The sequence below is a fragment of the Cuculus canorus genome, chromosome 6, assembly GCF_017976375.1.
Source record: "Cuculus canorus isolate bCucCan1 chromosome 6, bCucCan1.pri, whole genome shotgun sequence".
In the NCBI taxonomy this organism is placed as follows: Eukaryota; Metazoa; Chordata; class Aves; order Cuculiformes; family Cuculidae; genus Cuculus; species Cuculus canorus.
Genome location: NC_071406.1, coordinates 34,124,783 through 34,238,770, shown reverse-complemented (window position 1 = coordinate 34,238,770; position 113,988 = coordinate 34,124,783). Strand labels below are relative to the sequence as shown.

Below are 113,988 nucleotides of genomic sequence, written 5' to 3'. Positions count from 1 at the left end.
AGAAAAATGACATAACTGTGAATGGGATGTTCTGTCTGTATGGGTTCCAGGTAACAAATTCCTTTAGGGAAAAACCAAGCAAACAGCAACAGATAAATAATCTATTTAGTTTGATTTATCAAGTTTTTTGGCAACTGTTGATATGTAGTGTTGCAACAACTCAAATCCACGAGATCTGACTGCAGGTCAGCATCTAAAATTCTGATACTGAGGCAGCATGTTGTGACATGATTTTAGAGAATGCCTCTGCATTGGGGAAAAAAAAATTCAATATGCTGTCTAGGGGGAAAATATTCAATTATGATAAAATGATGCTGCTGTTAGTTGGAGTAACCCATTCTTTTTGGTACCCCTGGACAATGACCACTACTAGAATCCTATGAGATTTACTGTTCCGTGCTGCAAGGGATGAGCAATGCAACTGAACAGAAACCTCTGGCCAACTGGTGAGGTAAAGCTTCATCATATTGTGGTAGGTGTCACCTATTCAGGGAAGCAATGGGCTTTTTTTTCCACCTAGACTAGCATCTAGTTGTGCTATCCCTCATGGCAGGCATACAGTAGGCAGCTGAGCTAACCCTGAAGGCATGTGTTTGACGTGCCTCCTGCTCCTCCACTGCTGCGACCACCTGGCGCCGCGCGCGAGGCAAAGCTGCAACTTAATGCTTTAATGCGTGACAGCCAGGTGTTCTGTTTTGCTGTTTCATATATCAGTGTTGCCAAACTTGATGAATAACAACATGAAAAATGATGATTAATATGTTAGTAGGAGAGTAGATTGCTATTTGACTAAAATCAGAATAAACCTCTAATTCAAAGGTGCAGATGCTAAAGCACAAAGTCTGTGCTCTGCATGCTTTTTTGTATGATGCTGAAAAAAAGAGACCATTATTTCAGGGTGCTTTATGGCACTGAATTTGCAGTGCTGTCTCCTAATAGTATTGCTTATTTGGGAAGGTAATTGCTTCTCTTCTAGGTGAAAATCTGTATTTGACTGTATTTCTGCAGGAAGAGTTCATGAATGGAATAATCTTCATTACAAATTATTAGCCAAGTCTCAAGTAATTAATTCTATTTGGACTGTTGCATATTCAGATTGTGATGCAACAGATCACGATTAAGTTATATTTGCTTTAAAAATCCTTTTAATCTTGGCAAAAACCAGACCTTTTCAGCATAAGCATTCTTATGGTAGAGGAAGTCAAGGTTTAGCAAATGCCTCCGGTATCATCCTGGATTTGGGAAGACAAAATATTTCTTGCATCCTATGAAATTATTAAACTCCTTTAAATTTCAGGTTTTATGTTATGCTCAGGTCCTTGAAATATGTAGAAGCAGATAATACTTTGCACAGGATTGCTTTAAAATGAGCATTACACCTTACATGATTTCAGTATGTTGTACCTTTTGTGTTGCAGCTGTCTCACAAACTGCCTTTTCATAGGCAGGTTTCATTTGAGTTGAATCTTTTCAGCTCTTGAAGAGAGAGTGGCTTTAACTATTAAGGACTCCAGGCAGTATGGTAAATATAACGAAAAAGCAACAGGTTTGAAATTAAATGTGGCTCTGACTTGCAATGAAAGACATTTCTATGAGAAGAAAATGTAATTGATTTTAGGGTCACTTGTTACTTTGGATGTAGAATTAGATTTAGAGCGTAAATAGCCTCTAGGTTAAGAACTGATATATCACAGGTTGATTCGTGGACACTAAGGTATTTTATTTTTTGTGGAAGCTACTATTTTGAAAGAATATTTAATGTGAATTATGCCTATGTCTGAAGAAAAGGAATAGGCTTTCCTGTAGCCTTAAAAAGCCTTAGTGGTCATGGCTGGTGAAAGTCAGCCAGATCCAGATTTACAACTAAAATGCTGAAAAGGTAATTTTTAATCTTGACATGTCATCTACAGAGGGGTTCAAGGCTTGTTGCCACCTATAATTCTGGAGCACTGAAAAACAGACAGTAAAACACCCACTGCAGTAGTTCTTCATACCTCCTGTTCACCCTATCCAACCACCAAAGGGAATGATTCTGCTTAATTTATCGATACAGCTCAAGATTATTTGCAGGACTTTACTGTTGAATTATCTGTGTGTTTGCACTTCTCCATTGCTTTTTTCGCACAAGATTGCTTCAGCAGGTGCTTTATTCTGTGATTACTTAGAAATAGCCCAGAGTGAGCAGAGCTGTACTTCTTGCCTATTCAAATTCAGAAGTTGGCCTGCAGCACTTTTTCCTTTGGATGTCATCAGGGCTTTTACATACTAATCAGGAGAGACAATGGTGCATTAGTATTTCCAGAGCTTGTTAATATCTTTTTATTTCAAGAATTCAAACATGCCACATGTATTTCAAGGGAGAGACTAGTGGATTAGTGCCTTCCATAACCTATTACTTCTTAATTATACACAAATAATAATACATAATATCTATATATTATCTATATATACACACATATATATACACATATATATCTATATATAATCTATATAATTATACACAAAATCTATAAGTGCAGGTGGGGTCATTTGCTTATTAAGTTTGTACAGCTAGTACTTCACATTACATTACCTTGCTTTTTCTTGCTGTAACTTTAACAAAAAGAAACTGCATGGACGGAGCTGTGCAAGCCTAGTCTCAGGCTGATTTCTTTTTTAAGACCTTTACCAAAAGAGCTCATTTGCACCCAAGGATGAGTCAATTCAATAATGCCACTGATTAAAAAAGAAACCACCCCCAAAAAAACCTACAAAAAACCCCAAATACAACCACAAAACCCGAATGTAAACTCTACAGAATCAAGGAAAAGCTACCTAAAGCTATCAATGGATTTGACCTTTGGTCGTTCCTTTGTAATCTGCTCATATTAGGAAAACAGTACATCTGTGAAAAATTTCTGTTCACATATGGTGACTTCTATGTCAGCTGTAAAATTCCCCATAGGTTCCATTTGAGCATATTGGAAGGTTTCCCCCTTAAACCCACAGCATTCAGCAGAAGCAGGATGTATTTGATCTGGTTAACGGGCAGGAGGGCAGTACTGCAAGGGGGTTGTTGCCCCTGCAAAAGGAGCTGAGGGGCAGAATCTGGAGTGTGCTGCGAGCACTGGTGTGCATGGACGTGGACGAGAGTGGGATGGGAGATGCTGTGGAAAATGGAAGGGGAAGTGTTAATTGAACCACAGTGCACTGGAACTGGGTAGGAGGTAGCAGTAGAATAGCATTGGCAAAGAGACTGGCTCACGTTTGGTTGGAGGAGCTGAACAGTGGAGCCAAGAGGAAGAGCTGAAGCAAAAGGATGGCCCTGTTGCAGGTGTGCACACACTTGACCAGTGCCTTGGAAAGCTAGATTCATTCTTATGTTGTTCTTATGGGGTTCTCACCAAGCCAGGCAAGGAAACCAGGCTGTTCATTTCTCAGAAATTATCTCCTGTTGCCTATTTTTGGACCAGTGTCCTTTAATATTTTTATCAATGATATAGACATTAAGATCAAGTGCACCCTCAGCAAGTTTGCAGATGGCACGAGGCTGAGTGGTGCAGTTGTCAAAATAGAATGGGATGTCATCCAGAGGGACCCGGGCAAGCTGGAGGAGTGGGCTTGTGTGAACCTCATGAGATTCTACAGGCCAAGTATAAGGTCATACATTTGGGTCAGGGCAATCTGCATTTTCAGTACAGGATGGGCCATGGTGATGTGATTGAGAGCAGCCCTCTGGAGAAGAAGTTGGGCTACTGACTGATGAGAAGCTTGACCTGAGTCAGCAATGTGTGCTCACAGCCACAGAGGGTCAACTGTATCCTGGGCTGCATCAAAAGAAGCATTGCCAGCAGGTTGAGGGAGGTCGCTCTCACTGTCCCCTCCACTCTCATATGACCCTGCCTGGAGTATTGTGTCAATTTCTGGAATCCTCAGCATAACAAGGATATGGATCTGTTGCAACAGGTCCAGAGGAGGGCTATGAAGATGATCGAAGGACTGGAGCACCTCTGCTATGAGGACAGGCTGAGAGAGTTGGGGTTGTTCCACCTTGAGAAGAGAAGGTTTTGGGGAGACTTTATAACGACCTTCCAGATCAGAGGAAGGCCTACAGGAAAGCTGGGGAAGGACAAGGCATGCAGTGATGGGACGAGGGGGAATGGCTTTAAATGGGAAGGGGGAAGATTTAGATTAGACATTAGGAAGAAATTCTTCACCGTGAGGGTGGAGAGGCACTGGAGAAGACTGCTCAAGGAAGCTGTGGATGCCCCATCCCTGGGTTCAAGGCCAGGCTGGATGAGGCCCTGAGCAGCCTGGTCTGGTGGGACGTATCCCTGCCCACGGCAGAGGGGTTGGAACTGGATGACCTTTAAGGTCCCATGCAACCCAAACTATTCTATGATTCTATGATTTTGTCAAAGTGAGATTTGAGTCACGCGCAAATCACTCATGGATGCTGCTGAAATCTCTAGAATCTGAGCCTTGGGAATAGAAGGGTGTAACAATAAGAATTGAATGAGTCATTAATATCTCAAATTGATTGCTAATAAACACAGTAATTATGAATCAATCAGCAGCTAAAGTCAACAAGACCAAAACTCAGTTTGGGTTCCTTGAGTAGCCACTTGTATATGAGGGCAATACTAAAAGTGTGAACCAGGACTGTCATACAATAATTGCAAGTTTGTCAAAATATAAAAGATGTGAACTGCACGAAATTTCTGTGGACTATGATTTTTCTGAATGGCAAGACAGAAGGCTGCTTGGAGAGCTGTTTTTGGGAACTTGTGTTATTTCTTTTCTTGGTTTTGGTTTATTTTTATTTTCATTCATGCCAGCAAAAAAAATTCCATTGCTTTTGCTTTGCATTTGTGCAGGATACAGTTATTACTAGTTTAGCTATCAGAAGTAGAAATATAATGCAGGTGTTGTAACAGGACTTTGATGCAGACTGGGAATATATTTTTTTGCTGTTGACTCAAAAATCTAAGCTGCTGCATCTCTATGGCTGTTCCTACATGAACTGATCCAATTAAAACTAGTGATGGTCTAGTTACACAGTACACCAGGGATGTTCATCTGAAGTCTCTGAAGATTTTAAGAGGCTTTTGGTATGCTTGTGCAGAGATACTATTGATAGCCCTGTCCTGCTTATACAATCTGGTGCCTGAATGTCACGAGTTAAAAGTCAAAGGGCAAAATATTGGTCTCCCTTAAAGCCAGTTTCAGTATGGTTGTTAATGTCAACAAATCTAGGATTTCTCATTTAATTCTGCACCCCTGGTTTTTGGAGAGGAAAGAATTGTATTGTATTTCTTTCAGTTTCACCAAGACCCTATATTCTAAGTTTTTTAAGTATCTTTTATTTACTCTGATTGTGGTTTGCAGGAAAGTTGAAAGTTGTGTGAAAACTAAATTGAAAATGTAAGGGCCCCAGAGACCTGCTCTGATGAACTCCATCAAGAGAAGCTGAACATCTGCTTGATGCTCAGACACAGCTTTAGCAGAACTCCTAATAGTTCAAAGGAAATTGTAGAAAATCTGTTTGCCTTTAAGTTTCAAACCCTATGGCCAAAACTTTAAATTTTAATATTCTCACGTACAAATTAAAAAAAAGTAGAAAATTCAGTACAAAATATTTAGCCACCCATGCAGAAAATATATGAGGAGAAAGGGAAACAAAGTAAAGATTTCTTTGTAGTTTTAGAGTGAAAATTCAAAATCGAATTCTGGAATATAACAAAAATCTGTATCACACTAACATGAAGATGTTTTAATAGTGATTGTATTCTCTTAAAAAACATCTATTTTATCAGTTGTATTTCACATGTGTAATGAAATGAATTTTATAATAAATAGATTTTTTAAAATTTGCGTTGCAATTCATTTTACCATAAGGAAAATGTACAGAATATGTGGAAATATGTGTACTGTACTTACTCTAATAAAAATAATACTTTGCCACAAAGTTTTAAATAGAATAAAATGCATTTAATAGCAATTTTTTGTGGTATCATTTATGAATATAACATTCAACGTATGGAAATTCTGTTGTGGATCAAAATGACCATAAAAACAATAACCCAAAGAACCCTATAAACATGTCAACACCCATCATTTATCACAGATGGTTCATACCAATGTAAAAAACATAAAAAAAGTAGTATAATTCTCAACATACAGTTTACTTTGTTGCATTGTTCTTACATATTATTTGTGTTAAATTCCAGGAGTTAATATTATGAAGAGAATATTGATTTTGTTTATTAAACTAAAGTACAGGTTAAAGTAATTCTTCTCCTGTGATGAACGTATACCAACAGTGATTAAAAAATAAACATTTATTTACAAAATATTGATGCATACATATTACACAAGTCAGTTATATTGAAGTCGGTCTTTAAACAACATATGTAGCAACCAACTATTTGCATTGGTTTATCATAGTGCAAACTGTAATGTTGTAAAGGCAGATTATGATGCGGGATTATGATTTTAATATTAGCTAGCCTTCTCTGCTGCCTTTTGTTTCACTCTGTCTAGAAAACTATTCCCTTTCATTGCAAAAATATCTATTTCCTGTGAATGTTGAATAGTGTACCTGAGGATAGGGCAAATTCTTCATTATTCTTAATTCTTTCACTTGCATAACTCTCCATTTACTCAGCCTGCTTACGTAGCACCATTGTCATTGATTACTAACATACTAGTGAGAAAAAGGAATGGAAACACACTAAATACATTATGCCATCCCTAATTTCAGGATTTGTCCATTTATGTGGAATTTCATCTGATGCATTTCACAATTCTGTATTACATATTCAAGTGCTTAAGGATAATTCTGGTGGTATTGTGTAGTGGGTACCAGTATATATTTTCCTGTGAATACGATATAAAGTGAACCTGTGAAGAAATGAACTTAGAAGGCTACTCCTTCCGTCTTCAGATGAGAAGGAGCTTGCTTTTGATTAGCAACATGTATTGAAATCTGCAAATAGATTTGCATCTGAATGACTGAATATTGGTTCCCTCAAATGTAAGAAATTCATGCATTAAACCCAGTGATTTTGATTGTAGCTTTTCTTTTTCACTGGCTCAAAGCCAGCCATTAGGTAACTGTATTGTCCTTTAGTTTATATTCTGTAGCTGGTGCTGCACTCAATCTGTACGATGGCCTTTCATACAGCATATAGGATGTTGGCAATGCCTAGTGTATGTAACTTCACAGTTTCAAAGACTGGTGAGGGGTTATATCTTTAATTTCGGTAGCTTTCACGATTTATGAAGTGGTGGATCTCAAGATGGTCTCATGAGCACCCGCAGCGATCTACAACCATGGCTGGTATCTTGCCGTATATTATTTGTTCTTTTCCGTTGAAGTACAGCATGTTTATGGGGGACATCTTGGTTGGTGTGCAGCAAGGGCCAGCTGAACCTCTGGGGTTTGCTTGGTGTACGAGGTGAGTGTGTGGATATTTTTGTAGAAATACAAATTCACATTCTCCAGAGCAGTAATTGGCTTTGTATCTTTTAGGTGCAATAATCCAGTCCCATCCAAAGGCTTCAAAATCAACTGTCAGTGGGTAGCGACAACATCTGGATTCTGTCGAGTGCTCATCGCAGTCAAGGCCAAAATCTCTGCGGGACCGTTTCGGTGTGTCGGTAACTCTCACCTCTAGAAATGGGTTCTGTCATAAGAGGAGGAGGAATCAGAAACATTACTACATTCAGTAAAACAATGCAAAAATATAATATTTCAGACATTGGATTTTATCAAGTCAATATTCTCAAAAAGTATTTGCAAACATTTCTGAAGTTACACCCATCAGAGAACTTTGTCCTCCTCCAAATCTCTGCTAAGTAGATTTGGTAAGTGCTGAGGACTAGCATTTCCCGAAATCACCCTCATCTCAGTGCTAGCACCACTTCTGTTAACTGCTATAGGAATGTTTCTGAAATTTTGAAGATAGTAGATTTTCACTTTTGCTGCAGAGTTGGTTGGTTTGTTTTAAACTCCTCATTAAGAGCTGCCTTTTTTCAATAGATGAACTCCAAAAACTTTTAAAGGGCAGGACCAACTGTTGTTGGTCTCCTTTTTGTGACTCCTTCTGAAACTCCCTCCATTAAAATCATATTCAGTTTAGGCTCTCTGGATATCAAGGAAGACTTCTTGTCAGACCAAGGAGGACAAAATTTGCTCTGTAATTGCTATTGTTCTTGACTGACTGCAATAGCAGTAGAAATGAGAGTTTCACCTGCTGGGGCAGGTTGCTTGTACTTCACAACTTTCCCCTGTGCCAGGGGGCTGCTTTGCCAAACTGAATTTGGAGGGGCAGGTAAATATTTTGACTCCTGAAAGAGTCCTGTAGCCAAGAATGTAGTTTTGGCAGGCCTCTGGACCATATGCCTCCTCCCAAAGGTGTGTTTCCACAGTCACCAACTGAGAATAGAAAGAAATTGCAACCTTTGCAATCATGAGTTTGAAAAAGATCCCAAAGTTTTGTCCCTTTTACACAATGATCTCAGCCATGTGTGTCAGTTTGGCACTGACTGGGCTGTCAAGACTGTTCCTTAGGAGTAAATAACAGCCCTGCTAACTTTGGTACACCAGCTTGTCCCTTCCAAGACACCTGCCTTTAAGGGTACAAGTTGTCCAGTTGCTGGAGATGCATCTCCCAAAGGTAAATGATATGGAAGGGGCTTGGAGAGAAGAGCATCCTGATACCAGGAGCCAGAAATTGGGAAAACTTCCAGAGAAATTTCCTCTCCTGTTATCAGCCATGCATCTAATTTTGCCCCGCTGCTGAATCAATTTGCTTTTACAGATGATGATAGCCATGGGCTATCCACATGTGCAAAAACACAGTGTTGGGTATTTAAATGAGTGGAGGTGGTAAGGACATTCCTTATCATGATATCCAGCTGGCCTGTTTCAAATACGGAGATCCACATCTACACTGTATCTGCAATTAAGATATCACAGCATTTTTGTTTTAACTGCGTTATATTGCTATGTAGTTAAACATTATATAGATACGTAAATATGGCTGGACTTACTGACGTTAAAGGTTTTTTCCAATCTAAATTATTCTATAAGAAACAGATTGATCTACTGCAAAAAGTTAAAGTAAAATAATATTCTTTATGCTTCATAGAAAAGGAAGGATTTCTTGGTTGTGAATGTTTGAGCTGTGATAGGTTCAGGAATTCCTATAGGTTATAGATGATTAGTGATTTGCAGAGACAACTAATAAGGAAAATACCGTAGTTTAACTGGTACAATTCAGGTTTAATTCACTCATTTATTCTTACAAAAAGTAACCAGATAGTTATTTTATGCTTTCTCACCATTATGAAACATTTATTGTATCAAGCAGAGTTTCTCTATTCAAACATTTCTAATAGGTGGAATGAGGTACTCTTTCTGCACACAGTTTAACATTGCAAAGAAGATCTGTTCCCACCTTCATAAACACAGATAGTTCTCACTGTTTTTAACAGAAAGTGTAGGAACACAGAATAGGGAGAAACCCCCTTGCTTTCTTAGCAATTTTGGACATAACTTTCCTATCAATGAAAAAATCTAACACCCATTCTTTTATCTTTGTATAAAATAACAACTACTACTACTACAGTATTTGCTCTCAACTTTGAAAACATTATTTGATGGCACCATCCATCAGTAATTACCAAAATTTTCTAGTTAATGCCTCTCAGCATCCCTCTAAAGTACCAAAATTTGCCTCAGTTTTTCAAAGAGGTAAACAGAGGCACGGGAATGTCTCTGATTTTGGCATAATCAGAGAGCAAAGAAAGAATGGATTAGCTATAGAGAACTTGTATCTTCCATTTCCTAAACAATGCTTCTATTTATCCTTAAGACACAACATAAATGCTTTCCAATAAAATGCAAGATATTTAATAGAATTTTTCTAAATGAACTTACCAATCCATCTTCACCCGGTCCTGGGAAAGTTACAGCAAGATCTCGTCCATTCTCATCAAAAGCTTTTATTTCGATGCCTAAATTAGATTCGGGCTGTTTGAGCCAATTCTGTAACACTGTCTTCACATCAATACTCTGCCAAATACCGGTGCCTGGGTTCATGTCAAGTTTCAAAGATCGAATTCCAGTGTATCTTGTACCGTCTTTCATAGGTTTAATAAGTCTCAGGATCTGCACAAACACTGTTGTAGGTTTTTGGACTTGCCTCAAGTATATCCACAATTGTGCCTTTACTACTTTGTTATATTGTATTTTAGAGCTAAACTTAAAGAAGCAACATTTTGGTTTCCCCTCCATTTGTACAAGAAAATCAGCTATAAATGAATGGAAAGAACATATTACTAAACAGGGAATAAAAAGAAGTATGCATATATAAACCCGATTTATTTTTCCAGATCATGTAGGAAGTCTTACAATACGTTATAAGCAGTATCAGTAGCAAAGTGAATTTAACTTATTTAGTTTTCTATGATTTACCCTCTGCAGCAAATGTAATGGATGTCAACAAAATCATTATGCTGTCACCTAAAAGTAACATCATGTGACAAGGAACTAATGTTTGTTTCGTAAACAGTCTAAACTGAGGTTTTGCTTATCATTTTCTAAATAACTCTATTTGGTGCCTTGTGCTCCACAGGCTAAGCAGAGCAGAGGTGTGCTCAGGCTGAAACTGAGAAACGATGGGCAATCACCAGAAATACTATGGAGGGCCTTCGCGGTGCTCAGCATGCTCAGGGCTCTGACCAGTAGTACCAGTGCTGTGGGCTGACCTGTACAGCTGTGAAATACCTATTTTCCAAACAAAAATTACCTGGGAAGAGGGCACAACCTTTTTCCCTTTCTCAGTGACTACAACCAAGTCTCTTTTGCTAGTTACCTCATGAGGACCTTCATAAAGCAAGCAGAATAGGAACTTTGCCTTGACATGTATATGGCAATACAGCTATTTCTAATTTACTGAATAGCCTAAGCGTGCTATACATTGTACAGAGACAGCCATGGGCAAACTCATGAACACTTTAATTTTTTTCCTTAAGAGAAAAAAAATAATCTAAAGAGTATTAACCTAAGGGTCATTTTGTTTTCTTTTCATTTCAACGATATTATAGGAAAGTCACGTGCAGTGCCATGTTCCTCCTTCCTGTAGCCTACAGAGCAGCTGTCATACCTAGTCATGGCAATATCTTTCCATGCCAGGATAAAAATGGGTAATACTAATCTTAAGTGGTGCAGGGCTTTGACATTCATAAATCTCACCACTTAAGATGCCTGTCTCTTTAGTGCATTTAAAATAGTTCAAGGGCTTATTATAAAAGGTAGGAAAGGAAGTCAGATCGATGAAGTACAATGACTTTTCTTCAGTCATTGTAATTATATAAAAGTTTAATTAAAAATAGTTATAAAGCCTTATATATAATAGGCTGGAATAAAACTGCTGGCAGACTTCCACTTTGTGATAAGGCTGCAGTAATATATAGCCATTAAGCACGTCTTATTAATTAATAAGTTAAAAAAATTTACAGACAAAGTTACTTTTTCAACGAGTACATTTTTAACTGGCTACAGCAGCTGATATATTATTCTAGTATGTGCATTGTAATGATATCTGTAACTGCTGACATACCTTATATGTCCTCTCATCTTTTTCCTTTTTGACATCATATTTGTGACTGTTAGTTAGAAAAACAGCTGCCATAGCCAAATACTTTAGCTGATGAAGAGCATAGGATACTATAGTATTAGCTGTGCAAAAGATACTTGATAGGAATCATAGCAGATGTTTAGCACTCAGAAGATAACTCAGAATCTACTCATTCAGTAAATGCCTCATTCTTCCTTGGCACGACTACTGGAGCTGATTGCTACAGCATGGACATTTTAACATTTAAATTCGTTACACACATATTTGCTTTAAATATATGGTTTTAACTCAGAGGTGGGTGGTGCTAGTTTATGGGATCAGCAAAGAAGCAAGAATTTAACTCTATACTTGGACTTGCTATAATATGTAGCTGTTAGGTATGTTTAGTGCTCCAAACTGTATTTTTGCTGATTTCTATTGCTTCTAAAAATACTAGCCAGTGAAACCTCCCTCAGAAAAATGAAGTTATCTCATTGTCTGCCCCTTTACTTTATATTTGTGATAGGAAAAGCCCTGAGTACTGCAGATAACAAAGTCAACTAAACTGCAGATCTCCCTTTGCTTTCTAAGGCAATGGGCAAATCCTAAGGGCTACAGGGCATATACAGTATAAGGAGCCAAAAACGGAACAGTAAAACAAAGGATCACAACACGGTCATCTGAACCTGGCTCAAATTCTTAAGAAATAACGCTCTCCTCCCTCTCTCTAGCAGACTTCAGCCAGCAGCCTGTTGGGAGAGCCTGAAGAGGAGTTGCGTGGCTCTACAGTAGGGAGACAACTCTCTCGGAGGAGCAGTAGGAGGTGAAAGCAGCAGGGTTACTTACACTCTGTAGGCATTGTGATAATCGTTTCGGTGGTGGCATGATAGTCATCATCTTCCAAAGAGCCATCGCTACTGTCATCTCTCTGGACGTCATACTGATCAATCAGTTCCTGTAGTGGAGGAGCTTTGGGTAAAAGTTGTTTAATAACATCCCTGCTAATGTTAGGAGCTTGTTCCAGGCGTAGTTTGCTGAGGATTTGAATTTTTATGGCTTCTATTCTGGAAGATTTTGTATTCTGTCTCCATGTACAAGTATTGCACAGTCCATCTTTTTCAGCGTTCTCTGTGGGCTGACTACTGTCAAGAACCACCGGATCAACTGAAATCAGCATGAACAGGTAAATATAAACATAGATTGCTAGCTTTTGCATGATCTCACATTCAGTGCAGCTTTTTTCCCTTTTTTTTCCTTCCTCTCCCTTTTTCTTTTTCCTTTTAGTACTAAACAGATCCGTGAAAGTAAATGCAATCTGAGAGACAGCTTGCCACGCTTGTGTACCTTATATATTCCAAGGGGGCTTTTTATACTCCAACTTTGATTAGGCTCATGTCGTCAAACTCAGTGATTGGTTGCTGTCCCAACAATGAATCTGGCTGTCAGAGGGTAAAGCCCTGTCAATCACAAGTCACTATTCAGCATTTAGTTACAGCCAAGGGTGAACTGATTTATCTGGTTGCTTCATAGAGGATATGTCTTCGCATACTGAAAGGATATATGTCCCAGTATTGTAGGCAGCAGTACTGAAAGACAGCACTGTCATTCTTAAATATATACCGACTGTGTACTTGTACTATGAACCAAGAGAGAGACCTCTCTCAAAACTTGCTTTAGGCTTCTACCAGTTTTTTGACTCAAATGTTTGCACTATTTAAAAGTAACACCCAAGAGAAGACTGGTAGCAGGCAGGAAAAAATACCTTAGAAATGCATTGCAAACAGTACTAATTTGTGTTGTTCAACACCGAAAATATATTCAGTAGTTTATATCGCAGAAAACTTTAACAAGCTTTCCTGCTTTTAGCTATTCCTAGCTAAAGCAGTAATGAAGATTTTGTGCATCTATGATTATGTAAATGCATGCCTTATTTGTTTGCCTGTTTAGTATATATCAAAATTCACAGAACAAATCCTTTAGTGACTTAACAGTTAATTATGAAAAATTAGTCTCTCCCCTGTGCATACTGTCACCAGGTCAGCAGAATTCTTGGCATTAAATTAAATATCAGCAGATATTTAGTGGAAAAGGCATTTTTAAGGAACATCTTTAGCTACTCACTCATACCGGAATACTCTAGCTTGTTTTTTAGCAGTAAAGGAAATAAAAGCAATAAAAGACTTTAAAGTTTTAAACCTCTACTGTGAGTATACCTTCTTTTTCCTTGTAATCTTTTATTTCTGTTCAAAATATCTCTGCATTTTGCCAACTTAAACAGTACCTTTCTGTGCTTTCTTTTGCTTTCTAGTGAAATACTTGTAAGTTATCTATATCCTGCTTGTATTTTTAATTTTGCAGTTTTAATATGCTTTTTGCATAAGAGAGACACTTCTAGATTTAATTTGGTATGTACGCGTTATGACTTATAAATCTTGCAGCAGCATAGTTCACATTTGATGTGTTGTGAGCAAGAATTATGGAATTTACACTTAGCTGGGGAGGTGCTTGCGGCTGAGGGATTCCTGGTCAGTATAGGCTGTATATTACAGCAAAACATAAGCACTAGACTTTGTATATATTGTATTTATTTGGAATTTGTATATTACCCCAAAAGGAAAACCTTGAATTCTGTGCAATATGCCAAAGTTTGCCTAGCATTCAGTTTCTCACTGAATGCCCTTCTTTTCTCATTCTGAGTACACCTGAAAATGTGGCAAATGAGGGTTTTTTTCATATGTTCATCTAGGAAAAACATTGGTATAATGTTGTATGTGGGACAGAATTTTCAAGGAGATTTTCTGCCTGATCATCTATACTCTTTTGTATCACCTCTCCAGGGCATGCAAATACATTGCACAGCATAGAACCGAGCCTAATATTCAGCTCATGACCAGTGACATAAATCATGAGTATTCAATTGAAATTGATTGTCCTGCCCTGGTGCAAAGTTGTTGTAAGTGATAGATGCACCAAGCTCGCACATTCCACGGCTATGGCCTTAAGGTCAGACCCTGATATTCTGATTTCAGACAAAATCCACACTTAATACAAGTGAATTCTTAAATCCTGAGCATTTGCTTTTTACACACGATACCGGTGCAGCTACTCGCAACATGCAGTAACATAAAAGGGCTTTGTGGTTCGCTGATCCTAGAAGGCAGGGTAGATCTGAGTTTGCAGTCAAGAGTGCCTGTAATGTCTTGAAAATATTTTTAATAGATTCTTAGTGAATTTTAAGTGCTGGAAATGTATTTTTGTGGAAGATATATAGGATGAATCACAGTAAGAATCTTTTTGATAAGAACTGACCCTGTTGCTGACACCTTGGAGGGTTTAAGTTGGGACTTTTTTGTTTGCTTGTTTACTATTGTGACAGTGAACATCATAATAAAACAATTTTTGATTTTTTTATTTTAAATCAGAATTATTTAACCAGTTGGGTACAGTGTAAAAGGGAATCCACCTGCAAGTGGAAATCTTGACAGGTACTAGGTTTCACAGTAGAAAAATTCTTAAGGATGATCCATCGATAAATAGGTGGAAATAATGATGCAGTCATTAATATCAGAGTAACTGAGTCTTCTGGCAGACCACGGCTGTAAGCCTCTTGTGTTGGAGAGGCAACAAGAGAAGTGCTCAGCAAAGTAGCACCTCCGGCACCATGATGCCTCTTTGAATGTGCTCTGCAGCAGCTTAGCCAGTGCTCAGTGGCCATGCTGGTACCTGGGCTGCTCCTTCTTCCTCAAGGTTCCCACTCCAACTGTAGCTCACCATGAGCATACAGAATGTTTTTTTCCCCAATCTTCTGCAATGACTCCATTAATCTGCAAAAATGGGCCCCTTTATTCCCCTCCATGAGGAATCTGTTTATGACTGCAAGTCCAAGTCCTCTTCTGAAAGCCTGAAGCACCAGTGATCTCCAAGCAAAAGCTGAGCTTGCTGTCAGCAAGGTGACACGTGGTGGCAAACAGGTCCTACTGAGCCCCACGCCTCTGCTTGCTATTAAGCAGGAGGCAGAAATAGCAGCTGGATTGGTGACATAGAGACTACCAACCAAGAATGACCAAAGTGCCCCAGAATTCACCAGCAGCTGCATAATAAAGAGCAATATTTTTCCAGTTTCCTCATAAAACGCACTTGATATCCATGTACTCTTAATAATTCTAGATTGTTAGTAGAACACCTTTCTCTTCATCTTTCGTTGCTGGCTTTTTCTTTTCTATGAAACTGCAAGAATTTAGAGGGGAGCATTAACAGTTGCACTTTATCAGGAGCTACTGAAGGATCTCATTTATTTGATGATAATAAGAAGATATGTATTTTGGTTTTCAGTCTGACTTTCCTTGTAGTGTTTTTTGGAAAGTGATGACTACAGAAGTAAGTGACGGAGATGAGAAAAGTAAGTGATAAAATGACCAAATAAATTTGTTAAAAAAAAAATTATTTGGGGAAAAAATATTTTAAAAAACACCCACAACACATTACCACAAACAGAACTAAAGAAGAGTTAAAAATGAAATGCACATCTTACTGAACTTTATAGCACTTTAATATTTACTTTGGGATTTGTGTCATTCTACCCGCTGTGCCTGCCAATACTGAATATTATTCCCAGTCCTAATTATTCAAAAATCATGGCTAAGGCCCCCAAAATCCAGCAATGTAAGAACGTTCCTTTCTAAAGGAAAATGGCACACATCCATCTACCTGTCAACTTCTCCTCTCCTTTCTCCCGTCCACCAGGAGCTTTTTTATTGTTTCAGGAAAACCTAAAACAAAAGGAAGGAAACCTGCCCCAAACCCACCCCCAACAAATCTGACTGATGCAGAGGTTTCAAAGATGCTGCATTACTGTGGGTTTTGTAGAAAAACAATATCTATGTAGAGGAAAGGGAGATTACTAATGCCTTCTCTGAGGAGAAGGCAAGCAGAGCCCAACCACTACCCACCCTTTTTGGCTGCCTCTAATTAGCTAGTCAGCTCGTGCTTTTTCGTCATTAGTCAGCACGCTGATAGCTCTGGACCATCGACAGTGTGTCATCCCTTGCTGGGCCAGCAACCCAGAAAAAATAGATACAGAGCAGGATGGTATTTGGGCTTGTTTTGGGGAAGGACCACGTGGTCATGGAGAGGAACCAGGACATTTCTGAGAAAACGGAGAGTTACACGGGTATGAAGGAACTGCTTCCGTGGCAGTGAAGGAGAGGGAGATGGATTATAACACTGCCAGAAATCACACAGCTTTGTCCTGTTGTAGGATAGATTTCCATTTGCTTTCTTACAGCCTGCAAGAGCAGAAATTTACTCTTTTTTCTCATATTTAGGTTAAATGAAATAATTTTCATAACTGATTCACCTCAGAAGGCAGAACTTGAAGATAGAGTCAGGTGTTGTGGAATGCACTGTAAATCTGCAATTGCTGTTTACACTGACGTCAAGTCCTACCTCTGAACCAGCTGGCTTCTCTCCCTGGTTTGTCTTATAAGGAAGATATAACATTCCTCCCGAGCCACTCAGAAAGATACCCTTTGAGTCACCTTTTGTCAACACAAAGCCAAACTTCTAGAATAGCATATTGAAGTGCATAGAAAATTCCATTTTAAATATTTGGAAAGGATTCATCTCTTACTTAGCTGCAATAATTTGGGCTATAAATAATTTGGGTTCAAATATTTGTGAACTAACTTTGCTTGGGACAGTTAAACTGGAATAGAAAAATTCAGATATATAATTAAATGCAATAGAGTGTTTTCAGTTCTTAACTATGGGCCCAGCTGTCTTGAACTTACCGTGTGCTTGCTCTTAGCCACCTGAATCTCGAGATAAATGCATTACTTTGAACTTCAAAGGAGGTATAAGGTCACATCTATAAAACACCTAGAAAGAAATCTTGCAATAACAAATTGACTGTCAAGACATCTCAATCACGTTATGTAAACTAAAGCTGTGGCTACCATAAAGCAAAAGTAACCACTTCTAGAATTAAACTTGTTACTATGGACTGAAATACAAAAGCTGCAATTGAATTCTTGTTCTGTAACAAATGCCCTGGAACAGTTTGTCTTCTGTTAGACATTTTTTTTCACTAGAAAAGGAGTCATATAACCCCGTAAACAATGTATTGCATCAGCCACTGAAAGTCAACTTTATTTCTTTATTTTGATGGTATGGACATTAAATTCCTTTCACTTACCAAAGAAGAAATATGTTCATGTTTTCATCAAGTCTGAGTTCTAGGAATCAGGGAGAACATTTCACATAGAGAAGAGTATGCATGGTACAGATACCCTGGTACACTAGCATCTGGGTGGGGTATGCTGCAACTCCTCCTCTGTTCCTGCCATCAAGATGTCTTCAGAGGAAAACCATGATGTTCAGGGATTTGGGATCTTGTGTTGTCTCTCTCAAGTTGTAATTAGGTCTGGGTCTGGAATTTGAGTACTGGGAGAAAAGGTCATTCTGTCTGGTGGATGATTTCCTCAACTAAGTAGCTATGAGAGAGAGTAGTGAGTCCTACCTGCTATGGAGTTTCTCACAAGCCATGGTATGTAAGCATGCAATGGATAAAATGGGAGAAATAGGTAACAATGGTGGCAAATGGGTGATGTGTCCATTTGGGCCCATGATGCACCTCTCAGCTTGCCCAAGAGATGCTGCTGAATTTAGGCTTCAGGGAAGTCGTATAGGGTCCTTTTCAGCTTCAGGCTTACTCTTGCCCCTGTGGCCATCTCCTCCCTGCTTGCAGCTTTTACTTTGCCATGCGTAACTTTACATGTGGACAGAGTCAATATTGCCCCACCACTTTTTTCTGTTCTTACTTATTCCAGTACACATTGCTGCAGAACCAGCCAGCTGCACTGATGGAAATGAACTTTAGAAACTAGTAGGAAAATATATTCTCTTTAGGCTTATTAAAAACCTGTAAGTAAAGCTGCAATTATAATGCAAGCTGCCAGTTTTTCTGAATTCTTTTGTATACAGGATTTATTCTGCAAGCTTCACTATTCTGTATAATTACTGATTTTATAACAAATTTTGTAAAAGGGGCTTGTAAATACCTGTTTAATTCTAAAGGCTCTACCCTTGTTACAGGATGCTATCTTTTCTTTAGAGCTGTAGGTTTTATGCTTTTACCCCAAATTCCTGACATTCATCACCAATGTCTTTGAAAATAGCTGCATCAGCTGCTGCAAAAGCTCATGAGAAATCTTTAATTCCACTAAGGAGCTGTTACTGTACTTGAAGAGGTTTAATTTTGGCATTGGCACAAACAAAGGACTTGAAATACCAAAATATGGGGCATTATGTATTACTACCTACAAGAATACTTCCATTTTCTCTAAGGGACAATTATTTGAAGGGGATTTTCAGCCCTGGAGGTCAGTGGTTTGGTATGAATGGCCTGTCCTCTGCTGGGTTTTTTTGGGAACAGCATTTGCTGGGAAGTGACGGGGGCTGGCTGCAGCTCCGAACACTGTTTTGTCTTTTTTCTTTCCTTTTCTTTTCTTTTCTTTCCTTTTCTTTTCTTTTCTTTTCTTTTCTTTTCTTTTCTTTTCTTTTCTTTTCTTTTCTTTTCTTTTCTTTTCTTTTCTTTTCTTTTCTTTTCTTTTCTTTTCTTTTCTTTTCTTTTCTTTCCTTTCTTTTCTTTTCTTTTCTTTTCCTTTTTTAATATACTTGGGGCTAAAAGTTAAACAAATCTAGGAATACACAGTTATGCAAAATGCAGTGAATCTGACTCTGCTTGATTTTGTCCATATGCCATAATGTACTGAATTGATTAACTCTTTTGATCAGAAGATAGCTATATGTCTGATAGATTTGGCTCTTCATCTCAAATTATGCTTTTGCTGCTCTTCCTACAGCCTGTATGCCTCCTTTGCTTCAGTCCAACTCTGTGGTTTTGTCTCTATTTAATGTAGATACAGGCTGAATGGGAACAACCTGTAACATCTGGCACCTGTGTCTCTTAAGTGATAAGTAACATCACAGCAACATAAAGATATACAGGGATAAGAATAGTATTTTTCCCTCCTCTCTTCTTCTGATTTTTGCAAGCAGAGAAGGAGCTGGCCATGAAGTCAAGTCTTATAAAACGCTTAAGAATTGGGGACAATGAGTTAATAAATACATCAAACTCTAATGGTTGAAATAAAACCAGTTTTCTGGGATTGCATGCCTGCCACAAAGTTGCAGCAGTGACCAACTGCAGTGCTAAAGCATTCACTGAAGTTCTTTTTAGATTGGGACATAATCAGTCACACTGTAATATTTCTGGTTCTAATGTAGTGTAATTATTTCACAATGAAACACATAATAAACATGTACAACGGAGCCCTGTCCTGGTCGCTACCATACCTACAGGGAGTAGCCAGCTGTAGTCACACTGTGCACTGATTTCTGCACTACAAAGGTGATAGTCTGAGGTTTTTATATTTACTGTTTAGATTCATGCTTAAGTGTTCTAAAAACAAATATCTCAGAAAGGCATAACAGCTCCAAAAGTTGTAAGACACTTCTTGTGGAATACTTTAAATATTGTCTATTCTGTATGTGTGTAAGATTTTTTAGTTGCATTAAATTCTATTAACATTTTTAAGAATCTGCTCTAAGCCTTAGAAGAAGAAGGAAGACTATCTGTCGGACCAAGAGTGGCAGATTATTTAAAGTACATACTGTGAGAAAGGGAGGGAATAAGAAATATAACAACATGATTTTGGCCATGGAACTACTTTCAAAAATGCTCAGTAACGAAAATGCAGTAAAGAGCAGTAATATCCACTTTCTCCTTTACAAGGTGCTCATTTATATCTCATAGCAACGAATGACTGATAGAGGGGATAATGGTTTTCCATGCTCACAAAGTTGATTTGGGAATACCTGGATCACAATCCTTTCGCAAAGATGTGCACTTTAGGTGATCTTCTGTTGTTGCTCCAAGCAAGCAGAAAGAATAAGATGAAATTATGGTACAGCTTCTCCTTTCCTTTATGCCATGAGCTGATCTGTGATCAGTTTTGGATGAGCTAATTGGAGGCAAGAGCCTCTACAATTAAATAAAAAGTAGTGGTAATGTTTTCAAAGAAATTAAAGAACAAGATTCAGATCTGCAGACACCCCAAAAGGCTTATGAATCTGGTGTATTAATTAAAGGAATTATTTAACTTGGAGGTAGGTTACCTTATTTAACCCTGGTTCTAAAAATGCTGGTAATGTAAATTTAACCAACCCAAACTGTAGAAAAAACCCTAAACACCTGATATTTTAATGATGAAATATGATATATTAAAGCTTTCAAAGTCATTTAATAACACAAGTGTATAATGGCAAAGAGCAGGCAAAAAAGGCTGTAACATTTGATGAAGCTGCTTCTATTGAAGTAAGACCCCAAAGGATTGGGTGGTCTGTGAAAAAAAAATTTACAAAGGTGACGAGCAATCATATAAGATGCTTTGGGTTTTTAGAAGACAAAGAGTACATCAGTGACTGAGTAAAACCTCTTGGAGATTTTGTTTCTCATTTGAAGAAGAAGTACATAAACAAGAAGTTTTGTAATAAATGAGGTACCTTTGGAGGATTTTCACGTAACTAATGTGTCACTGCTCAAAGAGGTTGCGGCATCCAAGAGAAGAAGAAACAGCATTTACTTCCTTTTCCTTTTTACACCTTTCCTTTTTTGTTGTTTGCTCTCTGTTGATATAGTAAATATGTTTCATATTTATGACCTCCATTATGAAGCATCATGTAAGAGCATCAACTGAAGGAAAGTAGCCTATGCTGGCTAAAGCACTAGCTTTACTGCCCTTTCCTCTGGAGAATTGTCTTTGGCTTCCCTAGCAGACACTTCCAACTCCTCGCAATTTAAAGGTTGATGGTTTAAAAATTTACAAGTTTGCTTTTGCTTTGATTTTGTCTTGGTACTTGCAAGCTTTTCTCTCCAGTCAGCCTGCAAATTGGCAGCATCATCCAACCAGTTGATGAGAAACAAGGATAAACTACAGAAGAATTGACTGTTTGGGGGGTTTACCTTCAGCAACAGACTTTCAAACCCCCTCTATATTTCTGCAGATATATAGAAACACTTAGGGACTACCTCCTTGTAGTCTTGTAGCAAGGAGCCTGACTATTGTTGCATCAATTACCCGGTACTCATAGAAATGATGTAATGATTTCATATTCTTTATTGATTAAGCAAATAATTGAAAGGATGATTGCAAAACATTAGCCATGTAACAGATCTGAAATATTACACTGGATGTTGCTTCAGAGTTTAGTTTTAAGGTGTACTGGTATAATGTTATCTGGAATATGTATGCTTCTATTAATGAAGGCTAGAGAACGGCTTTTAGTAAGTAGATGTGGAAGAGTTAATAGAAAAATATTCCTAGGATACTTAGGTTAATAGATAGAGCCGTTTGTATGCTACTGACTTGTGATAACTACACAAAGCTTTCTTCATGTGAACTGCATTTTATACCAGGATATTTGGAGTACATAAATCTGAGGAAGTTCAAGCATTAGTTCTTGACTTTTTCTGACGTTTTAACTAGTACGGAAAGAAAAGAGTCTTGCAGCATATGAAAAACAAGCTTATGATCAACTAAAACCAAGATGGTTTGACCAAACCTTTAAGCTTTCTAGCACATATTGATTAAAAGAGATGGATGATACAACTAGGAATACAAGGCAAAATGGAAATAAAATTGAGTATATCAAATAACTTTGTTAAACTATCTGCAAAATGAAGGCCAAGAGCAAGGTCCTGTACCAGAATCTCCTGACACAAGAAGGAACAACTGCATTAGGGTTGTAGCAACCTGGGCAAACTTTTCCTCTTTCAATGCAGAAGAAGAAAAATCAGCTGATGGTATAGGAGTGTTTCTTCACTTCAGCTTTCTCACAGAGTGGAATCTGTGGAGTTTTTCATTCAATATAAATGTAGATATCACAAGAACACACAACACAAGCATTCCTAATCACAGGAACTTGTGGAGGATGAGGAAAGACTGACAGGCAATCTGTAGCTCTTTATTTTCCGAAGAAATAGCTGCTGAGCAGCAGCTCACCTTCGTCCAGATTGCCATGATGGTAAATATTTCTCAGTCTTCCAGCAACAGACTGATCTTGAATTGTGTTATTTAAGCTTCAGTTTTGTGGAAGGTGAGATTTCCTCCTGGGACAAGATATATGTCTGATCTTTGCCTTAGGAGCAACTCTCCTCATCTTTTTTCTTCCTCAGAAGTACAAAGCAGGTACCAAAGGCAGGGCAAAGGTGAGGAGCTGGAATCAACTTGCCCAAATGCACCAACACTGCCTCATTTCAGCTGGTGTTGAAGGTCAGTTTTAAGACATGGCTAAAGAACTGAATTTGGTTTATGTTTTCTACACTGGTTCAACCCACAAAAAAAGCTGAAATATCTGTTGCAGTTCGCATCCAGATATTCTATTCATAAATTTCTGTAGAAGCAGCAGCCATCATCAAATAGTGTGGGTTTGAGGGTTTGGTTTGGGTTTTTTTTTTTTGGAAAACATTTTCTGGCACTCTACAAATGCACAGAGGAAGAGCAGGTGTTTAACAGAGAACCACAATAAAACACAAATCTGGTTAATCGATAAGAAAGCTAATGGGGCTCAGGAGAATTCTTGTGAGCATCAGAGGAGTTTGCACACCTCCAGACCAGGTTTTGCATCTGCATAACAAAGTCAGCCAGGACCCAAGAATTCAGGTTATTTTCATTCCAATTCAAACAAGCCCAGAAAGCTTTCTCTGCTTTTGTAAAGATACTTGCATTATGTCATAAAATTTCTCATTGTTGACCCTCAGGTTTATATTCTTGGATCTAATTTAGCCATTCAGTGTCCTCAGCATTAACACTCTGTGTATTTAAATTTCTGTGCTTATTAATAGCTAGTTCCTCGATATGTATGGGCACTTTTTTCATTGCATTCACATAGCTATACCCAGAGGTGTAAAGGGAAATATGGCTACTGGGAAGGCAAACCATGCTTCTTGAATCCCTGTTCCTTCACTTGTCTTTCCATTGTCTCCTCTGGTTTTCACCAGTTGCTTTTATGTTCCAGTGAAATAGACATTAGGCTGCGTGTGCTATGAAATATGTTTAATTACTAATCCATTCGTTTCAGTGGAGGCTGTGAAATCAGCGATAACATGCATGCACTTGGCCAGGACCTTCAATTCCACTGTAAGATTTCTTTTCTTTACCAAAATGATGGGCACTAGGGAATTGTGTAATCCTCAATGAATCTCTGTGAGCCTGAAAAATAATCTGCCACCTCACAGATCACCACCTTGAGCTCTGCTAAGAACTGGCTTTCAGCATCAAAGCATGAGATCAAAAATCTTTTCCAAACACTAAAGTGTGCATTACAGTAAATCAAAGTGTCCTGAATGCATTGTAACAGTAGCTTCTGCTGTGGGCTCATTCTGCATTAGTTAAAGACATTTCTTTCTTTATCATTATGGCTTTTCCTTTCTTTCCTTTCCATGGTATGGTCTATTGTACTTTTTCTATGAGAAATAGAAAACAACAGTTTCCTATCTGCCGCCTCTGTTCCATGCATAACTTTAGATAATGTATGATGTTCTTTCTTTTCTATAGTAAATTGCTCCACTTTCTCAATATAAGTGTTTCAATCCTGTATCATTTCTGTTTTTCTTCTCTAGGGTTACTCTGTAAGGAGTTTGTTTTAACATGGAGTAATCGACAATATTCTCCAGAAGTCTACAGTATTCCTGGCAAGGTAACATATCAACCAGACAGCTGTAGAAAAACTGTAGTTGTATTTACCCGTTCTATACACCAGTATTTGCAAGTTACAAAACCCACTTGCATAGTGAACATAAGTTTTTAATTCAGCTATTCACTGTGGCACTCTAAATAATTTTTAAAATTATAAAGAACAAAAAACCCTGCTAGCTTTGCAAGTAACTCAGTTCTTAATTCTGGCTGGCTGCATATTCAATAATCCCAGTACATCTCTTTGACTGGAAGGCAGAATGAAAGTAATTTTCCTGAAGCACTTCTAACTTAGTTGTTGTCAAACATCATGAGAACTGTGGCTCTTCAGAGCAACACTAAATTGTTCCCCTTTGGGCAGTTCTTGCTACTTCCATTACACGTAAGTTTCTTGCTAAAAAGACATTTGCATTATTAAATTTGCCTAGAAAATGCACTATTAAGTTTATTTATAACAAAATCATGTAATAGCTTTAAATACTGCACTTAAGGTTACTGGACTGGTAATTACAATCCTAAATATTTTATTGGTGACATCCCTCAAGTGTAATTTAACAGTGAATAAGAACCCAACATTTCTCAAAGGTGAGATCGTATCACATAAACTTTGATTTTCTATATAAGATCTTAAATGTACCTTCCTTACATGGTAAAAGTCAGAATAAGCTAACAGTGTTTTCACTTCCAGTACCTGAAGTGGCCGTACAAGAAAGATGGGGCCCTCCCCAGCTTTTTACGAGGGCAACCAGCGATGAGAGGGAATGGCTTTAGGAAGGTGGAAGACATGGATTAGACATTAGGAAGAAATTCTTCACAATGAGGGTGGTGAGGCACTGGAACAGGTTGCTCAGGGAAGTTGTGGCTGGCCCATCCCTGAAAGTGTACAAGGCCAGGTTCAATGGGGCCGTTAGCAGCCTGGTCTGGTGGGAGGTGTCCCTGCCCATGGCGGGGGGGTGAGGGGGTGGGGGTAGGACTGGATGATCTTTGAGCTCCCTTCCAACCCAAACTATTCTATGATTCTAATATACAGTGCTGTTTATACTTAGCATTACTGCCTATGACATTGCCTGCTGCATAACTAAGACTTCAGGAACTAAGTCAGAATAAATTTACTTTCCATCTGCTGTATGCATAAGTGTAGAAGCAGCAGAAGTGTATTTAAAGAAAAAGAGTTTCAGAGCTTAAATAAACAGACTTTGTTCACTTGACTAACACTCAGTGTTGACTTTGAGTAGTGACCAAGAATCTTCTAAAATGTCTTCTCATGACTGCTGTAGCACTTCTTTGGAGTCTTGATTTTGGGGATGAGGGTGGGAAATGGATACTGTGGTGACTTGTAATGTATGTCAACGTGCCCATGAAAACATTTTGAACAGCATGAAATCTATAGGGGAAAAAAAATAATCAAAATCTTACTTCTAGTTTTCTGCCAGGGAGAGCAAAGAAACTGTACCGTTATCCAGGGAGATGAAAACATTTTTTTGACAAAATTCTTTATTCACACCTACAGTACCAACAGAGTCAAATGCAGGAAGTTTATAGTATGATGTACCTCTCTTCTTTCAAAGGATGAAATAACAATACTATATTTGAAGCATAATGAAGATTTGAAACAGCCAGAGCGCTGTTTGAAGAGACCGAATCTTATGTGCAATTCTGTTCTTTAACAAGCACATACCCAGAACCATAAGCAAATACTAATTAAACCTGGCCAAATATCATTAAGGACAAGATATTCCAAGACAGTATTATCCAAATCCTTTGAAATTAACTTAAAAGATCATGTGGACTTCCAAAGGCTGTGTGGATAAAACCGTAAGAGAAGTCAATTCTTTACTTTAAATTCCAGTGGCCTTTGTCCTTTTGCATCAAGCAGGAGCTTCTTCCAAAAATAATTTCCTGAATGCAAATGACCTGTTATAGCACTTATTACTTAGGGTATACTGTTTGAAGCAGAAGTGAATCCTAAATTAGTTGAAGAACACACATGAAACTTGCAACTTCTAATAATAGTTAAGCAAGTCTTCCATATGTTGTTATAAGTTTCAGTCTGAGATGATTAACATGGCTCACAGGCTACTCTTGTAAGATGATAGAAGAGATATTTTTTGCTGCCTCTCCTGAGAAGGCTAGTGTTTCAAAATTATTTCCAAACAAGCATCTTCCAAGTGGAAGATGTTTCTCATTTTATTCCTCACCTTAATAAGTATGTAACGAATACTCTTTTAACTGTGTTATTATATGAACATCAAACAAATATCATGACAGTATGATGTAATAACAGTGTGCATGTGATATTCATGAAATAATATGTTCTATTCATTAATGCAAGTCATTAATTTATCATTGTCATTATGTTTGAAATAGAGGGAGTCTTCAAAGTAAATTCAACAGATACATCTTCATTCAAAGTTATTTGTACTTACAATAGGTTTCTAGTTAGTATATCTTAAATCAATTCTGTCAAAACCCTTTATAAAAAATAATCCTACAAATCCCTTTGTTAATTAAAATAATGCCAATCTCAAACTGAGTAGCAAGTTGTTTACAGCTGTAAACAAGCTGTAGTGGTCTGGGATCTTTCTCTCAGTGTAGTAAAACATGACTGGTAAAGTTTGAAGTGTCAGTTTCGATAAGGAGGAAAGGTCATTTGGTTTCAAAATCTTAAAACTTGGGTCTTGACTATATTGAAATCAAAAATTCTGTCACTCACTTGTGCAAATACAAATTAATCTTTTTGTTGTATGAAATCTTGCTCTAAGGGGTGACTATGACAAACTGAAGGGGCAATTTTCTGGGTTGTTTGGGTGACTTTGGACAAATCAATTTAGTATTTTCCTTCCAGAACCAATAGCAGTAAGATGACTAATTGTTAAATGGAGACCTTATTCTTTCTGTTGATACAAGCAGCTATCTGCCTGCCCGCACCCCACAAAGCAATGTTGTGTTGAGACACTGGAGCCAACGCCAAAAGATCTGACATATCCCTACTGTCACTGCGACACAGTCATACAGCACAGTATACTTATATGCGCCCAGCACTATACACTAGCTTGTTCAGAGCCAGTTCAGCTCTCTCTGCTCAAGCCTTCACTGCACGCGCATATGTTAAGCCTACATATTTTCCAAACTTTCCTTCCTATTCCTCTCATTATCCCTCATTTTCCCACTGTTAAAAAGTAAATGCGATTTTCTACTTGGAGGATAGCTTTGAGAACAAAATTTGTGACATTCCAAGATCTTGTGGTAATGAGACCTCTGTAAGTGTGTAGGCAGCAAGGTAAGGAGATGGTAAGTGGTACAGGTTGCAATGGTGTTCATAGATGAGCTAGAAAAAATACTAAGTATTCTTGTTTGGGCTGAAACTATTCATCCTCATTCAGAAGAACTGAAGCTTGAAATGCTTGTCTGTCTGTGCATTCTATTGATGCTTGCTGAAAAGAATTTGTCAGACCATGTGAGCTTGTGAGCTCTTGGCCAAGCCACTGAGCAACTCCTTTAGTTCACTAAATGCAGGCTTATTTTGGAGCTGCATGGCACAAGTTTTGCTGTGGCAATTGCATGCAGTTGTTGGCTTCTCATCACAGAGTCAGTATTTGACTGAATTTTTCCAGCTAGTAAGATGTTGCCATATACAAGTAGAACGTTGAACTTTGATCAAACATGCACTTGCTCTGTGTTGAATCGCTCAGTGTAGAGTGAGTGCTACATACACCATCCAGAACTAGTACTTATTCCAAGTGAAATGTTCTGCCATACTCATGATGTCCTCAAGACATTTTTCCCCCCCAAGATAAATTTCTTTTACTATGTCAAAGCCTAATTTTTCCTTCTGAAATCAAACTGCAAACTTAGAGGCATGGGGGCCTATTTGTATCATGAATTAAATCCATTTTCTTCTTTGCAGTAACAGAATTTCTATTTACAACTCAAAAAATATATTATGTCTTGCTCTTTTATCTATATACTCTCATAAATCTCCCTGCATACAAGAGATCTGGTTTTAACATTGTTCAGATGGAAATCTCTTGATACAGTGGAAAGGATATATACTATACGTTAGGTAAGATGAGACAATTAGATCATTTGTATATTGGATAATATCTACAGACACCTAAATACTTATGTGAGGTAATCATCATGCTAGATCTTTGTCAGTAAATTAGTCTTTTTTGAAAATTAATTTCAAATTTATCTTTTCATTTCAGTGACAGCTGAAGTAATTTTGTGACTTTTAAAGAATTTTATATGACATTTGTGTTGCAAAAAGGGATTTTGGTATATGAGAGAAAGTACATAGGGTATGATCTCAGCCAGAGAGGCAATTTAGAAGCAGTCTTCAGCAGCAGTAGTCTGATTCAGTCACCCATAAATCTCCCTGAGGATGGTATATTCTCAGCATCTGTATTCTTCAGTACTCTGTCATTGCCTTAATGTAGCCTCAGAGGGAATCTCTATTCCAGCTTCTCTTTAAGGCATCTTCTGGATCATTTCTTATTTGAAAAATCCTTTTTTTTTCTGTGCTCAAAAGGAGCCAGTTTTTCTGCCCATCTCATTAGTGCACTAACCAATTCAGACTGCACCACAAGGCAAGTCCTTGGTGGGCTCCCCATGGGCTGCCAATACTGGGCAGGCAGGTGAACAAGAAATGAAATAAAAGATATCCCTTAAAGCAAGGGAGGATACATGTCTGCTCTCAAGGAAAATTGAGAGAAGTGGACCAGGGTCTTAAAATAGCAAGACACTTTCCAGCTGTTCCTGTTCAGCAAGAGTCCCTCTTTTACAAGTTTGTCTGTATGGCTTCTTTTCTCAAGGCTGAGAAACTGATCTTCAAGGCTAAGATAGTTTAGAGAGTTACTGCAAGTGCTAGGAAAAATTCTCCATCGCATACCAATAAGCACCTTTGTCCATAAAAACACATGGAGAGCATATTTCAGGGAACGCTTTGGTTCTTAGGGGCAGGCTGATTTCCTCTGAATAAAGCTGTGATAAAATAAAGTTGTGGGCTGGCCTCCAGCCAACAGCCAAACAAGTTCAACTGTTATGAAATATGGCATTGTTTTTAGCCTTGTGTCGCAGGGAAGCCTGATGTGATGTATTGCAGTGCACATCCCAAAGTCTGAGTTTATTCTAGAAGAGATCGAAATGTAAAAGATTTACCCGCTTTCTGTCTGTCCGCCTCCTCAGCAGACTGTAATTCTGGTGGGTGGCTTTTCAGTCGCAAATCTCTTTTGATCCTCTTTGCCATATTCTAATGCCTCATGTTTAGTTAATCCCCTCCACTGTGCTGCTGCCTGGTGTTTTCAGAGCTGCGGTTTGCATGTCCTCCCATGCTTCATGTTTTATTACTGTTAGATGTTAATAAAAAAATAAAAAAAGGAATACTAACATATAAGTTAGGAATATTTCTCCAGCTGGTATTCTGCCTTATTAGCAAAAATGTAAACAATATTTGGTATGTACTGTTTTCCAGCTTTATGTTTTTTATCACTGCACACAGGGTAAGGAAGGATGGTTTCTGGGGGCTGTACACAAACCACACCTGAGCAGTGGGATGGCTGAAGCCACATGTCCATGTTGCCTCTTATGGACAACTCACTGCTATCCTTCTGTCAAACATGATCTTCAGTTTCATATAAAGACTGAAACAAAAGGTACAGCTGCCTCTTTCCTCAAAGCTCTTGGGAAGATTTTATTGCTGCTGTTGTCGTTTTCCTTCATAATGAATGTGCAGTGCTGTTTTGGTGATTCAATGCTCAGCTTCTTTTTGCACCACGTAAGGGAGCCAACAGTTGGAAAGGTTCCCTAAAAATCCTGTAGTCATTGCTGTGGCACCAAGATAAGCCATAGGCTTGAGGCCAGTCTTTTGTAATTCCCTGGAGAAAAAAGTTTACTGCTGTGATAGCACAAAGCCCAGGTCAGGGCTCAGCACCGTGGAGTGTTGTTTAGTTGAAGTGGTTAACCTCCTCCTGCTGGAAGAAATTTCACTATTCTGGAAAATTGCCATCTTGAATGAGAATTAATATGCATATTTTTATTTAGATTTCATGGCTGCTCCAAAATTCCTCTTGTGTCTGCTCTGCTGTTACTTGAAGACCCTGACTGCTCTGCCCATGGGGAGCAGGGGTTAATTCATAGAGCCCCAGGAAGTCAGCACTGCCCCCTCTTGTAGGAGATACAATCTGAAAAGCCCCAAGAGTGACAGGAAAGCATGAGGCTTTTATAACACAATAATCTTCAAGCTTTAGAGAAGCCCAGGAGAATCTAGCATGGTGAAATTAGTTGCTATCAGTCACCAGATAACTACAAAAGTCTTAAACTTTTATTAATTTGTTTTCTTAGTTTAAAAACAATTTTTCTTCTAGTTACACTTCTAGAGCATATGGTGTGTCTAAAATAATAGAATCATAGAATGATAGAATAGTTAGGGTTGGAAAGGAGCTTAAAGATCATCTAGTTCCAACCCCCCTGCCATGGGCAGGGACATCTCCCACAACATCAGGCTGCCCAAGACCCCCTCCAACCTGGTCTTGAAAACCTCCAGGGATGGGGCAGCCACAACTTCCCTGGGCAACCTGTGCCAGTGTCTCACCACTCTCACGGTGAAGAAAGTCTTCCTAATGTCTAGTCTAAATCTGTCCCTCTCCAGTTTACACACATTGCCCTTCGCCTATCACCACAAGCCCCTCTCCAGCTTTCCTGTAGGCCCCCTTCAGGTACTGGAAGGTCACTATAAGATCTCCTCTGAGCCTTCTCTTCTCCAGGCTGAAGAAGACCAACTCTCTCAGCCTGTCCTTGTAGGGAAGGTGCTCCAGTCCTCTGATCATCTTTGTAGCCCTCCTCTGGAACCATTCCAATAGCTCCATTTCCTTCTTACCTTGAGAATTCCAGAACTGGACACGGTATTCCAGATGAGGTCTCTCAAGAGAGGAATAGAGGGGCAGAATCACTTCCCTCGACCTGCTGGCCACACTTCTTTTGATGCAGCCCAGGATACAGCTGGCCTTCTGGGCTGAGAGCGCACATTGCCGCCTCGTGTTGAGTGTCTCATCGACCAGTACCCACAAGTCCTTCTCTGCAGGGCTTCTCTCAATCACATCATCCCCCATTGTGTACTGATCACCCCGACCCAGGTGCAGGACCTTGCTCTTGGCCTTGTTGAACCTCATGAGGTTCTCAGAAGACCACTTCTCCAGCCTGTCCAGGTCCCTCTGGATGACATCCCGTCCTTCCAGTGTGGCAACTACACCATTCAGCTTGGTGTCATCTGCAAACTTGCTGAGGGTGCACTCAATCTCGCTGTCAATGTCATTGATAAAGATATTAAACAGCATCGGTCCCAGTACAGACCCCTGAGGGACACCACTCATCATGGATCTCCATCTGGATTTTGAGCCATTGACTGCTACTCTTTGAATACAACCATCCACCCATCAAATCCATATGTCTCCAAATTAGAGAGAAGGATGTTGTGGGAGATTATGTCAAAAGCTTTATAGAAGTCTAGATAGATCACATCCGTTGGTTTACCCGTGTCCACTGCTGTGGTTACCCCATCATAGAAAGCCACTAAGTTGTTCATAAGGATTTGCCCCGGTGAAGCCGTGCTGGCTGCCATTAATCACCTCCATGTTCGTAGTTCCCAGGGTCGTCTTTTCTACGCTTTTTGAAAATGGACAAAATGTTACCCTTCTTCCAGTCACCAGGGACTTCTCCTGATTGCCATGACTTTTCAAATACCATGTAGAGTGGCTTGGCAACCACATCTGCCAATTCCCTCAGGACTCTGGGATGCATCTCATCAGGTCCCATAGATCCCATAGACTTACAAATGTTCAGGTTCCTCAGGTGGTCACGAACCTGATTCTCCTCTACTGTGGGAGGGAGTTTACCCATCTTGCTGTCCCATAACCCAGGAGGAGCGAGGAGAGTGGTTATCAGTGAAGACTGAGACAAAAAAGTTGTTCATTACCTCAGCCTTCTCCTCATCTGTTGATATGAGGTCACCGTTCCCAGCCATCAGTGGGGGTACGTTCTCTTTTGACCTTCCTCTTTTGATTGATGTACCTGTAGAAGCCCTTCTTGTTAGTCTTTACTTCCCTTGCCAAGTTCAACTCCAGCTGCACCTTGGCCTTCCTGGCTTCATCCCTATGCAATCAGACAGCGTCTCTATACACATCCCAGGTTCCCTGTCCCTGCTTGGACTGCCTGTGTGGTTCCCTCTTCTTTGGTTTAACCTCGACTCAGTTATGCCGGTCTCTTCCCTTTCCTGCCTGATTTTCTACATACGTGGACTGAGCGCTCTTGCGCTTTATGGAAAGCATCCTTAAATGTTTGCCAGCTCTGTTCTGCTCCCTTGCCCCCCAGAAGTATGTCCAGGGTGTCCTACTGAGTAAGTCCTTGAAGAGCTGCAAGTCTGCTTTGCTGAAATTTAGGGTCGTGACTATACTCCTCACCTGCCCCATATCCCTCTGGACCTTGAACTCCACCAGTGCATGATCACTGCAGCCCAGACTGCCTCTGATCCTAATGTCACTGATGAGTTTGCTTGTATTGGTGACCATAAGGTCCAATATTGCTTCTCCTCTAGTGGGGGCCTCTATCAGCTGGACTAAGAAATTATCCTCAATGCACTCCAGGAGTCTCCTGGATTGCCTACAGCTTGCCATGCTACTTTTCCAGCAGGTGTCAGAGTGGTTGAAGTCCCTCAGTAGGATGAGAGCTCGTGAGCGTGAAGCCTCCTGTTGCTGGAGGAAGAAGACTTCATCAATTGGCTCTCCTTGATGGGGTGACCTGTAATATACACCAACCACATGGTTCCTGTTGTTTCTTCTGTCTTTAATTTTGACCCACAAGCTTTCAACCTGTTTGTGGCTACTCTTCAACGACAGCTCTTCACATTATATCCCTTTGCTGAGATAGAGGGCAGCGCCTCCACCCCTCCTTCCAGGTCTGTCTCTCCTGAACATTCTGTAGCCGTCAGCAGCCACACTCCAGTCATGGCATTCATCCCACCATGTTTCTGTGATAGCAACTAGGTCATAGCTTTCTAGTAGCACGGTAGCTTCCAGCTCCTCCTGCTTGTTCCCTAAGCTTCGTGCGTTTCTGTAAAGGCACTTCAGCTGGGCTGCCAGTCCCAGTATGGACCCCTGAGGGACACCACTCATCATGGATCTCCATCTGGAATTTGAGCCATCGACCACTATTCTTTGAATACAACCATCCAACCAGTTTCTTATCCACCATACTGTTCACCCATGAAATCCATAGCTCTCCAATTTAGAGAAAAGGATGTTGTGAAGGACCACATCAAAAGCATTACAGAAATCCAGGTAGATCGCATCCATTGGTTTACCCGTGTCCACTGCTATGGTTACCCCATCATAGAAAGCCACTAAGTTGGTCATACAGGATTTGCCCGTGGTGAAGCCATGCTGGCTGCCATTAATCACCTCCATGTGCTCTTCCATGATCTTCCCAGGCACAGACGTAAGGCTGACAGATGGGTAGTTCTCACGGTCGTCTTTTCTGCCCTTTTTAAAAATGGGCACATTACCATTCTTTCAGTAGCCAGGGACTTCTCCTGACTGTCATGACTTTCCAAACATCACGGAGAGTGGCTTGGCAACCACATCTGCCAATTCCCTCAGGACTCTGGGATGCACCTCATCAGGTCCCATGGACTTATTATATGTTATCTTCCTGAGGTGTTTGCAAACCTTATCCTCCTCTACTGTGGGAGGAGGTCTACCCCACTGGTCAACATCTTGCTGTCCCATGACCCAAGAGGGGCGAGGAGAGCAGTTATCAGTGAAGACTGAGGCAAAAAATTGTGAAGTACTTCAGCCTTCTCTTCATCTGTTGATACATGATCCCCATTTCCAAACATCAGTGTGGGTATGTTCTCTTTCACCTTCCTCTTTTAATTGACGTAAAAGTCCTTCCTCTTTTAATTGACGTAAAAGCCCTTCTTGTTGGTCTTTACTTCCCTTGCCAAGTTCAGCTCCAGATGCACCTTGGCCTTCCTGACTTCCACCTACACAACCGGGCAGCGTCTCTATACACGTCCCAGGTTCCCTCTCCCTGCTTGCACTGCTTGTGCAGTTCCTTCTTCTTTTTCAGTTTAACCAGCAGGTCTCGACTCAGCCATGCCAGTCTCTTCCCTTTCCTGCCTGATTTTCTACATACAGGGACTGAGCGCTCTTACACTTTATGGAAAGCATCCTTAAATTATTTTCCAGCTCTGTTCTGCTCCCTTGTCTTGGAGGACCATGTCCCAGGGGGTCCTACGTAGTAATTCCTTGAAGAGTTGGAAGTCTGCTTTCCTGAAATTTAGAGACTATACTCCTCACCTGTCCCATACCCCTCTGGACCTTGAATTCCACCAGTGCGTGATCACTGCAGCCCAGGCTGCTACCGATCCTAATGTCACTGATGAATTTGCTTGTATTGGTGACCATAAGGACTAAAAAGCAGAAATAAGGAAAACATTTCAGGCCCTACCTTGCAGAAAACAGAGGACAAAAGCCTCCATGGGCTATCTCTGACTTAAAGCTCTCTTGTAAAATCCGTCTTGTGTGTTCTACAAAAAAACCCAATATATTTTCTTGATGGATGTCCTTTTAACAGCATGGCAATGACGTGGTATGATGTTATTTCTGGAAAATATTACAGGTTTTAATCAAACAATCAAAACCCATTTTGTGAATTAACTCTTGTTTTAAAGGTTCCTAAAATTGCCCAGATTTCCACTACAAACTTTCTATTAATTTCTGGCTTAATGGCTAACAGACATTGAAATAGAAGCATCCAACATCTGTTATATTCAGTTGGCTAAGCATTTGTGCTGTATAAAAGAATGTAATTTACTTTGTATCCCCTCTTCTGGTTTCCTCTTTTTTATTACTGATGACTATAGCTCTCCGGGAGAAAAGAATTAATACCCATACACTACATCTCATTTTATTTGAGCAGAGTAGTTTTACAGTGTAACATTTTGTTGCAATTATCTTTTTAGGGCATTTGTAAGCATCTCAGCAGTTCTATGTGAATCATGTTGTTTCTTCACATAAAAATTTGCAGATATGGTAGCTTAAATATTTCCAATTGTCTTTACACAGGTGTTGGTGACTGGATGAAATGAACTACTACAACTCAGCCCCTGTCCACCGAAATACTGCAGCACATGATGAAGTGTAAGTACACAAGTAAAACTGGAATTTCCTTCAAGTTCTGCTTCTAAATGGGAAATTTCACCTTTTTTTTTAAAAAAAAAAACAAAACCAAAAACAACCCAGGTCTTTCCCCAAATATCCCATTGTGATCATGATGAAGACTGATGATAACAGTTAGCTATTCTCACATAGTACTGGGGATTCATTAATGTGTATAAAAGTCAATGAATATACACATGGTCCACATGCTTTTCCTCCTTTAAGCTATAGCAGTGTATGTACATCCAAGTGACAAAAAAACCCACCCCCAAATTAATAACAATGGTTAAACATTATATTTTAAATATTCACACTATCTTCGTACAAGAAAGTTGGAATTAGACTTTACATTTATATTCCAAATTTAAAGCTAAAAATTATTAAATCTTTTTTTTGAGAACAGGAGGATGGGATGTTCCAAAAATAATTGTCATCTAGAAATCAATGCTGTGCCTAAGGTTTGGAGCAAACGTGCAATCACCACTGTCACATACTTTTGGTAGTAACAGAGTTGAAAACTAGGGCAGCCCCGAGCAACTTTTGTGGCATACGCCTGGGCATACTCTAATCACACTTGTCCTTAATTTTAGTCAACCTGGTACCAAACATCAAGGAAATATGTTAAGAAAACAGGACCTTTGAGAAAAGTCTCTGGGAAATCTCAGTTGTGCGCAGAATACAGGAGCAATGCAAAATGAAACAAGCATTACGTAAAAAAAAAAAAGAGAACAAAACATGAGGAAAGGAACATCTTTCCCATTGACAAGGTATTTGAAAATAGAGCACTTATTTAAAAAGCAGTTACTTAGTCTATAACACTGTTCGTTGCAGTGCCGTATACCTCATGAATCACAGTTTTGATTTTGAAACTCTATCAAATTCCCTTATTGCAAGGTGGTCAGATCACATTAGATAAAACTTTAGGGCTTTTGGATTATTTCATTTAGTCAATGAAAAAAAATAGGGATTTTTAGCTCTTCAGACTCTATACAGATCCTTTTCAGACTGCATAACATTTTCAAACCCATATAGTCAGTGGATTACTGCACATATGAATAGGTTTTGTAAAGTCATCATGCAACTGTGGGCATGCTGGGGGCAAGCTACTGAGGCAGACAGTACCTGTCCCAGCTTCCCTTCTTTAACGCCCCAACCGAATTAAAAATGCATGCCTCAATCCAGCTCTCCCTAATACAGGTGTATACATGTATAGTAAAACAAAAATGAACTGAGAAAACAGAGTAAATATGAAGTTTTATGAAGTTTACAGAGTAAATATGAAGTTTAAATATGAAGAACCAAAGATTAGAGCCTGAGTTGGCAGTTGGATTTGGACAGACCCAATACTCCTCCATGGAGATTGGTAGCCCTTTTTGAATACCACATCCTATATCAATCAGTTCTTAAATTAAGCATCATCTGGGGAAGAGAATTCTTCTTTCTTTGCCTTGTGAAAGAAAGGCAGGGATAATCTGACTCAGCACTTGCCAGTGTGCAGGACTGACGGACTAGCTGCAGCACATAGCCAAAATCAGCATAGGCAACATTTTGCCCACCTGGCCGACCACACAGCACAGGTCAGAAGATGTGGAGGAAAGCTGGGGTATTGTAAACTGGGCACAGGTGAAATGGGAGGCAGCTGAGATATTGCCAAGCAGACAGGATTATGAGTAGTACAGAAATCAGTGGGGAACATTGTGGGTTTAAGGGACATGGAGGAATTGAAAGCTTGGAGGGGGAGAGCTGGCAGATGTGGAGAAGCCAGGAAGGGTAGCAGGTGGAAGGATGAGGACAGGAATTGTAAAATTGTGTCAGAGGGAAAAGAAACCATATTTTACTTAATCTTTTACCATTGGACAAACTAATTAAAAGTTTGCCATCTGGTACAGAGGTTGGTAAGTGACAAATTTTACACCAAAAGTAGTAGTTCAGCAATTTCTTTCCTAAGTTCCTCTGAAACTTCAGCACAGCTGTCATCTGGTCTGGTAATGTCCATGGTTCAATTTGTACCCCCACTGCAAATGTATTTACACTGCATGCACCTTATTATTTAAAGTGTCTGTATCTATCTGGGGACATCCAAGGAGTTGCCCCCACCGGGGTGAACACCTGCAAACAGAGCAGAGCGTGCCATGCAGTTAGAGGGTTTGGACTATATTACAGGAAGTTCTAGCAAATTTTAAGTAAATAACTAATAAAACTAGCTAATAAAATAAATACCAGATCTTACAACAATGTCAAACTTGTTTCAAAATGATTTCATCCAGAGGGAGAGTGTCCTTGTCACGGTTTAGCCCCATCCAGCCAAATCCAGCAGCTAAGACTGTGCAGTTGAGCCTCCAAAATCCCTTCCACCCCATGTTCCAGAGGAAAAGGGGAGAGGGCAATGAGCAGAAAAAGGCTTACGGGTTGGAAACCAGAACTACAGCTTTAATGAAATGATATAATGATAATGATAACAATGAAAATAATTAGAAAGTAATAAAACATATACAAATATATGAGATCGCACCCCCACCCCACTCCTTGATGACTGTATGTCACAACAAATGATGCAGAGCAGACATGATGGAATGGGTCTATGGCTAGAAGGGAGCTGGGTTCAGGAACTGGATTCAGGAACACACAGATCCTGGATCAGAAGCAACCAGACAAATGAGGTCTTTGCTGGACGTCAGCCATCACAGAAGAGAGACACGTGATCTCTCAAGTTTATACTGAGTATGATGTATATGGGATGGAATACTCTGTTGGTCAATTTAGAGTCACCTGCCCTATTTGCCCCTCCTTGCAGGTGCAGCTACTTTTCTGCAAGCTTGAGGATGGCCTTGGTTAAGTATAAGCATTGGCCTTTTTGCATACCAATGTCCTGTGTTATCACTTTAGAGAAGACTGTCTCAAAATCACACAGTTAGTTTTCAGAGAATGAAGTTACTTACAGGGAGTTAGTCACAAAACTGACTCTAATTTATCTCATACTACAACAACCCCCTTAGGAAATTGCTTTCAGCCATTCAAACTGGGGAGTGGGGTGCAAGAGGCAGCACAATCTGGGAAACTGAGTCCCAGGGAAGTCTTTGGTATCTGTGTCCTCCCAAACCAGTCCACGCACAGCATGGGCTCCTGTGCCCTGACAGGGGTAGGGTACCCTGAGGACTCCATGGCCTCACTCCCTGGGCAATTCCTGCACCTCTGAGGCCTCTGTGCTGGGGCTGTGGTACCTCAGATTTGGGCATTGAGAGGAACCAGGGCCAATGCTGGCCCCTGAGGTTGCCTGCCCTGGGAACTACCTCTGTGAGGAGGTTGGCGGGGAGGGTCAGGCTTTACCCCTGCCTCGGAAACTCTCATTTTGGTTTCAAAGGGCAGCACGGTTCCCATTAGTGCTTTGGTGAAATGATGAAGCAAATGCAGCGCATACAAACCCCTGCACACAGCACTTGTCAGCTGAATGCTTTCAATGGACCCTGGAGGCAGTAATTGGTAAAATACATATTTTTATTTTTTAATTCACTGATGGACTGTTTTCAAGTCATGAGTGTAACAATGCGTGCTTCTGTCAAGTGGTCACAGCAGCTGCAAGAAGGGATCCTTTCACATAAGGATTCTGTTTGTGGAGGTGTACAGCTGCCTTCTCCCTGCCCCCAACCTCCCTAGGTCAGGAAAGGAAGGCTTTGCTCTTCCCTGTCACAGACTGGGCAGTGGGGACCAGGAGGATGCCGTGTATATTCTTCTGTGCCTATCTAAACCCTGGCCCTATGCAGCCCCTCCAGGACTCGGTAACAGCAGTGCAATGGACTAACTATGTAACTAATGTAAGAGCAGCTACATTTACAGTAGCATTTTTTTTTGCCCAATATTACCAGTGTGGTGTTTTCTTTGGTTTTAATAATGTTGCAATAAATTCCTTGGCTGGCCCATACCTAACTGGAGACGTACTTGATAAAAAAACTGCTGTGTAAATACATAGGATGACATAGCACAGATCAGCACAGGTATTTAAAGGGAGTGCTACCGCCACCGAAGGGCACGAACGCAGTGCCAAGCCCTGCAGCAACCCTGGCTTTTCTCCTGTTGCTGCAGGAGAGACCCGGGTCAGTGTGAGCCTCACGTCCCGAAGGTGCTGCACGTCCTGGGGTGCTGTTTTCCAGCCCCAGACAGGTGTGAGCGCCACGGCAGCCTCTCTCAGGTAATAAGCAAGGTGTGCCTTTTGCGGAAGCTTTGCTGTCAAGCCTGCTCAAAGGCAAGAATGCTTTGAGATCTTCATTCAGCCCCTGTTATGAAAGGTTTTTCAGTTTTAGCATTACATTTCTTTTAGAAAGACTGAAAACGTTATTTCACTTCGTTCAGGTTCTTCGTCGAATCTTTCTTTTAGGGCAGGGACATTTTTAGGAAAGCTTTGCCTTACTTAGTGTTTCTCCGTAGCAGTGCACGATTTGATGCTGTCAGGATAAAACAAGAGGAATATCACCTGTGCCTTCCCCGTCGCCTTTCCCAGGGTTTTCTCCCCTCCAGCTTCCCCAAAGCATCGTCGCCGCGGGCTTCGAGCTCGCCGGTGCTGCCGAAGGGCTGAGCCGCCAGCTGTCATAGGACGACTCTGCCCTTCCCCTCATTTTCACTGAGGAGAAGCCAATGGGAGGCGGCTTTCCTGGGTGGCTGATGTTGTATTTCCCCCCCCCGTAATTCCTCCGTAATTTCGCGTCGCAGGCTCCACCCGGCGGCGCCCGGCGGGTCGGGTCGGGGGCTGCAGGAGCTCCGTGTGGCCGGAATGGACGGGGATGGGGCTTTCGTCTCCTTGTCGTTTCCCATCAGGATCCTGCAGAACGAGGGCCTGACCGTGCCGGTGCCTTCGGAGGAGTTTCTGCCCCGGGGAGGGCGGTGGGCGTCCCGCTCCGGCCGCCCCCGTACTGGTATGGCAGGCGGAGATCCCGCCCCGCTGCCGCGGGAATGGGCTGCGGGCGCGGGGCGGGCGGGATGCGCGCGGTGACCCTTGGCCGGGGCGAGCGGTGACCGTGGGCAGGACCAGCGTCGTGAGCTTATGCTGTGGAGGAGCGGAGGAAGAGCTGGGATTTGAGGTGGGGTTTCCAGGACAGGCGGTGGAAATGCCTTACTCCTCCCATCTTCTTAGAGTGAGGTTGCTAGCAACAAAGTCCTCCAAACTGTGCTAAAGAGGTGTGCTTCAGCTGGGCATCACCTGAGAAGAGGGGTAGCGCCGCGTAAAGCGACGTGAGTGGTGCGGAGTGGGAAGGTAAAAGGAATGACTGCTTCTCTGTAAGCTGTGTTCCTGCTGCGGGGAAGATGGGAGACAACTGCATTTGTTGGCCGAGGTGGTGTGAGGGGTTCTTGTCTGCCCCTGCTCTGCCACAAGTGCCTTTAACGAGCTTCAGTGCAAAGCTGTGTGGGAAAGGTTACCTTGATCTACTCCGTTGTAAAATACAGATTTATGAGTGTAAGGTCAGCCATGGCAGAAACCAAACCATTTAGAAATATCTCATGCTTTCTCACATTTCGGGAAGTAGGAGTCCAGATTACTTTTCTAAATATAGTAGGTTTTTTGGGGAAAAAAGGAAGAATACAGGGATTTATACTATGGTCTTAAAGTGGCATTTTTAACCTTCAAGTATGTACAAATTAGTTTTCTTCTGAACATGATGTTCTGCTGAGAAAATTCTTTCTTAAAAATCACTTTGATTTGTACCAGACACACTGGGTGCTGGGTTGTGCTTTGTGATGCTCGCATCTCTGGGGACCAGTGGGGTCTGTGGGCAGGGTCCTGTGGGGAGAGCCAGCAGTGCTTCCAGGTTGTGCTGGGTGCAATGGCCCTGGTGCGGGCCTGGCTGCTGGCCACCGTTCATCTTGGGTGTGAAGGCACAGCTCCATAGAAGTAGAAGCTGGCACGTTAGGAGTGATGAAATTCAAGAAAACAAATGCTGGGGAGAGCCGTGAGACACAGCAATTTTTAAGGTTGATGCAGTGCTCTTTGCAATTCTGAGTAGCTTTTATACAGCTAGAGCATCTGGTCAGTAACTCCTCACCTTTGTTTTTTTGCTCCTTGGATGGTTTCTGCCAATCATTAGTAACATAGTTGTGATTTTAAAACATGGGACAGTGTGTTCCTCTATGTTGCTATGTAAGACATGGAAAAATGGGTCTTCTGTTGCATTCTGAATTCTGATTCCCAGTTTTACAATTGGTTACTGTATAGGGAGATCAAAAAACACAGTGGGGTTGTGTGCTGCTTTTCTTGTACTCTTCTCTGGTTGATCTTAGGCAGATCCTAGCCATCTCCTTCCCTCTAGATTTTGTTTGCATGAATCCAGTAGGGTCTTTGCCTTTGTAAGGACATCGCGAAGCAAACCAGTGTACCTCATTCATATCTTATGATCTACAGCTCCATATGTTCACAGTTGAATCTTGTGACAGCTACTACAGTAAAATGCAACCCTGTCAGACTGAGATACTGATCCACTGTTTTACCTGCTGCTGCTCCTTAGTTCTTGCTGGCAGGATCCCCAGGCTGGGCAGCAGCCAGTGACAATAGAAGGAGGGGCTTTCTTACTTGTAAAGATTTGTGCATCGCTGTTTGTCATCTGTAGCAGTCTGTCTTTGGCTGGCATCTGTGGAGGACAGTAATATACTTTATAAACAAGGCTAGATCCTCAGTTTTAGCACAAGCATAAACAGCTTGATGTTTAATGTCTTCCTGAAGGTGGGTTGTTAATAGGTAGGCTGTAACTCCACAATTGACTTACTGGGATGGAAATTCTGTGCTATATATGGGAAAATGCTTAGCTCTAGCTCAGTCAAAGTAGTGTCACAGCATTGTTAATAAACCAACAAGCTGTTTCATTTCGACCCAGTACCATGCTTTAGAGCAGTCTGACCTTAGTATGGGACTCAGCTGGTCTCTGTAACTTGTTTTTTCCCAGCTGTAGATTTGCAGCTAATGCATATGGAGAGTTAGCCGATAATTTTAACAACTGTGGGTTTTGCAGAAAAATATGTTGAACCATTATTTTTCTATGTTAGACAAGGAAACAGCTATAGGTCTATGTTGCAACTTCATATCTATTTGTTATGTTTTGTCTTTGTTTGCTCAGCAGTTCTGAGCATTATTTAGTATTTGAGTCGGGGTGCCTAAGAGAGTTTCAGACCTCTTCCATGACCCTTAGCTTTTTCTTTTAACCAAGGCTTTTCTCTCTAATTTCTGTAGCTTAATTCCTTCAATTTTTGCTAAACTTCCTGCAGAGAGAGTTTCTGAGAAGCTCTGCATCTTCTTCGTGTCCTTTCTTCAACAACCCTGCTCTAAGGCCTCACTTGCTAAGGAAACTCCATTGGCCCATTCTTACTCTTCCAGAAAACAGGCTTGCATAAAGATGAGGCACCCCATTCTCGTTTGTGTGAGGCACGTTAAGTTAATGGCTCTCCCGTGTCTGTGGCCTGGCAGAGAGTCTACTGAAAAATGTCTGCTTGCTTTTATTCTGAGACATTATGAGGAAGCAACACCAGGTATTGAGAAATCAAGCAGAATTAATATGTTGTATATATTTTCTCCAAACCAGTAGCATGTACAGCTGCGTGAACAAGTAGCTAAGTGAAACGAGAGCAGAACCTGTAAGAAGTTCTGAGCATCTGCTTCCGCTCGTTTTCAGGCTGCTCTCTGAGCTGCATTCATGTCTGGTAAATAAACTGCTAGGAGGGAGGATTTTGGGACAGGCTGACTGGGTACAGTTTCACTTTCATGAAATCAGACAGCTACCAAGCACACCGTATTCTTTACTTTTAACACGATTCTTTTTCCTGGATGAAAACTAACCCTGTGGCTGCTGAGGATTGTACCTACTGGCATTGCTGTTTTCTTTCTGAACTATTGGTATTTTCACCTAAAGGCTCCTTTCTGTACTTCACCTTTGCTTGCTACATCAACTGTCCTCTTATTGAAAAGCCTTTTAAAGTAAGCTGGAGGTCATGCCTGACTCTGAGGAGTGTGTGTTGTTTCCCCATTCAGTTACAAACTGAAATAGAAGCCTGAAGAAGTTTTATCTATGCTTGCCATAGAGGGGGGTGGGGGGGATGAGGTGTAACTCAAAACCCAAGCCAGCATGTACAGTAAAACAGATAGCCAGGAGACTTTCATTTACATGCTAATCCTGCACAGTGGTTGTTTGGGCTTCTGCATCCAGCCCTTTCAAATCTGTAGCTCTTATCTCTTGTTGGCAGTAAGCACCAGGAAAGGGAGAGGAGAGCCCTGTGAGGACTGAGGGCTCCATTTTGTCTCTTCATTGCTGGAGGGAGGGTTTTCGGTGTGTTTAGGTATTTCAGTGGGAATCATGCTTGTCTTAAAATAGCTCTAGCTTTTTAAACTTCCTTTTCCTATGATTAGAAGGAGACTTTATAATAAATGTTAATCCAGTGGGCCTGCTCTGTAGGATTTGCAGAAAACTGGACATTAAGGAGAGGCAGAAGTATAAAACTGGTGGATTGGACTGCTTTGAGAGCCCCTGCCTGGGTCTGCACTGCACAGGAAGTGCACAATGTGATTAGGTGCAGTTCAGAGAGCTGGATGCCTAAATGCTGTTTGGTTTACCTCTGCCTTCAGTTGCCCGCCTTGAGTCTGAATACCTGTGCTACAAAGAGTAATATTTATTGTTCCCAGACTAATGACAGCACTGTGGTTATCCAGCTATTCTTCCTATGTGCTTGGAAGATAAAGGTCTAGGTCTCAGCAGAAGCTGTAAGAGGGAGAAGGGAAAACAGGGGAAAACCTAAGTTTAGGTAAAATATGGGGTGCGCCAGATGCTGGCATATTACCCTTCCTATATCCTTGCTGAAAAATTACCCTTAACTAGACTTGCAGTGGAAGAAGATTGGCATCCGGTATACTTGCCTAAGCAGTTGCCCCATTGTACGCCTGAGATCGGATGCTGTATATAAATTGTTGCAGCCCGGCATTCAATTTCATTTCTGAAGTGCTGTATTGTTCTTTTACCTTTGACAGAATTCAATACTGTGGGTGAATAGGCAAGCAGGCTTCTGTAAGGCCAGCACCACAGATTCATCTGACTTTGTGATAATATGCAACTTTGACACCTTCAGGAGTGCTAAGTTTTATTTTTTGGGTCCCTTTGTAGAGTCCTAGTTGTGAAGCTGTCTGTGCAGATCTTGGGACAAGTAGGACAACTTGCTAAAAGCAGACACGTTATTGGTAAGTAGCATACTGAGCTTCTCCATACTGAGCTTCTCTTACGGATACAGAGGAAAAAACTAAAAGGCTCTCCGGCTGGAGAATTTCAGACACTCCTATTTACACCTTAAAGTTTAGAAAGTGAGGAGCCTGGCTCTGCCACAGCAGAAATTACTTGCTGTGTTCAATTGGGTAAAGTTGCATTAAGCTATTTTGAAAAGTGTGACTTATTTTTAATCCTCTGATTGCTAGAATAGAAGGTGTTATAGAAAGCAATTCCTTGCAGTATAGTGTTGGACTTCAAGGAGATTTTTTTAAAGGTCTTATGGATGGAAACCATTTAAATGGTAGCAGCAACTTATTAGCCTGTGATAGCTAGAGATGTTGTGTAACAGCACAATTCTTTCTCTTATCATATGAGTATATATGAATCATATGAAGGTGTATTCCAGAGACAGGCTGAATTCATATTTATCCTTTTGTGATTATTTCTTATTGATCTTTGTAATACCTTGAAAAGTCTCATTTGTTTAAATTAAACTGCAGTTGTAATATTAATGCTTTCCCCCCCCCCGGTCTTTTATATTGTATAATAGTGAACTGCAGGCATCTTCTTATTATTCTTTTTTTTCCTTCAGTGGTTAGAAATGAACTTACCTTGGGAGGAAACACTTCATCAGGTTGGCAAAGAGACTGCTTAGCCCTCTCATGCAAGGTAAGTTCAGCTATGTGCTACGACTTCCTCAATATCGTCTCTCCCCATGTACCCTCTACCATGTACCCTCTCCCCATGTACCCTCTACCACAGGGTACAGACGTGGTAAATAACATAATAGGTGATACAACACCTGAAGTTGTCCTTGGGAGCTTCTAGTTCCAGGGATATGGAAGGGAATTCATTGTTTTCAGGATTCATCTTAAAATAATGCGCAGCCTTTATAGCACTGAAGTTAAATGAGGTATTTAAAAGCATATTGACTATATGTCCACTGAAATTGAGCACAACTAGGAAATTGTATTTTTAAGATTGATGATATCAACATTTCACTCACTGTAAAATCAGTCTTTAGAAAGAGGATTTGTTAACGTTCGTGATGCTGCTGCTTTAACTCCCAGCTGGCAGTGTAATAGAGCAGGCTGCAGCTGTCTGACCTTTGCCTGCAACCAAGCACAGCAGCTTGTCGCATGCGGAACTGCATCTGCAGACGTTTGGGCCTGGGCCTCAGCTCATCTATGCAGTCATTTCTGAAACACAACTGGCAACAGATTAGCGTTTGGACACTGAAAGAAACGGACTCCTCTCAGACAATTTTGCCTTGTGCAGCTATTGAATCAAAAGCTGCACCAGGAGTGAAATGAACTTTTTTTGTTTCCTCTGCGGGTGTGATCGCTGGGAAGAAAGCTAGAGATGTTAAAATCCCTGTTCAACCTAACACTCTGGAGTTAGGTGGATAGGATTTAAACAGTGTTTACATTGTACAAGCAAGCAATGGTTGTCAGAAAAACAGGAGAGCAGTCAAAAGATTGAGGGAAATTTCACTTACGATCATTTATGTGCCAACAATTATTAACTCAAGTGGAGCGGGCAAACTATAAAACTTACTGCAGTGACTTGGAAAGTACTGCGCTCTATAAATAAGGAAATGAGCAACAGTCAACAATTTAAACTAAAGTCAATAACTTTGCTTCTAAGTTCAACTAGTAATCAATTTAGAACAATTTAGTTGTCTTGCATGCCTTGCTATCTAGACGTTTTATAGCCCACCCCTTCCTCTGTCTAGGACAGTCAGACAGACATTTGATTTAGACTAAATGAAAAGACAGTGCTAAGAAGGTGGGAACAGAGGAAGATGCTGATCTAGGGAATTTCTCCCTACTTGCTTTTGGAGATGTTTGTCCTTCTTCTCACATTCACTCCTTCTGCTAGATACCAGCTCATCTGTTGGTGTCCCCTAACAGTAGACAAAAGCAAATTTCTAGTTGTAGTACAGAAACATTTTATAAAAATGATAAAATACTAACTAGAGCTAGGTACCATTTAACAAGTCCTCTTTAAAATGTGCAATTAAAAAGGAAAACATAGAAAATAATATGGCTCCAAACTTGAATAAGAAAACCCAAACTGAATAGTCATTATTAGATAAAGTGTCAGGGATTAAACTCTGCTAAAATACTTTGTTATATCAACTGTGACGTAGAGCATTTGTATGGCAGGGGAATCGGAGGTTTAAATCTACCACATTTATAGTTCCAATCCTAAAGAGGACAAGAAATCTAATCTAAAACTTTGAATTGTTATCAGTAGTGTAGTGAGAAGGAATCGGGCAGTACACCTGCACCTGTGTATCTCCAGTGAAGCTTCTGCATTCCCTTGATAGAATAAAGACGGCAACTTTCAGATATCAGCAACACTGGGTTATAGATGCTATTAGTGAAGGTTTGCCTTGGCCTCTGGTCTGTAAGCATGTTCTGTAAGCATTTTAATTTCACAAATAGATGTAGTTGACAGACATGAGTATAAAGCTCATAGGTTTTTTTTATAAAATTCCATAGGGATAAATGGCTTCTTGTGCAGTGAAAGGAATACTTCCTTTTACTCATTTAATAACAAGTTATTACACTAAAAATCTTAGTGATTGCTTAGCTCTCCTCCATGTTGGGTAAAACTACAAATGCTAGCAGCAGGGTTTACATTACAGGCTTGTTAACTATACTGCCTGCTCTTACATACACTGGTGCATGCTGCAGCATGCCATTACGCACAAAGGGAATTTAGTGAATTTTATTGAAGTGATTTACAAGCATTTCTCTAAAACACCAAAATATTCTTATAGAATAATATGAAGGTATGAAAGTATTTGTAATGTAGTTCATGGTTTCAGAAGCCCTTTACATCTGAATTTCAGCCAAGAACACTACCCAGCACTTCTGAGTGCTGGCACTTTAGTCCTACAAACTGTTTTCTAAACAAGTAGTGATGTTTTTATGAACTAGCAGAAAGGGAGAAGCTTATCACCGTGGACTTATCACTGTTTCTCATGAGTCAGCTGCTGGATGAGGGATATCCCATCCTACCTGTGAAGCAACATCTGCCTCCATATGGGATTGATTTCCTCTCCACATACTTGCCTGTAATCAGGTTACGGATTGGAGCCTCTATTTCCCCCAGTACATAAAGCAAATAAATAAATTCCCCCAGTACATAAAGCTTAACATCTTTGCCATGATTATGTTTTCAAAGGCTGTTTACAAAAAAATCTTAACCTTTGGCTGACCTTAACACAACATCATTGGGTGAAGCTGTAGGGAACAGTTGGTTTCTGTGCAGCACAGTCTTTATTTTGGCTGGCAGTCTGTTAACTCTGATAAGTGGGAAAGAGCATGCCAAGCAAAGTCGGGCATATCACAAGATACTGCTTTGCCTGCGTAGAGAAACTACGCTGAGAAACAGCTTTGTATGCTAATAAACAATATATACTAGAATTTGGGGCTGACCAATTCTGATTCTTAAGGAGTTTGACAGAAGGACCCTGTCAAGTGTTGTGTTCCTGACTCCCTTCCCTAGATCTTGAGTTGTCCTGCTTTAGTAAGAATGGTGCTCTAGCTCTGTCAGAACTGCCTTCAACACAGCAGCCTGCTGCTGCTGCTTCTCCTAATGTCTCAAGGGAAAAAATGAAGAGCAGCCCTTGTTTCTTGTGAATACCTTCTAGTGACTGTGTGCTCAGTCCTCCTTGAGCAACAGCAGAATGACACCAAGAATTAGTGTCACTTCTGCCCAAAGGGTCTAAAACAGCCATGACACATGGGTCATGTTAGGTGGTGGTTGCGTGGTGGTTCTGTAGGGTGGTCTGGGGGTTTCTGTTTATTTTCTTTAGCAGCAGCAGTCACTGGAGTTAAACAGTATTTGTTTACAGATTCAGGAAAAGAGCACTGCATTGTCAGTTTGGAAGAAACAGATTATTTTTTTAAGACTTTTACATTCCTAGATGGCTTACAGCACATACTGGGAATTGCATTCAGAGGCAGCTTGAATTCAGGTCAAGCATTGTCTACTTGTAGTAGATGGATGTTACTGATAAAAACATTTTACGCAGACCAGGGGGAGATGTATTAAGGTTGCTTCTACAAGCGTCTGTAGTGAATTTAGCTTTCCTTGGAGCTCACAGAGAATGGCAAACTATTTATTGCATTTATATGAAATGTTATTTTGACAGATTTCTTCAGAAGTAAAGAAGCACAACAGGGAGACATTCTGATCTTTGAAAATAGCTGGAACCACTGGGAAGAAGCAGCAACACTGTGCATCAAGCAAGGAAGCCAGTTCCCAGTTATCAAAACATGCTGTTGAACTGAATTTTGCAGCTGTGTTTTCAAATGTACCATGGGATGCATCAAATCCAGGCATGCCTTTACAGGTTCAAATGCTATCCAGGATGAAAAGATCAGGGAAGGTAATGAAGGATGCAATGGGGAGAAGTCATCACTGATAGCAGTGAAGATGGATGAGAAAGGTCCATCAAGCACTATTGTGCTAGATTATGCACATCGTCTGTCCCATGAAATTCTTGATCAGGCGGTGAAACAGTGGGCAGTAACTGAAAGTAAATATAGTGACATCCCTTATATTGAAAGTGATGTGCCCTGAGCCCTGACTGGTAAGGACTGTCTTCACAGTGAGCGTCCTGTCTGTTGAGCCATTCGTATTTGGTACTAGTGCAAATAAAGTAAAATCAGCTGTGATCTGAACATAATGGCAGTATATGAATGTATTTACAAGGAAAGGCTGAAAAAATTGCCTTTTAATCAGTATTGCTAAGAAACTCATTGGATTACAATATAATCTATTAATTAGAAGTAATTTGTTACCAGCCATATGTTGAGTATATTCTGTCTTTGTATGTGTTGAATGTGATCTGAAATTAGTGTTAAGGAAGAGCATGGCCGCCCTTCAGCTGTCCAAGCACTGCCACTGAGGCCCCAAAGATGGTCAAGAACAAAGCATGGATTATTTACATATACTGCATAAAAAACCAATGGCCTGATTGTAGGTGACAAGAGAACTCTACGCTTGGTAAATTTGTCCACGTTTTGCTAAATTGAAACCAAGGTCTACATGTAGCAACGATAACTGCTGTCATAAATTCTACCTTGATTCTTTGACCTGTCTAAATCTGTAAACCACAAAATAATGAAGGGGATAAGAAGCGTTTTATAAAACCAAGCAGCATTCAGGGAACCAGGTGGATGACGATATTATTCAACTTTCATTCTGAAGAGAACCAGTGCAAAACATTACAATATTGAAAAACAGTGTGTTAGAATTAACAGATGCTCTGGCTTCTGTAAGTAAATAAAGGTTATTCTCTAAAATCCTGCAGTAGGGTAGTTTAATTACATCTGATCACTGTGTTCAGACCAGAGCTTTGTTTTTTTCAGTTTCTTGTTTTCCTTTGGTGTTAAGGTACTGGGTTTGGGGGTTTTGTTTTGTGGTTTGTGTTTTTACTGTAACCCAGAGAGGTGTGCAAAAACTACTGATGTGAACTATTGAAATGAACCTTCAAAGGTGTAATAATGTTTTAGGACTATGTATTTCATAGAACTGTGGCTGCATTACACTAAAATTACACTCTAAAGTAACGCAGATGTGATGGTATGCCTTCTGTAGGCTCACTGCTTACCCATTAGTAAACCTGGGTATGGCTCATGCAAATATGAGCTACAGAAACCTAAAGCCTGAGCAGTGCACTGAATTAGTGAATAAGCCTTACGCCCAAAGCTAAAGGGCTACATTCTTTACTGATTTTATCTGGCTTGCATACACACATGGCACGCTGCTTCTCTGGGACTTGCAGTCTGACCTACTGTACTCCTAACTAGCATTTGAAATACCAAAAACAAAGATGAATTAATCATAGTAATCATGAACCTTGCTGACATTTTATACAAAGTGAAAGCCTTGTAGAAGCTTGGTTTTTTAACACTTGTTTGTTCTTTTTTTCTGTTATGGCCAGTTGAAAAGAAATAGTCTGGTTTTTTTTCCTAAATCAAAGTGCTTTCCACTTTATGTTTTTGTTTTCTACAAAAATGCTTTCCATACTGGCAAAAACTGTTGCTATTTCTAAAAGGTACACATAGTTCTAGTAACTGATACAAAGCATAATTTTCAAGCCCTGGTAAACAGAAAGAGGACCGTGCAAATTATTATTTTTAGCTTATTCTCAGACATAAGACAGTCTATTAATTGAGCCGATTTGCAAACTTTGTGACACAAATGTAGTTATTTGAAATTCACCTGTATGGGGAAGTGGTTGTATCAAGAGTAAATAATACTTTTTTGTAACACAGCATAAGACTGCCATTAATTCACACTGACCAGACCCTGCTGAGACTGTTCTCAGGCTTTTGCTGGAAAAGGGATAAAGAATCTGATCTGTTTATTATGTTTTAATGCCGCTTTCTCTGAAGTAATGTAGTTGTCTTTCAAGCCATATGTAAAATGGGAGTAAGGTATTATCACCCATTTAATTCCTACTGCTAACAGTGACATTCCTTGAAGCTCTAAAGCATGTTAAACATTAAATCATATTGTACATTTGCTCTACCTATAAAAACTCCATACCACATACTAAGGTGAATTAGAAAGCAAAATCAAAACACTGATCATATCAGTACATACTAATTGGCTATTGCTTAACTATAGCATTAAAAAATACTCCTATTCTAAAATAATGCTTTATTGCAAAAAAAGGCCAGCCTTTTTGGAACATGAGAGTTGGCTCAAGAATGTAAACGTTGCCAAAAACAGTAATTAAAAAAAAAGCCCATACTCCACAGATACTATTTTCCAGATAGGTGAAGAGCAGACAGAAAACTGCATTCACTCTATGAGTGCATTTAGGTCTGTTTGCCTTGATCCTTGGTGGCTGCCATGGGGAGTCAGGTGCTGCAGTGCTCGCTGTTGCAATGTCTCAAAGCCTTTCTTTGGATGAAGTTTCAGCATCTGGTGCTTTTCTGGAATCAGAATATGAGATGCACTTTTGAAAGTAGCTCCTCCATTGGCAGGTTGCCAGTGCACAGTTCAACGCAGGCAGAATTATAAAATAGTGTAAAATAGCCTAAAGTTAACTCACAGCATCTGTACTGATAAAAACTCAAAATTTCCCCAGAGGAGAAAGTTACTTAGGTATAATTAAACATGCATCACATCACATCACAGTGAGCTTCCATTCAGAGTACTTGCTGTGTGGACAGCTACACTGCTGGATGAGCAGCAGCTGAGTTGCCTGGTGCTTGTTACGTCCAAACAGCCACTTGCTTGCAACTACAAAGCTTGTCTTCCCTCATTAATGCCTGAAGATTACAGCAGCTTCAATATGGCCTGAAGTGCAATTCCAGCTGGTTTTGATACTTTCTACGACACTGGAACTTAAGGGAAAACATGCAGCAAATGGAAAACATGCAAGCTTGCAAACAAGCTTACAAAAAACAAGGACATAGCTTCTCACCAGGAAAATAATCTTTTTCACAAGACATTGTCCTTAATAAATAATGCACTTATCCTTAATTAAAAATAAATCTTTTCCATGCTACAGTCTAGTGAGAGACTGAAGGAGAGTTCTGCTGTATTTTTAATAGGCACAATGGTAATACATAATAATAATAAAAATAAAGGGTTCTTCACCTAAATAAAATTACATCCTTTTACTTATCATTAGATTATCTAAACTGTGCTATGTCTTATAAAGCCACTTACAGTTGCCACTGATTCTTCAATTTGATTTTGTGTAACAAAGGCCCTTCCGTATGGAGCTGGCATAATCTGCAAAACCATTTACTTCTATTTAGGAGTTAAAAATACATTAGCTTTACCTTTTCTCCAGGAAACAAAAATATAGTTTGAGTGAGTACTATGTGACTGACTTGGTATTCTAATAATGGTTTACAACACACTAACTGCAGCACAACTTTGTAAAATCAGTGTTTCTGTAGTAAGATACATTAGTATTCCCAAATAAAACACACCACAATCTATTTTTACAATATTTTTGTGGAAAATACTTTCTTGTGGACTAAATAAAATTAAACTTACCATTTGCTTGTAAGACTCTTATTTGATAAAAATGCACAGCGTGTTGTTAGCATGAATTCCCATTCACATAAATTTTGGAAGCAACTGAACATGCAAGTCAAAGATTATTGATTTAGAATTATAGTCTCGCTAAAACGTTTTAAGTCCTTTTCCATCAGAGAGGGCATGATCCCTACTCCCTGGGGATCACTGTGTTTTTCATTAAATATAGCCAGTGAAAATTGCTCCTTTTGTACAAAAATAATGAATCAATACTAAATTAAAAATAGCCATTGTTTAAGAATCTAAACCATTTAAAAATAAGGGGAGGAGATTTACATTTCTTGCAGAACCAGCATGAGGTAGATATTCAAGTAATATTCTCAGAAGTTACTGTAAAGATATGAATGAAATCTCTCAACTACTTTGAAAATGAGCTAAGGGCTTGTCTCATTACAAGTACATAGTAACATAAACTGGCAACTGAAATTGTAAAAAAATTATCTTAAAGATTCTAGTGACAAAGCAAGGTGCCATTTTTTCTTGATTTTGCTCATCTCATTCTTTGAAACTCACTCTAGTAGTTCACCTTGATGCCTGAATGTCCTCGTCTTTGTTTCCAGGCAACAGCTTCTAGGAAGGAAGGAGCCATAAGCCAGTGTGGGCCATTACTATTGATAATAAAAACTGCCCAGTGTTGAAAACTTTGTAATGGTTCCACTGTAGCTCTGAATTTTTGATTCCCAAGTGCTGATGATTGACTATGTTATTGGAATAAAAGTTTTCTTCCGTTAGTCTCAGTGGGTCATCTTCAGAGAAGCCAAAATTTGTATTTGTGACCTGTCTATAACCGTAGAAACAAGTAGGAAGAGATACTGATATATGCTTTGGTTAACCATAAAAAAACACGCAGTCTTAATGTTGAAGAAAGATTAGTAACTATGTGTTGCATACACAACAGAGAAATTAACTTTTCCCCAAAAAAAATTATACTTTTATAAAGGGGCTCTGGTTATGTCAGATAACCTCAAGTATTATTAATATCAGGACCCAGTAATCTTTAATTTACATAAAACAATGGGGGATTTTATTTGTATTTAAATTTTTATCCAAACAAATACATCTGTTAGGATATGTTGTGTTAAAAAACTGTACAATACATATAGCAGCAAGTATTTAATGTTTTCCCTTATTTGTTACCTTCAGTACATACGCTGTACCCCCCCTAATTTTCACAGATTTTCCACCCAGGAGACAGGATGTTCATGAGCACAAGCAGACGGGAATCCAGACTGGTTGGTATCCCTAAACTCCAGCCACTTGTAGTATTAGGCCCAGGCTGACCTCTACCACTAAAATCAATAGACAATCACTAACACCAACAAAAAATGTGCTGCTTAGTGTTTGGATGAAGGTCTGAGACAGTTATTTCTTCACCACTGTAAGACCAGGAAAACCTAGTAATTTTTGAAATCACAAAAAACTAATTATGCACTTCAATCAAACTTAATAGTTTGGGTTTTTTTAATTGGTTTTACAAGCAAACAGAAGTGTGTTTTAGGCTCTGGAAATATTTTGACATTTGAAACAATGCCTACATCTAGCAAGACTGAATACTGACCAAATGTTAAATAAATGGAACAATTTCTTGCTCTCGTGGTAATAATGCGTCAGTCTGACCCTTTATTTAAGACTACTTAACACTATGGATTTAGCATGTCTTACATTTTCCCAACTGTTTCAAAGCTTTAAGTATATTTTATTTTCAATGTATAACAAAGAATCTCAGGCACAATCCCAATTCAACAGATAGTGACAGTAGCAAGAACACAAAAGTCTCCTAACTTCTTTCTTACTAGGTCATCCCTTAACTATGCTGTCTTCCCTAAAGGTTCATCCTAAACTAAGAGTTGACGCAAAAAATTAAATGTTAATCATTGTCTAAAGCAGAAAAAAACCCAATTTGCCTAATTTGCCTTGAAGTAATTTGAGATATGATTATTTTGTCATTATGGCAGCATAACAAAGAGAAAGTTCCTGAATGCAAAAAATTAGACTTACAAATCTCAGGCTAGCTTAAAGAATCTTGTCAAACTTTAACACACTACTATTAAATTTTATATCATGGCATTAAGCAGATCTATAAGATGTCAATAGGCTTGATCTTTACAACTTGAGATCGTTGCTTCCCAGTGGCTTAAAAAAATCATCCACAAATTCATCACTGACTTCTTCTAAAGCAGCTGGATTCCATCTGGGGGACTGGTCTTTGTCAATCAGCACTGTTGGGTGGAGTATAAAAACATGAAGGTTACTTGTAAACTTTCCCTAATCAAGATGACTTAAGATTGCATCAAGACAAATACAGTGGCAGAGAAAAATCAATATGCCCCAATCAATATCTATATAAGAACATAGAGTTTTTGTAATATATATATATTTCTTCTGTAATAAAACTTCTTGAGTTGTGATCTGTGTAGAGACATATCTGGGAGCTGCCTGATGATACAAGAAACAGTGGATCACTTCAGGAGTAGCCCAAGCTTTGAAGGAATAGTCCTGAAATAAGTGCTTTCTATTAGACCTACTACTCTTGCCTGTCTTCTGTTTTTCATGTGAAACTGAAAACAGTGTGCATGATGCTCCTTTTGTAGAAAGGCTTTCACATCTTTCTGCAAAATCTGACTCTTTGTAGAGTATAGGAGATGACTCAAAGTAGGTGTTAAATGCCCAAAGCTAAACACATCATATAAAATAATAAAATAACCAATGAGAAAAGAGTAAAGCAGAGCCCCTTTGTGGGAAAATCAAGACTATTCATTTGTAAAAAACCAACAGATACTGCAGACCAATGTAGATTTAACTGTGAAGATCTGTATAATCTTAGTATGTGTACTTTATGCTGCGTCATGGGAAACGGCACTGAAGATAAAATCATCAGTGAATGGATCACATGTAAAAGTATAATAAGAAAATATCAGTTCTCAAAAAGCATTCCTTGTATCACAGGAACGTTGAAGGCTTGTTAGCAAGCACAGCTGCACTAGCAAACAACAATAAGATAAGAGAGTTTATTTATGTGTAAAAATGAACAATATGAATGGAATTCCAAACTGTCCTTCTGAGCGCCTTTCCATCTCCAAGAAAACCCATAAAGGTGCTATTCAAAATGGGAAAATGTTATAGTTTTAAAATGAACAGCTAGAGTAACAGTGGCTCTTGAGGATGCACTGACTACTCAACAGCCTTCCTTAAAACACATTCCCTTCACATGAGTGATGCCAGCATCTGATCTGGAGATGCACCTCTGTCCTGGGAGACTTCCTGACCAACATGATACACAGTATATATGGGACAGAGGGCAGGCGGGAAGCATCTTTCAAGTTTCTTTTGCTTTAAAGTGAAGTTTGTTTGTTCTGATGAAGATTTCAGAGTAGGATGATTCTAAAGACATATGAGCAGTAGACGCTCATAGAGACTAGATAGGTTGAAGAATAACAGCTGGGTATTTTGGGAAGTTGTGGTGTATTTTTAAGCAGACTTCATTCTTGGTGCCTGAACTAGAACCATTCAGGATAAGACATGTGGAAAGGAGCAGGATTTTAAGTTCAGTGGAAAGTATTCGCAACTAAAGATTGTGTCTCTTCAAAAGACAGGCATTATGGCAGTTCATAGTAAAAAAAAATGTGAATTGAAATCTTCTTTTTAACTTTTCCCTCTATAACCAACTCTTGGTAAATGCCTATAAAATAAATATCATACAAATGACAGCTGCACTAATTAATATTTCTGTAGCTGAAGACATATAAGCATCACAACTCTACAGCTGGCATCTCCCAAAGAGGAAAAGAGAATGGGAGCCCTGCACCCATTTCCTTGCAAGTACAGGACTTAGGACTCCTTAGATACAAATCAACAATAATTTTGAAAAGAAACCCATTATATAGATAGAAGCTGTGATTCCACAGAGAGTAGAACCCTTGTGAGCAATTCTTTAAAAGAAATGTGCTGTAAAACAATGATTTCACTAGATCATTCAACAGGGTAGCTCATTGAAAAGTTAAGATTCTACAAGTTAATTCTAAACATTGTAATGTAAAGCCATTGATTGGTTTGGGTCAAACTATATCACTGTCCCAAATCAGCTATGTTTATTCCATTGGAGTAGTACTTACCTAACGATTTTCTTCAACTTTAGTTGAAGTTCACAATCTGGCCAAAATAATCTTAACTGTTATCCACAAAAGACAACACTGACTAGAGATGCTTTAAATTAGAGTGGGGGAAAGAAGTCCATGTGTCCACTACTACAGCTTCAACTCTTACGTGCAGTAGTAATAGTGGATAATTCTCCACTCTAGATTAACTCATCAAATTAATCTTTCTGCTTGGATCTGTGGCCACTTTTGATCTAGTTAATGATCATAATGGTCTCTCCAATGAAATCTTTAATTTTGTATGAGTTAAAGTATTTGTTTTCCAATAGGATTGTGACAATACTCCCTTTCTGCATTAATTTCTGTATATTTTGTGTTTTCCCAGCTTGAGATATCAATCATTACAAGAACAGAACAAAAATTCTGCAAAACTAGGCTAAGGGAAGTTTAATTAAGATAAAAGTAACTGACTATAGGCATTTGTGTTAAGGGCTTCTTTTACCTTAAAAAAAAAAAATACCAAAACAAAACACCAAAAAAAACCAAGCAAAAAAGGAAAAAACCCCAACAAACCACCACCAACAAAGCCCCTCTATTCAGTACCAGTGATTTTACCAGACTTCAGTTAGTGTTCTACTGCTTAGCTTCATTCAGCACAGTCCAAACACTGATATTTCTAAGCACCAGAAATTCTGTAAGTTGCAACGAAATCTCTCTACCTGCTCAGTAACTGTAGGGGGTTGTATGCCCAGGATATAGCTCACATCTGCCAGCTGCTAGCACTGCAGAGTGAGGGCAGAAGCCATATATAAATAAGATCTTTGCACGATCAGCAGTATGTAGACAGCCTTTACAATTTCATTTGAAGTGTACATTCTTGCACAAATATTTAGGAGGCTAATTTAACACATTTTCATCCCCCTAGGCTGCTGAGATGGCAGTCTATAAGTTTGAGCACTGGCTCCAAAGATGACTGTTTTTCTTATGCAGCAAGAATTAAAAAAACCAAAATTCTTGAAAATTACTCAGAGCTATGCATTTCTTAGTTTATATATTAGTCCACAAATCAAGGTGAAAAATGGATTCCTAAGGTGTTCAAAGACCACATTTACCAGTAGATTTTCAGTCTAGTTGAAAGAGAACTGGCTAAAAGGAAAAGGAAATGAAATTTTGACCCCAGGTTAAGGCAGTGTTAAAAGCTTTTAAACAGAATTTTAATAGAAACGCTAGTAAGTATGGTTTGAAGCAGATAAAAGCTGTTATTAAAACCTGACCCTATGGCCATTGCTGCCATAAAAAATCTTCAGAAAACTATAATCTGATTATTAGATCCTAACTTTACTTTGTGGTAGACCCTCTTGTGGTACAAATGGTCAACAGCTGGCTCTTAAATGCTTTGGAATGTAATGTTTCAATAAAGAAAAAGCTAATATTAATGTTTTACTTAATTAATGTTTTCATCATTTTCATTTTTTATTCACTATGGTTCATCCTGTGAAGTACTTAATAACCTTACTTCCTATTAAAAACAATTCTCAGCACTTTATTGGATAATTATTTCAATGACATCAGACCCAACTGCAAAAATTATCTTGAGTCAGACTCTGTATCACTCTTTAAACAAGAGAAATAATCTTAAGAATACAAATCTGAGAACAAGATACATGCAGTAAGCAGAGCCAAAGTACTTCAAGAAAAGAATTATTATTCTTAGCAATCCCCTCCATGCAGGCTGGATCTCTGGTGGGTATTTTTAGTTCTTTGGTATAATTAAGCCTTTGCCACATTCATCTTATGTAGAAGAGAAGCTTCCCAACTGCAGTTCTCACAGCTTCTTTCTTTACAAGCAATTTGTGTAATTTACTGGCCATACTAAACAAGCGACTTGCTTTTGTCCTCTACCGCATCCCCAGATGGTTTCATGATCTTGTGCATTACAAGGGAGAATTTGGTTTGGCATTTATCTGACTCTCAGACTGAGTTTGTCACTTCCTGAATAACTACATTTGAGCAGGTTATACTGTGATTTTAGAATATATCCTAGGAATATTCCTAAGATATCTTTGTCCCTATAAGCAACACAATGAAGACTACATACTTCTCAAATGTGTGGTAAAATTTCCAAAGGAGACATTCCTAATAAGTACTAAAGGTTAATTAATTAAAATCAGAAACTTTTTCCATGCTGTGCAGTATATAAATGTGTGAATTAAAAGCCACATTCTCTCAACCCTAAAATGTTAATTTATCCAAATGTCTTCTATTGTACACTCCTTGGAAAAGGAAGTGCCTGTGCTTTGTTTCATCTTTTGCTGAACAGAACGTAAATAATTGCTATGGTTTCTAGCAGACGTGGCTTTGGGTTTGACAAACTGCATAGTTAATCAGCGCTAGAATCAAGGACAGACTCCAAGTGCCCAAGATGTCCCCTAGAACTTGCTGAGCTTCTGCTTTACTTTTACCACTATCTATGATTCTATCTTGGCCAATGCCTTAAAATGCTAAAATATTTAACATCAAGTTTACATATATAGTTTTTTTAATAGCAAGACACTTTTATACAGATATATTTTGGACATGATTGAAAGTAGTCTCTTATAACAATTTCTAGACAGTTGTTCATGACTTTGAGTCTGAAACTCTCTTATAGCTGGCTGAACAAGCTATGCAGCAACACTAAACCTAGACACATAAACAATATACATAGCTACTCACTACTATCAGCATTACACGTATTTTGAACTTTCCCAATAAACTGGTAAAACCTTTTCATGGTGCTGTGTTACCAGGTGGATAAATAACATTAGTAAACTGAGATGACACAAGGAAACAATATGGCTGTTGCACTTCGAAACAAATCACATACTTTGCTTATTGGCCTCCTGTATGGCCAAAAACTGCAGCAAGCCAGGAAGCGTCCTTTGGGCTACTGCTACATGCACTTCTCTGAACCTCCAGAGAAGCAGCCAACAGCTAGTCTGCATATTACTAAGTCTGAGAAATGCTTCTGGTGTGTGTGCTTACCCTGCTCGAACCCCTTCATAGAAGTCATGGCTCTCTGAAAGATTGAAAAAAACAAAAAAAAAGCTGTAACATGGCAAATTATCTTTATATCCCTTCTTTCCCTATCCCACTTCTGCTTGAAATGCATGTTTTCAAGAGTTGGTTAAATCCCGCTTGAATTGTTCTAATCTAGTATTATCTTCTCTTTACTTATGAAAGGGCTTTATATTCTCTTGCTTACATGCAGCCACAACTCCCTAAATCTTTCAAGGTCTGTTTAACTGTAGTTGATCAGCCAACTTTTACTCAGAGCAAGCGCAAAAGTTGTGTTTAAAATATTTCTGTGTTACATCTCATAGATTTTTCTAAGGAATTGCATGATGAAGGTGTGCAGGATCAGAAATTCTTCAGAGAAAGGCCAATCTTCAGGAATTGTGATGTATTTACTCTGTATCCACTGTGAGGGTGGTGAGGCACTGGCACAGGCTGCCCACAGCAGTCATGGATGCCACAGCCTGGAGGTGTTCAAGGCCAGATTGGATGAGGCTATGAGCAACCTGATCCAGTGGGAGGTGTCCCTGCCTGTGGCAATGGGGCTGGAACAAATGATCTTTAAGGTCCCATCCAACCCAAATCATTCTATGATTGCGCATACTTGGAACACTTTGCAGACAAATGGAATCCTGGAAATATCTGGATATTTTTCATGAAGGTAAATATAATATTTAAATCCCTAAGGATGCTTTACTAGCAATGGAGCAACAATACTAGTTTCAGGAATGATATGGCAAGGACACGACCAGGCACTATGATATATCAGAATTAGATACATTTTCACCCTTTTTTAAAACTAACTATCATTATCTGTCACAAATCAGAGATATAAAAATCTTATTTTAAATGTTGACAAAACTAATAACAATGCCACAAGGAAGCTTTATGAGGAAGACGTTCAAATAATCAGTTAGCAACTCTGTTCTACTGAAAGGATCACTTCCTCGTGTATTCCAAGTTACTCAGCCCTTAATAAAAATAATGCTATAATCTCGTTTTCTTCAATAAATTTATCACAGCCCTCTTGAAAGGCAGTGATACACAACTATTCCCATCCTGCTGATGGGAACTGAGGCACTGAGGGTTAAGTAATTTAAATAGGAAATCTGTTCAAGAACACCATTTTAAAAATTATGGTCCAAACACAAACTTTCTACATTGTAACATTATTATATTTTTCTTAAAAAAAGCTCCCTATCACTCCCTTCTGACCATCACTTGAGTTGCATATAAAGACATAGAACTGGAAAAAGAAACGACACCCTTACAAACACAGAAAGATGATACTGAAAATGAAAACCTGTAAATTGTGAGCCTTTTGTGTAACCTATATAAAATGTAGTCTCTGTCTGACTTGCTACTCCTCTGTGGCTGAAGAGACAAGCAGCCCATCTGCTTACTTACCATGCATGCTTGGCTCATCCTGTATTCCATCGTGAGTACATCTTGTAAGCTCATGGAAGCTCCTTCTCTGAGTTGTCTGAGAGTTATCTTTAACGATGTAGGTGACATCTTATTAATAGTCTGGGGAAGACGTTAACAATTATTTTTATCCTCTTCAATTTAGACACATTGACAAGTCTGTCTTTTTTTTTTTTTTTGCATTTTAAACCTTGTGAAGTAAATGACACCACTCTTCTCCTTGGGCTCACTTAAGTGATACGTATTCCTCCTGCTCCCTCTCTGTGCTGTCATAATAAATGAACTTACTTGCTGGCTTTAACTTTGAACTGGACCTTTTCTCCATTGAGTTTCATAGTCTGTCATCTAGATTAGAAAGTCTTTGCTCAGGACCAGGTTAAACAGTATGTACAGTGCAATCAGATGGTTCCCTAGGTAAAATGGTAATTGTGAGGTCCTTCTGGCAAAAGAAAGCACTGAAATGAGGAAGATCTGAAACTAGCACTTAACTACCCTAGTGCATCCAGCAGCTACCTTATCCTGGCATATCAATGAGGTTGAAGGTGGAGGAGGCACTGACATAAATCAAGCTGAAGGAAGAGGAACAAGGCAAGAAAATGGGTAGGTGTAAATGGCAGAAAAATGAGTCACCCATGTATCTATAAATAAATTCTCCATACAGAGAGGAGGAGGGCATCAGTGCTAGGGAATAAGCTGAAGAGAGATAGGACAGGCTGAAGCAGGGAGTACTAAAATGCAAACAAGTCTTCATAGTAGTATTTGACATGTATTCCAGTATTTTTGAGACCCTCTTGACTTCAACATAATGGTCCTGGAAGCTACAAGCTGAATTTGCAATAGACCCAAATTCCAGTAAGATACTATCAAAAGGTGACTGAATTAAGTGGCACTGACTCAGGAGAGTCCCTTAAAAAGGGCTGGAATAACGGCTGCATGAAAGCCTGCTAAGCAGGCATGTTTTGAAAGTTAAAAGCAGAAGTACTGTAGACTGAAGAGAACAGAATACCTAGGATAGCATGGGGTATCAGCATATTATTATTGTAGGCAGAACTAGTAGTTCCATTTTATCAATGCAAAAAGGTTACGTGTACATCCAAGGTGTGAGTGTACCTGGCGTGTACCTCCAACTCAGGGCATCTCTATTAGACTTTCAGTCAAGGCTTATTCCATAAGCCTAGTAATACATATCATAATAAATAGACAGGGAAACAAAGAAATAAGCACACACATTGCTGTTACTGAATCCTTCACCATCTCTATATTTAACATTTGAATGTGCCCATTTCACTGGACATTAAAGTGAAACTCTTCATTTCACAAAGTGACAGGAAACTATCATCTTATGGACATACATATGGTCTGTTGGTACTGTGATGCTAGTGATGAGGAAAATTACTTCCTTCACACAAGTCAGCAAACTGCTGTCACAGACATTTTTTTGTCTGATAAAATCAGACTGTTGTAGTTTTGCTACATGTTCCCTGCTCTAACCTGTTAGTTGAACTCTCTTCCTTTTGAGCAATGTGACAGCAGGCCAGTGCTCTGTCTGTAGGTGGTGTAAAATGCTCAGGTGCTAGGATTGCCAGCCACCATTCTTCCTCTAACTACAATTAAGTATAATTTACAATTCTGCTTCCATGGTAAAATTAAACCTCCAGGTAACCAGTGCACAATTTCTGGAGAAAGCCAGATTTATGCCTGAATCCCTTTTCAACATTTTTTTTCCCCACAAATGCACTTTCCTTAATTAAGAAATGAAGTATTGATCCTACGAGCCTGCTTAATCCTAATGCTTAGCACAAAATGTGTGCTGTTAGAAACTTGGCCAAAACTTACACACTTGTTCGCACCAATAAGCATTGCACCTGGTAGAAAATGTGGGGAGTTGGGTTTTTTTCTCCACAAATTTCTGTATAGACAGAAACACCTTATATTAACAGAGTTCATCTCTTGAACAGAATAAACAACAGACAATTGTTGAGGAACTTCTGTCAGCTCCAAGGACAGCCACTCCTTTACAAAACACATGAAAGAAAAAAGCTGCTATGAAGTCCTATTAAAGACATGAAATAAGAAAACTGGAGGAGCAACAAGACAGACATTTTTCTGTGCAGGAATTAGAAAAGTTTAGTTACACAAAATCATATCTTCAAAGTTATTACATAGTTCTAAGTACTAAATAAAAATATGAAACAAATAAACCTCCTAAATATGGAAACATGAACTTTTTTATTTGTAATAAGGGAGATCTGAGTTATGAGGCTGCAGACAAAGGAAGCAAGTCAAGCACATTCGGTTTTAACTAGAATGAAATCTGAATAAAAGTGGGGAAAAAATTAGCTTTCTCTTTCATTCAATTTTGCTGTTATAGTACATATGCTAAACTTCTTGCAATGTACTAAGTGTACTGGTTGGCACAAAGATAACTTTAAAACTTCCTTTTTATAAATCTGTTTGAGAGTCCCAGTGACAAAAATGTTAAATCTTTAATTAAAACCTAAACCCCAAAATGCATCTTTTGTAAACTGGGACAGGAGCATAGCTGCTAATGTGATACGACATAATAAACTTAAATTCCTTATGCCCAAATGAAAGTCCTAAGATGATGTTCTTTCAGCAGAAGCAGGACATGGATCTGCTAGAGCAAGTCTAGAGGAGGGCCACAAAGATGATCAGAGGGCTAGAGCACCTTCCATACAAGGACAGCCTGAGAGAGCTGGAGTTGTTCAGCCTAGAGAAGAGACGGCTCCAGAGAGACCCTATGGCAGCCTTCTAGTACTTAAAGGAGGCCTACAGGAAAGATGGGGAGGTGCTCTTTATCAGGGAGTAGAGTGAGAGGATGAGGGGGGAATGGTTTTATGCTGAAAGAGGGGATACTTAAATTAGATGTTAGGAATGAGAAATTTTTTACTGCAAGGATGGTGAGGCACTGGCAAAAGTAGCCCAGAGAAAGCCGTGGCTGCCCTATCCCAGGAAGTGTTCAAGACCAGGTTGGCTTGAGGCCATGAGGAAAACTAATCCAGCAGGAACACATCCCTGCCCAGGCAGGGAGGTTGGAACTGGATGATCTTTAGGTCCCAACCAACCCAAACCATTCTATAATTCTATGAGGATGTATTTTTTTTTTCTTCACTACAAGAGCAGGATTTTTTTCTGTGAGCTGTAACTAAAGTTAAAACAAACTTTTTGTTAGAAAATGCTTGTGTTCTATCCACATTTGTAAGAAATATTTATAATAGCTCCAAGACAAAACTGACAAGGCACCTGAATACAGATACATCAGAAGAAAAAGAAAATACACACATTACTTATAAATGAATATAAGTTGCTTCATGCTTTTAAGGCTGAAGCGTGTATTAAGTGTGTAACACTACCGTACATTTTTTTGACTAGTGACTACATCCAACACTCAGAGGTGCATTAAAAAGATCAAAAGATACTTTGTGATGATAAATTGCTTGCTGTCTACCTAACAGAGATATCTGGAATGGAAGAATAACAAACAACTGGTACTGCTTTATTCCAAGCCTTGGCAATTAAATGAGAAGCTATAAAAGGAAACTTTTTCACCAACATTCCCCTGATTGTGAGGAGAGGGGAAACGGAATTTGGTTTCTTTAATTAGATTATAATTTTATGCAACATATGATAGTATTTGCATTGTGTAGTACTACAGAGCAAGATTCTTGTCTGAGCAGAACTACTGTCAATCCCACAGGACTAAATGTGAGAACCTGAGGATCTCGGCCCAGCATCCTACTGGTGTCACACATCAGTAGTTATATTAAAAGGTGACTAAAGTCTGCCCTGTGATAAGAAAGTACAGAACCAGACTTAAAATCTCTAACAAAAATAACATAGAAGATGTTACCTCTAGCTGCTTAATGGCAAAAGGAGAACCATCTTGCTTTAATTTTTTAACAATTTCCTCCATGCTGTTTGCTGAAAAAAGACTAATATAAAAAAAAAAGGTTAATAAAGAAATTAATTGCTTAAGCCTTCCTCTTTTCTATGAAGTGCTAGTAACACCAAACTTAGAAACAGAGTGTAACCAGCTGATTTGCTTCTCTTGGCAATGTGTTTCCTGTTGTTCAGTTTTAAAGTAACTCAGTTGACAGGCATCGCCTCTTCCTTTACAAATCTCTAGCATTTCAATAAACCTCAGGTGGAAACTGATATTTATCCAGAAACTTTAATTACCACCATAAGTCTCATATGTATTTTTATAACACATCAAATCCTTAGGTATCAGCTCCATTCTAGTGGTTTGGTGTCAGCACCTTTTGTCTCAACTTAGTTATTGCCATCCTCCTCCAAGAGTTTTAGCTGCTTCCTGTCACTCTCACTTATGTCTCCTTTCATTTCTGATACACAGAAGTTCCAAACAATCATAGAAATGGCCTTATACCAATTAGTAAGAATGTGCTATGTAACATTTCCTGTCCAACTGAACAATTATTCACAACCACCCATCCAATTTCTATAGAAAATGCTCATTTTAGTTTGCTGTAAGGTTGTTGCTTAATATAATGGTGTATGACTCGGGCGAATATGCTCAAATATTTAATATACTGACAAGTGAAATATATATTGACCTTCAGATAAAGGCCCCTAAAGAAAAGAAAGTTTACATTACTAACTTTAATGTAATTTCTATCACTTTATCTGTGGAACACTGATACTGTTATTCGATTTAACTTCATGTTCTCTATCCAAAAGAATAAAAAAGAAGACAGATTGCTGAATACCTGTTAATCTTCTCCATATGTTTATCAAGCACAAACTCCTTTTCTTGATCATCTTCACTCTATTTTAAAAGCAAATACATATTTGGTTATTTTAGACTGAAAATCTTACCAGTGGTGACAAATTTCAATGACTGTGTTAGAGAAATATTATCTGTCGGCCCTATATGAAAAGGTTGTCAAATTTTTCAGGTCTTCTGGTATTAAAGGGTTTAGGACATAAACAGATGTTTCACCAACAGCAGCTGAAGCTGAGAAAGCCTCCCTGTCATTTCAGCTCTAATAACTAAAAATAAACAGTTTCCTTTTCCATTCAATGTCATCTTGTAAAGCAGTATACTGCAACATATGATCACTCCTATTTTGTAGTTTTCTATTTTGTCACAATAATCAGCACTACGATATAAATCAGCTGATCTCATTTATTTTCCTAAGTAATCTTTATATATGAACTTAGTAATTCCAGAACAGAAGTAATAAGCGTAGACGCTGCACACTTCAAAGCCAGACAACTGGGGAGCAATACCCAGACTGACTGAATACACTGAATCCTGATGTGACTCCAGAAATTCCTTTTTTTTTTAAATAAAATCACAATGCACATCAAAACAGCTGAAACAGTCACTGAATAAACCAATTGCAAAGTGAAAACCTTTTCATGCCCATATATGCGGCTAACACAAATACTAATTAAGTATTATCTATACAGTTATATTCACCTCCAAAATCACAACTGAGAACTATGGCTTTGTCCACTGGGAAAACAGCACCTTTCTCCCCCTGAAAATATTGCTTTAAGATCTCATGTGCTTTCCCTACAACATATCGGCACTCTGCTGATACTTATCCTGCTGATAATTGCTTATTCATGTCTTTCAATTATCTCTAGGTTACAAACATATAAAATGTTTGAGAAATTAAAGGAACAGCTTGAACCTTTAAATTCAGGCTTCAAATGTGGACTGCAGATGGTCTGCATCAAAAAAATGCTAAAATTTACATCAAAAGCATCAAGCTAGCAGAATATTTTTTAAGGTCAATAAAGAGAAAGTTTCTGGGATGGAAATATAAGATCTACTTCCAAGTGAGCAGTGCAGCACTTAATAACTGGCACTATAACTTCTGCAGCCTCTGGACTAGGCCAGTGGTTCCACTCCTGTTTTCTGTTTGGCATAATCCCTCAATTTCAAGCTAAATCCCCACATGGCACTTGCCATTCTGTACAACTCCCAGTTTGCTAGTGGCTATCTATTTTGTCTTCTGCAAAGTGTGCTAGAAATCCAGAATGATGGGGGGAAAATTAAGCAGCGATATATTTTCTGCATCATCACGCTAACGGATGGAAACTTACATACAAACACAGAGAAAGAGCTCATCTCAATAGAAATTTGAGGGGTATCCAAAATTAATAAAAAGTGAAGAAAGATCACTGCAGGCTACAAATCAGTATTTTATAGAGCGTAAAGAGTTTCAAACCCCATTATCTTTTAATTATAAATGAAATGATCAGTAGCATGGATAGAAACAAAACTGTGTTTACATATATTTAACAATTCTGCTTGATCTCAGTAACTGATCAGACAGATTACCTTCGCATGGTAAGAGTTCAGTAAGTCTGCAATATTTTCTGTTGAAGGAGATTTCAGTGCTATCAGGTCTTTCTCTAAGGCAGGTAGCTATTAAAAATAAGATTTAATTAAAAGTAAGTAAAACAAAATGTATTTCTTGGATTACTGTTATGGTAACAGTACTACAGATTATAAATGTATATAAGCACCCTCCGACACCCTAACTTTCAGGCAGATCTTAAAGAGGTACCAAGCAAACAATACAAGGGACCAGTTCACTTTTCAGTGTTGAACCATCTGGATTTCATTATATATGCAGTGATCAGCAAAGAACTTTACTTCCGTAGCAGACCCCCAATGCAGAGCTACAGTTGCAGAAGGTAAAGCCAGCCTACAGCAGCCTGAGAGGAAAGAGCAGAAGCTTGGCAAGCACACTACGCTCACAATAGTATCTAACCAGGTCCACAACGGCAGCCATGGGTCTTCACACAGAGAAGGAAAGCAAGTCATTGGTTTTTAATTCACTTATGTCCATGCAAGTTACTGGAACGTTATGACTCTGACTTTACCAAATATACTAACTTTTACACTTTCTTATGGCCACTGTAAGAAACATATAGGACACATGCTAAGGAGACTGATAAAGAACACATTAATTGGGTGTTACCTAGATTAAAAACTTTGCAGTTGCATAAATAATCTGTAACCTCAGACACTGTCATCTAAATTCTACAATTTTTCAAGCAACTTCAGTCATGCTCAGTAAATGACGCCCTTCAACAATAGAATCACAAAGACAGCAACAATTTGCTCCCTCTTCAAAGCAAAGCTCTCACTAGTTGGCAAGCGTTATACTGACAGCTTGAGAGAATCTTACAATCCTCATTCACCGTGCATGGCCAGCTAATATAATTGCACCTCTGCAAACACTCAAGTTGGTAAAATTATTTTGGTGTGCTACACAATTCAAACTTGTCATTGTGGTTGTAGGCTACACCTCTGCAAACACTCAAGTTGGTAAAATTATTTTGGTGTGCTACACAATTCAAACTTGTCATTGTGGTTGTAGGCTGCGCCCTTGCTAACACTGGTTAGAAACTTACCTTTTCGGATTCTACAAAATGTGTAGCAATGCCAGCTTTCAGTACATCTCTCCCTTTCAGCCTAAATCCTGTTAACGCAAGGTAGTAGCCAATCTTCCCTGATAGTCTTGGCAAGAAATATCCTCCACCTACATCAGGAAAAAGGCCTGTAATACACAAATCAGAAAAAGAAACGGCGAAGGGAGAAGAACGTGTGTTCTTGTCATGCATGTAACTTAGTAGCTCTTTCTTCTTGTCTCGCTCATCTCCCTGACTTAAGCACGGCTCTCTTGTCACGGTTTCTCCTTGACTTGGTTTGACATTTCTCTATCATCAAAACCCTTCCTAAAAGCAAACTCTTGAACACCTTCCAAACTGTATTCCTTCCACTGGCACATAATTTACAAGTATACATCAGACAATAGTGTTCATTCTATTTGCCAACAACTCAAGACATTTTTAGATGCCTGAAGAATCGAGCATGCTCTCAGAAAAAAAAAAAAAGGTGACAAAAAGAATTTTGAAATAATTTGTGCGAACTCAAACTGGATACTGCTTTTTCTCTGAAATCTTTTGTTACAACAGAAACATCAAAGGATGATAAAGTGGCTCTTGCACAGCTAAGTTTGAACAAATTTCATGGCTGAGAATTCATTAACAGATCAACAATATGGCCAGTGTCTTCCTGAAGGCAGAGGCACGAGGTGCTGACCTAACACTTGGCTCTTTGACAAGGCTATGATTAACTTGCAATATAAAAAAAAATACAAAACTTTCCAGTTTACTGACTATTTTAACATTTATATTTTTTAAAAAACTAGAGTAGGGTAATATTTAAAAATTCAAAGCTGTGAATAAAATTTAAAAGACTTAATTAAAACCTGTAATTGAAAAATATATAGCTAGTTTAATATCAAAAAATTAAATTTAAAATCATCCCCTTGTCAAAATGTACCTTAGTCTGACACGCATTAATCACATACAAAAGAAATTCAAAGACTTTTTTGTAACTTTTATCATACTTAAACTTAAGAAAACGTAAGCTTAGCTGTATCAATCTCAGAAATCAAAATGGAAAGCAGCATTGTCCAGTTACAACTTTGAAATAATCTCAATGGTGCATTCAGGAAACTAAACGTCTTTCGAAGAAATCAAAGGTGAGAGGATAAATGAAAAAAAAATAAATTTAAAAGTATAAAAATGACCAATAAGAAACTCAGCAAACAGTTGCCAAAGCAGAGAGATTAACTGGGAAGATTAAGAAGTACATGAAGACTTGTATATCACAAAGTTGGCTTTAGGAGCCACTTCCAGTCAGTTATAGTTGTAGTATTTGGAGCCTAGGTGATTTTTAATTCCCTCCTTCCAGTTACAGGTGTTGACATAGCACAGCTCGGACAGATCCAGTCAATTAAAACATGGCTCCGTGGCCGCTGTTACTATATTAACTATTGTTTTTTTGATAATGGGATGGCGGCACCAGGACTACAGGCTTCAGAAGGGAGCAACCTTTCTCAGAGGGGGAAGAGGGTCCTTGCCCAGGAGTGTGCAGGCCTTGTAGATAGTGTTTTAAACCAGATGTGAGCAGGGAGGGGGATAACATCATGCTCGCCTGTAACAAGCGGTGGAAGGATACTTCTCTAAAACACCTTATAGGTAATAAAGCGTCCACTAGGAAAGCAATGCAACTGGCAGCCCAGCTGAAGAGCCTTTACACAAACGCACGAAGCTTAGGTAACAAGCAGGAGGAGCTGGAAGCTACCGTGCTACTAGAAAGCTATGACCTAGTTGCTATCACAGAAACATGGTGGGATGAATGCCATGACTGGAGTGTGGCTGCTGACGGCTACAGAATGTTCAGGAGAGACAGACCGGGAAGGAGGGGTGGAGGCGCTATGACTGCAAAACATCCCTCTTTTCAAAATAACACTTCTCTTACAAATGCCTTCCAAAGCAAAACCAAAACTCCACTATCCTCCCCATCCACCAGGACTGCAACAACCTTTCTCCCTTCGCTGTAATTAAAATAGCGATGCTGAAGCACTATTCTCCCCATGCTCCAATAAGTTTCCAGAGAAGAAGCCTTTGAAATGGGATGTACAGGGCTGTTCCACATGGCCATACACAGGGAAATTAGTTCTGAAAAAACTCTGAAGCCGATTAGCTTAAGGTGCTTTAGAGGTGAAGAAAACTAAACTGGATGAAGGTTTCTTTAATTATTCAGGAATTTACAAACAGGATTAGCAAAGGTAGTTATCCACTTTAAACTTATTTGGTTGCATACATGTAGTCCACTATAGCTTCTACTGTATCTTTTTCAAAGTCCTTATCTTCCTTTCTTCGTATAATTTTATTCTTCTTGTCCCTGTTCTACATATTACTCTTTATTCTCTCAATAACGCTTCCTATATGCTTCTGCTTGCTACCAGGTTTCTCTTAAGGCATTCCACATAATGATTTTTTTTTTTTCCTTTTGATAGAACTTATTCTCAAATCCCTACTTAAATAAGAAAAGAATCAAATGTCTGCTGGGCTGACCAGGCTAAAAGCCTATGCCTGTAATGCTGACTTGCAGTCTGTGCTCTGAGACAGATGCAACGTGCTTCACTGTAATCTCAGTTGTGACACTCTGCATTTGCCAAGCATAAGATAAAGGTAAAAGCTGTTACATTCCTACCTTACCTTGCAGAGATGGTTGGAGATTCATTAGTAATAGACTTATAGAAAGCTAAAAACTTAAAGATATACAAGAACATGGCCCTATTACTATAATATCATCTTGAAACCCGCCTCTTAGAATATACTTCCATCTTTTGTTCTTCCCACCAGTTTTTTTGCCATGCCTTCTTACACCTAAGGTGCTTTCCAGTCTTTATCTTATATCTGTCAGTTTCAGACTTCTACAATCCAGAACTGCCTTTTATTTCTATTTGCAAAGTGGTGCATCTATCTCGTTTTATTTATGGAAGGGTATAAATGTAGAACAATTGCGTAAAAATGTAGCAGCTGAATGAACACTTTGTTTCACAGAAAAGGTGTAAAGCCTACTGAAATAAACGAACATATGAAAAAATCAATTGATATATCTAGACAACTAGACATTTCAAAATACACCACAAAAATCAAAACAGCTAAGCCCTTAAATCCAAACAGATTTCAGTGGGTTTACTTCTTACTGACCCTGAAAGGGTTTTGATTACTTTCTTTCCTAAGCAAGTTCCAAGATTTTCCAGCTCATGCCTTCAGAGTCTATTTTTGTTTGAATAAATCCTTGTCAACACAAGAGAAGTATGTAAAATACATCATTTTTGTTAATAGAGCACTGTGCATTTCTTTACCATTGAAGAAGAAAGTGACAAAGATATCTTTATTGTTAGAATAATTTTATATGTGAAAGAACTGGTCTGTTTAGTTTTAAAAAAAAAATTGTTTTCTACAAATGGTTTTCTTGTACAACAACTGATTATGAACTTCAGGAGTTTGGCAAATTCATGCTGTATTAATGCCTGAGCTATTTAGTTTACTAAGTTCTCCTTCAGCAGAGAAAAATATTTGGAGGGCTGCATTAGTTCTTATTTTCCTCATCCCAAACTTACTTGTTCAGAAAAATTACAGTATATTTATCAGCTAGCAGGTAATGCTTTATTAGGACATAAAGAGGACATAATTAGGACATAAAGATAAGAACAATGACATAAGGATAAGAACAATAGCAATCATCCTTCAGCTGCCTTGCCTTGGAAAGATGTAGAAACGAGATATTTTGCAGGGGAGACATGCAGGATCGGTTGTACATTTTCAGGACTCTTAATAAATGTTGATAAGCAGGGAGAAGGAACTTGGGACATTGATGAAAGCATTAATGGAGTCTATATGTCAGACAATAATAGGTTCAATGTGGATACCCTGTTGGTGCCAAGACTGTCTTGAAGGGAAATGTGAATGATTTCACAGGAGAGCTCACTTTAATCTGACTCACTTTTCTTGAGACATACCATCATCTTCGTACACCTCTGAGACACATTTTATTTTATACATCTCAGAGTTGACAAAGAAGCTGTAGGATCAAACGTTAGAAAACACAAGGTAAATATCACCATTTAAAAAACAAAAAAGACGATGACACTGTGACATTGCCTGCACACGATCTGTACCTAACTGTAATATGTCTATATAAATAATCTACAAGAAAAGTTGGAATTTCAAAATCTCTCTCATTAACACTGCAGATCAGTTTGTCGTACAGCCAGTTTGACTCATACCAAGTTCCAAATCTAAAGCTGACATACTTGTACTGGGATCTTTAGACTTTAACTGCCTACATCTGTAGCAAAGACTTAGTTCCACAGATCTGCTTCCATTTTTAAAAAATTATATCTTGACAGTCAGCCTAAATAGTAAATCCCCAGTTAAGAACGTCAACAATCAATCTCCCAGAACACAGATATGTTCCTATTAATTTAATAGGACGTACTTTCCACAATGGTCATCTCCAATTCCTTTTTAAAACTCTTTCATTACCGCTACTGCTTTCTGTCAAAGACTTTTCATCTTGATTACACAAACAGTGTAACCTCAAACATGTTAACATGTGATAAGCTGTCAAAATGCTTACCTATTGCTGTTTCTGGCATTGCAAAAAGTGTCTTCTCTGTAGCAACTCGGAAATGTCCATGGACCGAGAGGCCAACTCCCTATGCATGGAGCACAAGCAAAGGACACAGTTTTAAAATTACTGGTAAAAATAATCATAACCATAATCCTCTGTAACATACCTCTTGCTTTGCTCTACAATTAAATTATATAAGATTCACCATGCACATCTCAACAAAGTATTAAAAGGCCTTCTATGATTCAAACACTAACAAAGCACGTCACTTTTATGATTTGGCTGAAAGAGTGTTCTACACTTTAAAAGACTGACGAGTCATGCAGAGATTAACTTCAAAAACCCATGAGTCACAGCAACAATAAAAATGAGTGAACCCATTAGACGACTAAGGGAGTTGCTAAACCAAATGTATAATTTTTGCACATAATTCAAACAACAAACAAAAAAACTCCAGTACTTTGGAATTTACATTAATTGTACAAAGCTGTAGTTATAATATTTATAAAAAAAATTATAAGCTATTCAAATAACGTGATAATTACCCACTTTACCAATACAGAAGTACTTTAAGCAGTACAAGCCTTCAGCATTTTTGATTAAAAATTGAAGTATGTGGTTAGAAACTCACTTATTTAACCTGCAGACTTTTGTTCTCTGTGTCAGAAATAAAATTCACATTTCTAAGTATCTAGTCTTCTCTAGCAGTCCTTCCTGACGAGACGCTTCCTCAAGAGCAGAAATGCTTCTGATGCTATGACATATTTTCTGATTTAGGCAGTGAGCAGGAGCAAGAAAATACGTATTTTCAGTTCACATAAAACTAATTTAATTTAGAGAAATGTTCAATACGCAAACTGAAAAACTTAAAGGTAAATGGTTGTCTGACAAAATTATTATTATTTGATAATAACATTTAAAGTGGGCACAACCACAACACATGGGTAAATAAGTATCACTTCTCAAAAGCTTATCTAAACGATGCACATTAATAGAAATGTGCATTAGATTCTACCTGGAGACAAAACCCTCTACCGAATATTTCACAAGAAGCTTCTTCATACAAATATTTTCTCTCTTCCTTTCTCTTCTTTCAGCTTGCTTCCTTTCCTCACTGTTAAATTTCCCTTCTCTTAGCTATCCTAGCCCTCCAATTTTTCTATTGAAACTAAGATGCCTTAACACTGATCAAAAGAAGTCATTGGCTAATGAAGATGTAATAGATTTTTAAGTAACATTCCTAATTGTTTAGACCCTAAAAAAACAGCACTTTACCCAACAAAGGCTACTAGTGTTCACAAATATCTTCACAATGTTTCATACTTTCCATCAAAAACAGTGGGATTAATTGGGTGAGACTTGCTTGGACCAACATTATATATTTGATAGGTTTTTAAGAAGAGAGTAGAACATGGTAGAACATATTTTCATTATCTAGAGAGATCTTTGGGTGGGTTTTACACAAAAATTGTAAAACATTACCTCAATTTAATAAAAATTACATCCATTTCCTCACACCACTGTCATGCGTTCTTCTCCAGCCTCTTAAAATTCTGCCCAGCAAGAAATTAATTCTCACTGCTTATTCTATTAGGGCGATACATGACTAAATTTGAAAATATCTTCAATCTTTTTCTATGAAGTTAATATGTGCCAGTATCAGGTTTTAATGTAGGTGTATGAAGTTTTTAAGATGCCAGTTTAATTTCCTGAGAAATGGACACTTAAGATAATTGGTTATCATACTTGATTTTATACCCAGAGACTAAGCCAAACCGACACAGGTGAAGTACTGCTGTTTCAAGAAGGCAAACAGTACTGGAGTAAATATCGGAATCTTACTTGCATAGGGTGCAATCCTACGTCTCATCCCTTATCTGTCCCTCAGCCCTTTCACTTTAGGACTGGTCAGAGGCTGTAGACCTCCTCTGAGATGCAGTGAGAGCAATAGCCCTGCATTTACTTCTCTTGCAAATGCAAAGGTACACTTAAAATTACATTCACTCTTAAAACAGCTTTAGAACTCTTGAATTAAATGGAAATGTGACTTTGTCACTTCCAACTTTTTTTGATGTCATAACAGCATTTTTTCATTGCATTGAGTAAAGTCTTTTCCCACAGCAACAGAAAGCACCACATTTCTGCCATTATTTTTATCCACATAGAGTAATGATGACCTTTTCATAAAGATAATGAATTTTTAAAAAGCATGCCTATTTTGCACTTTCTAATGCTTAAATTAATTTTTTCTAATCCCCTACTTAAGAATATAAATACTACCTATCATAAAGCATTTTTCCTTGCTTATTTTCTATACAATCAGTTTGCATACGAACTCAAATGTTTAGCTTGAATATTATGTAACAAAGATTAGAGTGTAAAGTCCATGAAGAGAGCATTTCTTCGAAGTTCATTCTTTCTTATAGTGATAAAAAAAACTACGGAGTTTTAATAATAAAAAGTTCAAAGACGTAATTTTCTTTTGAAAGAAGTAATTAAATCAGATTTCACTTTCTCAATTGCTTGGGCCATAACTGGATTAGTTTTCTAGATAGCCTTCAAGTTCTATAGCATAGATAAGAGCTTAATTTCAGATGTGCATTTAAAAGACTGAAACTATATCCAGAGGGATTACTCCAGATGGACCTGGACAGGCTGGAGAAGTGGGCCTCTGAAAGTCTCATGAGGTTCAACAAGGCCAAGTGCAAGGGCCTACACCTGGGTCGGGGCAATCCCTTATTTCAATACAGAATGGGCAACAATGTGATTGAGAACAGCCATGCAGAGAAAAGCTTGGGGTTGCTGGTTGATGAGAATCTCAACATGAGCCGGTAATGTGTGCTCGCAGCCCAGAACGCCAACCATATCCTGGGCTGCATCAAAAGAAGCATGGCCAACAGGTTGAGGGAGGTGATTCTGCCCCTCTACTCCACTTTTGTAAGACCTCATCTGGAGTATTGTGTCCAGTTCTCCAATTCTCAACATAAGAAGGATACGGAGCTGTTGGAATGGGTCCAGAGGAGGGCTACAAAGATGATCCATGGCCTGGAGCACCTCCCATACAAGGACAGGCTGAGAGAGTTGGTCTTCTTCAGCCTGGAGAGGAGAAGGCTCTGAGGAGACACTATAGTGACCTTCCAGTACCTGAAGGAGGCCTACAGGAAAGCTGGGGAGGGGCTGTTTACAAAGTGATAGGACTACAGGCAATGGAATAAACTGGAGAGGAGCAGATTTAGGCTTGATATAAGGAAGAATTTCTTCACTATAGGACTGGCGAGGCACTGGAAGAGGTTGCTCAGGGAAGCTGTGTCTGCCCCATCCCTGGAGGTGTTCCAAGGCCAGGCTGGATGAGGCCTCAGGCAGCCTGGTCTGGTGGGACCTGCCTCTGCCCACAGCAGGGGGATTGGAACTAGATGATCTTTAAGGTCCCTTCCAACCCGAACGATCCTATGATTCTACATTTTCTTTTCGTCCATTATAAAGAAAATGGTGCAAATATGTCTTTACTTCTTTGAAGATAATTTCTAAATAATACAACATTAAGATAAAACTAGGAGAGAAAAATGAATTAATACTTTGGGGGTAAAAACCCCAGTAATTTATTGAACTGGTGATCATATGCTTTTGTATGGGTTTTTAGCAAACGCCAAATAGTTATTTTAATACATTCACTGTGTCTGCTTAACCTTCTCCATCAAATACAGATGCTTATTAATTTCAGAATATCTTTATGGAGAACAAACTCTTCCAGTCAGAAGTCTAAATGCATTCCTCTCTCTACTGGATTTTGCAGGTTTTTTTTTTTACATTTAACTGAGTCCCACCAAGGAGACCCTTCACAGTACTAAAATATCAGCAGTTGGGTTGTGTTCACTTCGCCATACAGTCCCAGCATTTATACATACAAGCCTTGATGCTATAATGTCTTTACTAAAACACACTATATCCTGCACTGGCAGAGTCCTACCCTTCATGATCTTGAAATATATACTGAAGCTAAAGTCTTCCATCAGACTTTTCCAAGATAATAGATTCCTATGGTGAATCAGGCTTGCTTTTTAATCCAGGTAGTTTTTCTTAATACTGGCATGAAAACTTTTTTTTCCACAGACAGCTGAATGTTTGAAGTTTTTAAATGATACTTAAAGAATAAGACTACAAATTATAAGTTAAGAAAATAACAAGCAATCAATTTAAACAATCTTTCTGTGAGGTTTATAGGTGAATTCATCAAAACCATAGAGAAGAGCAGAAATAGTGGTCTGACAATGTATTACTGGAGCTAGACTGGCTATGAAGGTGTCTGGTTACAAACTGCACATTTATTACTAAATGGATATAAAGATACTAATCTTAAAAACAGGCAGTTTGCTCTGAATTAATCAACAAGCTTCTGAAAAAGCCTGTAGACTATCTGAATTTTACTTCCCATACACATGAATTTCCTACTCAATGCCATATTTCAAAGGTCACTATGTGACTGTGAATAGAAAATTTCTCTTTGATTTCCATTTTTTTTGCATTACAAATACAGTCTTATTAAACATATTTTGCTAATGAAACACAAAATGCAAATTACTAATAAATGGAGTAATGGAATACAGGTACTACAAACCTTAAACGCTGTAGCTGGGAGGATGCATTACCTTAAATCAAGAATGACCCATACTAGTAAATTGGAGAACTATCACATTTAGGGAAGTTATAAAGAAACTGAGGGCCAGCAAAACAGAGAACCCTATAGACCAAAATAAATATGCCTATCGTGAATGACATAAATAAACATCTGTTCCTATGTACATTAAAGTACATCTGCGTCACAGCAAAAACCATAAATCACACATGTATTTACTGAAAAACCTATCTCAGTTTATCCTATCACTGCCTAGGAAAGCATAAGTGACAGAACAAAAGAAAGACAAACAGAAAAGGCCTTCAGGAATGTTGCTTCTATCATCTTCACTAAGCTGATAAAGAATTTTTAGACGTTCAAGCAAACAATTTTATGATAATACCAAAATTAGTATTGTCTGCAGTGGAAGTCATGTTGTAACCGTTCATATCTGATGATTACGTTCATTTTTAACTGCATGAGAATATAGTTCCTGGTAGGGTTAAAACCACAAAATAAATATGGCAATCAACAAACAAACTGAGCATAACAAAAGAAAGAGCAATTATATCCTAACAGAGGTCTGTAAAAATAGCCAAAGTGCAACAAAAATATTTTCAAAAGCTTAAGTTGGCGAAGTAAGTGAGTGGAATCAACTCAAGGAGCAGCAGGAGCTTATAGCTATGTAAGATCAAAAATCACTGATACAAGAGCATTACCCCCTGCATCCAGACACCGCAAATCTTAAACTGAATCAAAATTCATCTTCGTTCACCATTAATGTTATGAGGCACTGCAAAGGGTATAATCCATTTTTATCTGTAGATACTAACAGACAAGATGACTTAGTGAACAAGAGCAATGAATGCAGCATTAGCAGATCAATCTGGACTAAGAATATAACTTTCTTTGGTTGATGACATATAAATCAACTTTATACAAATATTTTAGAGATATGATTAAAAAACAGTGCTTTTGGTGAACTTTTCAATTGTTTAGTGTGGTATTCTAAAACATAAAATATTCATGTAATATAATTTAAATATAAAATATTAATTTTCACATACTGATTATATATCAGAGAATCTCAGTCCAAATTTCTACAGACATACAGAAGCTCAGCAAGGTGACTGGAGATACGTTATCTGTAATAACATATGATGCTTCACTCTTAAGTATTTTCCTTTCAGCTCAGTGCCAAAAATGCAAGAAAGCTTGTGCTATGATTAATGACCAATATTTGATGAACACACTGATGCTTTGTGGCATAACCAGTGACACGGCCCATTCCAATCATGTGTTTCCAAAAGTATACTTGTAACTTCATCATAGATTCATACACAATATTTAAAAAAACTCCAATATCTGAATATCTGATACGACAAAGTACCAGCATTACTTTTTCTACTCACATCAATGCATAACAAAGCTTGTAATTTTTTTTCTTAAAACATAAGAAATACATCTTGTTCTTAAAAACCATCACGTGCAACAGAACTTTATTTAAACAGAGGCACAGTTATGTGAATGACAGGAGTGAATTGAGAGGATTTTGTAATGACGTTCTCAGAAAAAAACGCTTTAGAAATGTAAGACATTAAAACTAACTCAAGGAGAAAATGAGCATTCAACTGCTTCTGGAAGAGAGAAAAATTAGCCAAAATATGAAAAGATGGAAAAGCAGGCAAAGAGAACCCTCTTCAGAACTTTTTTCCTTGATAATAAAGGGAAGGAGAGGGAAATAATGAGATCACTCTCAATGTGAGAATAGGCGCCTACATGAAGGCCTAGAATCAGAGAAAAATAGTCTAACTTTTAGCAAGAAAGAGTGTGGTGTTAAATAGAAAGAACAAATCTGCACAGTAGCCTGCAAAATCACTGTAATGACAGTCAATAGTGCAAGGGTACGAAAGCTTTCCATGTAGCCACAAATAAAACCTCCTTTAAACACAGACAAGTTGCAAAAAAAAACCCCAATAATCTGCAAAGTACAGTTTAAAAGTTCAGTTTTAGTCTCAAAGCAGAGGAGTGATGTTTGCTTTATGATGCGATCTATATGTCACTACATTACGCAGGAAGGCAAACACTCATCCTGTCATTCTAAAATGCAAGTGCAGTACAGTTATATAATACCAATATGTGTACAATGCACATTCAGAAAGTCTGCCTTTCTCTTCTAGGTGTAAAGTAGTGGCATCTGTCCCCTTTCACAGCACACATTAAATAACCCAGTCATTGTAGGACTGGGAGAGGGAGGAGAAAGGGGTTTTAAATACTGCAGCAGCAGCAATTTCAAATACTTGTTTTCAGAACAGTGCTTTATGATAAACCCTTTGGGGAATAACATCCCATGCAAATCACTGAACACTCAGTGGTTATTTGCTGTTGATGCCAAGAGCTGCTAGTATTATAGTCCGATTAGCTACAAAATTAAGTGCACCATTTGTCCCTAGGATCATACACAGCAGCTAAGCAGGCAGACCAGTGTGCCAGATGGTAAATATACTGTAATATCAGCAAAGAGTGAATCCTTAGTATTGCCTCAGTGTTGTTTTCAGCACACCTTATTACAAACGCTAAGGTGTACACATGTTCATCTCACAAAGATTTCTTTTAAAGTACAACAAATAACTACTTGCAAAATCTGTCTTCTATTTTACAGTAAAAGCTGCCTTCAGCTGTGAAGCACTGGCAACAAAATGGGCCACAAGCTTCTATTTGGTACGCAAGCACGTGCTTGCGGAGGGAGAGAGGGGGAGAGAAAGAGAGAGAACTGGAAAGCAGCTTATCTAGGTTTAGTATGACAATTACTTTTACTTCAGGGCGGATTTTAGAGCATAAATTAAAACAAACCCAAAGATGTTCATGTTTCAGAGCCTGTTGACTGACAAGAGGCACGACATATTTATAAAAACGAAGAAATAGAATCAGAAATCCCAAGAAACACTGACATTTCTGAATTAGCTAAAATTTTCTTCGTAGCTGTAAAAAAGGATTAAAGGAGTAATAATGTCCATTACTGCACAGAAAAGCTGTGCTATGTAAAATAATAATTTTTCATGAACTTTTATAAGCTGCAGTTAGTTACCCTAAGTTCATGATATGCGTGTATGTATACTAATAACTAACTAGCAGAATTTCTATAGCTTGCAATAAAATTTGTACTACATATAGAACACCAAAAGAGTAGCTGTTTATTCTGAGAAATATCCACCTGTGCGTTTCATGCATGCACATTCCTCTAATTAAAAATTGTATCACAAGTGAGCAAAAAAATGTGAGATTTTACAGATATGGTTAATTCTAATGTTTCCTAGTTTCTGAATGTTAGCTCCAAATTCTGCTATCTACACCTCTGTATAAAAGCACACAACTTATATGAATTCATCCTGAAAGCGAATAAATTAAAAGAAACACATATAGAAGGACATATAGCAATGAGGAGGAAAATGGGGAGCTCCTCCCTTTCCCTTTGCATTTTAGATGCCTGAGGAATATCAGAAAACACCCAAATTGAAGCTACCTAGCAGCTGCAATTGTTGCAACCTGTATTTGTCTGGCTTCTTTTTCTGCATATTCTCTATCCACAGCTCATAGTTCAAATGAGATCATGATGAAGTAAAGCAGTTGGTTGTCTTTACACTTTCCACCTTCTTCTTTCAGTCTTCAGTCATTTCAGAAATACTGAAATGCCAGCACTCAATAGTTTACAAGATTTTAACTTTGATTTTAGATACAGGCTCACAACTTCTATTTACATGTTTTTATGGAAAAGAGGCAACGGTTAAGTGTTACATTCACAATGATGCCATTTCACTAGCCTGCAAGAGACAACAGCAATGCCAGGTAAGTTTCTCAGAAGGAAAGACCCAGTGTAGATGTTCATACCCACAAATGGCACAGAGAGGAAGAGCAGACCCTTTCCTCTACTTTTACACCACTAGGAACTTGTTTTGGTTAGGAGCACATTCAGGCTGTGTTCCACTGAATCTTTAAGATATTCCCTCTCTTCCTTCCCCTCATCTACTGCAGCAGACCAGCTAGTTGAACTCAGAGGTTAACTCGTAAAGCCTGCAAATAAAGAATTTTATTTGTGCTTTTTATCTGCAGCATAAGAAAAGTCTGGTTTTTTTTCTTATGCTGCTTTGGTCCTGACCACAGAGAATAAGGCCATCAAAAAAACCCAAACCCTAGATAATTCCATTTTACAAATACGTAATTTAAATTCAACATCGACATTCACTTTTTTTAAAGTACTTTTAAAGAAACAAGGAAAAAAGTTTCGCCAACATATGGTGGAATTTTTACATATATATTGGTGGCAAAATGAACATTCCTAAAGAGTTACACACACAGAATCTGAATGAAAATGGAGCAGGATTAGGACAGCTGTTGCTCAGCTCCAGCTCTTTTCTGTACTGGAAACTGGAATTATATTGACTAAAATATATAATGTACAAGCTGCTTATGACATCACTGCCAGTTTACTTGATGAGAAATATTAATATAATAAGAACTGTTAACCAAATCCTGCTAAAGTGTAAGGTCAGTCATTTGTAACTGGAAAGGAAACAGGGTCAGATGCACAAAGGAATGAATATTTCCAAACCATAGAGTAAGTTCTGGAATTTGACTGCCTCTGTTTCTCTGCAGCCCCTCCATAACCCCTTGATTAAAATGCTGTAGTCACTCAGTAAGCAGCATTCTAAAAACGCTTTATGTTTTGAACTGCATACAGCAGCACAGTTTCTGCTCATAAACAAACTAGGAAAACAGAGCTTTGATGGTATCGCTATGAAATAGAGGGCACAATCACCGTAAAGTACATTAAGACTTACCAGCAGCGTGCAATCAAACTGAGAGGGCACCCTAGCTGAGGTCATACACAAGCCAATCGCTAATGAAGTTTTATTTGATATTTGCATTATGTTCTTGAATGACGAAATAACAAGGATTTATATAGAGTGTTTTTTGTGAAGGCAAACACCTTGATGAGCAAGATTAGAACTGAAAACCATCTCACTTTGGAGATCAGTTAGAAACCAATGAAAAGAAAAGAACCACATTTAAGAAAGTGAAATTAAATGAAGAGGTTACAAGTATGTTTTCTAGGAACAAATGCCTTGACATTTTTCAGGGGTTTATAACAACCATGAACTTAATACACATAATAATGCAATGCTGTTGCAGAAAGACCTATGTAAGGTATCACGCCACAGCACAGTCCCTACCAGCAGCACCAAAGGGCTGAGGCACACTCACTCAGCCTAGATTCAAGAGCCATGGGAAACCTAATCAGACTGATATGGTGGAGCTATAAAGGGCAACGCCACTGAATACAGCACGCAGGTTTCTTGAAGGAGGAAAGGAAGGAGTTGTAGACTCTGAAGAAAAGCATAGCTTTTAGATTAGCTCTTTGGCAAATAAGTTCTGTTCAAGAAGAAGATATTAAAAAATCAGTAGAAGGTGAGCAACAGAGAAATGCACGGTGATTGGAAGTTTATGTAATGCAAGGAGAAAAGAGGTAAGAGTAATAGCTTTAAGACTAACTAGAAAAGATGGCCTCCTAGCACCTGATGCTTTCAGATGCTGCTATTCACATGAGCAATTTGTGACAGAATATCTGTGTGATATATGGAGGATAATTATTCCACTCTACTTGGTGCTGATAACTCCTCCAGCTGCAATATTGTCTGGTCTCTGGTAACGAACTGTAAAGCACACAAATTAGAGAGATTCCAGAGGATTGCAAGAAGACTTATTCTTTAGTAAAGGATGAATAAGTATCCTTATGCCTATTAAAAAGAGAAGGCTGTGAGGAAGGAACACCAGTATCTCAAAACAGTCTTACAGAGCTGTGACTGAGACAGGAATATGTGGCAGGGAGGGCATGGACTTCAATTGTGGTACAAATGAAATCAAGATTGAGTGGAAGTACAGCCTATATACCCTTGTCTGCCCCATTAACAGCTACCCTAATAAAATTCCACTACTAAAGTTTCCACGTCTAGAGAGATAAAGAGCAATGACTAGTGCTAGAGATGTACCCCTTATCTTCTTATTTGTCTTTGCTCCTACATTCCCACAAGCACTGTTAGTGATTCTAAAGTCCTTCAAGCTAGCTAGCAAACTTCAGAACAACGGCCACTTGCTCTGCTTTTGCTACTGATATCGTGGGCATACCAAGGCATTGGCCACCTGTGTTGGTACACGCACAACAAGGGACTCCTTTATGCCCGTGCTGATTCAGGGACATAGTCTTTTCTCATCGAGTTCAAACTCATGCATGCTTTCTCCCATGGGAATATATAGAGTACACATACTAGAGAGTTAAATTACCTACTAGGGAATCTTTACTTGAAAGAATAACTAAGCACTCAGGTGGAACATCTAGAAAAAACACAATTCTTACTGCTACAGAGTTCTGAACACATTAGGCAAAAATTTGCTAAGCAATCATCTAGCTATATTTAACTCTATCAGATCAAGTGAAAAAGGTTAATCCTGAGGCTTCTCTCGGCTCTATACATTTGTACAGTCTAAAGCTTAATGTATTGGACATCACCACCTGAGTGACTAACACAGACACAAGCAGTACTTTAGAAAATTCTGCTCTTGGATAATCACTTTAAAGATACTCTGTGTAAGTAACTTTGGTGTAGACTCACAGTTTGTAAAAGCCCTTGCCTAAAACACCTGTACTGCTAGGTGCGTTGACAAAACAAAAGGAAAGCCTCTCATGAACCCAAAGACCAAATTAATAGGTTCTATTCTCATGTTCACAGTCCATATACTTGACGTCCTTCTCTACTGAGGAGAGAATAAAGCAGTCAGTACTGCATACTGCTCTCACAAACTGGGCCCTAGAATCTGAGGAGTCACAGATGGAAATAAGGTTGGGTGACTTTTATCTCTTTAAACTGTGAGCTATATTAACATTACAACTTCCTATTACTCTACATGAGTAAAGTAGAGTTACTTCATATTTTCTTTACATGAAAATTAGAAAATAAGATTCTCAGAATATGTCAAAGTACAAGACTTTGCAAAGGATATAAGAGAACTGGCAATTCTACCAAACTCCATTTCTGTACTGAAAATGTTGAACATCACCATATTAATTTAAAACCTGCTTACCTCACAAGAAAATCTTTCCTCATCCTAAAACTCAAAGCATTAATTGTTAAAGCAAGAAGTGTAACATAATGGCGTAACCCTTATTTGTCTGTAACTTGCTAAAATAAACATAGCGAATACACTGTCAGAGATCAGATTAAGGGATTAAATCCTATATTTATTCGTCCAAAGCCAATTCCTATGTTTGAGTAACAGTCTTTAATGATCAGTAAAAAAAAAACAAACATATTTTAGGGTCTATTTTGGCCTTATTAACAATTAAACAAATAAGCATTCAATAATATTAGATGATAGGCCTGAAACAGCAGCAAATTGCTTTTCACAAAGCACAAAATTCAACTGTGAAACTGATTGCCACAGGCCTTTCAGAAGATCAAGCCTACCTAAAATGTCCAAAGTGCTTAGATGAGTAGAGAAGTAAGTATGACTACTGATGGGTATTCAGCACTGTGGTTCTGAAATAAAGCCTGGCTTGGGAGGCTTCTAAATCATGCATGCTATAGCATACCATACTAAGGAAGAGGTTACTTTGTATATGCTGTCACAGATTCCTCCCTAAACTAAAGGCAGTGGCCCTTAGCTCCTGAAAGTTTTTGGCAATAGCCACTGAAGTTTTAAGTATGCTTTAAATAAAGTTATCCCAGTGACCCAGACCACAGTAATTAACTCCTAAAGTCTATGGCACACATTTTTTTTTTGCTGTCAAGTATTCAGCTTGAATTCTAAGTCAAATCACCCAAAAGCCACCCTGTCTAGAACACATTATTTGGATCTGAAACAGGTTTAAAATACATTTCAATTAATCCTCCTAGGCTATTAGAGAGAGTATCTGACACTGTAATATATTTTTTGCCAAAGCCCTATTTAAAACCATAATATAGATTGAGCTTATAAAGTAAGTTCACCTCTGAAGAACTTGAGATTTTTCTAGAAGCAAGAAGCCCTTGCTTAGGACCACATTTACGGACAATAATAGCTTTTAAAATATATATATATATATATATATATATATATATGTTGAAATACTGTTTCTTGTCTACTGTTCAGGTATTTCATTTCAAGAAATAAAATCTATGCACAGCACTCAACTACAATGATTTAAATAGTTGTTCTTAGCAAGATGAGAGTACATGCCCAGTGTGCCCTTCAACAGTATATGTCCTCTAGCAGTAAATGTGGTACTTATAAATTGTTTCACTATTTTTTAGTAAAACGCAGTCACTTTTGCTTCATCAAATATACTTGTCATTTAAACCTACTGCTTGGGATAAGTACAAAAAGATAAAAAGTTACATTTATAATTGAATATCAATGTTTGATGAACTGCAGTATAAGCAAGAAGGTGCAGAAAAGAAGCTCCATTGCCCCATCTGTTGGCTAACTAAGCTCTCAAGAAAGCCATCTACGAACCTTTAGACAACAATGCTAAGTGGAACCAGTTTGGTTTTCGATACAATTCCAAGTTATACCATCACAAATTTATGATACCCGTGCATCACCAGTAACTTTTCTACCTAGGCACGTAACAGCTGAGTTTCTAATACACTTCATGGATTCTAATTTATTTTAATTAAACAACAGAGCATGGTGCTGCTTTTTTGAGCAAGGCTGAGATTGACTTGCTTGCATTGTCATTCATTGATAAATGGTCTATAGAGAAAAGGCAGTGTTTAAGAGGTGTCACTTGATTTTTTTAAGTCCAAGCTTAACCCACTTGCTTCTAAAGCCATGGGCTTGAACATAAGTTTTTAAAGGAATTTACTGTTATTCATAAGTAAGTGACAAATATTTCTAGCTGCCACTAGGGACTAAGATAGCCAGATCTTGAGCATATGAAATAGATCAAATATGACTTGATTTTGTCAAAAAACAAGATCCTAGGATCTGAATGACTTAAAAGAAAACATCTAATTAGACCACGAATACAATAGCTCCTTTGTATGAATGCAAGTGTAGTGAATAATTACAGGACAGAGTACTCCCATACTGCAAAGAGAACAAGGATGACAGTACGACCATGACAAGTTCAAGGTGTGTTTTATTCTTTCCAACCTATAAAATCCCACTGACATGAACCTATTTGTATTGCAATACAGCTGCTGCAAGTCATAGGTTTGGTTAAGGTCAGTTCTGATGGGGCTCCTGGTGCTGAAAATGGTGAATGAAGAGGATAGGGGAAGAAGGGAGCTAACACGCTTTAGGTAAATAATCCATTTAGAGGAATCAAAACATGTCTCACAGACAGGAGAGGTAGTCGAAAGGAAAAGCATAGAAGACAACTCAAAACTAACACAAGATACAGAGAAATTAATCAGTGTTGAAAAACACTACTGCTGACGTCCTTTGTTTAATTGTCAGTAGATAAATCCATATGCTTCCAATAAGAGAGGGGAATTAAAAAAAAAAGTGTGTTGATGAAAACATGCACTCCTGTAGATAGGACATTGTCTCAGAGTAAACTGCAACCGTATTAACAGGTGCAAATTAAATAGCACTCAATGTTAAAAAAAAGTTTGAAAGTAGCCTGGAACGTGAGACCTACCTGCTTGTTGCCCTACATTACGTTGCATACTTGCTCAAGGAAAATCTAATTCCCTACCCTCAAATGAAGATAACTGCTACTTGCACCATCAAACTGAGGACAAGCATGTAAGCAGTCATCCAAACTCTAACGGCAATTAAACACTGTCAAGGTCTCACTGAAATCGGGGTATTTAACTAATGTTTCAGGCTAACTGCTGCCTTTTAAAAGCTCTTTACAAGAAAGGGAAATTAAAAGAACCTCAGTAATGCAGGATCATCTGACTCCATTATGCTCCTTTCAGTCCAAAAAATTACTCCCACTTCAAAAGACAAAATTCTACTCCTGCTTAGGCCACAATCAAAATAAGCAACTTATAGGACCTCTATAAAGACATTAGCTGCTGGTCAGGTTTGCTTTTTCATAGCTATCTATGCTATTATTAAGGTTCATAAAATAAACAGAATCCCTATCACCTATCCACAAATCTTCAGGTCTCCAATGCTCAATAAAAACCTTTTCTTGCAAGAACAAGTCCCCTTTATGTTGGAAACAATTTCTGTATAGCAGACTCAGGGGAAGGGAGGTGAGGAGGTTGGCTTCCTAGCTGAGATCTTTGGGGCTCGGTAGAAGAGAAGCAAAGGGGAAGAAAGCTGTCCCATGCTTTGATCACAAGATTAAAAAGAGCACAATCAACACAGAAAAAATGGTATGTGCAAGGAAAGATGGAAAGGGAAGAGCCATGACAGGTGATGGATCACGTGGTGTTCTACTTCCTGCCCCCTGTCTGTCACAAACATAACTTAAATAGACTGTACATCCATAGCACGCAGTTGTGCAAGAAAACAATATAAATCTAAGTAACAATATGGCAGACTTACTTCACTATCAAATTAATTGTTCAAAATAACTTAAGATTATTGTATTCTACTCCCTGTTTTGATGCAAACATATCCGACAGATATCAAACTGAGGAGAATAGCATGGAATATGCTCCATGTTGCTTTGGTAATAAGGTGCTGCCTTGGGGGTGGGGGAAATCAGGATCCTGTTTTAGGAGTACTGCAGAGGTGAGAAAGTAGATGCATTTCCAGATTATTTGTTGGAAAAATACAGAATGAAAGTCTTTTAAAATATAGCTTAGAATGGTATTTTTCCAGTTTTTCAGAGTTCTCCTTTAATTGTATTTTTATATAGTTCTTTTTTTTAATGCACTTTGAGTGAAAATTATTCCCAGCTCTTGTATGATCTACAAGCTCACACTTCAGTATTCTGAAAACTTTTGAGAGGGATATATCCTACTGTGACAGGATTCTGCTCTTTTTCTCAGCACAACTGCCAGAGCCTCAGAGAAAGCAGCTGCACTGACTATCAAAGAAGACCAGCCGCACTAGAAGAGAATCAATCTACCCTGATAAGCAAGAGACAGGTTCAGATTGTGATGTTTGTTCTTGAATTGAAATGTTTGCAATGCCATGTCTTCGTTCAGCTCAACCACAGAATATTACATTACTTTCAAACAAATTACATCACCATAACAAGGTACTTAGCTTACCCCTCCCATTGTAATGCCATCGATAAGTGCCACATATGGCTTCTTGCAAGTGCCTGTAAGAAATGTAAAAAAAAACCGTATGTTCTTTCAAAAGAGTGGACCTGTGACTGTCTGTATACATGACACAGTTTCCCATGTCTTACTTCAGCAAGAGCAACAGGAAACAAATGGTAAATTAAACAGTAAAGCATCAACTTATAATGAAGGTATTTCATGTAATTCTTAAGCAACGAAAAGCAACACCAGTTACTGACTTACAGTACTCTGAGTGTTGTAAGAGTACTTGTATACAACCACCAAATACCAAGTTGTTTGCTATGGGAGTACCTGACTATTCAGCCACATCTGGCTATCACAAATACCTTTGTGGGACCTTGGAACACAATAGGTTCCTTTCACCCCATCTCACAGTCAGATTAACAGCTCAGTGTGTACCAACAGTACAGCACTTTAATACAAACCCAGACACAGTAGTAGCTTTCAGCCAGAATGTGACTATAAACTGCTGCAATGCATACATGTGTTGTCTTGCCAGCTCTGTTGCATGTTACAGCCTTGAATGTGGTGCAGGCAGGTCAAGATGATAATGCCAGTGTTTTATCTACCAACTTTATCTGTTCAGGCCTTTTGGAGGCATGAAACTAGAGACCTGAGGCTTTCAACCACCATTCTTGGAAAGATTTCACAACTTCACTCTGAATGATACCACTGGCTCACATTCAGTGTTTTCGAGTCAGACACAAAGTTCAGTTGGATTGCTGATACAGGTATCCACTGCAAGTGTGTTACCAGTTTTTCTACAGCAACTTGTTTAAAAAAAATGCAGTTCAATCCTACAAATTAGTATTTGGAAAATATAACAGAGTTGCATTTTTAACTTTGATATTACATGAAAATATATATTAATGTACGGGCTCTAGATGCTAGCCTTTGAAATAAATTTCTATAGAAACATGCCTTTCCCATAGCAAATGCTGGGAAAGCAGCTCCCCTGTGTATTTTTGAGTTGTAACATATGAGATATAAATAAATCCCTTCAGCAAAAATCTCAGTCATAAAGGAATACAATCATACCAAAGTTATCAAAAATCTACGTTTTGTAACTATATGTATTATGGACATAGAACACCCTGAATAAATTTAAAGTATGTACCCTTGCAATACTTTAATAGACTAGAACAGTTAGTTGGAAGTGACTTACAACGATCAGCTAGTCCAGCTGCCACAGTAATACTAGTTATTCCCAAATATAATACATGAAGGGTTAAACTGTTTTTCTGGATGAAGACAAGAAACTTACATGACAAACATGCTAAAAACTGGAAACTCTGTCAAACAGTAAAAATACTTTCTCAGAAATTATTCCTATTCTAATAACACTGTGTACTTCTGATGATCTAAGGTGACACACAACATGTCCACCTCTCCTCTGGTAGTGACTAATACTGAATACAAAGTTTAAAAAGTCAAACTGTACTCAATTAAAGTAAGTTTGGAGAAGTTTCTTCTCACCAAAACATTCAGCTCTTGACTTTCACCCTAAAGAATTAATATTCATCCTTAATATTTACCCAGTGTCTTTGCAGTTAGTTGTTTTAAGACCACATCCTCCTAGGTACTTTGCAATAAATTAAGGTGGTTAACTCCTAGCCTGAGTATTCATTTATGCAGTTCATTTAAATGGAAAGCTTTAAAATAATTTGATCTCCTGCTTTCTGGCTGAATATTAATGATTTTCCATGCATCTATTTTTATCTCAGGTTTTCTTTGAAGTACATCAATGATATTTAGTGCAGAACTGCACCATCTGCGTCTAAGACTTAATTCATCCATAGCACAAATATAACTACACAGAAGAATGGGATGGAATGAGGTAGCTATTGTAATAGCTTAAGCAAAAGAAAAATTCTGCATGCAAGGTGAAAAATGAGATATGTTACACTATTGGTATCGAACTTGTTAAAAAAAAATTACTGCTTATGTTAATACAGTCTTCCAAAGATTAGCAAAAAGAGAAAGTGATATACATTCTAAGCTATTACTATGAAAACTACTCTTTCAGAATTTGCTATTAAACATACCTATGGTGTTGTTCAGGGTATATTCTTCTCTGAAGAAATCCTGTGTCAGTCTACCTCCAACTTTTCCTGCCTCTGTGATGGCTTAAGAGAAATAAAAATTCTGAAGATAATTATGGTTAATGCAAAATGCAAGTTAAAAAGTTAATGTCACATGATAACAGTTTTTCTCCTACAGCAATCAAACAACTTAGTTCTGCTCTATTTTATTTGAGGAAATTTGCTCAAACTTATATATAAATGCAAAGTTTCAAATTTGAGTCGATTCTACTACACTGGAGACTTTGTCATATACTTGTGAAATTTCTTGTTTGTGATATTTCGTATCAATAAATAGGACAGTCACTTCAAACAAGTATACTGAAGACTCTGAATACTAAAAATGGGAAGCCGATTAGAGCAGGACATCATTCAACAACAATGCTTGTTTACCTAAAATTTAAAACAACTGTTAGTTTTCACAGTTTGGAGATTAGGAGTCCTGCAGTCCATAGTTACAAAATAACCACAGATTGCTAGTGTCAACTCCTATCTACCCGTCTCACAGATTGGACACAAACTATCCAACAGTAACAGAACTACCTGTTAGAACTCTTCAAGTTTCTTGTAAAGAATCTGTCAGGAATGAAAACCTGGGAATAAAAAGGTAGAGACAAAAACTCTCTCCTTCCAGGAATAACTGGCTGCTATTACCAGTTATTCAAAAAACACCAGTTTTTACTCTTTTATACAACGTTCTGACAGCCATCTCCTGACAAATAACTTAAATAGAGTCGGAACATCAAGGCATCATAAGAAGTTAGGACAATTAATCTAACTTTCTGTTGTGCAGCAAGCCTCCCTTTACCTGAGTTACAGTAAACAAAGGAAATCGGTGCTAAGTAGTAAGTGGCAAAGATAGGTCAAATGCTTAAGTGACCATAGCCCTTACCTTTGATGTCACCCCCAGCACAAAAAGCTTTTCCTCCAGTTCCCTTTATAATTATTAGAAAAGTTTCAGGATCTTGCTCCCACATCTAAAAAGAAGTAAATGTTTCCATGGAAGATTGAAGTCTGTGCAAAAAATGTTTCTCTGTATACTGTCTAGAATTCTTATTTTACTTTTTCAAAAAGCAAATCAAACCATACTTAATATTTTGTCTTAAACTGAAGTCTGAGCGTTAAATGTCTTTCTGCCACTTCTGTGCCCTATGCAATCTGACAGAGATCAGCAAAGCTGCCTTGTGTATTTCAGAAAAAAGCCTATGCAGAGCTCCCAAACTCTGGAGAAAGGCAGCACCCCCTAAGACAGGACCACAGTGCTGAGATAGAAACTTGGGAATATGGAAGATATAATAACACCAGGCCAACTAATAAAAGCTGTGTAAATCCAAGGTGCATGGAAAGGAAAACAGCAGTGAAACGGTTGATTTTGTCAAAATGACTGAAATCAATGCAAATCAAGGACTGGTTCAAATCAATTTGAGCACAGATACCTTACTAGGTACAAAGACTATGAGGCAGGTCTGAATTAAATACAATGCTACAAGACTCCAGCAGTGGTGCAACTGTATTGAGAAAAAGATGCCTTTTACACCTTCGCTGCACACTTAAACTATGCCTATGTATCCCTTCTTCAAACAAGTATACCCAGATAAGAGAGAGATAAGATATCTCTGTATAACAGCAACCGTCCTTAAAATCATGCCACCTTTTAAGGTTGTGCTTCAAATAAAGCCTGATACTCAGCACTACAGATGAAGTATTTTTAACTTGAAATTTTCTTCAAAGAATACATCAATTTGCAACATAATCTGAAATCATTGGCCAGTGCACTCAGAGACTTTCATTCTCTCAATTGGTACAGTAAGAAATGTCAGGCTGAATTTTAAAATTGGCTTGGATAATGTATGTCTAGTGGATGGGTAGAAACAGGGTTACTAACCTTTATTTGTGGATAAATTTGACGGATCATGGAAAGATTAAATGCATTGAGAGCCTTGGGTCTATTCAGAGTTATTACTCCTGCACCTCCTCTCTTTTCCAACAACACTTCAGCTGTGGAATCTGTGTGCTTAGACATTTTCTGTACATGACAAAAAAAATAAATAAATAAAGCAAATGTTATCAGTTAGACACCTGGAGTAAGTACTTACAACATTATTTATGGAAACATTCTCAAAAAGTATTTAAGATAATAAAACATGCATTTTGGAATTGTATTCTTAAGCTTCTCCAGTGTACTTCAAGGTACATTTGCATTTCCTAAGCAGTTCTTTTGTAAACACTTTATGTTTGATTTCTTCAGAGTAGTAACCTTCAGACCAGCATCAAAGCCACACACTCTTCAACAATATTTGTTAATTTAAAACAAAAACAAACACCAAAACACAAATCCATGGCTCTTTAAGGCTTGAGATTCTGAAAATGCCTGCAACAATTATAGCAATGACAGTTCCATGTGTCCTTACTGGCAGTTTCATGCTGCCAAACCAAATGTGCACATCGCAAAACCAAATGTGCGCGTTGCATTGTCTGTAACAATTTTTAACGGTAGAGAACAAATCACTAAACTATTTTCACAATTGATTTCAAACTCACAGTTGAAGGACATTTAAGGAACACACGGAAGCTATCATAGAAACTAACTGTAAAAGTAGGTAAGGCCAAAAATACTAAACTTTAACTTACGGTATAATACAAATTTGCAACTAAGTTCAAAATAATGCAACTAGCTCAAAATAATGGACAACATTATGCTGGAGCCATAAATGATGGCATTCAGAACCACTGTGAGCAGACAACGTTAGAAGACGCATGTACTGTTTGTCTCAGGGGAGTTAAGAGTCCCAAAAGCTTCCAACTCTGTCAAACAAGATACTGTTTCTTACCAGATGTTGTAATATTACTTGCAGCCTGTTGAATGGCTTCAGCCTGAAAAAGAAATATTAAAAAGGTAGCTAAAACCATAAACCAGCTACGTTATCCCCTAATATAGGACTGCTGAGTGAAGCAAACCTTTGACAGAAAAATTTCTGAACACAGTTGTTTTACATTCTTCTTTTCAAAACAAAGTAAAAAGAGAGTAAAATTTTGATATGAAAACTGTTGGGAACTTCTTTGCTTACTAGTAAATAGCAGATACCAATGCCAACTACTACTGTTGTCTATGTGTTCAATTTCAAGTTAGAAGGAGAACCTGGAAATAAGACTACAAAGAGTTTAGGCAGTACTGTTTGACATTTAGCAGAGTGTGTCTTTTAAAGATTTATGGCCTTTTTCTGGACATTTAAACACCAGCATGTTAAAAAAATGGTCTTGTCAAAAGTGTGCATTTCAAAAGCTTCCCCTACGCCAGACCCGCCCTCACAATCTATGCATGCATGTTTGTATGGCAGCTTGAAGGCTGCTCCAAGGAGATAGCCACACCATGACATTTTGTGGACACGTTACTCAATTTAAGTCATGAAGATATTATTTATTAATGGTCATAGTGCTGCATGGGGGGTACAGTTAACATTTGCAGGACTTCAGACACTTGGCTCGTGTTAATGACTGATTTTATCTTTCAGCCTCTTTGGAGCACAAACCCCAGCCAATTAACATGTTCATGGAATCACAGAATGGTTTGGGTTGGAAGGGACCTTAAAGATCATCCACTTCCAACCCCTCTGCCACGGGCAGGGACACCTCCCACCAGACCAGGCTGCTTGCTGCCCCATCCAACCTAGTCCTGGACACCTTCAGAGAGGTAGAAGCCACAGCTTCTCTGGGCCAGTGCCTCACCACCATCAGCGTAAAGAATTTCTTCCTAACATCTAATCTTAAAGGCATTCCCCCCATCACCCCATGCTGTGAGAAACACTTATTCACTGGTAAAATATTGAAAAGGACAAAGTCTTCAAAGCAAAGGCAAAAATATTTATATTTTACAATTCAGCGCTGAATTGGATACCCTTCTAAAAAAAAGACATGCTATCTTACAAAAGCAGTAGGTATATACAAAGGACCTTGTAAGTTCTTAAAGAATGTTTATTTTTTTAGGTTATCCAACCACGTCTGGAGAGTTTCTTCAGGTTATCTCCTGACCCAAGACAGCCACATCTCACAAGTCAATTAAGCACATCAATAAATTCTCAAAGCCCTAAGACAGGTTATTTCTTGACCTATAAAACAGCTACATCTTACAAAACAATCAAGCATATCAATAAATTCTTGCAACTCTAAGAGAGTGTTTATTCTTTCTGTTCATTCATATATTATCTCTTGATACAAGACAGATTTATGATACAAGATAATTAAACATACGAGCAACCTGCAGCAAAACTTATCAATTAATTCACTCAATGCCCTTCTAAAAAGTCCCTTCTCAGCTTTCCTGTATCCCCTTCAGGTACTGGAAGTGAAAACACTGTTAACTTATGCTGATTTTTACCAAGTAAAGGAGGTAAAGATTTCATACAGAAAATCAAAGCCCAACCCCCTCACATCTGAGAAACGCTGGGTTCGCATTCACCTCCCACCACACGAGTCAGCTCAGCACGTTTCGTGCTAACAGCACAGCGGCCTTTTTAACCACGTTCTCACTTTAGAGAAGGGAAAATTAACCTAGGCCTGGCCAACCTGGGGTTTAAACAGCATTTTTCCCCTTAAATCAGCATTTCAGTAGCTGCGGGGGCGGCAGCGCATGCCAGCGCAACCCCCGTACCCGGAGCCCCCCGCTCCCCGCCACTTGGAGGGCGAGGGCGGAAAGCGCGAGCAGCCACCCCCATTACCTGGGCAGCGCTCGCAGTGCCCGCACCGCCATGGCGGCCGCCAGCGCGCGCGACCGCCGTCACGGGCAGCGTGAGGCGCATGCGGGTGGGGGGCGGGTGCCTTTCTACCCGCCGAGGGGCGTCTCCGAGGGGCTGGTCTTCCTCAGCGCTTGCTGCTGTGGAGTTGGTTCTAGCTCCGTGCTTGGCGTTGCGTTTGGGATAGGGAGAAACCTCCGAACAGAGCGGATTAGAGAGGAAGAGGCATCTGTTCAGCGCAGATCAGACGGAAAAGACGTTGTCGTCTTCAAAGAATGAACTGTGTCTGGAAAAAAAACACAGAAAGAAAACATACTGTCAGAGGGCCGTTGTGCCTAGCTTTCAAAAAAATAGGATTTCTTAGATAAAACTTTGCTTTAGCGTAAATAAAATATATTCCCCTTTTTTCTGATACTAACTGCTTGTGTGAGGGCCATGACTGCTTGCCTGGGTGCTGAAGGAAGATATTACTTGTTCTAAGTTGATAACCTTTTATGTATTTGAATATTATATATAGATTTGGGGATTTTAGTACTAAAATGTAGAATTAGTTTGAATAATAGCTTTTAGCTCGCCTGTGCCCAGATACTTATGATTAACTAAGGACTTCTAACAAGGCTGCAGTTAGAAACAATGGGAAAGAATGTGACTGTACCTAATTAAGCCAGATAACAAGGACTAACGCAATGATAAGAGAAAGAAGAACCAGCTAGGACCAGATGCAGCCTTAGAGGGATGCCCAAGGAGTCTAAGAGCATGTGCAAGAAGGAGACTTAACAAGTTCAGCTGTGAGGAAGATCTATGGCCTTCTTCCAGAGACCCCTGAAGAAGGCCCCCAGAAGGCAGAGCACAGGCACCAAGGGGAGGAAATTTATGTAAAAAATTCCAGGAACTGATTATAATAGACACACTTGTCCCAGGAAAAGTGATGAATAGATATGCTTTGACTGTCTATCGCATTTGTGAATTGCACTGAAAGCTGCACGCACATTAGATGGAGCAATCCCATGCATGGCCAGCGTCGCATTGAAGATTACCTTACTTAATAATCAAATTGACATTGATTATTGCGTCTTACTTTTCATGGCATCACCACTGTTCTAGTTCCTCTTCCAGTGCTCCACTACCCTCTAGGTGAAGAACCGTTTCCTGATATCCAACCTAAACCCCTCCTTCTCCCCCACCCCCCACCCCCGGCACATCTTCCTGCCATTCCCTAGGTCACCAGAGAGACGAAATAAGCGCCTGCTCCTCCTCCTTCCCATGTGAGGAAACAGTGAACTTCTATGAGGTCTCCCCTCGCTCTCCTCCAGGCTGAACACGCCAAGAGACTTCAGCCGCTCCTCAAGACCACTTCCCCTCTGGAACGTTCACCAACTTTGTGAACCTCCTCTAGATATTCTTCAGTAGTTTTATGTCCTTTTTATACTGCAGTGCCCAAAACTGCACATGCTACTCAAGGTGGGGTCACAGTAGTGCAGAGCAGACCAAGGCAATCACCTCTCTGGACTGGCTAGGAATACGGTGCTTGGTGCATCCCAGGGCACAGCTGGCCCTCTTGGCTGCCAGGACATTAAGGCATTTGAGAATTTATGGGCATCATAGTAGGATGCCATAATACTAAATTAACTTCTATTTCAGTAGCTACATCAGACAGGATTTTTCTAGGCTGACACGTGAGCATGAGACTGATACTAAGAAGTGTGAAGAACCATGGAGTAAATGACAATGCAGTGCATTAGGCAGAAGTGAATCATAGAATCGCTGGATTGGAAAAGACCTTTGAGATCATCCAGTCCAACCATACCTGTCCACTACTAAATCATAGCTCTAAGCACTTCATCTACCTGTGTTTTAAATACCTTCAGGGATGGTGACTCAACCACCTCCCCGGGCAGCCGTTCCAGTGCCTGATAACCCTTTTAGTGAAGAAATTTTTCCTAATGTCTAATCTGAACCTCTCCTGGCACTACTTGATGCCATTCTCTCTCATCCTGTCAGCTCTCATTTAGGAGAAGAGAGCAACACCCACCTCATTACAAACTCCTTTCAGGTAGTTGTAGACAGCGATAAGGTCTCCCCTCAGCCTCATTATCATCTTCATCATCTCTCGATGGAGCAAATTCTTTAAGAAGAAATCTTAAAACCTTGTACTAAAATTATTTTGCTGGAACAAAAAAATCCCAGCACTCAGAAGCACTTCCAGAGAAGTCCCCAGAGGGCAACCTTGCTCTTTATTTAGAGAAATGATTCAGCCCCTGCTTATAGCAGCATCATCTGTGTTGGCATTTCCATTGCAGTAACTCTCAGGGTATATTAAATTTGGTTGTAAAAACCTTAATCAAACTAAATGGGCAGGAAAAAAAAGAAAAAGACAACGTTTATGTATTATGCAGTCTCATTTTTCAGCCTTGTACATTGTGAACAAAAAATAACTAAGAATGGGACATGAGGTGCTTTTGCAGCATTGGGAGACTGCCTACTACACATTAATTAATTGCAGAATTCATTAGGCAATCCAGCCTATTTGAACTTTTACCTACAGATTATATGATCATCAAGGATACACCCTGGTAGCATCATCTTGCGTACATACAGCCCTGTATGCAGATAACATTTTTGTACTTAATTTCCTATGTCTGAAAGTCTGTACATTTCTCAGACAAAGATGAACAGAACCTTTCTGGATGGTAATTTTTTTTGTTAGTGTCGTGGAAATGAAGAAATTGGTTTGTGGAAGCTAACTTGGGGTAAGAGCAGGTAGAGGCTGCTTGAAACCTCTGGACATCTCTTCATGAACTCCACCTGCACATGGTACACATGGGCAAAGCTGCGATCAGGACATGATTACATAGGATCTCTGTAACTGATCAGAACATGACTACATAGGATCTCTGTTTCTAGAGCCCAAAAGAGAAGTCAGTAATCTGATTTATCTTTTATTTATGATGATTTTAAACTATGCCCGCCCCCCATCTTCAGTAAAAATACTGGTGCACGCCCTTTCTTTGTCATATTCTAGCTGCATGTCTGATTTAGCATGTCTGATTTAGAATAAGAGTGGGGCCTGCAATGAAGAAACAACAAGCATTGTCTTGCAACAACTACTGATTCCTTCCCATGGTGCTGACACTGAATTCATGCTTAATGTTTATTTCTTTTTTTTAATCAGTTTCAAGAAGAAAGGGTGGTGACAGAAGAGCCATCTTCCTTGAACCCAACACTTAATTTTAAAGCATGCTGGTGATGGCTTGAGTTTATTTATAGGGTTGGAGGGTTTTTTTTGGGGGGTGGGGTGCTAGGTGTTAGAAAATTGCCGTTTTCTCACAAATAGCCATTTACTGACTGAAAGCCAATCCAATGAATAACTTGGATATTATCCCGGTTTTTAATAGTCTTCCTGCACAACCCATTTTCTGCAGAGTAAAATATCAAAATATAAATATTTTCTAAATAGTAAACAAAAGACTTGTGTACAAATAGAAAAAAGAGTGAAAATAATGGAGTAGCATGAGAATAAGTTGAATTAGATTACCTTTAACCTGGGAGTTTATGGATGATACTGCTACTAACAAAGAGGGCTGCAGGAGACTGGACATACTAGGGTGAGCAGCACCCCTAGTAACCAGGCGAGGATCTCAGGGAGTATAAGTGCAGTAGCCAGAAGGATAGGCAGGTTGTATTTCCTCCCCTTGGAGAAATTTCCTGGCAGTCTGTTCAGCAGGTTTGGAAAGAGAAAAGAAATTGCAGACTGTAGGAGGACTTTAGAGTTGAACAGATGTTTTCAGGTTTTGTTTCTGGGTGGGTTTTTTTTGGTTTTTTTTTTTTTGTTTTGTTTCTTTTCCAGAAAAACATATAACTTTAGAATGTGGGAGCTCTTGCTCCCAAGAAGGATTCCAAGAGCAGCTCATCTGCCTTCTATATGCTGCCTATATACTCCTAATTAATCATTAATTTGTATCTCTCACTTACTTGCCTCTTAAGAGCCCCATGTGTAGTTCCCCAAGAACAGATTATAAAAGGTACAAGTACTTCATCATGTCTAGTGCTCCTGCATCCAGGCTTGCAGTAGGTTTAATCTTTTCCTCTACTGGTCCAACAGCTAACATCTAATTTCTTTATGTGTGGGTAGTAATGCATCCTTAGTGTATGAAGGTAAGGAAAAATAAGACTGTGAAGGCTTGAGGAATAGAATGGGAAAATTTCCAGTTCATCCCTGCTCACTGGTTATTACTGTAGCAAAAAGCAATTATCAAATTGTTTTTTCTTAGTGCAATTCTAAAACACCTCCACAGATGACCCAGGTTCAGCTTTCCTTGTGCCAGCATGGATACCTGGTACTGCAGTGGAGTCTTGCACTGACGTCAGTGAGATTAGAAGAAGACGTAAGTGGAAAATTAATCTGCTTCTCCACTCTCTGACAACAGGCCAGCCCAAGGAAGGACTGAAACACAGGAAACAGATATGTAATATGGAGAAGCAAATCTTAGGGTTTTTTTTCCTTTTTACCAGCTAATTTGCACCTTATCAGTAGGGAACTAGAAGCATTTGGAAAAGGATGAAAGCAAATCCACAATGTAACTGTGTGAGTGGTTTTCGTTTTCTTCTGGCCTCAGAGGGCACAGGGGAAAGTGTGGGGGTGGCTAGGTGTTGCTGTAGATGCTGCCATAAGAGATGCCCAAAGCCAGGTCCACCCACTGGTGGGTTTTTCCCCTCCCACTGTGCCGGCTCAGACACATACCACTCACTGCATCCACCCTGCCAGTACCCCCGAGTTTAGACAGAACCCTGTGCGAACAACCTCCTACATCTTTCTTCCCTGCTGCCACAAGCAATCTGTCACTCCTCCCCTTGAACCACCCTCCACCTACGTACCAAACCATAACTGTAAGGAACGCCCGCTTCCCTCCCCCCTTTCGTCCCCACGGGTCTGTTCTTTGTGGGAGAAAAACGTTGTCTTCCTTGAGATCTGGTCCCCCTGGAATTTGGTTTAAGACCCAAAAGCTGTTTGATACATTTTAGGACCACCACTTGGAAAGCTCGTCTTGTAGATCTGGTGTGTTAGTTTTTCATTTACATATAATTGCACATGTGCATGTGGGAAGAGGCTGTTTGCTTCCCACTTGTTTTGATATACCTCTCCTCCTTAGACGACTGCTTCCTTCCCTTCCTGTTCTCAGCCTCCTACACATCCAGCAATGAGAAATGCTGCAGAAAACTGACCAGCTACCAACCCGCCCACCTGAGGAGGAGGACCACTAGCAGCAGCACATTTCTCCCTCTCTCAGCTTTTTAAACACAGTTAAAAAGAGCTGCAGTGTGGGTGGAAATAGCTGTAGGGTGTATGTGTGGGAGTGAGGCCAGAGGAAAGTGAATTTTCTGTTGGAAGGACAGGTACTTGTAGTGGACAAAAAAAAATTCCAAAGATATCTTACTGCTGAGGGTGTCTTTGGGTGTAGTATTTGTTCTTAGGGTTGAGTTACCCAGGTCTGGAAAGAATGAAACTGAATTTCTTTTTTCATGGTAATGCGGGTGCAGTGGCAGCCAGCACTCCTCACTCAGGGAAGCTTGCCTACAAGACATGAGGAGTCTGCTTAGCACATAATATTTGTACTGCATCCCGTTGTGTCATCCCATCTCTTGTTCTGCTCACAGTACCCGTGCTTGATTCTGTGACAGTCAGAGCTGCCTGTATGTAGGAAGATAAAAGGGCAGGTGGTTTTTGCACAGTGTGGGTCTATATTTCAAAACACCATCCCTGTTGGACCTCTTGGAATAGCACTATCCCAGTATATCAGTTAATTCAAGATTTACTCTAAATTTGTGCTTCTACAAGGAATTAAATTCAAGGTTATTTATGTTAACGGGATGTTATTTGAGGTGTTTTGCTTGTATTACATGAAAATAGCAGTGAAACTATTACAGGAAAGCAGAACTCGTAAGACTAGTGGCACAGAGTGCAAAGTGCTACTGCTGTTTCTTAAGAACTATCTCTGATAAACTCCAAGAACCAAGGGTACAGAACAGCTTTCAGTTTCTGACTTGGTTTGACTTAGCTATCTGGAATACTGGTTTTACGATATGTAATCCTAATCACATTTGTCCTAACTTGAGTTAGTTACATGCATTCTTCTCAATCCAAAACTCCACCCATAAATTTATTTTTACCGGATTTCACACCGGCATCTGAATTTCCGTATATACTACTGATGCAGATCTTATATCAGGATGTGGTCTGTAATAATTCAAAGAGATACAATAACAACCAATTAATGAAATTTGACTCTCAAAGTATAGGAGATTTTTAAAAAATATTGCATAGGGCTCATGATTTTCTTCTAGTGAGTAGAAACCTCAAACCTGGTATTTGAATAGTTCTAGCCCTGTGAAGTAATTTTCTTCATGGAAAAGGAGCACAGGCTGGAGTGTGAAATCCCATCACAAGGGCAACTTACTTTCCAGTCAAGGCATGGCAGTTTGCCAGACCCGTTTCACAGCCCAGGACTGCACAGATACAATGCAGCAGGGAACTGGGCTCACAGATTTCAGTGCCTCTCCCACTGCCAGCCTGTCTCCTGTACCTCTAGAGGTTTTACCCTAGAGTAGGTTTGAAATATGCAGGCATAATTTCTTACACCGATCAGCTCAGAAACAAAGGAAGTTATGAATAAGCCTAATTAACACATTTGCATGTGACACAACAGAGAAATCAGCTGATGGACGTACAGCTGATGTAGTAAGAGCTACAGCAGTATCAATGGAGATGTAACCTTAATGGAATTAATTATCCTGAGGCCTTAAGAGTCTTATTTCTCAGTGGTGATTAATATTTTAAATATATCTTTATAACCTTTCACTAAATCTTATGTAACTCATAATTATGATCTACTGGAATTACATACCCGCCCTGAGGGGTGAATAATATTCCAAATAGTAAGGTTGTGTCACTTGACTGATTTACATTAAAATAATTGCAGTAATTCCTTTGTCAGTAGCATTTTGAAGAGCTATTGGACTGCTTGTAATTCTATCTCGCATTTAGCATTGGTTCAGTTAACTTTAAAGGTAGTTCTTTTCATACCTTTTGTATCAATGAACATACATCAGATTTTAAATGCAGATTACAAGCTTATCTTGCCAACTACTGTTAGCTTGAAATTATCCTTATATGATGTATTGTAGTGGAATGATATTAATCATGAGTGAAAAAAAAAACCCAAACATTTAGAGTCACTAAAAATCTATTTCAGGAGCTCAGTCCTGCATGTAACATTCCTGTGCCTCCCTATTTTATCTGTTTTTCAAGATGGAATGTCACATGCTTTGGTCTTGGACAGTCTGGTACCCAAACTTTCCTTCTTGGGAGCTGTTGTGAACACCCAGTTAGTTACCTCGTTTTGTTTCCATCAAACTCATAGTGAATTAAGCACAAAAGCATTTGATGGTAATAAGTAGCTTTCTGACAGTCCAGGCATTTGATGAGTACAGAGAGCATCTCAGATGTTTATTTTAAGAATTTGTTGCTCTAAATTAAAGTGAGGCTCTTCAGCAGGATGGTTTGGCTGACAGTGTGACAGTCAGTATCTTATTAAGTGGATGTGTATGTATTCAAAGTTTTCCATGTTACTCACCTGACACAGCAAAGGTATTAATTTTCACTTGAAAAGATCTAGATTTGATTTTTTAAGTCAATATTAAGAATATTTTTCAAAATTTCTTTTTAGTTTATTTAAATCTAGAGTACAACTAAAACTGTGCCTTCAAAGAACTTTGCCTAGGGAAAGCTATCTCCAAAATGCAAAGGACAGAAGACCATCTTGGAGAACTTAAAGATGAGGACAAAAATAGGTCAGCAGAATAAATAGAGGCCTTTAAGCTGTTAAAAATAAGCAGATATCATTCGTTGCTGCGATACATTCTGTCTGTAGGTATAAATTACCAGCCTCCAATATGGGATAACTTTCAACAAACGCTAGCTTCAGTGCTACTCAATTTACCAGTTATTTGTGTGATTGTTAACCTGGTGGAAAGGATGTGTAGCAAGTCAGAAGGGAAAGTTCTGGTTTAGCTTTTATTTAAAAAGAAATATGGTCATCCTGGATCATAAACAAACTTGCAATAGAAGTGACAGGGACAGAGTGCTTGGTTCCCCAAGCCCTCATTCGGTGGATATACTTCTGCAGGGATAATACTGCTCAGTGAAGAAAGGCAATGGCAGTCATGGCAGGGCACAATATAGACCCAAGTTGTTCACAAGGAAAGTCATCGACTCTTGTATCTTTAGTTCCTTGCTGTAACCTCAATCTTCCATCTGCCCCACAGATTTTTTTGATGCAACTTGTCTCCTATCCAGACCTGGACAGCCCCTCCTTCTCTCTTGCTCTCTGTCTCTCCGATAGCAGGCTGGAACGGAGGTTCATGCTGCTAAGAACAGTATATAGGAATATATAATTAGTTCAGGAATAACACACAACACAGTGTGATTTAGTCATACTTTGACACACCTCTGTCTGCCAAGAAAAATGCAGGCATTACCTTATAGAACTGTCGCTAAGAGCACTTCTTCAAGCTCTAGGAGTGAGAAGATGCTTCATTGTATGGTTAACTGCAGGGTTTCAAACTGGGACCTGCCAAGGTATTAAAGCACACAAATCTGTTGCTTGAATTAAAGGCTATGCTTCTGCCTTGGAGACATCGCACCATGTAGCATTAGCCTGGGACATTATTTTGTAAATGTAAGACACTTTGAAAACTGATTTTATTGATATTTGTAGCCTAAAAATATAAGAGAAAGTTCTGGTGAGCACGAAGAAGCAGCATTATTTTTTTGTTTGTTTTATGCAAAAGTTAAAGAACCTTCTAAGAAAGCAGAGACTTTGTTTAAAAAAAAAAAAAAAAAGAAAAATCCATTTTCAATCTGAAATGTTAGTGGAAATCTTTTTTTTTTTGCCCCACAACTCAGCGGGAGAATCATGAAACATATTCAGACTGTGCATTCCTTTTCCTGTGCCACCACTAGCACTCCTGTAGCTTTTGTGAGCTTTTTGGAACATTCATCATTGACTAGTTCCTTCCTAGGAAGACACAGCTGGATTTTGTAAGTACAGCTGTCTGTCATCTTAATTATTATACAAAAGCAAAATACAATTTCTAGCATTCTTTAAATAGTCAGATGAAGCAGACAATAAGAAATAAGTTTGTAGCTTTTTCACTCTTCTGCTTTATTTTTCAGTCCTGTAGAGTAGAGAAAGTAACGTTTAGTGTCAGGATTATGGGATCCAGAAGAAAAGGATTCAGATCCTATGTGCTTTAAATTTCTGTGTTGTTTTACAAATCGACATCTAGAATATATTTGCCACTTTTTAAAAAAAGAAAAGAAAATCTGTCCTGTACACTGTAATAAACAGATATCCAACGAGGGTCTTCTATGCATGTTAGAAGGGATGCATGCTTTTTCTTTCTGATCAAATAACCTGACCACTGCTTCAGATACAAGCCAGCAATGCTGCCATCTATCGGCTGTCTCCCAGCTCTGTAGAACGAAACCCAAGTTTTTTTATGGACAGGACAAACAAATCCATGTTGTATTATAATGTGCTTCTCAGCCACATTCCTTCCTTCAGGAGTATTTCAAATAACCGTTATCCCACCTGTATAAGAATTTCCCACCTTCTCTACCTTTTAAGTAAAGAAAAACCTAGTATTTGCAGAAGTAAAAAGTCAAAAATTCTGTCAGGTCCTCGTGTATGCAATTCAGGAAGTTTGGAGGGTGTTTGCACAAGCAGTTAGCTCTGTTTCATGGGAATTTGCTTGCTTTTGTTAGTTATTCACAATATAGTCATAATGATTGTAGGTAACAATTACTGACTTCAAAATGACTGCAAGAGCAGACTGGAACTTTGTCACTACATAGAATGACCAGAAGCAGACCTCTCAGGAGTATGTGGAGTTATTTCGAGCAGGTGAAGAAAAACGTGCTCCCTAGAAGTGTCCTCTTAAAGTACCTGGAAACTTTTTCCAAAGATTTTGATGACCTATGCTGTGTAACCTTCACCTTTCTTGTCGGGAAGGGAACTGCTTGCATATCTATGGTAATATTTCACACCTATCTAATGTGTAGAATGTGGGCAGTATTGGCCTATCTCTTAAAAAACTATAGCTCAGCCATATTTCTAAAGTGCTTCAGTTCAGTAAATAGCTAAATGAAAGTTCAGCTCTGTAGAGTTGAAACTGTAGTTTACTTCACTTTCTGTTTCCATTTCCCCAATAGGCCTGAGTTAATCAATAGCCACCCTTCCAATACCTGTTTCCTCCTTTTGCGCCTTCTGTGTATAAACCATGTTTCTTTGTTCAGTCACTGTTGTTGCTTGCCCAGCTCAGAGTCTAAAGTCTACGAGTTTTATTTAGCTAATAAATCTGAAGGTGGTAAGATAAGATGGGTTTTGTAAGCCAGTTACTGCATTCTATTTCAGTGATGCAGCATTTACTTAAAATTTGGTGCTGTTCGGTCAAAATTTAAAACATAGTGCAGTTTGAGGTCTTTAAAATTCTTCTCCAACTTTGATTTGGAGTGGTAGTTGATGCTTAAATTATTAATTTAGAAAGTAAGAGAAATAGGTGATAGGAGGAGAGGGAGTAGCCCCAAGTTGTGCCAGGGGAGATTCACATTGGACATTAGGGAAAATTTCTTCACCAAAATGGTTATCAGGCACTGGAATGGCTGCCCAGGGAAGTGGTTCAGTCACCATCCTTGGAGGTGTTTAAAAGATGAGCAGATGAGGTGCTCAGGGGTATGATTTAGTAGTGGACAGGTACGGTTTGGCTTGATGATCTCAAAGGTCGTTTCCAACCTAGTGATTCTATTATTCTAACAATCTATACAAGGTAGACTGGCACCCTATGTGTTGTGTATGTTTATATCCATACATATTTTCATTCTTGCCAAAGGAAATTATAAATAACCCAGTTTACCGCAGAATTTTCAAGATTAGAAGTGTTACTTCTGACAGTGCTGTCTGAAGAGCTTTTAGGCATAAGGAGGGATGATTTGCAATTGTTCTCCATAGTGTTTAGGGCGTTGTTTAACTTTGTTATTTCACTACAACCTGAATTATAAAAATCGCCATACTTTAGGGCTGCTGATGTCTGCTCTTTGTAGTGATACTAGCCAGGATACATGCTATGAAGAAAGAAGAAACTGAGACAGGCTTTCCTTAACATTCCCTGCTCTTGCTGCTATCAGTGACCAAGGCTATGGAAGATGCAAGGAACATCTGACTACTGCTTTTCTGACTTACATATGTCAGCTTGCTCAGGCTTCCCTTTTTGTCACTTGTATACTCGTGAACCTGCACTAGTACAAAATGCTGCCATTTTAAGTATGTTAGAGTAGCTCTGTAGAATAGGAAAAATACCTTCCTAATTCAGTACATCCATAAGCTATTGTTTAAGGCAGAGCATAAAAGTTGGTAGCACTTACTACATTGTGGCCTATGGAACTTGAGGGTCTATGAACGATCAGTGGCCCGAAGGTCATCTACAAAACCAGATTTAGTGTTCACTCGTAACATTTCATTGTAAGAATGCATGATATTTTGAAAAACTGAAGGGAAAATACTGTGGTACAAAGTGTTTAAGAACTATTGATTAATTGTTATTCTAGTCTCTTTTGATTATTCCCCAAAAGATTACAGCTCTTAGAAATAAAAAGACATTGAAGCAACCCCATGCTGAGTCGGACTGAAGGACTGTCTATCCTAGAACACCATCTTCCAGAAATAGCCCTGAGGGTCTGAATGGGGAGAAGTAAGAACAGGGCAAACATGGCCCACACTGTTTATGGCTCAAAGGAACTGAGTTGGATGCAGTGGCCAAGTGTTTTTCCTATCTAGTAACCTGGACTTCTCTTCCATTTGTCCAGCCTGCCCTGGAACTTGACAGACTTTTATAATACACACTGTCTTTGCAAGCTTTGGACATGTCTCTGTTAGCTTTGTTTGTTTTGTCCTAATCCATGGATGAGAAGAAAGAGTAAATTTTCCTACTTTCTCCAGTTCATGACTTTGTAAATCTGCTATATCCCTGCTAAGTTGCTTCTTTTCCTGACTGTACCAGACTACTCAGCTGTTCCAGGCAGAGAAGTCCTTCCAAACTTTTAAGCATCCTTCTCTGAACCTTTTCCAATTCTAATGTATTCTTTTTTAAATGAGAAGACTATAGTGCTTTTTTTTCCCTATAATTCATATGGGATCCACGTCTGAATTTCTCTCAGTGTGAAAAAAAAATCCATATATCATGCTAAAATAGAATTCTTTCTTTGCAATTGGTTTTGCACTTACAATGTTTCTGGGTTGGGTTTTTTTTTCCCTTCAAAGTACTTTGACACTTTCAAACCTTTTGATAATAAGCAGTTAACAGCATACTGTAGCAACATAAGAAATCCTAAGGGAGCTAGGTTGTACATCCTAAAGCAGATAAAATTGTCCAGGTCTGCAGGCAACAGACCTTTTCCTGACTGTTAATGGAACAGGGGGAAGAGAGGGGAAAGAAGATAAGGAATTAGTAAATTACTTTAAAAAGCATAGGTACTGGTTGATGTGCTGATTTAGAAGTCATGAGATATGGCATAGGAAAAAAGGTAAGATGTTAATACTGTTTCACAAAGACTTTATCTGCTTTTGTCACCTTCCTGTGTTTTTTTTTTTTCTTTTCCCACCCAACCATTTCAAAGGCATATTCTTACTATGACGCATGATGTTCCTGTCTGCTTGAGGTTTAGAAATAGTTGAGCTGTTATAAATAGATTGCAATCTGCAAGAGACAAAGAGAACAGAAATATTATAAAAGGTTTGCTGAAAATTTAGACATGGATTGAGATTTCGGATGTCTTCAAGAGTGGAAGTACTCACTCTGAAATACTTTATTAACTGCAGCAGAGGAACTCATGCTCCTTGTGCAGCAATGAGGAACAGCCAGCTAGAATCAGGTGGCACTTTTGTTCACAGTGCCAAGCAGAGAGTGATGTCCAGCCCCGTCTCCAGGAGCTCACAGTTCAATGACATAAGGAGGCACCTTGCCGTTCCTTACCATGACGCTGAAATACGAGAGGCAATTACTCTTTTATACACTGTAGAACTACTAAATCAAAATGCATAACTTGTGCACTGTAATTTTTCCGGCAGTACTTGTATACTCTGAATTGGTAGCATTTATCAAGTTTGCACCCTTTTTCCATTTTGCCTCTACTTTGTCTTAACTTGAGTGAAGTGTCTTAGCATATGGTTGAAACCTTGTCCAACAAGGCAGTGAAAAAATCAAAACTGGGGTACAGTCTGATATCCCTTTGTTTTGAGTACTCCCTTTATAAGGTCATTTAGATCCTGCTGACACTTTCAAACTGACTCTGGGAAAACAGATGTTTGTTCTGCACTGAAACGTGGGACTGGTATTATTCCTCCAGCCATATACATATAGCTGAGGTCCATTTTCTTATCTTATGACCATCCTGTTAGAGCGACTGAGAGAAACATGATTTGGTAACTGAGAGTAAAATAAGACATTAAAATAGAGGGGACAAACTTTCTCTGTGATGGGTTTCTGTTTGGAAGAAAAGCTGCTCTCTGAAACCAGGCTGGGTTTCACCGTAGCCATAACATGGCACCTAGCTTGGCATAAGCTTGGCATGAGCTATGCATTCTCGGTCTTTGCCAAATACAATGTCATACTACTAATGCAGGACCTGGTCTTTGCTTGAAGCGTGTCTCCAACTGTCACTGGTTTTAATGGAAGTTTAGGCCAATACACACTGTAGAAGCAGGTTCTTCAAATCTAAATTAACATCCTGTTGAAAACAAAACATATGTTGTTTTTTTTCACTGCCAACAATTTAGTTTCCAGTTTTGGAAAAGAAACATTGCTGGGGAAGAATCCAATGAATTTATTAATGTGCTTAGTAAGTATGTAACTATTAATATCTTCTGAGATTCTGTTTGTCTTATTTTTATCTTCAACTTGAGATTCTGAAATAAACAGATGTTCTGACATTTTCCACTGAGACTATTACAGTATGTTAAGTTCTATCTTAAATACATGGTGATTAATGAGATATTGTAGGAAACAGGTGAATAGCTGTGTACAACATTTCTTGAAACCATTTGTATTATTACATGAAGTCTTTATCTCACATTATACTAATTGCCCTAAAAAGAAAATAGCTAAAACATTTCTTAAGTTACCCATGATTTTTATTTCCAGCCAGAAATCTGAATAAGAAGATGGAAATATTGCTTTATTCTCTAATATTATCAGCAAACATTAAATCTGTTATTACTATTACATGGCATGACTGACAACATAGTTTGCCTGTCCTTAACATGTTTTAAACAGATGAGTGCTTTGCTTTGTCTAAAAGGGTTCTATTTATTTCACGATCATTTTTGATCAGATACTGCTTTGAACCCCAGTGTAGCAGAGGTCTATGGCGATGGTCCTGCTGACACTGAAGTACAGACGTCCATTGTTCTTTATAGTGAGGAATATCATCATAAGAGTTTGAGAAGGATATCAGCAAACTCCTCATTGATTTCCCATTTGGGGGAGGGAGAAGTGTTTGAAATTCACCTTGAAACTGAATTCAGCTCCCAATATCACTTGGATGTTGTCATATTAACCAAGAAGTTACAGTAAATTAATGAGACAATTATGCTGAAGTGAAGTACTGAAATGAAGTACAAAATAAAAAAAAAAAAGATTAGTTTGCTTTCTGGAGAAAGAGGCTGTGGATGGCTTGGCTGACACAGTGACTCCTTTCTGCATGAAAAGTGATATTTACTGCTCTTGTTTACAATGATGCAAATTCAGCCCTCCAGAGAGTTAGATGTGAGGCCTCTGAAGTCCCTCAGTACAAAAGATTATTTCACTGCTTGTGTCACTTAATAGTTTTCATCAAAAGTCACATTTGCATGTACTAAGTAAAACTGCCTGCCTTGCTCTTGGTTTGGGTTTACACAGATAGGTTGTAGAAGACCTGAATTTAATTTGGGAAATAAGATTACATGAATGTGCTTATATCTGATTTAAAAAAAAAAACCCAGTTCAGTTAAAAACTGCTTTGAGCTCTTCCCATTTTTTTAGCTGTATAAATAGTGAGAGCTAGTCCTTGAATTAAAGGAGAAGAATATATAATGCTGTGTAAAATCAGAAGTAATTTTCTTGAACAATCTTTCAATATGTAGAATACCAAACCTCAATTAAAATTTGTTTTGGTCAGGGAATATTTTGCTGTGTATCGGTATTGTATTTCCTTTAAAAGCTATTATCAGAAGCTTAATTTAGCTAAAACCTGGGAATTCAAATTCCAATTGACATCAAGTCATTGATTAGTCATTAGGAAAACTGGAATATCAGGCCCTGGGCGGGGGTGGGGGGTTTGTGGATGTAAATGACAGTCACAGAAAGTAATTTCTTCCTTAACTGCCAGTATTTGCTCAACCCCTTGCTCTCAGAAGGGACTTCCTAGGGATTAGAGAAAACTGGTCCATTTGCCATACCTTGGTGATATACCTGCAGTTGTTAAAAATATGTTAGGCTCAGTAGTTATTTGGTACACTCAGAATACAGCATGGAAAGCATACATTTCTGTTATTGAAGCTAAGTGTGGAAGCAAGAACCTATCCTACCAGGATATGGTGGGCAGAGGAGGTGGGTGTATATGTTATATTTTTAACTATTCTGTCTGTCCTAGTTATTTGCACTTTTATTTTAACATTTCTAGTTTTTATTTAGAATGTGCATTTGGGGGCTGTTTGTTTGAGTTTTAGAAGTTTGGGTTTTTTTGTGCGGACCCTGCTATAAGAGAAGGTCTGAGCAGATCTGTCTCAAAGCTCTGGCCAGTTAAGCTTCCCTCCCTCTGTGAAGACAAAGTAATGCAGAATTTGCTGCAGGTTCTATGGCTAATTGCATAAACTGTCTCTAGAGCCGGCCCAGACTACAGAGTGAGCAGGGCTGTGCACTGTCTTCCCTCTGTAGCAGTAAAGCTTACAACAGGATCAAGGTCATCATGGTTTTGCACACATTCAATGCCATCAATGTTAGCAGCACCCCAGTAGAGACAATTTGATTGGTGTACAGCAAAACTAATGAGGCTTGATTTCCTATGGGTTTGCATAGTACACTTTCACAACCTGCTCCCTTTCCTCCACCACTTTAAAAGCCTCAGGTGCCCCTTCTTCCTCTCTTCCAGTTCCCTCCTCTCTTCCCTTACCTGATCCAGTTCCTCACAGGGTAACTTAACTGCTGCTTGGGCACCAACAATGATTCAGGGGCCAGAGGGGAATCCGCTGTGGAGTTCACATCATGAGCTTTCCTTATGTGGAGGGCACTCCCTTGCCTTTCTTTCCTTCGCCAGCCACTGGTGTTCATCCAGCCTTGTAAGGGTTTTCACATTTGTGAGACTGTCACTTCTTGACACACCTTTGATACCTGCCAGTGGGTTCTATGGTTCTTAGGGTGAGGAAAGGTTGACTCCTGTATAAGCAGTTACCATGCAAACACAAATCTAATTTTTTTGAGGGGGAAGATCTGTCCAGGAGGGAAATGTACATATATACACACACAGTAAAAACAGTTTCTGTATTTGCTTTTGCACATTGCTTTGCCCTCTCTTTGCTAATGAATGTAGTACTTCTAAAAGTGCTGGATTAAAAACCAGAGGAAGAGAATCTTCTGCTTCCTGCCAAACCAGACAGACCACTGCAAGGGTATCTCTTTGTCTCACTGACTGTATTTTGTCCTCAGTTACCATTAACATAGCTTGCAGCTGTGTAAGATTTGCTGATTCACTGGATGATTATTTCTCAGTTCCTCTGTTGGGATTCATCCCTTACTGGTAATATAGTTGCTTCTAGTCTGTGCTTCTAGTCTTTTGTAGGGAAAAGGCCACCTTGTTCCTCATAATGGCTTAAATTCTTCCCAGATTTATGCTGGGATACATACAGAGGTGTGTCATGAAGAACTTCCTAAAGACAAAGAAATGAACACCATATTTGCCTTAGCGCTGTGCCTCTCCTAACAAAGCATTGAGTGAAGAAGTAATTTTGTTCATATTATGCAAAAATATGTAAAAGGTCTGATGGAAATTAAAGCTTTTTTGTTGTCTTCATTGTACTCTGGAGCAAGTCATAGCAGCACAAACTTCACTTTCGACTGATCTAAGTTATTTTTTCTCTTTATCTTTTTTGGCTCATATTTAAAACCCCCACTCTATGCGCTGATAGTTGTCTCTGCCTGAGTTCGTGGAACTCAGATTACTGGTCTCCTCAGACATGTTTTCTCTCTGTGGTTAATTAGCCATGGAGGAGACTATTGAAGATGAACACTTTTGAAAACCCTTCCAGAGACAGACGATAAACAAACCTTCTCCTGCCCCAGGTCATCTTCCTACAAAATTCAGCTTTCTCTCCCGCCTCCTTCAGGAGAGGCCTTTACTGCAGGAGTTGGCAAGCTCTTACCTGGATGGTATCCTCAGTGACCGTTGTACCTGTATACAAAGATCACATCCCACTGGGATGTGAGCGTGGCAGGGGAACAAACGACCTTGAGAGACTGTTGCCTTCCATGGGAACCAGGGTCCCTTTCACTTTAGTAAGGAGTCAAATTAAATGGGTCAAACACCCATGCTGCACCTGTTCCTCTCCATCTGCCTCAGTTATGCAAACTGGTAGTTTTCTCTCGACTTCTTCTTGGAAGCAAAATGATGCGATATTTTTGTTTGTTTCCTTGAGAACAGGGGAATCCTCCCTCAGAAAAGGGAGGGACAAGTAAGAAGATGCTGGTAGTAATGCATTTGCCCTGTGG

At 38.9% G+C, this 113,988-nt stretch overlaps 3 protein-coding genes across 6 annotated transcripts; 1 reads left to right on the top strand and 2 right to left on the bottom strand.

The window, feature by feature from the left end:
• Positions 1-5,995: 5,995 nt before the first annotated feature.
• Positions 5,996-13,026, bottom strand: MSTN (myostatin). The gene is made up of 3 exons (XM_009559824.2): positions 12,453-13,026; positions 9,926-10,299; positions 5,996-7,667 (listed from the first exon to the last, which is right to left on the bottom strand). The coding sequence occupies exons 1-3, from the start codon at positions 12,820-12,822 to the stop codon at positions 7,287-7,289; spliced, it is 1,125 nt and encodes a 374-aa protein (XP_009558119.1). The 5' UTR covers positions 12,823-13,026; the 3' UTR covers positions 5,996-7,286.
• Positions 13,027-38,181: 25,155 nt separating this feature from the next.
• On the top strand, positions 38,182-54,329 carry C6H2orf88 (chromosome 6 C2orf88 homolog). Of its 2 annotated transcripts, none has more exons than XM_054069330.1 (4): positions 38,182-40,481; positions 44,703-44,776; positions 45,394-45,470; positions 48,970-54,329. In XM_054069330.1, exon 4 carries the CDS (start codon positions 49,137-49,139, stop codon positions 49,398-49,400), a length of 264 nt encoding a protein of 87 aa, XP_053925305.1. In that variant the 5' UTR covers positions 38,182-40,481; positions 44,703-44,776; positions 45,394-45,470; positions 48,970-49,136; the 3' UTR covers positions 49,401-54,329. The 2 variants fall into 2 exon arrangements, with proteins under 2 accessions (XP_053925305.1, XP_053925306.1); XM_054069331.1 differs by lacking the exon at positions 38,182-40,481 and adding an exon at positions 40,570-40,646.
• Positions 54,330-54,467: 138 nt separating this feature from the next.
• On the bottom strand, positions 54,468-96,235 carry HIBCH (3-hydroxyisobutyryl-CoA hydrolase). Of its 3 annotated transcripts, XM_054069329.1 has the most exons (14): positions 96,121-96,235; positions 94,237-94,279; positions 93,291-93,431; positions 92,298-92,382; positions 91,370-91,450; positions 89,289-89,341; positions 73,470-73,548; positions 68,876-69,021; positions 67,794-67,880; positions 66,208-66,266; positions 65,331-65,412; positions 61,438-61,561; positions 60,009-60,038; positions 54,468-55,108 (listed from the first exon to the last, which is right to left on the bottom strand). In XM_054069329.1, exons 1-14 carry the CDS (start codon positions 96,150-96,152, stop codon positions 54,990-54,992), a joined length of 1,161 nt encoding a protein of 386 aa, XP_053925304.1. In that variant the 5' UTR covers positions 96,153-96,235; the 3' UTR covers positions 54,468-54,989. The 3 variants fall into 3 exon arrangements, with proteins under 3 accessions (XP_053925304.1, XP_053925302.1, XP_053925303.1); XM_054069327.1 differs by lacking the exons at positions 54,468-55,108; positions 60,009-60,038 and having other exon boundaries at positions 61,220-61,561; XM_054069328.1 differs by lacking the exons at positions 54,468-55,108; positions 60,009-60,038 and having other exon boundaries at positions 61,220-61,561; positions 68,876-69,003.
• Positions 96,236-113,988: the final 17,753 nt, after the last annotated feature.

Bases quoted from the DNA above. Each gene is read 5' to 3' on its own strand.
- HIBCH (XM_054069327.1), bottom strand. From the start codon at position 96,152: ATGGCGGTGCGGGCACTGCGAGCGCTGCCCAG. The intron at 93,432-94,236 runs GTAAGAAACAGT...TGTCATGTACAG, and splicing joins AAGTAATATTACAACATCTG to AAAATGTCTAAGCACACAGA. The intron at 66,267-67,793 runs GTAATCTGTCTG...CTTTTAAAATAG, and splicing joins TGAACTCTTACCATGCGAAG to AGTGAAGATGATCAAGAAAA.
- MSTN (XM_009559824.2), bottom strand. From the start codon at position 12,822: ATGCAAAAGCTAGCAATCTATGTTTATATTTACCTGTTCATGCTGATT. The intron at 10,300-12,452 runs GTAAGTAACCCT...ATTCATTTATAG, and splicing joins TATCACAATGCCTACAGAGT to CTGATTTTCTTGTACAAATG. The intron at 7,668-9,925 runs GTAAGTTCATTT...CTCTTATGACAG, and splicing joins GACCGGGTGAAGATGGATTG to AACCCATTTCTAGAGGTGAG.
- C6H2orf88 (XM_054069330.1), top strand. From the start codon at position 49,137: ATGGGATGCATCAAATCCAGGCATGCCTTTACAGGTTCAAATGCTATC.